Below are 107309 nucleotides of genomic sequence, written 5' to 3'. Positions count from 1 at the left end.
GTTCTCAGTGTGTATGTGTTCATTGGCAAGTAACTCTTGTCAAGCCATGGTATTGGTTTTTAGTGTGTGGTCAGTGAAATGCTTTAGTGTCAATTCTTGCTAAATGAGACGCAGGTCATATGACAACATTTCGCAGGTTTGACATTTCTTTTAGATTCAAGTTAATATGGCATCAAAGGTATTATAGAAGAAAATCATTGAAGCCTAATGTTTAAATAGTTTTATTACAAATAAACATTCAATAGTTGAAATAAACATATAATAAAGCTAAACGCCTATGAAATACAAAACATTTCAATAATTTGTAATTAAAGGACACTTTATTCCGATAAATATATCATTAGAAAGTAATGAGTGTTGATCAGATGTAAAAATCACTTCATATTGTAAATGTTAAAGCAGCCTTTGATATTGTATCAAATTGACACGAGCAACTCAAGCGGAAGCCTGTTTTCGCAAGTGGCATAACCAATCAATTATCCAAGCCAGAGTTATGGGCCATGAAACACATGCCTGTATTGCCTCTGCCAACATGTATACCAAGTTTCAATTTGAAAATCTTTCAGTATCTAAGTCATGTTTAAGGTAAAGTTTAAAGTTTAAAATGCCATCAAAGTCATTCATGACAGCGATATCAACAACAAGTTTAAGACCTTCTTTTCTTTGAAAATCTGAGACTTAGGCTAAAATTGGTGTTCATTCAAGATATATTTTTTAGGACAAAAATTGTAATTGTTAAGACAAAGTTGCACAAACAGAACATGAAACTGGCCAACATCAGCGGATTCATCCGAGTTGTAAAAAAATAAATTAAGTATAAGCTATTGTTTATTTGGAGGTCAATATGAAAATTTATTGTTCATGTCTGGTGCAGACAGATATGAAAATTAAAAGTCAAGTATTATGACTGTCATTTTATTGGTCCTAAATAATATCAACCATTATATCACACACTCAAACATGAATATCAACTCATTGGATATCTCTATGAGCATCTAATTAAAACTGAGGACAAATCCCTTCGTTCTGTTTTTAATAAGACTGTGTCTGCACCATTTTAAATAGTAAACATCTGCTTGTATTTGGAAATGTCATTTTGGCAGCTTACTTAAATGATCATTATGTTTAATCTCATCAAAATTCATGCAATTTTTATCAAAGATATGGTATTTAAAATATATATGAGCACAATCTTATGTATTGAGAGTATCACAGACTTAGTTCAATAAAACAAACTTAATGAAACTAAAAAATATGTTATCAAATCAGACTACCGTATATATAAAATATAATTGAGGAAAATGTATCAAAATGAACTATAAGTATACAGGCACTTATTTTAATACAGAAATCACTAAAAATGTTTTTAGATTCTTTAAGACAATGAACAATTTTGAGGATGCATCAATACATTTAAGTTGAATATTTATTCAGATCTGTTTCTAGAATGTAATATTCTCAATTGAAATGAACCGAAATGGATCCAAGGCACTATATAAACATGAGTGCTTTAAAGTCCTCTGACTTAAATAAGTGATGACAAGTTGTCATTTAGTTTGAACAGCACACTCCTTTTCTATCAAAATATACTGATAAGAAAATTTAACATTGCTTATTGACATAAAATAGTACACGAACATCATCACTTTCTTCCAAGTATGGCTGCAATTCTCCGTCTATTCTCTGCTAGCGATCCACCAGTCCGTTTTGTAGATCCGCCTACAGCTCGCGATCCACCATTTCCTTGGTCACCCATAAACACCATTGTATTATTATTCGTTAAAGTATATTCCTTTTTCATGCCACCATTATATATATGAGGCTTTGAGGTAAGGGGTCTATTAGATATGACTGGTTGTGGCTCGGACATGGTACGTCGAGCGGACGTGTTTTGACTAGGTGTCTGTTGCTCTTCAGAAGGGAGGGACAAATTAGTGCTCTGGCGAGGTGTTACACTTTGATATCCGCCTGAAACACGCAATAAGGTAAGATCAGACTCGAGATAAATCTTAAATAGGTGCAAAAAATTAAGCTCTCTTCAGCCTCTTTTACTAGATGAACTGTGATGCAAGCATTCTTAATGCTTTGTTTATATTTTTAAAATATGTTACAATCGCTGGATGGAATAGATTTTATACATAGTCATTTAAGTCAGAAAAATAATGGGTCTAAAAATAGTAATTTTTTTTACATAATTTTGTTTATTAAAATTCATATGAAAATCTTTATTTAATTGTTATAATAATGTGATTAAAATTTTAGGCTTCTATATATAATTACTTAACACCATTAAAATCATGTTTTTTTTTTGGGGGGGGGGAATTGTTACGAGGAAGCCAGAAAACAAGACAAAGTGCAGTAACCCTTTAAGTTAAAGTGTTTACATAAAGACAGAAGAGGCAGTATTCATGAGAAGTGTTAATTTTGATTTTTTTTGTAAATTAACATGAAGGCAACTTATTCATTGGTTATCAACATTCAATCAATTCCAAATTGAATTCTTAATATTTTAAATGTAGGACAAGTGTATATATATACTTTATCAGACCTGTTTATCACATCAAAGTGGAAAGTTTGCTTAACCAATAATGAATGAGATAAAGAAAGACGTCAATGCCAGTCTGATTATGGTATTTAGATATCTGGGATTAATGTATTCACATTAAATCAATGCAAAAATTAGAAAAAAACAACTTAAGAAATCATCAGCCAATACCTACATAAAAAACAGCAACAGTTAATTCAAAACTGTGACCAAAAATCTTGTAAACCTGTGATAAAGGTTTAACATCAACTATAATTTAATCTTTTTGAAAAAAAAAACACACAACAAGAGCACTGTTGGAGAAAACCCCTATGCTAATTTGTTCTGTTTTTTTTTTTACAAAAAACCTCGACAAATACAAATGCCAGATCTATGGAGCATGTTATACATGTGATTGTCTCCTGATGGGATCCTTTATAGAGATAAAGCCAAATATATGTTTTTGCATTTCAAAGTTCTTCAGTAAAAAAATGTGACGTTAACTTCTTTTTAATTATTTATCATAACACTGTGCACACAAATTTAGAATTTGGTGATAAGTTGGTTAAATTGTGAACTAACAATTTCTGGCTATCAGGGGAAACAATCTACCTAGCGGTTTAGACACCTGCCTCTCATACTTGCTTTGTTACCTCCCTTTGTCTGCAAAGGCGCTATTTAATAAACACATTTTCTGATAAATAATAAACAGCACCTAACACATTTCATTTGCATAACCCCTACAGTAACACCAGGACAATGAAAAGACATTTGTTTTTTTTTCAGTTCAATTATAGATACTAGTATTTTAATCTCAGCATGAAATGTGTGACTTAGCATAAACACAGGGTAAAACTATCCAAAAGTGATTTTCATGCACAATCTGCCTCAGCTCTACAAAGTAGAATTCATTTCCATGTGAACAAACGATGAAACATCTTAAACTCATGCTGTAAACGGTTATAAAATCAGAACTAACCCACAACCAGAAACTATGTAGGAATGCAGGATGTAATTCAAGGGTTTATGGGAAGCTGAATTAAAGGAAGCTTATAAATAAGTATCTTCCATGGCCGAGAGTGTAAGATAGGCTCATTCCGACCCGAGCATGGAGTGTTTTGCTGAAACGAGGTTTACCGAGTTTCCGCAAAACACCCTGAGCGAGGATCGGGATGAACATATCTTACACGAGCGGCTATGGTAGATGCTTTTTCTCCCACCTCACTTAAACAAAAATAAGTCAAAATTTATTTTTTTGCTGGAACTCTTTTGTGCTTAGTAAAAATAATTGTGTATGGATATGCGATAATTCGTGGTCGTCATGGATATACACGCAGTGATTCCAATTATGTTAATAGTCAAATCGGTCTCAGTTAAATAGTTCTTTTGAGAGTGACGCATTATTTTTTGAAAGGTGCGTGAAAACTGTTTTATGGTGACATTTGAAGCGAGAAATAGTTAACTAACGTTCTAAATATTGCCACAAGACAAGGTTTCCATGACGACAGTCTTCAACAAGGGAGGTAATTACAATGTGGTGACCACCAAAAAAGGAGTTCCATACGGGCATTTTATCTTCGCCCATGGGCAAGATAAGAATTTCTAGCCTGGTTAAATTATTGGATCTACTTATCTGAGGTGGGAGAAAAATAAGTCTACAGGAAGCAAACACCGAAGCTTGTCTCTTGTTTTTAAGAATGTTGCTTATACTTTCTTTGAAAAACAGACAAGCTTAAAACGTAGTGAAAATCACCCTCTCAATTACATTATGTTAATTGTTTGTATATATATATATATATATATATATATATATATATATATATATGAAAATTATATATTTTTCACATGCTTTACCTTGTTTACGGTTAAATATAACCATCAAGTGTATTTTTATGTACTACACATATGTAATATAACAATATCACTCTGCACGTTTGTAAACAATTTAATTGGAAACAATTATTGATTAACTGGTAATATTCAAGCAAGTTATTTGAAAGGTTCTTTCTGGATATCATCACAGAATTCATTGTACTTATTTATAAACATGATTAAAATGATCAGATATATACTGTTTACATATATATTTATATATATCTTTTTTCAAAATTTGGATTCTACATTTCTGCAATGCATATAGCGTGGGAAATTTTCAGTTTATGGTATTCTGCTCATCATCAGTGTAACAGGTTTGTCTTTTTTGCAGTTTATTACAAGTAAAAGGCATGTGATAAAAAATAATCTGACACTAGTCATTACGTAATACACAGTTTTATTACAGTAAGCTCGCCAAAGGCCTGTTTACTAATAAATTTACTGAACTCATTGAATAAAATTGTGTTTTATATGACAACAGGTGACAGATGCTACATGTATATATAATGTGTATAATACTGCAAAATTATGTAACCTTCTAAATTCAAAAATAAAGATATGGCATGATTATGGCAATTAGTGCTAACAGCTACAGTTTGAAGCAGATAAGCCATTTCGATGCAGATTACAACAGATATCCCTTTTTTCAACCAAACCGATGACTGCATTAATATAAGGATATGTTACCATGTTTAAGTCTCTAGTTATGTTTCTATCACTCTAAAATAGGCAAATGGTCAGCAATTTTATTTTTTCCCCTTACTTGAACCCTTTATCATTATCTAGTGTTAATATGCAACAACATATTTACCCACCAAAGACTTGCAATATTACCAAAGAAGCGTTAAAATTGCCTATTTTAAGAACTTCATTTTTGCAAGTAAAATATATATAGTATTTGTTTTTGGAAATAGATCAGGCTGAAAATCTTCAATCCCAGAAACAAAAATAGATTTTTTTATTTTCAGAATAATAGTGTCGCAAATTTTAAAACCTTGCAACGGCAAGAACCAAAACATTTCCAGTGGAAGGACCTCATGTTTAGACCAATCTACAGTAACTACAATATTTACCACGACCTATCTTCAGATATCTGCTTTGGTAATGTTTTACTACAAAAAGACAGCACTTCGTTATTTCTTTTGAAACAAAATAAATAACATGTAATATTGAAGGGTGATTTCCAGCTAAAAATAGAAAAGTATCAGAATGTGACCTTGAATTACCTTCACTCACTGGCCTTGACCCTAAATAAGTGTATGCAAAATATAAGATATAAATAAATACACAGACTGCATATGTAAAGCTTTAACACTGATCTCCATGAGAGACAATACTTCAAAAACTCAACCATGACAAAAAAACATCATAAAACATAGATTTAAATCACTCAAAACAGTAAAAAACAAAATCAAGTTTAATATATAGCATGAACAGTTCATACATTGTTGTTAGCAGCAAACAGTTGCATCACATATCATGATAACATAATGTGTTATATTTTGTACACTTCTATAGCATAACGTTATTAAAAAGATTTTTATTTTTATTTCTCAGCAGCACTCAACACTTTATTTCAAAATGAAACAAATATTACCTAGGGGTCGTTTCAAAAGTAGCAACTCCTCCTTGGCAGCACTCAATGCGTCTGTGAGTTCAAACCTTTCCTCACACTCTTTTTGAACAGTCTCTTGAAGATGTTTGATCTGGAAACATACATGATGTCAAAACAATTACCTTTAAATTTGGGGGTCATTTCAAAAGTAGCAGGAGCTTTCCGATGACAGCTCAAATGACTAATTGACCTTCCTTTGAAAAGCCAAACTATAAAATTGGAATATTAGAACTAAATTTCTGAAAACTAATCTTCATGGTTACATAACCACAGCGGATTAGGTTATAATTTTATTCTATGTCTCCTGCTCTTCATAACTTGTAGAGGACTTAGATGTACCATCATACCTGTTCCTGGAAGTCCTCCCCAGCCTTTGTCTGTTTATCAAGCGCCTGACTGGTGTCCTCAAGCTCTTGGTGGGTTTCCCTCAGCTGGGCCTTTAACTTCACCACTAAATCTTCATTTCCCACATCCAGTCGACCTGTCGATGGGTACAAACTGTGTCACATCATGGTATGTTAGGACAGTTAGGCCCATTGTCATTTTTTTATACAAAAAACCTGGTCTCTTATTCACTTATGTCTACAGTGACTTCAAGACTCAGAAAAGCAAGTTCATTAATGTCATTAATGATTTGTAGTCATAACAAAGTCATAGTCACAGCAAATTGTAGTTATTCTTAACAGCATATGTGTAAATAATTGTTAAACATTGTATCTGCAATATATGCTGGGTATTGCCAGATTTACCATGATTACTCTTCTAATAAAGATTGTACAATAAAATGGAGATTTGCAGTTTTCAGTATTGAGTCTCAAACCCAGACTTAAGTCATAAGTGAATAAGGATCCTAGTTTCTACCCAGGAAATAAACTCAGAAACATAAAGGCACTGAGCTTATTTCTACTAGTAGGTCTTACACATCAAAAGAAATAGAACAGATTATTTAATGTGTAGGAGCATTAAAGTGCCCAACACCTGTTCCAGCTATGATGACTTTTATAGGTTCACTATTTACTCACCCAGCCTGGACTCTAGGTCTCGTATTATGTTTTTAAGACTGGCAATCTCTCGTCTGAGTTCATCCTCCATTTCTTTTGACTTTCTCCTGTTTTCGGCCAATAAATCATTGAGGTCAGATATCTCTGCCTTGTACCTCTGTTCTATGGATAGTAGTTGTGCTCTCAGCTAAAAGATATCATAGAGTATTACAGCTTTGGAACAGGTTAATGCCTCTATCCACACTTCATTACACAATTATCAACAGCTCAATAAGTACAGATATTTTCGCTCTATGGATAGCTTTATAGATATATTGACATGATGTAAAGGGTTAACATTAAATTTCCTGCTTGGTAAAAATCTTATATGTAGTAAAGTATGGCTTCAGTTTATAATAACATATAGCTAGATAATAACAAAAGATGACAGCTTTAAGAATCAGGCTCAAGTAAGATGCCCAGGTAGAAATCAGTACTGTTGTCCATTATGTGAGGCCATGAGAAAGTACCTTTTGTGGGGTTTGAATCCACAAACTCCTTGGTGAGTGGCAGACAATTATACAATTAAACCACCTGAACTGTGAGAGTGTGGCTTTCAAAATTTGTTTCTTAGAGAGTAAAAAAAAACACTCAAATAATACTCTTTGGTTTCAGGCAAACTGATGGGATTTGTTAGATGTATATGTATTTCAAACATTGAAGTTTTCCAACAATGCCTGTGTCAAACAAAACTGCAAACAACAAGACTGCTTTGACAGACCTTAACCTTTTTTATAGAAAAAACCCATACCCAGATAACCTAAGTCTATACAGAGCAAAACCAGAGCCAACCTTTTCCTCAGTTTCTTGGCTGCCAGCCTGGTATTTCTTCATCAACTCACGATACTTGCCTTTCTCTATTTCCAACTCCTGTAAAATGGCAGAAAAATACTTAAAATATATAAATTTCAGTGAAGGGAGTTAACTCTTGTCAAATGTATGTTTAAGCTGTAATTTACATAACTGATGAATATACTAAGGCTAATGACCTTCTTCCTGTAACAATGTTAGAAACTGATGAAAGTTTAAGACTTTAGTGTGCAATTAGAATATCCGAAATGGACATAAGTTGTTGTATTCAATATTGTCCTGAATTGAAACATTGAAACCGTGAACTGTAGCTTAATGCATTGTGTAGTATAAATAATGCCACTTACACAGTGCATGACATCATTGGGGCATAACCGTATCACTGACTTAAAGTATAAGAGTGACTTAGGTAGCTGAATGAATTTTTCTCAATTTCACAATACCACTCACCATTACAAAGCTGTCTTTAAGTCTTGCTTCCAAGGCCTGCAACTCTTTTGCATGTCTCTGTTTTTCTTTGGCAATGGCTTCCTCCAGCTGAAATACACAACCACATAAGTCATGAAGGATTTAATGGATTTCTGCACTTCAAACTGAGACCTTCCATCCTAGTTGGGTACAAGGCATGGCATTCATGTATTGCTCAAAGGGTCAACCAGCAAATGAAAAAAGAGAGTCAAAGTTTAAGATTTGCATGAGGACACCACCACCTGCTCCAGGTGTTAACACCAAGGCTAGCAATATACCTTAACTGCTTTATCTATTGAGAAAACATAAAGCTTATTAATGATGTGGATCTGCAAGTTCAATCACCAAAACCAGTGTACTTCAATTAAAAAAAGTTCTTTGTTTCTACAAACTTCTCCCAAAAAAATAGGGTAAAAAGGTCGGCATGACTTTTGTTGCCAATTTTCTTTTTTTGAGAACTGGGACTCTGTACTGAACCAACCTAAATCAATGTACCCGTATATCATTTTTGTAGAAGGTTTAAGTTATAAAATGGGCAAATTTTGACAACAAATGCACATTTTTTATAAATAAAATCAGGAGGAAAATATTGGGTCGGTCGACCTAATGGGAAGAAACAAGTATATTTTTGCACCTAACATTGATCTAAGAGCCCATAGCAAAATACATTCCATAAAGAACAAAAACAATAACCAAACATAATGAATAATTTAAAAGAAAAACATTATAAATCACAAACATACAACATAAAGAGTATCTCATGTTACAGCAATCATACGTCTGGTTATTATTCAGTTGATAAAGCGGTTAATACAAGAAACATTACATCAAGAAGTATTGATATGTGATATAAGTTTTTTACATAAAAAGCCATTCAAGGCATCAAAGCCTTGAAAGAGACTTGTGTTTTGGCATGTCCATTACTTCAGTTGAATACTTTAAATGGTTTTCAAGTTACAGCCAACATTCATGTTTTTGTGGGACACCAACTCTATGACATGTCATAAACCTTTTTTTAAGGCAATGATTTACTGTTAGCCTAATTGCCTTTATCATTCTGTGAAAAAATCGAGGGCATCCGAGAGTTACCTTATCCTGCCAGTTATCTGCCTCAGCCAGCTTGTTTTTAAAACTCTCGCGCAGCTGTTCAATCCGGTTCTGATGGGATGTTATCATCGCCTCTCTAGAGGTACGACAACATTACACACATGCCAGTCAGGTGATCAGTATAATGTGAAAGCATAACAAACATTGACGGGTAAAAGTGAAAAAGTTGCCTTATGATAACTCACAGTTTTGAATCTTGTTGGATACGACTTAATAAATGAGTGTGCCTTGGAGCAAATACCAACAGTTGTCTGTTGATGTTTTTTTGTAGTCAAACAAATTGCTCAACTTAACAAATACCAATGCAAGTTTAAACCAAGTTTCATTTTAAATATCTCTAACATCTTTTAAACAACACCAAGGCTATCACTATAGCTTGACTTTTTCTCTTCAAAAACAGACAATCTAAATATGTGTGTTTTAGTTGATATTGTTCAATGTTTGTTTTCTAGACTGCATGAATACATTTTGTTGAATGTAAATTAACAACCAGCCATTAGAAAATGGCACCAAAAGTCACAATAATTTTACTTAGAACTTTTCACTTTCGCTCCATTAATTGGTAATTGGTTAAGTGTGTCTTATAAGTGCTAACATTCATTCCAAATAAATAAGGATGGGAATTATTGAAATAAGGTACAACAAACATGTAGTTTTAAACATTCTGAGATAAGATTGTACTACTTCATATAGCAGTTTCATCACTGAAAAAAATCAACCAATGAAATAGTAAAATTAACAGATATACAGAACTAAGACATGCACTCAAGAAAAACATAGCGAATCTCTATTACTTTAAGTAAAAAGAAATCCTTGAAAGAGAGAAATATGATTATTTAGAAATGCATGTCCTTACAAATAACCTAACACTTACATGCAGGAGGGTTGTTTCATCAATATTTATGGTCTCGATTCAATGACTACAACAAACGAATTGAATTCAAAACTTATAAAAAGTGCAGCTTTTCTGGTTAACATTTTATCAGCTTTTCTTGTATATCAGCAAATCAGCTAACATCATGTATCTTACATGCACTGTGCGCACTATAGGATATGTACGGTATATTTGTATTTATCAGATTTCTTACCTTTCCTGTTTTAAATTATCTATCTCTTCTTTGGCTTTGAAAAATGACTCCTTCAGTTCATTCGTTTCATCTAAAAATAAGAGTAAGTCAGTCAGTTGATGGATGGATGGACGGACATGGACGTACGGACGGATGGACAGACGGGCGGAAAGTAACCTGGTCAAAATGGTATTTGCACAGTCTTGTCACAATTTGCACAAAGTGCAGTAAAATTGACTACAAATTCATTCTTACTGTTGTTGTGCAATTAGGCATTTTACAGTTTCAAGTTTTATCATTCTCAAGGCCCATAATTAAGCGTACGAGTTAAACAATACAGAAGAGTATATAAAAGTGTTAAAAAAACTATTGCTATTGACACAAAAGAGTATATAAAAGTGGTAAAAAAACTATTGGCACAAAAAAAATCAGCAATATTACATTCGGAAGAAAATTATGGGAACCCTGCAACACAACAATAAGAAGTGTTATAAAATTGTATTGCCCATAACAACCAGGAAACACTCTGAACTTAAACAACAGCACACATTCATCGTTTCAAAGTAAATTTGTTTTTCTATACATACTGAGTGTTTTGGATGTTTTCCGACTGAGGTCGGCCTCAAGCTGTTGATGCTCTTCAAACTTGATCTGAAGTGCTTTCAAATCACGCTTAGCACTGGACAAGTCTGTTTCCTTCTGTCGAAGGTCAGATTTGAGTCTGAAGGAAAAAGAACAGTGAAATTTCATATGTAACTAGAAATATTTCAATTTATTTTTGGAAAAAGTATGTGTTGGAGAAAGCAGTCAGCATTATTTAATTGTAACATAAGTCACACAGCATTCTTTTCATAGCTTCATTCCTTCAGTAATAGCAATAATACAATAAAATTCAAATGTGCAGCTTTTGCAGATGTGCATTTTTATATTATCAGCACTCATGCTTACATGGAACATATGCCATTCACCTATGACCCTTTAAATCTTAAACTCAGACTATTTGCCTTACTTTTGAGTGTTCAACTCATTATCCATGTCTTTTCGCCTCTGTACTGAAGCCATCTGCTCCATCTCGCTTGTTTTTGTTCTGAAATGGTGTATCGTAACCTTTGTAATAAAATATTTAAATGAAACACTGTATTAAAAATTAAGACTTCTGGTCCAACATGCTCAAATTCTGGCAAATCATGACAAGGCCCGTTATAAATATTAAGATCTTGCACCAGCCAGAAAACATTTTACCAGGATGTATGGGCTTGCCCTAATTTGGACCACTGAAAAGACAACCAAACAAAAGATGAATTTCATATATTTACAAAATCAACATTCAAAAGTTGCGATAAGTGTGATTTTGACAGTTTTATGAACATACTTGTATTGGTCTTTAAACTGCTGTGTCTCCATCTGTAGGCTGCGACATTTCTCTATAGATTCTTCCAGCTCACGTCTCAAACCTGATATAGAGAAAAGTTCAAAGTTATTATTATACAAATGTCATCTTTTTGCCTGACTGTGAGTCTATGTCTTGGCAACCAATAATGCTTGCAAGGTGGACCATTTCATCACAGTTCTAGAAGTGCATGGTTCCATACAAGCCCAGTACAGTACTCTATCTGGTGACAATCTTTAGTTTTGTTTTTTTCTCTTTGTATCAATCTTGATGTAATGACACTCAGAACCCTTGAATAAGAGATCACCCAAAACACTTAGTAACTGTAGTGCTATCTCATCTTCTTCATAAACTAATTAAGCTATATGTTTCTGTCATATGAAAACAATGAAAATTATGTAGGACTTAAACACAACGAATAATAATAAACCCTTTTTGATATGATGGAGAATACAGCATAACATTAAGTTATTCCAAATATACGTCATAAATCTACAAGTTATGGATTTTACAATGGCCAACTTCTTTATCAAGATAAAGAAAGATATAAAAGAAATGCTGCCATGAGGATAAACAGAATCGTCTGATGACTTTTCCCCAAAATATCACACTGCTATGGAAACAAGAAACCAAAAGAAGTTAAAGAACTTTATAAAATTGTGGAAATGCTGTAAGCATGAACCAGAGCACCACAATTGGATAAAAAGCTGGCCTGCTTTTCAGTGTTTCAGTCAAAAAAGGGGCACTCCTCAACCAATATTTTGAAGCAAGCCAAAGCCAGAGCAAGGCTTGAAACATCTGTGTCTTCAAACAGATTTTGAGTTTGGGCCCAGGTTAAACATTTCACATAGTGATGATAATAACTATCATAAAACAGACAACCTTAAAAATTGTGGAGAATCTGTTCAAGTGAAACACGTGGAGAATCTGTTAAAGTAAAACACTGCAAACAAATATCATGTGGTAAGGGTGGGAAAAGGGACATTCGGAATCTTACTCTCTCTCATCCCCGTCAGTTCTGAACACTTTTCCGATAGGACTTTGTTTTCTGTAAAAACATTCTCAGAGTGATTATTTGAAGAATTATATTTAGATATTGTTAAAAACATTTTATGTAACATTAAAAAGGGCAAAGCAAGTAACCATTGTATAGATTATAGCATGTGTTCATATGATGAACTTAATTATGACCTTATGTCTGTTAAGTTGTAAAACGGCAATTCTTAACAATTCTCTGTGGCATTTATAGAAGACCAATCCTGCTGGCATTGGCTGGAAATCTAGGTTACAATCTTGATAATCATAACTTTGAAAGTATGTTTCATATAATATAACTTATCAAATAAAATCAGCAAATTGCACTCTTTCACCTGTTATCTTCTTATATTTTTGAGTCTATCAGATATTTCAAACCACATTAGAATGCAGCAGCCAATTGTATCAAACTAGTTAAGTCTTTGGTTTGGTTAAATTTGGTCAAAATGTTCACTGATTGGTCAATATTTATCCAATAATTACTGTTGACCAATGAAATTGCCATTTTGTGCAAACTAGCCAACCGATAACCTTAGGATAAAATATTCAGTTTTATCCATTGGACTGGAGGTGCTGTGAATGCTTTGTGCATGATCTACCTTCATTGACATTTAGTAGTTCACTATATTTTATCTGTAGATCATCAAACTTGGCATTTCTTTCAATCATCTCTGTAAATCAACAATTTTGTTTTACTAGTAAACTATTAAACTGCATTTTTAACTTGAAGAATGTATGGGCATTTTTATCAATGTTTGAACATTGTGTAAAATATATTTGAATATTTTCAAAAATTACCATTTACAATGTCGGAAACATAATTCTCTACAAAAACACTATCATAAAACTAAAAGTTAGCTTGATTGAAAAATGAACAGGTTTTTTTTTTTAGATTAAATATGAACAGTGTGTACAATACAAACATCGTATTTCACCTAATTCAAATTCTTTGAAATTCTCGCACTTTAACTTCAAAACTTCATAGTCAGCAACTAATTCTGCAAAGTTCAAAATTAATTGTAGTTGACATCCTCCTTTCATAAATAAGCTAGTCATAAATACAAGCATCCAGCAAAACTGTGCATGATTATTATACATGTATTTATATATGTGTGAATACATCATAATCCATAGTTTCATATTTAAAATATGCATGTAATACAATTAAAATATGCATGTAATACAATGATGGTTACATATAACAATTAATTATATATAACCAAATTCCAAAGTTTTCATAAAGTGCATAAGTTCTTAACAAATCTGACAGTCATAAAATGTGAATGCAGAGTTGTGCAGAGTTATGTGCACTTTGCCAACCTTTATTTGCCGTAGTTAAATATGAACATACTGACTGCAGCTCAGTTTTCTGACTATCTATTTCTGTAAAACAGTTATAATATGCAAAAGGTTTTGTATATTCTATATTACTTTGTTGTTGACATGTGGTCTTATATAAAATACAGTTCCTGAAAAGGCTTTAAATCTAAGCATTGCAGAATTTAAATAATAAATTCAGTTTCAATTTATTGGCAATATCAGCAAAATTTAATACATGCCTTTTTCCGAACACAAACATCATTATTAACAGTATATATTCAGTATGTTTTGTCACTTTGCTCCTTTATTTAATGCACATTTACCAGAGTAATTTGATTTTTGCTGTACAATTTAACAGATTGGATTAAATGAATTTTATTATAATAACTGCAGACAAACTGTCATACTGTGCATTGTTTTACCTTCAACCTTGGCAGTGAGATTTAAACACTTTGTCTGTAGATCTTTTAGTTTATTTTCTCCCTCTGCAATGTTCAATAAGAAACTGAATTGTTATAGATTTAATGCCCATAATAGCAAATTAGGTCTCTAGTTAGTGGACTTCATGTTAATAATGTCAAACTCGGAGAGAACATGTTGGATTTAATGCATAGCCTGTAATGATCACCGTAGTACTAGAATGCCAAACTCTATTACCAGGTTAATGTTGAAGCTAACAAGTACACTCCATTCTATGGCAAATTCTAAATATTCTTTACAGGTAAAGAACCGAATGTAATGTAAAAGCTGAAACTTGTTACACTTAATATTAAAAGTATGATGAAGCAGACAACAGCACTATAACACTACCATAACTTGTCTTCATTAAAGGAAATAACAAGCTCATGGTAGGACTAGACACAGTAGTTATTAAGTCCCATCAAATGGTTGTCTGGTAAGGGTAATGATAAAAGCACTTGCTTCTTAACAAAGGTGTCCTGGTTTCTATTCCCGGGCTGGGCCTATGAGAGTTAAGTTTGTGATCACATAGCCTAAAAAGTGTGTGTTTTTCTGAGCACACTGGATTTTCCAGCAACAGACCACACTCTTGTGCAACTCCATGCCAATCAACTTCATGCCATGACTAAGAATAATTTATATTTTTACCTTCACAATTGTCTTGAAGCATTAAAGTTTAAACTAATTCCCATCATGCACTCACCTGCTTGTGCCGTCTCCAGCTGCTGACACTTGATCTGCAGCTCCTTGTTCTCTGTATACAGCCTGTCTAGCTCTAGTATCTGTTTCTCCTGGCGAGCTAGCTGGATCTTCATGTCCTCCGTCTCCGATGTCGTTGAGCTGAACCGGGACTCAAGGCTTCTGACTAGATCTTGTAACTCAGACTTCTCTGTACAAACAACAACAGCAGTATTGTACATGGCTTTAGTGTTGGAAAGATTCATGACTTTAACGAATCAATCTGATCAAGAATATTATGCTCTACTGCGTCTATTTTCACTAGCGATTTCAATCTCAAAACAAAAGTCCTCATTTTATTGTACCATTTTTTTTAAAACAGCAATAATCGTTCAACGGGCCATATATATATTGCAAATACAAAGTTTATCAATTTAACAACTCAAAGACAAGTTCATTAAAGATAATTTAAATAAATAACTTTGTTAATTCATAATTTACCTTTAATATCGAACACACACAAACTGCATCATGTGTGACAAAAGAATGGAAGGTTTCTTTTATTTAATTAAGAGATTTTTTGGTAAACCGTTACTACTAGGGAAAATTCACTTGCTAAATAATTCACATGTGCAAGTATTCACTCAGTAAAAGCTAACATATCGTCACCTTAGTGCAATAACTCAATATCTGCTTCTATTTCTATATGCAGTTATTGAGTTATTGCACTAAGGTGACGATATAGAACTTCTGACTTGCATGCCTCATCATACCTTTAATCTGCATCTCATACATGTGACCATAGAAGGTCGAATCTATCTATCAAACTGCTGTTATGTACGCAAAATTCAGGGGTGTAGCTAGACAAATTTCGATGTGCAAGCATCAGACTTCAAAGTCAGGAGGCATCCCTATAGGCTATTCTGATTTTTTTTTATATGTAGTCTGGCTTGTGGGGCATTTTGACATTTATCCAAAGGAGAAATTAATATCTAATACAGTTGTTATTCTTTCGTTGCAGTGAAAAAAAAGCAGGCCTTGGCCTTTAAGCCTAGCAAAAACTACACCACTGAAAATACTTAATCTTACCTTTAATTTCCATCTGACAGGAGTTGCGTACATGTGACAAGATTATGGCAATTTCTTCCTTCATCTGTGCATCTCGTTTCTCCATAAACGAGTGAATTTCCTCTACCGCAGCCTTCTGCTGATGGACCGCTGACTTCAGGCGGGGGAGGGCTCGCTCTAGTTGGTTATTTCTGTCTCTGTCAAAAGTAAGACCAGAGTAATAGGCCGCACATAAATCTGACAAGACCTTAATACATGTGTATATTGTGACTGTTAACATGTGTACTAAAAAAACTTATAGCAATGAACTAACAATCCAGAACTTCAGAGCACTATCTCAAAGACTTTCAAATGTGTGATTCAAATAAAATTATGTTGCTTACTTTAAGGCCTTGTAAGACTTCTCATGTTTTGAAATCCTCTCTAGCGCATCGTCATTCTCGCTGCGTAGTCTCTGGCACAAAGACTCCTGGGATTTCAGGCTGTTGGTTAGAGTCGCGATCCTTGAATTAAAAAAAACCTTACATATAATTATATATAATAAATAATTTGATTTCAAATAATATGTGGTACAGTGGAAACTAACTAAACCGGATCTCCACAAAACCAGAATCCTCGGGATACCGGACTTTTTTCAGAGTCCCGGTTTTCCCCTTCTATTTTCAATGTAAAAAAATCCCTACAAAACCGGAACCTCGGAATTCTGGATACCGGACAAAAAATCGAGAAAATTTGTTAGTTGTCGACGTAATTTTACCTCACAAAACCGGACGTATATTTGTTCAAACATGTCAAAATGATTTTGTGTATTAGGAATTCGCGAATCGCGTGTCACTTTGTTTTGACAGCCGGTGCGTCGTTAAATATTGCACCTGTGATGCTATGTTAACACAATAATCGATAATGATGATTGCGCTGTGGATTGATTGCCGCGCGATAATCAAACTTGTGAAAAGAAAATTGATTGAAACATTAATTTGTATATTGCAACAGCTGGCAATCACAATGCTATGGCATTTAAAAGTAATGGAAGAATGTTAAGTCTTATAAATTTGAGTAATATTTGACTTAACAAAAGCGCCATGGAGCTAGCATCAATGCTTGTCTGCTTTTTCCCAGTCAAACAAGGGGCATAACTCAGCCAGAATTATGGGCCTTTCTATAATTGTGAGAACTGTCTCTGGCAAAATGTACAACACGTTTCATTCGAATATCTTGAACAGTTTTAGCCCAAATTTTGCAATCAGCCACCCATGACAACAAATCTATGACAATACCTTGACCTTTTTTTTTTCGATGAGCTGAAACAGTCGAAAGCTCCTTAATCTAAATTGAAATGAGAATAGCTTACGCTGACTCCTTGACTGTAATTGTCATCTCATATTCCCCTCTTTGCTCTTGTAGTGACTGAAATATAACAATTGAAAAGAAATATGTCCCGAATGTAGTTACATAAAATGCTGTCAAATATCACACAATTATTTTTATGTGTTTTTTTATATTTTTTATCATCTCTACAAAATCAATTATTTTTTGTCATTTCAAAATCAGACGCAAAGTAGGTTTGTCATAATTATGTCATTTTGGAATTATAATTTATCAAAAACAGTTGGAAAAGCTTCTACAGTATTTTTAACACAAGCAAAAAATATAAAACCAGTATGGTTTTATTTCTAAAGAGCAATTTTCAATTCAGTCTATTAGGGAAATGTAAATTTGTTTACATTGAGCTCCTGTTTCAGTTTGTTTTCCCTGTCATCACAGCCCTGGTGATGCTCCAACTCCTTCTCCATGGCTTTCATTTTCTTCTCAAGGGCTTTAATCTCATTGTGGATCAGGTAGCTAACTCCACAATATCTGCAAATCATCATTAAATGTATTAAGTTTTATTAATTTGACAAAAGGTGAATGTACTTTTTCATAAAAGGAGCATCAGAAGAGGATACCATTGATCTGTTTGTTTCTGTTTGGTTTGGAGTGGGTCAAGGGGCATAACTGGATAAATATTACACCACAGTTATGGACCTTGATTCAAAAAGTGTATTTCAGTGGTATGAGACCAGTAAGAACAAGAACAACAACGATGACATGACAGCTAGCTGACAACTCTTTCTTAACAAAAAGTAAACTTGAGGTCCAAAATGCATAAGTCAGTTTGTCGCCCCGTCCCTTTAAAACATCAATGAAATCATTCTAATAACCAGGTTTCACTTTGGAAAAACCTTGTTAACAACAGTCGGCAGTCTACAAATTATATTCAAGTCCAAAGCTTAAACACTTATATACCAAAAAAATGAACAAAGTATTGACGACACATCATTGATATCAATTCATACAAACATTTCACATCATGAAAACCATTAAATTAACAAGATTTTTCAAGAAATTTAACTCACAACCTAAATTTGGGGAACATTATTCATTTTTAACCAACAAACATATTGAATGCAATTGACAGTATGCATCTAACCATGAAACATCATAAAGTTAGTGGTTGCCTTCACACATTTTTTTCCACAGACATAGCATTACCTGCAGATTGTTTCATCTCTGTTCATTTTCTGTATTTCTTCTGGTAACGGATGTTCTGGAGTAATATGCTCCATTTTTTCTTCTGATTCTAGACCTGACATTTTTTGTTTTCTGAAATAAGAGAAACACACATGACTTCAATGAACTTGGTTAAAAAGTGATTATAAAACAAATGTTTAAAATGTTAACAGTAAATCTATAAGGAAAAGTCAAAATGTGTTCCCAGTGCAGAGCTTATATTATTAAAGTTATTATTATGATGGCTTCAGTAAATTGCTGTTACTTTTTTTACTGTTCCTCCGCCCTGAAATCTATTCTATATTTCAGATCCACTTCCGAGAAAATATTAATTAATTTTAATACATAACAATTTGCATTCATGAAGTAATGTAGTTGTATTTGCCTTGTTGACAATGTTTGATTATATCATGACTGAATATTGGCATTTTATTTTGATACAGTATAAACATTGATAAACATTACACCTGGAAAAAGCTGGGTTACTATTTTAAGATTTTCCTGCCTTTTTTCTGTAGAAAATTCCCAAAATGTCAGTAGTTATTTTAACTCACAATGATAATATCATATAATTATATGTTTCATGGTATTGATCATGCGCATGACGTCAGAACATATGGTTCAGAATCATGTCTAATGTTGACTGTTTTACGATGCAACAGAAACAGAGCTAGTATATCAATGATTCAATGATTATAATTAACAAGCCATGACAATTTTTAATTGGCGTTTACACACACACATTCAAATAAAACACTGAAAAGAAACTTATGTGACTTACAATGTACATAAAGATATCTTACTTATCTTAACAGACCCTGAGTTCCGCTGCCGGTCTTAAATAATACCTGTCGATTACCAACGCTAATATCGATGACTGAGTACAGTATTCTGATGAAGGGATTGAAGGTTGACACTACTAGCCAAAGTATTTTTTTTAAATGCACTCAAAAGTATGCAACCTGATATCGATAGAACCTGCCACTAATTGGCTAATCAAAAAAATAAAATTACTTTGTCATTAACGAAATAACTCCTCTGTCAATATCCCATAGAATACCTATATGAAAATATTGTTAAAAAATCCAGCCAAAACACGCATCTGTTCCACCATATTGAAACCAATGACAACATCCGGGCATTTTCCCAAAAAACATCTACCGTATTTGACTTTGGTTAACGGTAAGGAAACTTTACAACATAAATAAAAATGCTGAAACTCAATGCAGCGATTACTTCCCTTTGCATAATACACTGGACATGTTTGCTACCACATTTAAAAGCTACCACATACAGGTATAAACAACTACGTTTAATTATGCAGATGATAGACCCGATTGAAAATAAGCTCTTAGCATAATTATTTATCCATCCAGCATTTGACGTGAGGATGTTCATTTTCACCATACGTTATCATTGTATATGCTTGCATTCATACATGTTACAAGATCATCATTCATGTGTGAGTGGTCATTGGTCAGTAAGTATTCATATCATAGTATGAGAAAGCGATAAAGTGTGTTATTATATAAATAGTATATTATATACCGATGTTAATGAAATCACCCATCACCTTCTGTCTTTTCTCGTATGTGTTACCAGGTCACTAAAGACGTTCTCTTCGCTGAAACTATGTAATTATATATTATCTATTGTTACTATTCATTTATAAATATACTGTCCAATATTCGTTGACAATGTATTTTAATGGGAATGTTGTAATTTGTTCCTGGGTGCGCCTCTTTATCATCTAGTGCACATATATAGAAAGCACCATCACACTTGTATACTGTACTGTAGTTATTTAAATTATTAAAGTATGCGATGGTATTACGTGTGTTGATATGAATTATCATGATTATTTTCATTATGTTTTAAGGATGAAGGGTGAAGGAGGCAGTTGAGCATATTTACCCTCGCCTTCTGGTCAGCTCCTACTTGGCAAAGCGGTGGTCAATCGAGGCAAGCACTAGCTTGAAGGTTGTGAATTGACTTACCTGGGGCATGTCCCTGCCGTCATTGCGCGCCAACTCTGATGTTAAAATGGTGCAGTATTCACCGACTGGATAAGTATTGTACGTAAGGGCTCAATGGGGGCGAGTGGCAAGCGTATTAAGTTTTGAAAAAGTGGGCCCGGAGCTAGATCCTCGCTTACAGCTTCGTATTTATTACATGTAAATGCTAAATGCTAGCGGTTCATACTGTCTACTTCGCCACTGGCTGAACATAACATGTTGGCGGTTCGCACGGTCTACTTTCCCACAGGTGAAACATGACATATTGGCGGTTCACGCTGGCGTCTTCGCCTATGCTGGAAGATGACATGTTGGCGGTTCACACTGTCGACTTTGCCACTACTGGAACATGACATGTTGACGGTTCACGCTGGCGTCTTCGCCACTGCTGGAACATGACATGTTGGCGGTTCACACTGTCTACTTCGCCTCAGGTGACCATAACAGCCATGGAGAAGTGAAATAAATCAGATGTCAGTACCTGTGAGCTGACATGTTGGAACCTTCGTTCGACACTTATTCATCTAGGAAAACAAAGCGAAAGAAAAATATCTTTTTTACTCTCTAAGATACACACAGAGGCCACCAGCGTATATAGGTTATTTTGCCAAATCAAAGACACAGCCTATTGCCTCTATATTAATATATAGGTCAGAGTTAATGAAATAGCTAGACCACTATGTAAACGAGGAAAAATTTCACACACCCGGTAATTAATTGAATATCGGATACGTTTGGTACTGGGCCATTGGCAGAGAATAAAACAAGGTTACTTAATCAAATCATAGAAAAATATCATGGCGATGAGCGTACTTAAGGACCCAAAGCTTTATAGTCAAGTTCACACTTCGAGTTTATCTGGATCATGTATATACAATGACAGTGTAAATATGTTACTATTCCATACCATAAATTGCCTTTGTCTACCTTACCCCACTGATAATCAGATACAAGTCAGTAATTGACGCAATTGGTTGTATTTTATTTACTAAAAACAATACAATAATGTACCGGTGTCGATCAGGGTTCGTCTTTAACCAACAATCTGTACTCCTGAAACTGGGTGTATCAGTTCTGAAAGTATAACATTCAGTTAAAAATGCATGCAAATGTTGTGATGAAATGAACTAAAAGGTGAACTGCATGTATAAGAATGAAGATATGGACTGTATCAGCATTGTCAGCGTACCTATTAGATACCGAAATATTGAATTAGTATGATGTCACGTAGATGCGATCGGAGAAACCAATGAACAGGCAGATTTTCAAGGAATGTCAACATGACGCCATAAAGAAACATCAATTGTGTACCAATATTGTCAAGGGATAAATGTAGATGAAGTCATACAGAAAAATGTCACATGGCGTCAAAGAAATATGAAATAGAAACAACGGATTTTTGTTCGGAGATACAGACGCGCCATGTCGTCACCATGAAGTAACGGCTTTTTGTTTGGAAATGCTGATGCATTATGTCGTCACAATGGAGTACCAAAAACGTTTTCGGAAATGCCGATGCGCCTTGACGTCCAAAACAAGACAGAGTGACGGAAATGCAGATGCGCAATGATGTCACAAAGAATAAACAGAAACGTTTTCGGAAATGCAGAAGCGCTTTGTCGTCACAAAGAAGAAACAGAAATGTTTTCGGTAATGCAGACGCGCCATGACGTCACAAACAAGACTTAGTGTCGGCAATCTACAGATGTGCAGAAGCGCCATGTAGTCACAAAAAAGACTTAGTGACGTTTTTTAAATGCAGATGAGAAATGTTGTCACAAAGAAGTATCGGAAAAGTTTTTATCACTGTAATTACTAGTATTTCTCAGGGAATATATCTATACAAATCCTAAAGTTAATAAAGAGTTAACTTGAACTTTTATGCCAAGTGTCATGTCACAACGTTATACAGTAAATACCATTACGTAAATTTCATAGTAGCTTCAATATGACGTCATAGACTAAGAGAAGAAACTGTCACGTCAGAGTATAGCCTAGTGTAGTTTATGGATATACCAAAAGACGTTATGAATAAAATGGTACATTTTTTTGTAAATTGAAATGAACCATGAGGTCAAAAAGATCTTACGTTAACATGATTGCTGATTTACTACCTTTTTAACAAGACGATGTTTAAGAAGATACTGTGTTACGTTAGAAAAGCAACCGTGTCTTCGTTGTCAACGAGGTGAGGCGCTAGCCGTCATGCATAAACTATAGGTGGCAGTATCATGGGATGGTTATATATAATTATTTGCAAACTAATATTATGTAAAAATATTCCTCCAAACTCTGACTAATGCTGCCACCTATGGCAGAAAAAAACTTTCTGTCATTCACAAAGCACAATTCAATGATGAAATCATAAAGTGTCGGTCAACGTACCATATTCACAGAAGCCCGGGTGTGTCTCACCGCCGTCCCCAAAGACGCTCTGCGACCCACAGGAAATGTCGTCCCATGTGCCATTCTTGTAGGGTACGAAGGCTACACAGTCCTCGAGGTTGTGGCCCACAAAGTTGTCATTGTGACCGGGGATCCAGTTTGTAAAAGTAACCGGCTTGCCTGTTATTGATAAACAGAAAATTGTGCGACAGTTAGTTATATAGCATATTTCTTACACAAACGCTGTGTTAAAATGGGTGTTAGCTCTTGATTGACAATTCTGTATCCGTTAACCGGACGGTACATATTTTGAAATATCAAAATGGACGTCTACCTTATTCGTACAACGGTTTATTATTATTTAATACTATGTTAAAAGGACAGGCTCTGAACCGGAACAAGCCCAAAGTATTTATTTACCAGACGTCCATTGAAATGCTCCCTCGGTGTTGTGGTCATTAAGACCGATCCAAACGGCGTGGTCGGCACTATTTTGCATCATAAACGTCTGGATGTACTGCTGCTCCGCTGCGTCCCCAATGTCAGCTAAGTGGCCGCCAGCCTAATTGGACATCAAGTATTAAACTCATTAATAAATAATTATAACTTATAAACTATTATCTAAACATCCATTCAACATGTAGGTCCCAGTCTAGTATTTTCTAGATATGACAGAAGACTTAAAGAAAATGTAAAAAAACATGGTATCCTTTTTTACTTTTGAACCATCAAAGCAGGACTGGTTGACTTTCTGCCAGGTTATCAAATGCTGATTTGGGCATTAAACGTCACGTGGTGCATCATAACTTCCCCTTATATCTCATTTTCACAACAAGGGTTAACTTTATCAATTTCAGACATAGAATTAAAAAGTACAAGAGCAACACGGAGCGAACGTCCATTTTTGTCTGCTGTTTTATTCTAGTCAAACAAGGAAGAAAACCCAACAATAATTTAAGCCGGAGTTATGTGCTTTGGTAAACAAATGTACATGTGCGTGTTGCCTCTTGCAACATTTGTACCAAGTTTCATTCAAATATCTTGAACCGCCTTTGAGTTATGACCAAGGGTAAAGTTGTTGTACATGTACACCGACAACAAAGCTATGACAATTCCTCAACATTATTTCTTTAGAAAACACCAGTTAAAATAATAAGAATAATATAAAAATATATATAATACAAAAATATTCAGATATAATATGACCTGGTGACACAGATTTTCTGCATGCGCCCACGTGACCCTGTTGTGCAGTAACTCATAGCAACTATTGCCATGCTGAGCAACTGTCGTCTGGTACTGCACTGACAGCGTCTGCAGCTTCAGTGGACACAGATGGATGTCGCCTGCAAAAATAGTTTGATTTAAAAAGGCATTAGTCAGTCATTCTGACTGATCATTCAAACTATGGTCATTCATTTGCGATTTTCTTAATTTCGATTTATTAAACGAGTTTTACGATAACATTAAAAGGAGTTCTGGCTATGTTTTGGGATTAACCAAACGATAAAATATCGTATTGAATAATCACGAATGTGAGGCTCTGTGTATATCTTCTACATTTGTATCTATCATAAATACTAATTGGATGCTTGCAACTTCATTTATGATATATTGGACCAAATGTTCAGAACTTTGTTGTTGCCGTCATCGTTGCTAGCTTTTCAAGTCGTTTCTGCTCTGTGAGTTTAATTTTCACACTGTGTTTTTTACAAGATTTGACAATTATTGACAACTATTTCAGCTGTGCTCAGTTATATTAAAAGATATGAGCACATCGTCATATATTTCACATCTAAACTTAACAACGATGTCTTTAATCACATTGTTAACTATAACAATGTTTTGAACAATCGGTCCAATGCAAAATTAATTAATTAATTGACGTTGATCTTGAACTGATCGCTATTTTCAAGCCGAAATGCCGTTTGTTCCGGCACAGCTCATCATAACCATGAACAAAGACTATTGAAATGCTATGTAAAGTACTCCTTTTTGCGTTCTGAAGTATGAAAATAGAGATAAACGTTTGATGACTGACCTTCAATTAGGTTTTGAGGTGGTAACGTTGCTCCTGTAGTGCCGATAGCGCTTCCGGTCACGGCGTCTACAAAAACGCGTAAAAAATTACAACTATGGTCATATTCTCTTACAATTTGTTTTCAATATTTTAAGAAGTGTGTGTTCGAATTCGTTAAAGATAAGCCACACCCCTTGACATGCTCAACAAACTTCAATTTAGTTCCTTCTGTGTAATTCTAGGACGAGTTGGGAGTAGCTGAATACATCAGACACTATAATTATTAAGTCCAAATCATACCTTGGACACTCAACTAATGTGACTTTATATTGTGACAAAAGTAACTTTTTCAGTATTTGATTATAAACCAGTCTATCAGGCGAAATTATTCCCTACCAAACTCGCAGATGTATGCATAGTAGTGCGTGCAACGTTCATCTTCCCACTGTCCGGCATGGCCGCCCAACCAGAGCGATACACAGTCGTCGACGGTATGAGAAAATGGGTTCCTGTGCCCGGGATACCAGTTTGTGTAGGAGACTTGGTCACCTGGGGGACAAATAAAACTACAATTGAAATTGGATAATTAACTTGTTCAAGCCTTAGTTTCTTACGTTGAAATGATTTCAAAGATACCGAATGCTCGTACAGTCTGGTAGTTTAAAAAGTAATACCACAAAGGAACATATAGAGCACAGGTAATCGTCACCATAGCTTGGTCACTAAAATATGGTTCTTCAGTCTCATATTGATAAAAAAGTATGTGACATTACAATAAAATTTTAAGGGTTTTACTTGAAACAATATCGTTTTATAAGTATCAGGTAAGCATGTCCAGAAATTCCCCAAACAACGTCAAATATCTCCTATAATAATTGACCAAGTCTTATACTTTTTACACTGTCAGATATGTGAAAGACTACGCTACAAGAAAAACATAACACATATGATGGCTCCTGCTACAATTCCTACACTATCAGAGATCGTAGTATGCGCAGACTCAACACTGAAAATGCAAATAACGAAATAATGGAGCGGTCCGAGAACTACGAAAAATTCTTTTCTTTTGATTTAGTCATAACACTTTATAAAAAGTTGGTTTTGAACTGACCTGAAACCCACTGGAATACATCCTCGGTGAGTTTGTCATGGAGACCGATCCAGACGTTGGAACCCTGGTAGTTCTTTACAACCTGTAGACAATTACTGTGTAAGTTAGGCCTTTTTTATTCCGAAATATATTTGTTTATAAGCATAATATGAATGATGAAATCATTACAAACTTGTTGGTATCCAGCAACTTATACCTACAAGAAACTCTACCAGGGGTCACGACCACTAATGAATCCATATATTAGCCAAACAATCAGTATAAATGGAAAGTTTCTACCCAGCATCGATTACACTCTGGACAGACCTTTGACAGGTTCCAATCTGGGATGTATTTTAGGCGGAACTGCTAGATGTTGAACCTATTTTTTCAAACTTTATAGAGAAAGAGGGCACTCAGTAGTTTAACCCCGATCGCGATTAAGTGAGAAAATGATGAGACATTTATTCGTCATGAGACCTCACGAGTTTCAATTATTAAAGAGACATGCGTATGACATTTGTCGAATAGCTGAAAACTATAGGCGTTTTTTCCCCGCTAAACTCTGTTGTGTAAAACTCCTCAGTACTTTTTCAGTATTCTCATCCACCAGAGTTGATGCTATGTGTACCACAGATTTAGATTTATCAAGTTATCCTCTGTTGAATGAGAATGTTTTTCAGTGAAAATCGGAGAAATGTGTCTGTTTGTGGATTCGGAACTGCATGAAACTTTCATAAGTATTTTGAAAGCTTTCGTAGACAAAAGAAACAAAATCAATTAATAAAAGTGATTCAGTAACCCTAGTATTGAAAAAATCGTATCTAAGAAATATTGAAAACTCTAAGCGAATGGTTGGTCTGTTTAACGTAATTTTGTTGTCGATAACTTAGCTAACAAGATGTAATTAAATTGCCTTTCGATCATTATCATACCTCATATATGACATTCTGTTTAGCTGCGGTATCTATGGTAACCAAATGTCCTCCACGTTGGCGACAGTCGCCCTCCGCGAACGACCACGTGTGCTGGGTTGGCACGAGCTCGTAACACGTGTCATCGATAGTGAATAATACCCCGTTCTCGTTGGCAGCAAACTGGTAGTACTTCTGTGAACAGCCATAGGTACCTGGAATTAAAATAGATATATTTATTTACTAGACAGATTCAGTTGATTATACATTGTACCAATATTAATATTCACAGATCCGTTGAAACAGTATTGAAAATAAAGTCCTTGATTAAATTTATGAACCAGTTTTTGCTCTCTGTATAGGAAATAGTTTATTAAGTAATTTCTTCGCAAATAAGTAATCTAAGGGTACACAACAAGTCCCTACCAAAAGATGGTTTGACGATATGGTCCAGACCAAATAAATATAAGATTTGACCTAGTGACCTATTTTTTAATCACATGTGACTCAGTTTTAATTTTGTCTTAGCGTTCATTAAAGAAAACATCCTGATTCAGTTTCATGACTATTGTACCGAATAAAATGTTTCTATTCCCAAGAACAGCTGGGTATTAACTCGTCTCAAAGAACATGTTACCTCCTGTCAGAGGACCCGAAGTTACGACTGGTAACATTGTTGATGACATCATACCGGAAGTGGATGACATCATACCGGATGTTGAGCTCATCATACCAGTCGTCATATCGGTGCTGCCACTCGAAGTTACTTGGTAAATGAAATGACATGGCACAGAATAATTTTAATATAATTAACTTCATCAGACTTTATAATATGAATGTTATTTAAAAAAATTGGAATGAAATTAGAATACCGTAAATGCCATACTATGGCTCCTATGGGCCAACACATCGGCCTCCGAATTACCTGATGGGGTCATTCGATATAAACATGACGATAATTATAATTGTTAAGACTAAAACAAGTTGTAAACTTTTAAATATTTTTTGTTCACGGCACATGTTTATATATTTTTTAAATTTGCGATTTTGTGAGGTATCCTGATGGTAGGTGTAGTCGTAGTTAAGAATGTTATGTGGTATACTTCGTTGAGGTAGTTGTAATGTTGTATTGTTAAGTTGGCTCAGAATATTTAAAGATCTATATATGATGTGGCTTACGGAGGTCACTGGTGGACGGATCTCCCTCGCACGCCTGGGCCTCCACTTGTTCGCCGGTCTCGATGTAACCCAACTGTTAACATTCATACACATTATAAAGCAAGTCAACATAATTGGAACGTTTTTAAAATTTGGAAACCATTAAAAAGTCAGAACATAAGAGAAGTATATACATGTATGTATTTGAAGAAAGGAAGCGGAAGCCCATCTTTAATGCAATAGCTATATCAGTCTACTACCTGATGCTATCGTTATGGTCATGTGTTTATGCAGAGAGCTATATCAGTCTACTGCCTGATGCTATCGTTAAGGTGATGTGTTTGTTATGCAGAGAGCTATATCAGTCTACTGCCTGATGCTATCGTTAAGGTGATGTGTTTGTTATGCAGAGAGCTATATCAGTCTACTGCCTGATGCTATCGTTATGGTCATGTGTTTATGCAGAGAGCTATATCAGTCTACTGCCTGATGCTATCGTTAAGGTGATGTGTTTGTTATGCAGAGAGCTATATCAGTCTACTGCCTGATGCTATCGTTAAGGTGATGTGTTTGTTATGCAGAGAGCTATATCAGTCTACTGCCTGATGCTATCGTTGTGGTGATGTGTTATGCAGAGAGCTATATCAGTCTACTGCCTGATGCTATCGTTAAGGTGATGTGTTTATGCAGAGAGCTATATCAGTCTACTACCTGATGCTATCGTTATGGTCTTGTGTTATGCAGAGAGCTATATCAGTCTACTGCCTGATGCTATCGTTATGGTCATGTGTTTATGCAGAGAGCTATATCAGTCTACTGCCTGATGCTATCGTTGTGGTGATGTGTTATGTAGAGAGCTATATCAGTCTACTGCCTGATGCTATCGTTATGGTCATGTGTTATGTAGAGAGCTTTATCAGTCTACTGCCTGATGCTATCGTTGTGGTGATGTGTTATGTAGAGAGCTTTATCAGTCTACTGCCTGATGCTATCGTTAAGGTCATGTGTTTATGCAGAGAGCTATATCAGTCTACTGCCTGATGCTATCGTTGTGGTGATGTGTTATGTAGAGAGCTATATCAGTCTACTGCCTGATGCTATCGTTATGGTCATGTGTTTATGCAGAGAGCTATATCAGTCTACTGCCTGATGCTATCGTTAAGGTCATGTGTTATGCAGAGAGCTATATCAGTCTACTGCCTGATGCTATCGTTATGGTCATGTGTTTATGCAGAGAGCTATATCAGTCTACTGCCTGATGCTATCGTTATGGTCATGTGTTATGCAGAGAGCTATATCAGTCTACTGCCTGATGCTATCGTTATGGTCATGTGTTTATGCAGAGAGCTATATCAGTCTACTGCCTGATGCTATCGTTATGGTCATGTGTTATGCAGAGAGCTATATCAGTCTACTGCCTGATGCTATCGCTATGGTCATGTGTTATGCAGAGAGCTATATCAGTCTACTGCCTGATGCTATCGTTATGGTCATGTGTTTATGCAGAGAGCTATATCAGTCTACTGCCTGATGCTATCGTTATGGTCATGTGTTTATGCAGAGAGCTATATCAGTCTACTGCCTGATGCTATCGTTATGGTCATGTGTTATGCAGAGAGCTATATCAGTCTACTGCCTGATGCTATCGTTAAGGTGATGTGTTATGCAGAGAGCTATATCAGTCTACTGCCTGATGCTATCGTTATGGTCATGTGTTTATGCAGAGAGCTATATCAGTCTACTGCCTGATGCTATCGTTGTGGTGATGTGTTATGTAGAGAGCTATATCAGTCTACTGCCTGATGCTATCGTTATGGTCATGTGTTTATGCAGAGAGCTATATCAGTCTACTGCCTGATGCTATCGTTATGGTCTTGTGTTATGCAGAGAGCTATATCAGTCTACTGCCTGATGCTATCGTTATGGTCATGTGTTTATGCAGAGAGCTATATCAGTCTACTGCCTGATGCTATCGTTATGGTCATGTGTTTATGCAGAGAGCTATATCAGTCTACTGCCTGATGCTATCGTTATGGTCTTGTGTTATGCAGAGAGCTATATCAGTCTACTGCCTGATGCTATCGTTATGGTCATGTGTTTATGCAGAGAGCTATATCAGTCTACTGCCTGATGCTATCGTTATGGTCATGTGTTTATGCAGAGAGCTATATCAGTCTACTGCCTGATGCTATCGTTATGGTCATGTGTTATGCAGAGAGCTATATCAGTCTACTGCCTGATGCTATCGTTATGGTCATGTGTTTATGCAGAGAGCTATATCAGTCTACTGCCTGATGCTATCGTTATGGTCATGTGTTTATGCAGAGAGCTATATCAGTCTACTGCCTGATGCTATCGTTATGGTCTTGTGTTATGCAGAGAGCTATATCAGTCTACTGCCTGATGCTATCGTTATGGTCTTGTGTTATGCAGAGAGCTATATCAGTCTACTGCCTGATGCTATCGTTATGGTCATGTGTTTATGCAGAGAGCTATATCAGTCTACTGCCTGATGCTATCGTTAAGGTCATGTGTTATGCAATAGCTATATCAGTCTACTGCCTGATGCTATCGTTATGGTCATGTGTTTATGCAGAGAGCTATATCAGTCTACTGCCTGATGCTATCGTTGTGGTCATGTGTTATGCAGAGAGCTATATTAGTCTACTGCCTGATGCTATCGTTATGGTCATGTGTTTATGCAGAGAGCTATATCAGTCTACTGCCTGATGCTATCGTTATGGTCTTGTGTTATGCAGAGAGCTATATCAGTCTACTGCCTGATGCTATCGTTATGGTCATGTGTTATGCAGAGAGCTATATCAGTCTACTGCCTGATGCTATCGTTGTGGTCATGTGTTATGCAGAGAGCTATATCAGTCTACTGCCTGATGCTATCGTTGTGGTCATGTGTTATGCAGAGAGCTATATCAGTCTACTGCCTGATGCTATCGTTATGGTCATGTGTTATGCAGAGAGCTATATCAGTCTACTGCCTGATGCTATCGTTATGGTCATGTGTTATGCAGAGAGCTATATCAGTCTACTGCCTGATGCTATCGTTGTGGTCATGTGTTATGCAGAGAGCTATATCAGTCTACTGCCTGATGCTATCGTTGTGGTCATGTGTTATGCAGAGAGCTATATCAGTCTACTGCCTGATGCTATCGTTATGGTCATGTGTTTATGCAGAGAGCTATATTAGTCTACTGCCTGATGCTATCGTTGTGGTCATGTGTTTATGCAGAGAGCTATATCAGTCTACTGCCTGATGCTATCGTTATGGTCATGTGTTATGCAGAGAGCTATATCAGTCTACTGCCTGATGCTATCGTTATGGTCATGTGTTTATGCAGAGAGCTATATCAGTCTACTGCCTGATGCTATCGTTGTGGTCATGTGTTTATGCAGAGAGCTATATCAGTCTACTGCCTGATGCTATCGTTATGGTCATGTGTTATGCAGAGAGCTATATCAGTCTACTGCCTGATGCTATCGTTATGGCCATGTGTTATGCAGAGAGCTATATCAGTCTACTGCCTGATGCTATCGTTATGGTCATGTGTTATGCAGAGAGCTATATCAGTCTACTGCCTGATGCTATCGTTATGGTCATGTGTTTATGCAGAGAGCTATATCAGTCTACTGCCTGATGCTATCGTTATGGTCATGTGTTATGCAGAGAGCTATATCAGTCTACTGCCTGATGCTATCGTTATGGTCATGTGTTTATGCAGAGAGCTATATCAGTCTACTGCCTGATGCTATCGTTATGGTCATGTGTTTATGCAGAGAGCTATATCAGTCTACTGCCTGATGCTATCGTTATGGTCATGTGTTATGCAGAGAGCTATATCAGTCTACTGCCTGATGCTATCGTTATGGTCATGTGTTATGCAGAGAGCTATATCAGTCTACTGCCTGATGCTATCGTTATGGTCATGTGTTATGCAGAGAGATAAACGTGTTTTGAAGAAAAAAAATCCGATTTACTTTGGAAACAACAGCAGATATGTCCTTGCAGATACTGTTCTTAAAATAATGTTCCTTCATGTAATTACGACATTGTAGCGTTCAGCCATTCAACCAGTACGTGTAGATTGAGAGTTTCTTCCGTTCTTGTTTTATAGTTCTTTTATGAGTGAAAATAGATAGGTATAGTTTAGGTCATGTTTAGACAAGCGTGGATCATTTGTTAATTTGTAAGTCTCTGTTTTTGTATTCTAGTCTTTCATAAATGAATTATTATGTTGTTGTAGGTCCTGATTGATCCCCATTACTAGAATAAGTAAAAGAACACTTACATTGTTTCAGTATGCAAATTCACAATATAAACACAATGACACAATTACCTTGTGCTCAATTTGGAGGGCGATCCACGCGGGGTTTCCGGTAAGGTTCGCCAGAGGCTTGCAGTCAGACTCTTTCATGATACCGACCACTTGACCGGATGTCGACATCTTTAGACAGAATTTTATTCATGAAATTCATTACAAAAACCCTTTAATACGAGCACTGTGATAAAATTGATAAGAACTTAATAAAACTGGAGTGTATGTTGTTGTTTTTTGTTTTCTTTTCAACATATTTGAAATTGGCTTGTATGTTAATTGGTGAAGACCTTAAACTTCAAACAAAACAAAACCTTTTTAAGGACAATTACTATACACACACATATATATATATATATATATATATATATATATATATATATATATATATATATATATATATATTTTCGTCCAAACACCGATGATTCAGAAATAGTGATTTCAGTGTTGATATTTGACGCCAGTTTTACATTCATAATATACAAGTTTGAAGGCGGGATTATTTAAAAAGGGAGTAGAAGTCTAATATGATGATGATTGGTAATTGAAAGCATCATTCGGGGTGGCGGGGGGGGGACGTTAGCAACATTAACGCCAGTGTATTCTGTCAAAGAAGAGAAGTATACAAACCTGGTCATAGACATTTCGTGTCGGGTAGTAGCTGCAGACACACTGGTAAGTAGCTGTAGTAACAGACAAAACGGCAAGCAGGGCAAACGGTCCCAACATCATGCAGGATCTACATAGTAATACATCGTAGGCATTTATAACGTGATTATGTGATGTCAATGAATTCTCATGCTTTAGTTTACAAGATAAAGCAAGCAGCCAATTGTACAAAACTGGTTATTTTTCTGGTTTGTACAATTTAGCCGATCTTTTTTATTGAATGGTCAATATTTATGATGATTATTAACAATCATATCATATCAACAAGACTTATGTTAAGGCTTACACGCATTGTGAAGCAATAGTTTTTAGAATTGCAAATAAAAATAAAACAAAAACAATAACGTAATTCGCATTATAGAAGGATGGATCCCATATTTAAGAATGATCTGGTACAATTTTCAAGTTAGTCTGTGCTAGTGATAATAATTGTGCTCTACAGTGAAATTAACTTTCATTTAATTGTTCGACGATTTTCGTTTCATATCAAAAGATTAAAGTGTTAAGGACCGTTACCAGTATACATTTATACGAGAAATAAATGAAAACCATATGTAGGATGTTTACCTCGTGTAATCCAAGACTATACTAGAACACAAGCGTGTTTAAAGTGTTCCCAATATGGTGTTATCACAAACTGTATTGGTCGTTTAAGTTACTTATCTATGAAACACACTGGTATAGTCTAGTGTCAAGACATATTTGGAACTAAAATTAAGCGTCACTTTTAAACTTAGTCTGCCAGACACATGCCGTGTTAGTTTATCTGCGGTGTTACACGCAATGATCGACTGAATCTTAGTGCATGTGTAGCAGTGTGTTTAAAGGGTTCGTGTCACAAATTAGAGTTTTAAACAGTTTTTTAAAAGAAGTGTGTTACGAAAAATGTAAAGACTTTCTTATCTGTGCAAACCTTTGCTACAGTAGAACCCAGTGCCGTATTCAGACTTAAAAAAAAACAAAAAACACCGAGGCAGAACGGTCCAGTGGGTCCGGGGGCATGCCCCCCCCCCCCGGATTTTTTTCTTGCAAGAAACGATTTCCTGCATTCTGGAGTATCTTTGGTGGAATTAAATGCATATATATGTTACATAAAAATTAACATTTCAACATTTTTAATGCTATAACTTTTGATACAGTTGAAGTTAATTCTACATAGTTTACATAAATTTAGACAAAATAAATGTGCATTAAGAAGAAATTTACTGTCACAATCATATGAGGCTTTGTAACCAATACCATAAACCTACTTCTAAACGTCTCACATATCGTCACATAATCAATAGGTCAACATTAAATGGTATGGTACCGTAGTTTGTAGAGTTTATTTACTATATCTAATATTCAGTTCTTTTTTTCAAAAATAGACATTCCGCCTCGATGGTTTGTGTATATTGTGGCAAATGAAGAAAGTCGAAAAGAGTTATTTTTAGAGCTATAGAAATTGTTATATGCCATAAAAACACCTAGGCAACTGCCTCGGTGTGCCTCATTGTAGCTACGGCACTGATTCAACCTATCTGCAGACCCTGGGTATGTCCGACGACACATGCCTCTCTTCATGCTCGCGGTTACTTAACTACTGGATTCGTTACTTCCTACCTTTGATTTTTTCGCCTTTCCATCCGCTGTATATTGATTGAGAAAAAAGGAAGATCCAATGTGAATTCCATACCCAAAGTGAGTTCCAGATCCGCAGATTCTTTTAATTTTACGATGGCTGATTTCTGCCAGTTCGTGAGGCAAACAACCCGTCCCAGGTCAGTGACGATGAGGCCAACTCGAGCGATAAAACACAACAAAAGTATTCTCACCAACGCGTTTAACCGCCGCGTTAACTGTTCGGGTTTTCGCGCTCGATTTTTAAGGCTTTTTCGCCTACAGTTTGTCTGGTTTTCCCAAAGTAAGACGAAAAAAACCCCGCGAGACTGCTTCTTAATGTCATGGCGGCAACATCAAAAATAAATGAAAAACACCTTTTCGGGCCACCCAAGCTTTCAGCCTATTTAAGTCGTTGGCTCGTTCACTTCTCATATGTCCATGCAAGATGCGACTGTTCTACAGCCGGGTTCTGGGATATTGGCGCAATGGTGCAATTTGGCGCGCTTTTCTGGAAAAAAAATCATTTTAGACATATATCATAATAATAAAAAAAATGTTTCAGTGGAATATCGCAATATATTTCACACCGTGAGTACCAAAGTTAATATTTCACTCGTGGCTACGCTATGATTTATATCATCATTATTCCCAGACTTTTTAGTAAAAAAAAATTCAAAGCCTTTTTGATGATTTTTTCACAAATGTCAATCGGTCACAATTACAACCAATACAACCATCGCAGTTTGCATAAAAAGATAAAGAATATTCTTTCAGCTTCTATCAGCTTCCAACTTACGTTACAGGGCGCGGAATAAAAAAGCAGCTTTACTCTACAGGAAGCAGTTGACAGTACTAAACAACGTTTACAAAATTTCCAGTGGACTGTCGGTATGGCCTGGACAAAACTTTTTGTTACATCATTGCGGATGGATTTGTCACAGGCGTTTGACTGTTTGTCCCACGCTACAATTTTATATTTATATATATATTTTATATATAATTTATAATGATACGGACTACCTGAATCTGGTACCAGCCTCTTAAATTTCCTATTTAACAAATTAAATACGATTAAAGAGTTGCTTCATTGGCTGATGTTAGTAAGGGTGTTCCATAAGAATGCATAACAAGGCCACTTTTCAATGTTTTTGTATAAATGACATATTTTATTTAATTGAAAATTTCTGTCTTTACAACTATCCAAATGATAATACATTACCCTTCGATTCAACTTTGGTGAAATTACCACTGTCTTGCAAAATTATAGCACTATTGCAATTGACTTGTTCCTTTGCAAAATGCAAGCAAAACTTCAACAAATGTTAAGCTTTTCAGTAGGTAAAAATACTTTTTACCTAAAACCCAACATTTTAATTGGAAACAGAAATATCACACGTGATAGAACTGTCAAATTACCAGGTATTGATACACTGTACTAACTTAAAAATAATCATTGACACACATACATGTACACGGAACATATGCAAAACAGCAGTTATTGCAAAAACACGCGCAGTAAACTGAATAATCATAATATTTTTATATACATGTCTGTCACAGACTGCACGAAATGCTATGCGCACATGTCGGGGTTCGAACCCACGTCCTCTCGCTCTGTAGGCGGGCACTTTACCGCGTCGCTATAAATGCTAGCTTTATAGAGAGACAGTATAAGTGCCGCTATACACATATTGTATACCCGGTTACATATAACGATTACAATGTAACCTTATATCAAGATTTTCTGGGTAGAGTAGAATTGCCAACATTACATCTATGATGTTTCCTTCTTCGGAAACCCTTTCTTCGAGTTGACATTCTGATGGAGAGTAAATGCCTCCTTCAACACTTATGAAATATATCATTTTAAGAATTCTAATATCATCAAATGTATTATCATAATGTTGTGATTGAAGAAGTTAATTATTATATACTGAATTAATAGATTCAACTACCCGTTGCGCTGATTTTGTTGTTTTTAAAACATTTCATACACTTTGACCTAAAATGCCGTGTACAGTACGGTAGCGTTTATCATTATTTACTGGATTCCAAAACAACAAACAAGCTATATCACATCTTAGTCTTTTTGTCAGTAATCCTACTTGAATAATGTCCAAATAATTAATTTTTATGGTAATGGCACAATTTTACAATAGTTTACATCGACTTTTATGTGTGTATACATTGATATATATATAAAAACAAGCAATGTTATGTTTAATCAGAATGCATTTCGGATACACGTTTCGGATAGGACATCTTATTTACACTGGACGTCTTTTTTACCATTGCTTATTTGTTCAATAAAGATGAACCTGTTTGTTTCTCTTGTGAATCACACTAAAAAGTTCAAATTAATCACGTTATGTCCTTTGTAATGATGCAAAAAGGAGATAAGTGATTAACAAAAATGCCGTAAAAATTGTTGTGTCAACTGTATTGCTGAAATTGCAGTATTGGGCATACTTTGTAACATATGGCATTTTTTAATTTGATCAATCCATAAAGATACAAACAAAATTAAAATGCTAAATTTGACATCACTTATTTATTAAAGTTATTTCTTGTAAAATAGAATAACAGTTCCACTGTAGAAAAAAGTCAACAGACAAGCTTGCCGTTCGCTTAACATCAGTTTTGTTTAAGATATTTTGTATGTGTTGAATAATAACTGTTTTAGTGTTAGTGTAACATAAACAATATTGTTTCAAAAGATCTATTTCTGTTGGTTTTAAGTGACATTTTTTGTGTAAGCATGCTTGTTTACTACAAGTTGCAGCAACTACAAATTTAAGCCTTTCATATTGCAGAGGTTTATAAGAGTCTGTATGCGTAAAGGCATTTGTGAATTCTGACCAGTTCAATAATAACGTGAAATTCATATTGGTCTTGAAGTTGAAATCTAGTTCTTTGAGAAGGTGGCAGGTCCATTATTTACCACTAATGACTGTTATTGTAGCGCTTACATGATACCTAATTTCAGGTAAACAAACCAAAGTGTAAAATTATACACCATGTCTGGAAGTCTGTCTGTGGTTGCGTTTGAGGGTGAACTGAACTCCATCGTTCGAGAGGTACAGTGTTGTTGATTTCAATTTCAGTGACTGTCCTGATTTTGTCATTTAGAGTGCATTTACATATAGATGGTACAAATATAATGGTATTTTTTATTTAAGTTCATGCTATTTAACATAAAAATCAGAATATAGCTCTGCGCACTAGTGTTGTAATTCATGTCTATCCCTTGTAAAATAAATGATCCTGTACCTAGTGAGTGATATCTGACAGGAATATAAGCATTTCTCCATTAAATTTGATAGTGGTTTTAGCCACATATTTCACTTCCATTAAATATTGTCTAAATTCAATGTTATTGATAGCAAAATGCTTTATATGCAATAAATGACACAATCATTCATTCTGTGTGCAACTCTGTTACGTGACTTCAATGTAATTACTGTAATGACCCAGCAAAAAATGCTAAAAGAAAAAGCTCAAAGTAGCAGCCCCATCTTGGAGAGAAATTCCACATAAATCTATAACATTTATTCAACATCATTTGCTAACAAGAAAATTACACTTTTACTTTTTACAAATTTGAATGCACTAAAACCTCACTTTGGTTATTTTTGCCAGAAGCTGGTTCTTATTCATTATTATTGAGAACAAATAAGAACTGTATACATGCACCAATGCTGTGCACATACATTTCAGTACCTTGACTTTGGAGGCTTTGACAAGACCCTGCAGAACTTTGATAAAGAAATCTCGGGCAAGGGGAAGCCCCTGTCATCAGGGGACAGTAAAGGTCCTATCTCCCAGAAACAACTAGCTGCGCAGGTTGGATCATTAATATATTATGCTTGTTTTCAGTATATCAGAGTATGTTTCAAGTTTGGTTTGTACTGGGTAGCAGATTTCTAGCAACCCTTTCTCACTAATAAGAATGCTTTCATAGTGCTGTGTTAGAATGCGGAGAGAGGCTTGATCCCCATCAAATGCACAAAACGTATTCACTAAAGTTGCAAATTAAATTAATTCATTTTAACAATGGGATAGGGACAATAACTTCACAGATTTAGCAATAGAGTATCCAAGGTTTAAAGTAATTATTCTTTCAACAAATAATAACAAAACAAAAACTGAATGAAGTAATTATTGGTATGTTTATACTTATTTGTTACCATCTTTTCAAACAATAGATGAGAATCGAAAAACTCATTTTCTGTAGCTTCTTTTTCTTTTTACAACATCTCTTATCATTTCAGAATGAATTGTTGGAGCTGTTCCACAATGGAAAGCGGAAGAAATTCTTCGATGTCTGGGCCGATAGTTTGCCCAAAAGTGTACGGGAAAATGACTCGGTGGCAGAGAAAATAGAGTTTTACCTGAACATATACTTTGCTGTCTACCCCATCAAGTTTGCCAAAGGCCAGGTTTGCTATTATTTGATAAAATACATACATACTTATGGCAATTTGAACATTAGTTATCTCTATGTTTAAATTAATCTGATGTGAGTATTAGAGATCAATAAAGTCAGTCAGTCTTCAAATTATGATGGTTTGCATACATCATAAGGGCTTCATGTAAAAATGGCTTGTAGACGATGGTGCGATAGGGAGATTTACCCACACCTGCACCCACACCTGTTGGTTGGGTATGCTCTGAAATTTTGATACCAAAATACTGTGATGACCATGATGAACATCTGGATGGTTCCACAGTGCAGACATTTTGTAAAAAGGAGAGGTCTTTCTCTTAAGAGCCACCTTACCTGTTCAAGTCATGCCTCCATCAGCAGCGGAATATATAATTAAGTTAATCTTAATTTTGATGACTGCCACTGTACTATACATTCATCCAATTTCAGGCATTAGCTGAGAAGAACATGCAGGAATTTAAAAACTTCTTGGAGACGAAGGGGAAAACGCTGAGCCAGACAACAGAATTCTTGCCATTCTACGCCCTTCCCTTTGTTCCTAACCCGAGGAACCATCCATCATACAAGGAGCTCTTCACTGTGAGTCACCAAGGGCTTTCTACCCCTTTTTACATGATAACTTAACTATTCAAGTTGGATATAAGTGTGTATTATATTGAATGTTATTAAGCCATTCTAAGTAATTTAATTTACATGCCAACAATTCACCCTGATATAAATATACATACCTATTAAACCAATGGAGAGATTTACCAGTCTCTTGGGCAAACAAATGGATGTGGAGAGGATTCAATACATAAATTTGTTTTCTTAAACAATATATGGGTTATTATTAAAGTCAGTTAGTTTAAAATCATATGAGTAAAAAGAAAACAATGCTGAAATTGGCAATGCATAAACTGTAACAATATCTGCATCTAGTGTGTAATTTGACGTCATGTGGTGAAGAGATATAAGAGGAACTTTGTACATAATTAAATTTAATGGAGATAATTTACAGAAATTAACTATTAAAGTAGAGGGTAACTTTGTGCTTTAAATTGAAACTAAGGGAAGTAACATTGTGGGGCCAAATTTAAACTGAGATGACATTATGCATATTTCAGGACATATGGACAAAGGATCTAGAGGTGCGACTTGAGAAGTTTCTTACCCTGGCCCTCAAGTCTACACCACAGCCTCGACTCTTTGATCTCTATGTATCCTTTTATCAGGCATGGGAACACCGGCCATCTTATCAACAAGCGTAGATTGTTTTCAATATTTTATTCTTGGTTCCCCCCGTTGTCATGGGAGATATTTTGAAATTAATAAGTAAATTGGAAATATCAAAGAATGTCTATTTGAATTTGATTTTTGACACTCTTTAGTGATCAACTGAATTTCGTGAATTTACGATATTTTGTCGTATGATTGTTGATCTGAAAGCCCCACTGGTAGGTACATTTTTAGCATATTCATATATGGCCTGCATTTTGTCTTGAACCATTACATTAATCTTTTTCTTGTGAATTGGATTTTTTCTAGCCACGTTTTTACACCAAACCAGGTTCATGACAAGCTTTATATAATGCCGATTGTATTTTCCACCTGGCCAAGTCTTGACAAACAATCCAGGTTTACCATAGAAGAAGTTCCCTTACAGTAGCTCAAATAAGTACAAGTCTGCAAGTGTGATGTTAGTAAATTTCTTCAAAATTTAAGTTTTATGCAATAATTTACATAATTGAATGCCATTTTTTTATATGATAAAGAGGCTAACATTCCATATCCTTGCCCATGGAAAATAAACCACATATACTGCAAGTGCTTTGTGACAAGTGTATTTAGCAGCTTTATGTGGGAGACAATTGTTTCTTTAACTGATGTAATAGCGAGGTGCACCAACTGAGGGAAGAGGTAGGAATAATGATTTGTAGTTTGTTAGCTTTTTAAGAAGACAATTGGAACTGTTGCATAGTCTATTATTCTTAATATCATGTCATTGTTGATTGAAAAATTCAGCTGTGTTGTTGTGCATTAACTTATACAGTTTGTGTATACAACGTGATAAATTACGCCATATATGCTACGTCGGAAGGCAACATTTTGCTTAAAATAAAGATAACTTTTCTTGTACTACACCATTTTAAATAAAACAAAGGGCAGTCTATGCCGTTTAAGGAGCTCTGCATTTGTTTTCTTTCCGAAGTTTGATAAGGTGATTAGTTTCATCAAAAACTTCGACAACCTGTTTCCAAAATAATGTTTTGACAGTGCTCCGTCAGACAGCCATATTTTGAAAAGGTTTGTCGAAGTGTTTTAAGAAACTAAACTCTTAATCAAACTCTGGTAAAAGACCGAAGGCAGGGCTCCATAAGGGGCGTAGTCTGCACTATGTTTCATTTAAAATGGTAAAAAAATAGTGAAGTAATCTTTGTTTAAAGTATTCATTCGAAGCAAAATATTGCCTTTTGACGTTGCATTTATGACACAGTTTATCACATGATATGCAGACACTGTTATATGTTGGTCAAAAATGAAAAATTGTTAAGATAACGATGTGAAATTTGGACACATAAAACATTGTTTTGTCTAGTGTTTTGCAGATTTATCTCTTAACTGGTGAATGTTTTTACATATCCATTCTTTTGCTCCAGACCACTTTCATCAGGTTCAAACGTATCAGCAACAGCTGGTTGATGCGGAGAGGAAAACCATGTCCTACATTAAACGCCATAATAAAGTTCAGGTACATTGATAAATTGACATATATATAAGTATCTTTCCTATGAATATATGCTCTCAAATATGAATATTTAATTGGTCTAAATAGTATCAATTTTCAGCAATATAGGAGGTGACTTTTGACAGTTCTCATTAGGGATGAAATAATGAATTTTGAATTTCTATCACATAATCAAAATGGCATGTTGAATTATTATTGATTTTAACCCGGTTTTCAATCCTTTTCTCTACTTTTATACTAAAATTCCTAATGTTCATTTATGTTATTTAAACACATGTTCTGTAATAGATTTATTATACTTTAACAAACATTATACCATACTAATAACAAGCTGAACTAATGACTTACACACACAACAAATGCCTTACGCACTAAACAAATGCCTTACGCACTCAACAAATGCCTTACGCACTCAACAAATACCTTACAAGCTCAAGAAATACCTAACAATCTTAACAAATGCCTTGCAAGCTGAACAAATGCCTTATAAGCTCAACAAATGCCTAACTTACTCAACAAATGCCTTATAAGCTCAACAAATGCCTTACAATCTCAACAAATGTCTTACGTACTCAACTAATGCCTAACAATCACAACAAATGCCTTATAAGCTCAACAAATGCCTTGCAAACTCAACAGATGCCTTACAAGCTCATCAAATGCCTTACAATTTCAACAAATGCCTTACAATCTCAACAAATGCCTAACAAGCTCAACAAATGCCTTATAAGCTAAACAAATGCCTTGCAAGCTTAACAAATGCCTTACAATCTCAACAAATGCCTTGCAAGCTCAACAAATGCCTTTAAAGCTCTACAAATGCCATACAAGCTCAACAATGCCTAACACACTTGTCTACAATTTCAGGCAGACTACCATAGTCTGATTGGGATCACAGCTGATCTTGTTGATGCCTTGGAGCAGACGGTACAGGGCAAAACTGTAAGTTAAAGTGTTCATTTGGCAAATACCTTCAGAAATTCTCTTATGCTCCTTTCTCGAAAGACAAGGTATACAACATGTGTAATACTACCCTAAAAATGTTTATCATTTAAATCATATTTCTTCAGTAACATCTTCAGGCCAGAACATGTGAATATGTGCCTCTCAGTATAAAGTTTAGTTGGGAGACATAATTATGTCCATCCCTCTTTGTCATGTTTTGTCAGATCTGTTTATAATCTTGATGATGAAGTGATTGTGCTAGACATGTAATCCATATGATGCTTTTAAAGGGGCTAGACACCAGATGATACAATAACAAGATAAAAAGGAAATTGTCAGAAACTTGCATAAAATTGACATCGTTGTGTACAGCGCACTTAATCTTACTTACTGATGAATCACATCGCATATGACCCATGCATTTATTACAGTTTTGCTCATTTTTCCGATTCTAATTATACTACAGTTGTCTACCACATAAATTCCATTTTAAAGTTTAAAAATAGTGTCGGTATATATATATCTGTATTCATTAACAGATATGATTTAACTTGGAAACAGTTATGGGCTATTTTAAATGGGGAGACACAGATGAGACAGCAACATGTTTGTTGTGTTTATTATTTGAACCATATAAAGTGTCGTATCATAGCCTCATACTAGCTTGCATTGACAATTTTAGGCTTGTTTTGAAGAAATACTGTATTAAATGACATTTGGACCATCTTAAATAACAACTATCTATTTGCAGATAAGCCCAGAATACCTCCAACAATTGTGTGGGAGGCTGTTCAGTGCCCATATGGGGCAATCAGTAGACCTGCAGCGACCGGGGACAGCTGGGGCCATGTTGAGACAGTCCGTCCACCAGGGGTAAGCAATTGTATTTAGTGGTTTTAAATGGTACAGACAGTTATATAGAAGACTGTTTATTGCTCACACAATTTCAAAAAGAAAAACAGCAACAGAATGATTGAAAAAAATCTTAGTTGTGTAGTTCACTTAAAAAAAAATTCCAGTACAAAATGATAAACTTATTTATACCTTGGTGCTTTTGTAAACGGATATGTTGCTATGCCTGTTGTACTCATGTTTTATCATCCTGATTCTCATCATTTTTAAATGCCTTTTAATGTGATGATGTAAATTGGTTTGTAAACACAATATCTTCCTCAGCAATACCAATAGAGGGGATAAAATGGACAGTTTCTTAATGACATTACACAAGAATCAGATAAACCTTTTCGCTCTCATCCCATGAAATGCTATCTATCACGACTTCATATTTTAAATTCCCAGAAATGTGAGCAAGCTAGATAACCCAGAGGAGTTAAGCCTGGTGCTGGATTATGATCGCCTAAAACAGGACCTGCATCGGACCCCTGACAGGCAGAAATGTCTGCTGCTGCAGGCCCTTAGATGGGTATGTAGGATAGACGGGTATTAAGATGAACAGTTTGAAAGTAATATAGGGATTTATCCACAAAATGCGCTTTGATAATGATTTATTTAATCAGTGCTTAGCATGGACTCTGGCAGGAAATGTTCTGGTTGACTGTTACTCGTGTGTTAAGGAAGCTGATAGAAACTATGCTTTATAGGAAACTAAATGTGAACAGTGTTGTCTAAACCATTTTTTCACTACGATGTGCCACAGATTTGAATATATGTTCAATGCTATAAGATCAAGCTGATGTAACTTTGTATGTTAAGTGTGCAGAAATGTGTGGCAAGATCAAGCTTACCTTACCATTAGCAGATGAAGTGGTTTAATACTACAGCAGTAAAAACTGTCATATTAATTCTTCTCTGTAGTATATCTTAAATAGTATTCTGCTATACTGTTGAAACCAGACCAAATTAGTTATCAGATTTTCAATATATATTTTTTAGTTATATTTCCCAAAAGATTGTTTCCATTAAGACTTAATTGGATGGCAAAAATTCAAATTCTAATAAAATCCTATTATTTTGTAACTTTTCAGAGGTTGACCCAGGCAAGTCCACTGACTAGGGACAGCACTATTACAGCATTTATACAGCATGACTTGTTGGGGTGTGCCCAGCCGGGAAAACACAGGGTAGGTAGTCAATAATATGTCTATGTCTTTTTTCATTTGTTTTATAAGCATGTCTGTTTTAGGGATAAAACAGGTTGAGATATTGTCATATCGTTGGTGTTGTCATATCGCTGGTGTTGTCATATCGTTGGTGTTGTGTTGGTGTTGTCATATCATTGGTGTTGTCATATCGTTGGTGTTATCATATCGTTGGTGTTGTCATATCGTTGGTGTTGTCACACTGTTGGCATTGTGTCCTATCCTTGGTGTTACTGACTCTGTTCATAAACTTGTCTCTCCAGAACTCTCTCCTTCAATCAATTGTTTGTATACATAGTGTAACTTAAAAAACCTAAGTGATAAAGCTGTGGTAAACACTTTCAAAAAAACATTATTTCAACAATTTTGCAGCAAAGACTTATGCTTGTTTTTGTGTGCCACCCAGGTTTCTGTGCTTTCCCTGTTGACCTCTAGTGATCCGGAAGTGAAGCAGTGTGCTGCACGGTTGTTCAACGCTTTCGCATCTCTAAGCTCTGGTAATTATATGATATAATATTGTATATTTGCATACAATTTAACGTTGTTTGCTGTTCAACTTTTCAAAGCATTAACATGATTATATGTTCTTAAAATAATTGTTAAGTTGAGCGGGCTGTCCTAAAAACAGCTCTTGTTTTGAGATTAAAGCACACACATTTGTTTTTTTCTACTATGTCAAATTACTTTTATACAGAAAATGGCCAGTGTAAAAAATAGACGGTTATTTCTCACATGTACTTACAACAGAATGTTCATGAACATTGCAGGCCGTACATATCTAGCCCAGAACCAGGACCTGTTTAAGGGCTTGATGGACAATCTCCGTAGTGAAGATAAGGACTCCATTACCAGGGAGATGGTCCTTGGGGCCCTACAGAAACTCAGCTTGAGGTGAGATCTCATGTACAAGGGTGTATTTCAATGACAGAATTAGCTCTTTTTGAAGAAAAAATGTGTCAGTGTCTAAAATAGTACCTAGTTTCATAGGCTTCTGAGGTCCCTGGAAGGCCAGGAGAACGTGCCCATAATGGGCTTGAACTCCAGACTTGTACCCCTGTTGTCATGGAAAATAGTCACATTGGTGGAAAGCCCCATAATTCTGGCTTAAATTGTTGTTGAGTTGTGCCCTTTATCCACACAGATAAACGATGAGAGTTGGCCTGGGCTAAAATAATGAAGTATTGCCGATCATTATTTGTTTACATACATGGTCACGGATTATTGATTCCATGATCTCAGAATTGATAATTGCTATGTGGCTGTATTCCCTATTGAAAATAGAATTACATAGAAGAAATCAATTAAAAAGAATTAATAAATTATATTTTAACTTGTTTATACCTAAAATCTAAAACTTAAAACAGAATAATATTTCAAATGAAATGAGCACATTGTTATACATTATTTAACATTACATGATTGACCTTTAGTCCAACTGTTTTGTCTGTTTATAACTGATGATACATCTTCTTGCGACACTCTTGTTATCAATATGGAATAAGTTAAAACAAAATAATATTTTAATCAAAATTAAAGGTGCAATGACCACAAACTAAGCTCTCTTGCACCCCATGGCCTTAGTTGAGTGATACATTTTCAATAGAAAAATAACATATTAACTTTTCAGACGTCAGCTGCAGAGTGCGATGATAGATAATGGTCTGATAGAATGGCTGGTGAAGGTGCTGGAGGACAACGACTCTCTGTCTGACTACACACTGGAGTATAGTGTCGCTCTTCTCATGAACCTGTGCCTTAGGACCTCTGGTATGTTTTTATATGTAATCATAAAATCTAGTAATATAATGTTTGTTCTAAGAAATAAAATAAAAGTGAATTGCAGACTCTCTTATCTGTTTGACTATACACTGGAGAATAGTGTCTCTTCTCATGGACCCTTGACATTAGAACTTGGTTAATAATGTAAAATGCTTCAAGTTAGCTATCACGGTATTTAAGTGCTGTGATGTTGCATGCTATTGATGATTTAGATCTACTAGAGTAATTTCTTGTTGTCATTTGAGAGCAAAAAGCCTCACACATTTCTTAGGAAATAATTTACACGATGCGAATTTGGGTCTCGCTCCACCTGGTAACGCTGATGTTGAAAAATTTATAAAGGTCTGCCCTCGTCTAAAAATGGCTGCATTATGGCTTGACCCTGTCAAATCCCTAAGTGTGACTTGAACTAAATTTTAAAGCCAAAGGGGTGATTTTGCCCCCACCAGTTAATGGGATATTTGCCAAAGGAGTAATTTTGTACTCAAAATGTTGCGAGACCTGCGATGAATGACATTTAGAGTAGTGCCACAGCTCCACTTGGTCACTTGTCGGAGGTTGTTTGTTAGAGATGATCAACCATGTGCAACTATGTGCTGATGAAATAATTCCCTTTAAAGGGTAATTGTATGGTTGAATGAAATCAAACTTTGTGTTGATTGGATTATACTGCCATTATATGACTGATCATTTTCATGTGTAACACATCTTCCTCCACATTTCAGGTAAAAAGCGATGTGCGCCCAACGCAAATCAAACATTAAAGGTTCTGAGTGACCTTCTGGGACATGACAATCAAGAGGTTAGTGCAGTCAGTAAATCAAACAAGGTTTAATTACTGTAAGACATCTTGGTCATCTATGTCTTATCCATTGTCCAAGCAATGTTGGGGTATTCTTCAATGTAAAACAGTTGGATATATATTAATGTATAAATATATTGGTTTGTTTGTTTCCCTAAGGTGTGTGCAAGAATCATGAGTAATCCAAAAGCAGTCATCAAAATTTGACTTGCATGAACAAGACTGAAATCTTAAACCAGTACTTGGCAACACAAGTTTAACAAACCCTGCTGATGCATCTATATTAAATCCAGAATTTGTGAAAGCTCTGAAACCTTTATACCAGAGCCGAACTTGCGGTATTGTGATAATTTAGACCAATACAATTGTACAAAAAGAACAATAATGTTACTAAAATTCATATGAGAGCAATTGAGTTTATTTCAATTCAAGTTTTTGACGAAGATTTTCACTTGTGTTCCAGATTCGGCCGTATGTGAATGGCGCCCTCTACAGTATACTGGCCATCTCCACACTCAGGGAAGAGGCAAAAGCAATGGTAGGGTAACATTTCATAGGCTTAGTGCAAGACTGATTTTTCTCCATATGAAAACAGAAGGAAATCTTGCACTAAGCCCTTAATTTGGCCAAACAAGATTTAAGACCATAATAAATGTGTTTTTTTTTTAATATAAGCTAAGCGCAGAATTTGAGGATTAAAATTGCATTGTTAAATCCATATTTTTAGTCTTTAAATAAGTAAGATATTTTCATGAAAGTTTCATGCTTGATTAAATTTTAGACCGAGAAACTTCGAATCTGAAACATTGGGGCAGTGTAAATAGGATTGAAGAATTGTTTTGACATTCTCTGAGGTTGTCCATTTTAAATAGTTGCAACCATGCAATGTTGTAGACGAAGGATGTAGAGTTATAAATTATGAATATATTTCCTGTATAGGGTATGGAGGAGATCCTTCGCTGCTTCATCAAGGAGGACCAGCCAGACATGAACCGACAGGTTGAGTTCATCATCAAACAACTCAACTCAAGTATGGGACTTTCTTTATTTATTTTATGACATTTTCAACTTACTGTTTGAAAAATTAGGTGGCCTTTAACATAAGCCCTAATCCTTGCATACAAAGATGAGGGTGGTCATGCAGTCATGGAAATTAGTCTTTTGGATGAACAAGTCTGAATTCATACACTTAGGCTTGGCATTACTTTTTTGAACAAGCCCTGCTGTATAAAACCCAGAATTTGAGCAAGCCTGGAAATTTACCAGTGCAGGGCTTGCAGGCTTGTGCTATTTCAACCACTGGTCTTGGTGTCCGCATCTAACAGACGAAATGAGATTCATTCCCCACCTGGGGTACTTTCTCATCCCAAAATGGGTGGCAGAACTGTTTTATTCCCAGGAAACAGACTTAAGAGTCAGTCTATAAGCTGTCAGCTTTTGTCATCATTAAGCTTAAAGAAATATGTAGTTTAAATCCTGCCTATGAAGTAAGGAGGCTTGTATTAATTTTGGAGATCTCCCAGTAATGGCAAGTTATTTAGTCATGTTCAATGATTTAACTGAAAGCTTTTTTAACATAGCAAGTGTGTTTTTCTGTCACAGCTGAGGTGGTGGACGAGTATGAGTCTGATGATGAGGATGATGACGAGGATGAGGTCAGTATATAGACTATTACCCTTCATCTCGAAGTTATACAGTTTTACAATCAAGTCTCTATTCTTTGCTGCATGAAGGGATAACTTTTTTCAACAAATGCTGCTGTTTGATAATTGATAATTGAAAAAACAACAACAGAAGTTGAATAAATGTTTTACTTGGTAAATTTTCATGCTGCAAATATCAATCTTGTATACTTCTTATATAATGTATAAGGAATGAAATAGGCTAAAATAATTTTTAAGCACAGTGCTGACTTGAAAAATATTTTAACAAATTTTGTTCCTCCATATTAACAGGAAGATCAGGATGCGATGGAAGTTGACTTGGACAAGGATGAAATTATTCGTGCAGAGGGTGATGAACAAGTGGGAGAGAAACTACTGGCTGAATACATTACTGGGGTGAAAACAAAGAAAAGGGTGAGTAGTCTAGATACCCTTATCTGAATGTAATCTTTTTCAAAATCATATAATTATAAAGCATATCTGAATTTCCGAAGGAAAAAACAGTTCATGTTATCTAGGAATTGGTGTCTTTACCTGGTCTAGGTCAAAAACTATGATATTTAGTGAGTTTTGACCATCGGATAAGCTACATATAAATGGACAGACAATTAAGTCTGTGAATTAGCAAAATTGAATGTTATAAGCTAAGGATGATATAAATGTGTCATGTTTGCCACTACCAGCCATTAGACATGCTATCAGCCGAGTTTGGCCCGCTACAAAGACCGGTGACCCCGGGTCAACTGAAGGCTGCGGAATTGATGGCTTCCCTGAAAATCAGGGTGGTCGATGATTTACTGGTATGAAAAGAACTCAGGCAGTTCAAATGCGAACAACTTTTGTGTTTGATTGCAAATTGTAAGGAGGAATTGAGTTGCACGATTGTTAGGGCTAATCTAAAGCACACTTTCTTCTGTTGTCTTTATTACATGTATTAAGGAAGAAAATTGACGCACAATAGTTTGAGATTGATTTTGTTTGGATTGCGGCACTAAAATTTAGTATCCTCAAATCCCTTAAAAAATGGAGATACTTTTAGCTTGTCAATAAATGTGGTACTGTGACAGCTTTAGTGTGATTTTTGTTAAAGTATCGATGTCAGTGTCGTTGTGCCAAAACTTGAAACACCCTGGCTCTCTGTTCAAGATATTCAAATGAAACTTGGTATTCAGCATTCCGGAGGCAATGCTTACATGTACAGAAAAAGTTCTAATAATAATAGTGATGATTTAATGCTTTAATAATATTTAAGAGATGTCCCTTGTTTGACAGAAAAAACACAACAGATGAGTGTCTATGCTTACTCTGCGCCACTCCTGTTTGTTTTTGTTTTGGAGATGATGGTACAGCACCACGTTTTCTTTGCTTTCACATGCATCTTAATATGCCATTGCTAAGCCCCATTTTCAAAACAGACACAGTGTGTTCCGTCTCTATTTCTGTCTCTATTAAAACGGATTTCGGTTAGTTAATACTACTGTTTCCAAATGAACTTAGGGTTTTAGGATTTTGAGGCATTGGATAATCGTGGCTTTTGCTCAAATACACCATGTGGATTCCAAATCAAGTCTTTCCTGAACTGAAGCCACATACCAAAGAGAGCCGACTGTGACTGTCATCAATTGTGTGTATTCTTCAACATAGAACTAACTGTTAAGGGGCAGGCATTGGTTTCACTTTAACCTGCCAAATCAATTGTAGCCTCACTTTTTGTAATAAACGGAATCGCTTTAAGGAGTTACAAAGTGACTTTTCATTGCGAGGAAGTTGATAATCGTGCTTGTTTTAGCTGATTCACAAGTTCACTTTGCTGAACTTATTTGCAAACAGTAATAGGGTTGTTCACAATTATCTGATTTTAAGAAGCCAACATACACATTCACTTAAGTTTGGAAATGGTACAAGCTTTAACCCCACGTTTTTCAACAAGGAAAAAGGAAATCATTTGCACACTTGCTTTATCATGCTGCATTGAAGTTCAATTAAGTAATCAACAACTTTACATCAGCTTTTGTTGAGCTCATACCTGTTATATTCCTTTTATTGTTAGGTTTATAAAACTGCTTTACATCAATGCCATGTAAAGTTTGAACGTTGACAATCTCGAAACACATACTCTGATTGGATTGAAAATACTCTGAATTGGTTTAATTAGGTTTATAAAACATCTTTACATTGATGCCATGCTAAGTTTTATTTTTTACATTCTTGAAACACATACTCTAATCAGATAGAAAATTCACTGAATTGTGTGACATTACAGCATACAGACTCAGCTATGTCACAACATGGCCCGTTACAAAGGCCAGTAACTCCAAGTCAGCGTAAGGCAGCAGAGTTGTCACGACCTCCAAGTGTCGCTGGCAGCCGACCAGCCACGGGAATGAAGGTAATATTGTTGTTAGTTATACTCTCTTGTTGAGCGCAGACATAGTAAGGCCTAAAAAAGAAAATGTTTGTTTCCGGTTACCCAACTGACCCTTTCTATTTGCCACCGACTCAATTTTTTATTATTGCACAAAAAGAATATGAGTATCTGAAATAGTTTTTGCGAAAATATGGCTGCTTTGCTAATTTCACAACAGGATTTATTTCAGCAACTAATGGTGCATTAGTTTTTTGTTCCATGTGATGGAATATGTCCCTTTGACAGTAATTTAACATGTCTTATTAAAAAAAAAAACTACCTACTTACCCAAATCTGTTTGGGCATGTAACCAGAAACATACCTTTATTTAGGCCTATTATCCTGACCAAGATATGATGTAATTCCATATTTTATGAAGATTTATTTCATAACAGGACATTAATAAAGTTCTGAATGGATGATGACACATGTATATTTATGAATCACTCTTGGAAATGCTGTCATCCATCAATGCAAAATCTTAAATACAGAAATAAACGTGAGCAGATTATTAAAATTCTTGTGTCATTAATAATATTAATAAGTTTAATCTTTATATTGTTCATGATATACGTCTGGACTTGCCTCACTATTTTACGATCTATAACTGGATATGTGCATAGAAACAATTATGAAGTTTTTGCATTTAGTTGATTAAATGAAGTTATCTTTGCCATAATTTGATTTATTTGTTTATGTGGTTTCTCAAAAGACTAGACTGAGACCAACCAGCCAGTTAGAGCAAAAGATAGAATCAATGGGGACTGGCCTTACATATGTTTCCAATGTTTCAGGACATCACAATTCGACCTCCTACACGAAGTGGCAGCCGCCCAAGTACCCAGGAGAATGAGATGAGGGGATCTAGTAAGTTAAAACCATTAAATATATAATTGATTTACAGTATCTTACTTGTGTCCAATGCCCAGTTTCTATTATTATACCCCCACAAATGAAGTTTGAGGGGGTATATAGGAGTGAGCTTGTCGGTCGGTCGGTCGGTCGGTCGGTCGGTCTGTTGGTCGGTCGGTCTGTCAGTTTTCATGGTTTCCGGACGATAACTCATGAAAGGCTAGACAGATTTGAAAAATATTTGGTACACAGGTGTAACATCAGAAGATACAGGTCAGTTTCGATATTGGGGCTGGTGGGGCCAAGGTAAAGGTCACTGTTACTAAAAATAGAAAAACAGTTTACGGACGATAACTCATGAAAGCCTTGACAGATTTGAACAATTTTTGGTACACAGGTGTAACATCAGAAGATACAGGTCAAGTTTGATATTGGGGCTGGTGGGGCCAAAGTCAAGGTCACTGTTACTAAAAATAGAAAAACGGTTTCCGGACGATAAATCATGAAAGGCTTGACAGATTTGAACAATTTTTGGTACACAGGTGAACATCAGAAGATACAGGTCAAGTTCGATATTGGGGCTGGTGGGGCCAAGGTCAAGGTCACTGTTACTAAAAATAGAAAAACGGTTTCCGGACGATAACTCATAAAAGGCTAGACAAATTTGAACAATTTTTGGTACACAGATGTAATATCAGAAGATACAGGTCAAGTTCGATATTGGGGCTGGTGGGGCCAAGGTCAAGGTCACTGTTACTAAAAGTAGAAAAACGGTTTCCGGATGATTACTCATGAAAGGCTAGTTTTTCTTGTCAGCAGTGTAACTTCTAAATTACTCAACAGATTTAAATAAAACAATACATGCATGATAAAAGAAGATGCAGTGTGCAGTAACCTTGGAGTTATGGCCTCTTTTCAAAGGAATGGTTTGCCATTCCTGTGTCCAGGCGGCATTTGGGGGTATTCGTCACTCCTGTGACAGCTCTAGTTTTTAAATGCCTCATGACCCTATGATAGTTTGGTATCCATTAAAATGGCTTTGATGTGTAGAGAACAAATATTATTAATTGAGGCGTTAGCCGAGACCCCCTATAAATTTCACAGACCCCCCATTTTTCCGTAGTGGGTCAGTAACAGACCAAATCATTGATTTATTTCATCGACCACCTATCATAAGTAAAAATGTTAAAACTATAATCTAAGAATGGATGAATGGCGAATTACTGTAGAAAAGATTATTGATGTCAGATACTTTTAATATCCATTATGCAGTTTGAAAGTTTCCTAAATTCTGTTTAAGTGTTAAAATTGTAGTTTTAAAATGAGTCTTTGTTATGCAAAATATTTTTATGAAGAGAATGATACATTGACATGAATGTCGAGGGAGAAAAGTATTCTCTCCCACTCACAAACACCTAAATTGCTTTTATTTCATGCAATTTATTTTAGTTGTCTCGCATATATTTGTGTTTATGTAATTGATTAAACTATGATTGCATATTACAGGACCAACCAGCCAGAAATCTAACAGACAGATCACACCAAAGCCCAAAATCAAGAAACCCGAATATGAAGCTGCGTTTGGGTCACGGCCTAAGATTCCACGTACGCCAGATATCAGCGGCGGAAAACGCCCGTCTAGTCGGGGGTCTATAAGTCAGATGCCTCCTGCTCCTCAGTTTTCTGAATCAGGACCTAGGCCTAGCTCAGCAGGCAAATCAGGTAACTGAATTAAAAAGATGAGTATTGATTTGATCTTGATGTGTAAGGAGTATTGATTTAATCTAGATGTGTTACCCCAGAGAAATATAGCTCACCTGTATTTGAGTTTTTGTTATGATATGATATTATCATAGCCTTGGTGTCATCCTCCTTGTTAAGCAAAAAAAAATGATTTAAGATATAGTAACGATTACTTTTTAAGATATAAAAGAAAAAAAAAAGAACTTGAATTTTAGTTCAAGTGATAATAAGTGCAGCAAGGTGAATACATTTGTCTATAATAGTTTTGGAGTTGTGCCATTTGAGCTCCTGTGAAAAAGGGACAAGTGTTGGCAGTCCTGCTTGCTCATATCTTGTTTAGATTACTGCACTACTTTTAGATAGTGAATAATGATGTTTGCCTATCTGGCCTTTTTTCAATAAAACTCCTTTTGTGTAATAGCCCTAGATGTGAGTTATGTTGATTTTGACAGTAACAAACGGTCTGTAATCAAAACCAAAACATAACATATTTTGGCAGAATTATTTTTTGATACTAAAGGCACATACTCTATTTAGACCGACATTTTTGGTTAAAAAGAAATAAGTTACTAGTTGCAGTAGGACTCCTGAACGCTTTGTATTAATCCTCTGACTTATAGCCGAATTGGCTACAAAAAAGATAACTTAGTTGTTTAATAAACTCTGGAACATAAATATTAACATTGGTAGTTATAAATATGCTCCTTATATTTCAAAAATTGGCATAATTATTTAAATCGCACCATCCGTCCATTCATCCGGTTTTCTGTGTCCAGTCTGTATCTTTGTCATGCAGAAAGGGATTTTAAAGCTACTTGGTACAATTGATCAGTACCTATAGACCCAAGTTCTTAACTCAAAGTTCAAGGTCACAATTACAGGTTTGTCATTATGGAAAGCTGCATATATGCGTTACTTTGCCATGAACAGAGGGATTTTAAAATCACTTAGCATATGAGTTCAGTACATCAAGGTTATGTGTCGCATGCAAGACCAATGACTGTATTTCAAAGTTTAACGTCAAACAGATTTTAATCATTATGGAATGCTGCATATATGCACATAGGGTATCCACACATGGGCTGTTACTTTGTCATGAATGGAGGGATTTATAATTAATTGGGACATGTGTTTGGTACATTAAGGCAATGTGTCTTGTGCAAGACCAACATCCCTGCCTTAAAGTACAAGGTCATAATTTGAGTAATTTGAGTTTAATCATTATGGAATGCTTCATATATGCACACAGATAGAGTTGGTTTGGTCCAGGCTGTAAGAGATATTTTAAAATGACTTTGTACATATGTTCGGTACATTAAAACGACATTGTAGGTGTAAGACCCATGTCCTTACCACTTTCTACATCACTCATCCACACCTGACGTTAACCATCATTTGGGCTAGCATATGCTTAAAGTTTATGATAGCTCTTCCTCAATGTGGGCATATTAGTAAATGAATAATCGATTGAACTAGATGGCACTTTGTGGGCCTTCGTCACTTACTGTGACAGCTCTTGTTACTACTTTTACTGCAATGATTGCAAATTCTGTGAAGTTTACAATTTGTGTTTATACGTTACATAAACCTTATGATAATCAAATATCTCTGCGGTGTATGCGGCATATAGGTTATGCTGACTACCTGCAGATTTGGAGCACCTGAGTTCCATCCCTGCCACCGGTGGATTTTTTAAATTTTAATTTGTAATTTTTCTTTTTTGAAACCATTTTTATTAAATTAATTCCATTTTATAACTTATAAAATTGTTTATTTAAAAATTTGGGATATATTTAATCATTTCATTACCAAAATTACAGCTTATGTGCCTTTAATATTAAAGTAGGACTTTTAGAAGAGTTAGAATTGTTTTCTCAAGTCTTGTGTGCTACATTGTACCTTAGTTTAGTTAACTGCCGAAACCTACATCAAGCCGACCAACCTGGATTTTTTTAAAAATATTTTCAATGTTGTAATTTTAACAATTTGTTACATTTACTTTTTACAAAGCTTAATGGCCAGTGAATGAACAGGTAAATGCTTTGATGTTTACTATGGATGTGGTCAGACATTTTTCATACATTTCTCAAGCACAGATCTTCAATTTTATATCAAGGCATTTTGTTAGTTCAACATATTTTCTTCATTCTTTCTTTGCTGTTTTTTGTATCTCACCAGCTGGGGTCAGAAAATACACTGCAATTCTCATGCATGTTGTCGAGTATGTTTGTATTAAACAGTATTCTTTTTTTTTGCAATTTAAACACGAAAAGAAAAAAAGAGTAATTACAGAAATTACAAAAATTTACTTTAATATTTTAACAGAAGCTTAAAAAACTCCATCATAAAAGTAAGGCATTTGTAAACACCACCAACTTGTCTCTGCTGTAAAAGAATGTCACTTTCAATTCATTATTTTCTTGCATACCGGAAAGACATATTGAGTGATTATGACCGTGATGGAATATTCTGTCTTGCATCCCCAATGCCAGATGAGACAGGTGTAACAATGGGCCACTTCAGATATCTTTTATTATATAGTTTATAAATATTTATTTTTCATGATTATTAATTAAATAGAGTGTTTCTGAATACATGTTTTAACAATAATTATAAGTACAAAGTGCAAAAAAATCATCTTAAAAAAAGTGCTGTTTCAGAGAATCATTTGTCGTCAACATTTAACAAAAAATAACAATTCATCATGATGTCAATGAACAAATTCACAGAAACCATTTGGTTAAATGTACAAAAATGTGTTTTCTACATCAATTTTTACTCAAATCAAAAATTTAACCTATATTAGGAAAAAGATCAATCTTGTGTTTTAGGTCTGGATATAAAAATACGTTCTTGGGTGTTCCTCATTACCATTTTCCAAACCTGCCCTTGGTCGGATTTTTATATCCGGACAAAAGACGCATGAAAGATATGATTGATCTAAGGAGTGCTGAGAAAAAAAATGCATCTCCAATCTTTTCTAGCTAGTATAATAAGATCTCTAAATGAAGCAAGAAAAAATGCTTTAATGGTGGTATAAATCAAAACAGTTGATAATGTTTGTTTACTCATACCTTTCATAATGAACTGGTTCACCATACAAAACTACTTAATTTTCGGTTTCAGAATCAATCCATTTCATATTTTCTTTAGTAACACACCCATTAAGAATTCTGTTCCGACATCCTTCGTTCAATTTGCATAATGGTTATTTATGTTCAGGCAAAATTTTGTGAAAGTGCATCTGATACTCCAGACAAGATTTTTTATCAGGCGCATAAGGAAGATATTTCATTCAGTTATACAGCATTTTTGGTTGTTTTTTAGCTCTACTGGCCAAAGGCCAGAAGAGCTTATGCGATGGTAATGTGTACGTAGTATGTGCATCCGTGCAGTCGTGCGTCCGTGCGTTCGTGCGTCTGTAAACAATTGCTTGTGAACACGATACAGTTTTCAGTTTTGACTGTATCTCGATGAAACTTGTACAGTATCTAGACATCCATTAGAGCTGGGTTCCTTTCGAAACCAGCGAGATCCGCCCATGCATGCCTACATTATGGGCCTTGATAGTATGAAAAAATGCTATTGTGTATACAATTGGTTGTGAACACGATACAGTCTTCAGTTTTGATTGTATCTCGATGAAACTTGTACAGTATCTAGATATCCATTAGAGCTCGTTTCTATTCGAAAAGCAAGATCCACCCATGAATGCCTAGATTATGGGCCATGAAAGATTTAAAGTAATGCTTTCTATTTTTAGCCAGGTCTGCATGAGCGAATTCTATTTTTAGCCAAGTTTACATGTACATGTAAATTCAAGTCTAGAGTTAAGGGAGACAATTTGCAAGTGTAGGATTTTGAGAGACAATTTGCTTTTTATACGCCCATCTTACGATGGCCGTATTATGGGAACACCCATGGCGGGCGGGCGGCGGGCGGGTGGGCGGCTCCACAATGTTGTCCGCTCTCTAACTTGAACATTTCTCATCCAATTTCCACCAAACTTCATGAAAGTGTTTGTTGGTGAATTATCTAGGTCAAGTTCGATAACCAGCCAAATCGCCTTAGGCACTCCAGAGTTATGGCCCCCTGAATTTGTCAAAATTGGCCATTTTAGCTTTGTCCGCTCTCTAACTTGATCATTTCTCATCCAATTTCCACCAAACGTCATGAAAGTGTTTTTTGGTGAAATATCTCGGTCAAGTTCAATAACCAGCCAAATCACTTTAGGCACTCCAGAGTTATGGCCCCCTGAATTTGTCAAAATTGTCCATTTTACCTTTGTCCGCTCTCTAACTTGAACATTTCTCATCCAATTTCCACCAAACTTCATGAAAGTGTTTGTTGGTGAAATATCTAGGTCAAGTTCGATAACCAGCCTAATCGCTTTAGGCACTCCAGAGTTATGGCCCCCTGAATTTATCAAAAAAATAATTTTTTTCTACTGTTAATGCCATATTGTGCCAAATCATTTGCTTCTTGAAAAGCTTGCTTCTCAAAGGGCCAATGTGACAGTAAGTTGTCTTAGAATCCAAGAAATTATTGATGGGCGTATTTTGTGAGTGTCACTCTTGTTGCTTCTGCAGTTGATTTTGTGAATTACTCTGCCTTGTTCTTGTTGTAAGCCCAAAGGCCATATTTTAGCTAACAGCTATAATATCGACAGTAAATAATTCGTCAGGCGACACATCCGACTCGCGGAGTTCTAGTTTAGCTTTAAGTTCTGTAGTTTGCGCATTCATCTTAACAAAATTGGTTGTGAATGTTTAAGTTATGCACCTGGCCCCAATTTCTCGAAACTTCTTAAGCTTAACAGGCTTAAGTCGCTTATTTCAATTAGCCAAAATACATACTGAAAATGGATTTTGATAAATGAAAAATGTTTTTTTCTGATAATCATACAGATTTTTCCTACATAATTTCTGCAAATTCTTTAAGAAGTAAATAGAACACATTTTATAGAACAACAAAAATAGTGAGATTAGCTTAATCCTGTTATAAGGGACTTAAGAAGTTTCGAGAAATTGGGGCCAGGTGTCATTACTGGCCACACCCAGGGTTCACAGGTTTGGTAAACATAAATCTGGAAAGGTTAGAAAATCTTTTTGTGTGTTCGTGCATCCATCTCAGCACAATTGATTGTGAATGTTTGTTCAAATTGATCAATGTTGTCCTAGGATGCCCTTGACTTTGACCTTTTGACCAACTTTTTTTAACTTTTAAAACTACAGAAATTTTTACTATGAGTACAGTTTTGAAAGCTTTTTTTTTGTCAGATGACTTTTACTTGGCACATATTAAAAGAGTTCATGCAACTAATCTGCTTACAATACTTTCTGGGCTCAGATGTTGAACGTGCTACGTTTTCAGGTAACCCAAACACAAAACATAAACTATATGTCTGTTGCCTTTTACCCATACATACATGCTCTGGATTGATATGACCACAAAAGCCATGCCAGTAGAGCATAGGCCCTTTTGGGCCTCTTGTTTCATGTTGTTTTCATTGTCATAGTGAAACTATAGATTTTTTTAAATATTTTGCTTTAAATTATTTTTGAATGCCTAAGGTTCTCTTTGAAAATTCAAAATTAAGAGGTTTATTTTAGGGATGCAAACGAATATTCGAATATTCGAATATTCGATCAAAAGAATGGTATTCGAATATTAAAATCGGTATTCGAATATTCGTTTATTTTTTACTTTTTTTCTAAATTTTGTTCCATCTTGAACATTTATTTAACATTTATATTTAAAGATTAAAACGCTCTAATTTACCCTCGTTTCGTCAATACACCCACGCATGTCACCAATTATCGAGGCACGAGCATCTAGACAATACACAGTGGCGCGTCAAGTGTCAATTAAGGCCCATCATCATGGCGAAATAAACAAATAATTTTACGTGTGCCGTCCCCTGCCAATTAGCGGCAATGAAATAAATAAAGTTGAAAGGGGATTGGAACCTATTTTAAACGATGCCAATTAAGGGTTCGTCATGTCAGCAATAACACAAAATATTTCTTTTGTATGTCAATTAAACTGAGCAATGTAGCTAAAATCGCACTGAATATAATGCGCATAAAATTTGATGTCCATCATTCCTTGTGAATAAGCTCTCTCGAACTGTTCGGAAATAAATATAACAAATACACGTAAACAAAATAATCGACAAAATGCCTTCCGTGCCTTCTGAGAGGATATTTTCATGTGCCGGTGTGATTGTTAACAAACTGAGAAACCGACTTGCCAGTGAACTTGTAGACAAGATTATCTTTCTAAATAAGAATAAGGTGACCTGTGACATTGACGAATAAATAGCTTGGGTGATATCCAAGGGATTCTAAGACTAAGTTGGTAGTGAAACAAGCCAACATATGTGATGTATGTTATTTAAAGCAACTGTTTATTATTCTTGTTTATGAATTAAATTCAAAGTGTTTTGTGTAATATAGAATGTACATGTATATAATTTTGTTATCCTAATAATAGCATTATTATTTAAAATATTTCACAATATACTAGTTAACATCCAAATATGTTGTTTTCTTTATCTTTATTGGTATAAAAACAAGTAACAAACGAAAGACGGGTACAAAATAATAACAAGTCGACGGAAACCAGACCGTTTGCAACGGTGAAGATGCCATGACCTTGACTTTTGATATATCGACGTAGTTTTTGTAATGAAACAATATGACAAACTAGTATAATTCTAGATTACATATGCAAAGTTATTTTGAAATTGCACAATAAAGCCACTACACGTATTACAGACGACGTCATACAATCCGACATCAATAAAATTATTCGGCAAATGTCATACCGGAAGTCATTATTTGGAACGCAAATGATCGATGCAATATAGAAGTTTTTAGACAATCTTGCCTGTGATCGAATATTCGAATATTCGATCAAAAGAATTACCAATATCAATTTTGCCATTCGTTTGCATCCCTAGTTTATTTGGAAAATTTATTTCAAAATCTGTTTTTATAATGACTGGTTTAAAATTCCATGTACAAAATTATGCATGTTTTTTGACCATGCAATTCATGAGTAAATCTAATCATCTACATTTAATCATGCATCAGTTAGATTCTTTAAACATCAAAACAAAGCTAAAATGTTATAAATGTTTACATGCCAATGTTGGCGAAATCTTGATGACTAAAAACCTGTAGTTGCCTGTCTGGCAAAGATCAGGACACTATGCCATGTGTATTGGATATTATGGCTATTATTGGCAACCGAAAGGAAAACCTTTGAAAATCTTCATGTCAGAAAACACTGGCCCTATTTCAACATTCCTTCAAAGAAATGATCATTAAAGGTCACCCTGTTTCAAATTCCTCCACCCATGTAGATTTGTTAAAAAAACATAGCCGACAGGGGGCTGGGCAACTTTTCACTTTATGTCTATAAGGAAAACTTTGAAAATCTTCTCCCCAGAATCTGCTGGACTGATTTAATATAATTTAAAAAAAAAAGTTCCTTATGTGACAAAATATAAAATTTCTTCACCTCATGTTGATATGTAAAAAGACATGGCCCCATTGAGGCCGGGTTTCATTTCACTATATGTCTACATGGAAAACTATGAAAATCTTCTCCTCAGAATCCACTGTCCTGATTTTAAAATAGTTTCACAGAAATGTTTCTTAGGTGCCCATCTGTCTAATTCCTTCACCCAATGTTGATTCATATTAAACATGGCTGCCAGGGGCAAGGCTAAATTTCACTAATTTTCTTATTGAAATCTTTGAAAATATTCTCTTCAGAAACTATTGGCCCAATTTCAAATTAATTTCACAGAAATTTTCCTATGGTGATCCTCTACCAAATATCTATTGCCATGTTGATAATAAAAAAACATGGCCGCCAGGGGCAGGCTACATTTCATTATATGTCTATAATAAAGACTCTATATGGAAAACTTTGAAAAATCAAGTATTTATTTTATCCTTTTACAATCATTGAAGATATCGACTTCAAACTTCATGAACTTATTCACAGAAATAATGTGCTGTAACAGCCCTTCATAGCGTTTTAATCAAATACATATTTTTCATGATTTTATACACACGTTAAAAGAATTGGACGTATAAAAGTTTCCACCTATTCCACCTGAAGATTGTTACCATTCAAGGTATCACCTGCATGTAATGATTGAAAATAAGCAATAATACTGGTTGGCAAATATTTGTTTGGATTTTTTGAAAAATTCCATATGTTGGGCAAATTCATTAAGGTGATTGAGGAAGTGAGAAATATTGTGGTGGAAACAGAAGTGAGAAAAGATACAAGATAAGCCCTTAGTAATAATATCTTTAAATAGTAGTGCAATCATAACTGCTTGTTATCTCCTACTGAAAAGAAGGTGATGGGTGGGGGATATTTTTTTTGGTATTGTCTGTCAGGCACTTTTCTGTTTTGAACCATATCTTGGTAGGGATTGGTCAGATAATATTCAAACTTGATAAGGATGTTCCCCTTGATGAAATATTGACCTCTTTTAAAGTGGGTTACATTGGATCAAAAACTAGGTCATTAGGTCAAATATTGTGAATACACTACTGACTAGAGACATCAATTTTGTCCTACATTCATGAAATAAAATCAGAATGTTTCGACTTTTGGGAAATTTTTTGTCAATCTATTTTTTTGTCTGGAACAATATCCTGGTAATGTTTGGTCAGATTATGTTCAAACTTGGACAGAAAGTTGACCTTGATGAAATCACAGTATTTTACTTTTAAAGGTCAAATGAGGTCACATGAGGTCAAAAGATAGGTCATTAGGTCAATCTTTGAAAAATGGTAGGTAGATATTTATTTTCCTCCAATAAATGAAGAGCAAAGAACATCACACTTGAAATACAAAGTATGATACATTGATACTTATATACACATATATACACACACATGCAGTGATACACAGAACATAGTTCAGATGCAAATTATTAGGCGAAGGCTGGACCAAAAGCGAAATTCTAGAATCCACCTTTGCATCACACTTAAGTTATAAGTTATAAATCAATCATTTAACATGTTTTTCATCAATATAATTATGAAAAACATCACAAAATAAAATATTATCTACACATTAGTGCAAACCTAGCCCGAAAACGAAGTAACTAGGTACGAAACTGTAGTGTTGATAAACACTGCCTATTGGCTTTCTAATTTCGACTTAATCAATATTTTACTTGGTTTAAGTTTTAGGGCAGGTTGGGATATTTATAAATAACTTCTATACCCTTTGTTCAATTGACTTAATACTTCACACAGTTGTTTAGGACCATCACACAATGAGGTTACATAACTCCATATTATCCTTAATACAAGTTATGGCCCCTGATTGTCTTAGGTTAAAGTTTTAGGGCAGGTTAAAGTTTTAGGGAAAGTTGGGATTTTCACCCAAAACTCCAATACCTTTCATTCAATTGAGTTAATACTTCACACAGTTGTTCAGGGCCATCACATGATGAGGTTAGATAACTCCATATTATTCTTTACACAGATTATGGCCCCTCATTGACTATGAAACTCAGGTTAAAGTTTTAGGGCAGGTTGGGATATTTATAAATAACTTCTATACCCTTTGTTCAATTGACTTAATACTTCACACAATTGTTCAGGACCATCACACAATGAGGTTACATAACTCCATATTATCCTTAATACAAGTTATGGCCCCTGATTGACTTAGGTTAAAGTTTTAGGGCAAGTTGGGATTTTCACTTAAAACTCCAATACCATTCATTCAATTGACTTAATACTTCACACAGTTGTTCAGAGCCATCACATAATGAGGTTAGATATCTCCATATTATCTTTTATGCAAATTATGGCCCTTGATTGACTATTGGACTTAGGTTAAAGTTTTAGGGCAGGTTGGGATATTTATTAATAACTTCTATACCCTTTCATTCAATTGACTTAATACTTCACACAATTGTTCAGGACCATCACCCAATGAGGTTACATAACTCCATATCCTTAATACAAGTTATGGCCCCTGATTGACTTAGGTTAAAGTTTTAGGCAAGTAAAAGTTAAGGGCAAGTTGGGATTTTATTAAAAAAAACTTCTATACCTTTCATTCAATGCACTTAATAAATCTCAAAATTATTTACGACCATCTTACAACAAGAAAAATAACACAATTTTAACCCTAAATACAAATTATGTCCCTTGAATATTTTTTTTTATTTCTTTTGACAGGCACATTTTTACATTCTTAACCAGTTTTTTACCAAGGGAAAACAAGGAGGGCTATACTATAAAGTCATTGATTTTTTTTTATTGTTATTTTTTTATTGTTATTTTTTTATTTTAATTTCTTTTGAAAGGCATATTTGTTTATTCTTTAACACATTTTCATAATGGGAAATCAAGTTATTTGAATGACTTGCATCATTTTTCAGGTGGTGGGAGGGCAGCATCAAAGTCACCTTATGTATTGAATAATTTTAGTTAGGTTCAACATAAATAGACCAAACTTGGTAATATTACATTGTTATTGTATTCACTTGTAAGTCAAAGCGGCGATTGTTATGAAACTTAATCAGAATGTTTCCTTTGATGAAATCATTGACTAGTTTGAAAGTGGGTCACATGAGGTCAGAAACTAGGTCTCTAGGTCAAATAATTGAAAAATCATGTCTGGAATCAAATATTGGTATCTATTTGTCAGACTCATTTCTCATGTCTCAACTGAGAGTCCTTCACTCTGTATCCATATTGCATGTAATTAAACTGCAGAATGATACATTCTCATTTATAATTTTCATGAATTTTTAACATCACCTCAATTACAGACAAGAAATTCATTTTCACATGTTTTCCATTGGAGTGGTGTGTTTTTTCTCTCTAATTTTGGGGTTTTCTAATCGGCTGAATTTTAACTAAGGCTGCTTAGGCATTCTGCAAGGAAACTTTCAAAACAAATTGTATCAGTGTGCAAATTTAGTTGTGATGTAGTAATCAGTTCCAAATGTCATTAAAGAAAAGAGGCTGATGGAATGATTCGGCATTCACCCCTCAAGAATTATTTAAAAGAAAGTTCTGTGAGATTGGTATCTTTCTTTATATCTAATGAAACACAGTGTTTAAATAGTTTGTTTTGAAGTCATTGGCCATTATTATGCTGTGACCATTGATTGGTAAAAAGATATCTAGATAAATCACCTATGATGGCCTCCATCATTTGAATCATTGATTGGTGAAATACAGCCTATCCATGAAACTCACAGTCCTTATTTCTTGCAAGTTTGCAAATAAGGGCCTTTCACAGTGCAAAAGTGGATGGGGAAGGGCCAAAAATTAAAACATTTCAAAAGTTCATGTTTTATTTAGTTAGAATGTTGACATTATACTTTTTTTTGGTGTCAAAATGCCCCATACTACCTAATCAACAATATGTTGTGGGTTCTTGATGATATTTTTTTTCAAATAAAAGAGATATTAAATAATATAATGAAAAATAGTGGATTAAATTATTGCCTGGTTACAAAATATGCAAATATCTTTCTTAAAATATCTGCAATCACCACAAAGCCTCAAGACTTTTTGGATTGGGTATTACTCATTTTGTATAAGAACATTTCCAGAAAAATGTAATGCTTTTTTAAATGGAAATCTGATAAAATCTTGTTTCGTAAAAATTTCTCAACTCCTAGCGACTTTAAAGCGACACATGTGGCAACAAATATATGAATTAAGGGTGCTAAATAATGAACCTCATAACTAAATAAAAAAATATTTTTGTAAACATTTCCTTCAATCGAAGTTTGCTCTGTGGAAGGCCCTTAAGAGGTTAATAAGTTCTTCCAGAGGATTGATGAATATTGTGATACTTGCTGTTTCTTTTCTAAATCTTCTCTCTAAGTATAAATAGCAGCGCTATGTTTCACATACTTTAATATGGTTGTTTTTCTTTCAAATTGGTTTTACGCCTGATTTATTTTCAAGTCGTAGTTGTATTTCTTCTCTCTTGCTTTAAGTTTGTGGTTGCTTCTGTTGTAAGTATAATATTACTTGAATTCGTGATATGTTGCCTCAGTATTAAACTTGAATTCAATTAATTCTTTTTTTCAGTTGATTTATATGTGATTAAAAGTGATATAGTATAAATTAAACAGTATGAATTCAACTGTCAATTATATATCATGAAATTTAATTTAGTGTCAGATTTGACAAGTTGCAGACATTTCATACTAGCATTGTCTGAAAAGTAATTTTAAATGGACAAATCGCTTAAAAAGATGAATAATGTGGTGTGAATTGTCAGTTAAATGTCTGGAAATTGGCAATGATATATGTTTACCATTTTTGCAGTTGTTAAGTGGTTTTAAATTCAAAGTTTGTTATGCTGTTTAGTAATTATATTTGTTAAACGTTAAAATTTCTAAATCAATATAACAGTATTAAGTGCGATACTTAGCAATTTTGAAAATGCAACAACATAAAAAAAATATTCTATGAAATATTGTCATTGTTAAGGAAAACTTTGTCCAGACCTTTGTAAATTTGTAATTAAGTTGTCTTAAGTACCGAGGTTATATAGATTAAAATAATTCTTACTCCAAATAATGAATGGAAATATCAATTGTTGTAAGACTTTTTCATGAACTAAAATTTAAATGCTGTAATATGTTCTACTTTGCAGCAGGAGGCAGTATAAGTCCAAGAAAAGCCTCAGCCGGAAGTGCCAGGGGAGATTCACAGTTGAAGTAACAGCCAGAATGTCATGTGACCTTCCGAAATTAGAAACTCACAAATGTCATGTGACCTTCTTAATATAGAAATAGTCTCCTGCAACAAATTGTATTGAACTAGTGAATTCTTGATTTTGTCAAAATTAGCCAAAGTGTTTATTGATTGGTCAATATTTATCCAATTACTACTATTAACCTATCAATTCATTTAAAAGTGCAAACTAGCCTAAAGATAGCGTATTGACAACTTATCCAAGTGTAATGCATTTACAAGCATATAGAGAAAAGATGCTCTTTATTGTATCAATTAAATATCAAACTTAGAATACAACCTACATTTTCAGCCAATGAAATTGCTACGCTCACTCTTCCCATACTTAATCATTAAGATATTACTTCATGTCATCTATCTATTACACAGTATTTCTGCCATTTTTTTGTACTGTAAATGTTGCTCCCTCTATTCCTTAATGAATGAAGGTTTATTAAGAAAATAATTAATTAGATTTTCAAAAAAGAATGTTATTATATTTAAAACATTCATGTAATGTCAACTTTTATGTGTGTGCACATTTCTGATGCTGTGAAAAAGTCAAGGATATGCAATTTTTCCTCAACCTAAATTTCCATTTTCCCAATGAATTTCAACATTTATTAAAATTGCTATTCAACTGTGAGGGTTAGAATTTGGGTCGGGTTAGGGTTGGTTTAGGGTTGGTTTAAAAGCTAAGGGCTTGAACATGAAAATAGGCGCACACCAATCATAAGAGAAAGGAATTGTCATCACTCAGATGGCAAACATTGGAAAGTCAGTATCGTACTAAACAGTTTTCCTATTTAGTTTTGACCTTTGGATAACGTTATATGATTTAAACATTTCTTTATTCACAGTCTGTGCATTTATGAATGAGCACAGTTGTGTTGCCTTTGTTGATGGATTTGATTTGAAATATCTGTATGTTTCTCTCTATTCATAATATGTCATTCTATAACCAATAAACTTTGTTAATATTATGGAACACAAACTGATTTTCTCATATAAAACATATCATTTAAAATGCCGTCCAGACTTTTGTCATTTATTGTTATCAATGTAACAATGCTTTAGCCACGTTTTTTCTCCTAGTATTGTACGCAATAAGTATGTACATGTATGTGTATATATATATCTGATACACATGTTTATTGATAAGAAAACTTTTGCTATGGTCCATGGTTTTATGTTTTGTAGACAATGTCCTGTATATGTACAAATATACCTGTTTTTTACAAATGCTGGCTTAGTGCAGGACATTTTTATCTCAATGTAGAAATAGAAGGTGTTATATCAGTCTTGCTTTAAGCCCTGGAATAGCTTAAAGCATGATTATTTAATTTTAAAATAAGATTTCTTCATTCTCAGCTGGTGTTTGTTGCCAACATGTTTCAGGAGAGCGCTGTCCCCTTTCCTTTTTTGACAGGACTATTCTGGCCTCTATTAGATTAACATGGGCACCCTCCTGTGGTACAGTCGAATGCTTTACCATAGATAATCACCTTTTTCCTTTGTCTTGCTGATTGATGTTTATAACATTTAACCAAAAAGGCAGTTACGAAACCTGAAACAATTTCCCTTAAACAGGATTTTTTTTGTCATGTATATAATATTTAAGTTCTCCACAGTCAAGTACATGTGCAGTTCATTGCAACCTGTCTTTTTTGATGCACTCTGCTGTTTGTAAAACCTTTTTTTTTTATTTTTGAAACAAATTGTCAGACTAATGTCATGATCTTGAGTGGTACTTAGCTCAGTTTAAATTTTCTGTTTTTGAATTATTTGACTGGTATGAATATGACATTTTCTGAATGAATGATAGGTATCACATTGTTGCATAATTTGGCCTTTATTTTGAAGAAAAAAGATCTGTGGCCTTACTGCACAGAAAAGAGATTTCTTGTTTTACATTTAAAACTTAGAATTGGTTTTTAATATGTTTTATTATCTACTTTTATCCTAAGAGAATAATTTGTGTATTCATGCCTTGTAAGATTCATTTCAATTAGGAACGCATGAGATAAGATTCATTGGGCAATATCGAGGGAGTGCGTCGTCTTTATCTGTACATCTGAAACAATAGCAGACTTACTGGAAACATCCCTGTTTTTGCTTGTTTATGAAGTTTCTGTTTTGGAATGTGAAATTAAACTGGAGGATTTTTACCCAATAATTGTGGTATTTCATGCCACTAATGTTAGCGGCGGGACAGTTACTGTTTTTGAATGGCGTACTTTACATTTGTAGTCCAAACTGATTTTTTTATTGCAAAAGTTAAAAGGAAACATTCTTTACTCAAATTATATAATTATACCTCCATTATGATCTTTGCACGATCAACAGTATTTCCTGATGTTGATCATTCTACTATCAGCCCATCAGCCATCTAATATTTATAAACCATGTCATGTTGATGTTCACTTTAATGTAAGTGGCTTCAGATTAAACATGGTTGAATTGTTTTAAACTATTATAGAGGAACGTTACAGCTTTACAACACATTATTACAGTTAAATTGGTAAATAAAGGATGATTCTCATTCAAGGGGATTTGTGATTGGCATATTTATCATTTCCTGTGCATTTGGAGAGCAGACAATGTCATTTCTTATCTCTACCATAATTCAAATTCTATTACATCCATTCTTGTTGATAAATCACTACCCAGACACTGAACTATTTAACACTTTGTTCTGTATTCAGGTTTGCCAAACATTTTTAGAAGTGCTGTTTTTTGCATTTTAAAATTTTCTGTTATTGATATGATTGTTTTATGTGCCTGAAATTGAATTTTGATCTAACGAGTTATAAATATTTATACACAGACTGATAAATTGTTTTATTGACATTAGAAAGCCCTTCCAGCCGTTTGTCATGTATTGTACTGAAATTCTGTGGATTGTTTTAATTTTTCTAGGTTCTAAAATTTCAGATTGGTTGAAAATTAATCACCTAACAAATTTCAAACATAATGATATACTGATTATCAAACTTAATATATTGCCTTGTTTTGTCAAAAAACAAAAATATGTGTAAAAAAAGGATGTCCCTAGAATAAAACAATTTACAGTAATTTGTATAACATGTACTGATTCATGTGGATTGTTTAATAATGGCCTAGTGAATTGTTTAATGATAACATGTTTGTGATCTGTCATAGTTGTAGGAGCAGCAGAAATTTACCCAGTGATATTGTAGATTTCAATAATAAGTGTGTACATTTTGCTAAATAAGTTACAAATGTAGTCGAAAGCATAATAATTTGAGGTGTCTTTATTCCACACTTGTACCTTAAACCTAATGAAAAACCTAGCTAATTTGAATAATAATAATGCAAACAAAAATGAAAAATTCTTGACCCAGCTTGTGTGATTAATACCAGATGTCTCAAACTTTGATTTTTGCATATTTGTCTGAATTTCTGAAATATGAAATGTCATTTTACTTGACTCTACCTATTTTCTTGTAGAAAATTGTTGATCATAATGATTTACTTTTTCCTTGTGATATACTGTGATTTTGTTAGTTATATTAGTATTTATTTATTCTAATAAAGTAATAAAAAACAACCAGTTCTTTATTCCTATCAGCTATAATTCATATATACTGAAAGAGTTGTGAAAGGGTGCTTTACCCTGTTCGTTTGTGGTAGCATCCCTTTGCTCTCATGGAGGCCAGCATGGGCGTCATTCCACCTTCATAGAATTGATGTAGCAGCAAGTCCCTCTTCTGCAGCATTCTGTCCCCCTTCTGCAGCACCCTGCCCCTATTAGACAGCAACCTGTCCCTCATCTGCAGCACCCTGTCCCTCTTCTGCAGAACTCTGTCCCTTATCTGCAACACCCTATCCCTCTCTGTAGTCCCATGTCCCTCTTCTGCAGCACCCTGTCCCTCTCTGTAGTGCCACGTCCCTCTTCTGCAGGACCCTGTCCCTCTCTGTAGTGCCATGTCCCTCTTCTGCAGCACCCTGTCCCTCTCTGTAGTCCAATGTCCCTCTCTGTAGCACCCTGTCCCTCTCTGTAGCGCCATGTCCCTCTTCTCCAGCACCCTGTCCCTCTGTAGTGCCATGTCCCTCTTTTGCAGGACCCTGTCTCTCTGTAGTCCCATGTCCCTCTTCTGCAGGACCCTGTCCCTCTCTGTAGTCCAATGTCCCTCTCTGTAGCACCCTGTCCCTCTCTGTAGTGCCATGTCCCTCTTCTGCAGGACCCTGTCTCTCTCTGTAGTGTCATGTCCCTCTTCTGCAGCACCCTGTCCCTTTCTGTAGTGCCATGCCCCTCTTCTGCAGGACCCTGTCCCATGTCCCTCTTCTGCAGCACCCTGTCCCTCTCTGTAGTGCCATGTCCCTCTTCTGCAGCACCCTGTCCCTCTCTGTAGTGCCATGTCCCTCTTCTGCAGCACCCTGTCCCTCTCTTTAGTGCCATGTCCCTCTTCTGCAACACCCTGTCCCTCTCTGTAGTGCCATGTCCCTCTTCTAATGCACCCTGTCCCTCTCTGTAGGGCCATGTCCCTCTTCTGCAGCACCCTGTCCCTCTCTGTAGTGCCATGTCCCTCGTCTGCAGCACCCTGTCCCTCTCTGTAGTGCCATGTCCCTCGTCTGCAGCACCCTGTCCCTCTCTGTAGTGCCATGTCCCTCGTCTGCAGCACCCTGTCCCTCTCTGTAGTGCCATGTCCCTCGTCTGCAGCACCCTGTCCCTCTCTGTAGTGCCATGTTCCTCTTCTGCAGCACCCTGTCCCTCTCTGTAGTGCCATGTCCCTCGTCTGCAGCACCCTGTCCCTCTCTGTAGTGCCATGTCCCTCGTCTGCAGCACCCTGTCCCTCTCTGTAGTGCCATGTCCCTCGTCTGCAGCACCCTGTCCCTCTCTGTAGTGCCATGTCCCTCGTCTGCAGCACCCTGTCCCTCTCTGTAGTGCCATGTCCCTCGTCTGCAGCACCCTGTCCCTCTCTGTAGTGCCATGTCCCTCGTCTGCAGCACCCTGTCCCTCTCTGTAGTGCCATGCCCCTCGTCTGCAGCACCCTGTCCCTCTCTGTAGTGCCATGTCCCTCGTCCGCACGCTGACCCCTGTCCCTCTCTGTAGTGCCATGTCCCTCTTGTCCCTCTTCTGTAGCACCATTTCCCTCTCTGTAGTCCTATGTCCCTCTTCTGCAGCACCCTGTCTCTCTCTGTAGTCCCATGTCCCTCTTCTGCAGGACCCAGTTCATCTCTGTAGTCCCATGTCCCTCTCTGTAGCACCCTGTCCCTCTCTGTAGTCCCATGTCCCTCCTCTGCAGCACCCTGTCCCTCTCTGTAGCGCCATGTCCCTTTTCTGCAGCACCCTGTCCCTCTCTGTAGTCCCATGTCCCTCTTCTGCAGCACCCTGTCTCTCTCTGTAGCGCCATGTCCCTTTTCTGCAGCACCATGTCCCTCTCTGTAGTCCCATGTCCCTCTTCTGCAGCACCCTGTCCCTCTCTGTAGCGCCATGTCCCTTTTCTGCAGCACCCTGTCCCTCTCTGCAGTCCTATGTCCCTCTTCGGCAGCACCCTGTCCCTCTCTGTAGTGTCATGCCCCTCTTCTGCAGCACCCTGTCTCTCTATGTAGTGTCATGTTCCTCTTCTGCAGCACCCTCTCCCTCTATGCAGTGCCAAGTCCCTCTTATATAGCAACCTGTGCCTCACCTGCAGCACCCTCTCCCTCTATGCAGTGCCATGTCCCTCTTATTTAGCAACCTGTCCCCCATCTGCAGCACCCTGCCCCTATTATACAGCAACCTATCTATCTTCTGCAGCACCCTGCCCCTCTAATACAGCAACCTGTGCCTCATCTGCAGCACCCTGTCGCTCTCTGTAGTGCCATGTCCCTCTTATACAGCAACCTGTCACTCTTCTGCAGCACCCTGACCCTATTATACAGCAACCTGTCCCTCATCTGCAGAACCCTGTACCCCTTCTGCAGCACCCTGCCCCGCCCCTTTAATACAGCAACCTGCCCGTCATCTGCAGAACCCTGCACCTCTTCTGCAACACTCTGTCCCTCTTCTGCAACACCATGTCCCTCTTCTGCACGACCATGTACATCTTCTGCAGTACACTCCCTCTTTGTAGCGTCACATTCCTCTTCTATAGCACACTGCCCCTCTTCTGTAGTGTCGTGTTCCTCTTCTGCAGTACCCCGTCCCTCTTTTGTAGTGCCATGTCCCTCGTCTGCAACACTGTCCTTCTGCAGCACTCTTACCCTCCTGCACCACGCTGTCCCTCTTCTGCAACACGCTGCCCCTCTTCTGCAGTACGCTGTCTCTCTTCTGCAGCACATATCGCTCTACTGAAGCACTCAGTCCCTGTTCTGTTATGCCATGATTCTCTTTGCAGCAAGCTGACTCCTGGCTTAAACGCTAAATATCTTACTGTCATGGTTTTTGTATTACAAAACAGCCTTTTGAAGCCCATAAAGGAAGGATTATAATGATCCGTTATCACTGATTGGATTTCAACCAAACTTGTCAGAAATGTTGAACAGCATAGGATATGGTCGTCTCATAGGTCAATGGTACTCTTAGAGCAACCAGGATTTAATATGGACTCTGTATCTCTCAGCTATAGCTGTAATACAAGTAATTGATTTTCAATCAAATTAAACAGAATCTTAGAGCATAATGATTGTGTGTAACAAATATATGCTTTTATCTCAAACGCCAATATCACACATAGATGAAAATATTGCACAATGTGTATTTCGTAGTTATACATGACCCATGATGTACATGGCATCCGACATACATGTTTACTTGGCATTGTGTCTCAGTCATTACATAGCTTTTTTTTATTTAAGTCAAATGTCACAGACGCGTGTGTAATTCATGCTGGGTCTCTAATAACATGTACTTTTAACTCGAAAGGCAAGGTCAGATTTAGTCAATCTATTCCAATAGTAATAGAATTTCTTCACTTCCTTTAAGGTATCATGGCAAACTGTCATAATCTCCAGTGCGGCGAGATTGAGATTTTCTAGCAACTAGTGTCCCCACACTACGTTAATTGGGATCAAGTTAAGGAAGCTCTATTCAAGATATTTTTTCACAAATATATATTAGCCTGATAAGGCCAAATCGAGGGCATTAGTTACTCTCCTTTGATATCTCTTGTTTAATTAATAACCGTTTTTTTTTTTCTGTGTAAAAGTGTACATGCTCTCTAAGAACACATTAAGGTATTTTGTTCAAAGCTCGGAGTCTGTTCGGTTACCTGTTTGGTGCAATACTAATTTAAAATAAGCGTCGCAATGAGAACATGAGAACAAAGCACACTGTATACAAATAACAAAATTCAACACGCCATGGGATTTTGATGTTCTATTTTTCTAAGTCATATATCTATCTGACTATCCGTACGTCTGGCAACAAACCATCCGTGAACATTTTGTTAATGATACTTAGAATACAACCTACATTTTCAGCCAATGGTATCGCAGATAGGCAATCATTAAGCACCTTGTAAAAATGCCATTAAGTAGTAGACTTAAATTCTTTCGCGCGTGCATAAAGATCCGCCTACAGCAAATCATCCGGCCCCTATTTCTCGAAACTTCTTAAGTCCCTTATAACAGGATTAAGCTAATCTCACTATTTTGTTGTTCTATAAAATGTGTTATATTTACTTCTTCAATAATTTTTAGAAATTATGTAGGAATAATCTGTATGATTATCAGAATAAACCATTTTTTCGTTCATCAAAATCCATTTTCAGTATGTATTTTGGCTAATTGAAATAAGCGAGTTAAGCCTGTTAAGCTTCAGAAGTTTCGAGAAATACTTGAGCGCGTCCTACTGAAATAATAACTAAAAAAAAATAACAAACGTTTTAATCGCGAAACTTTATGTAAAAACCCAGCCCTTACCCGGGTAAGGCACAATGGTACCCATAATGGTAACATGTAAAGCAAATGTTCCAGCTCAGTACAAGACGTGATGGTTGAAAAAAAGGCCGGCATGTTTCAGCTTTGTTTGAATTTTACATGTGATTTGTGTAAAATATTAGCTTTTTTAAAGCACAAAAGAGCCATGAAATATACGCCAAATTGCACCGTCAAAAAAAAATGTTCACTGGGGAGGATGCCCCCGGACCCCCTACAAACTGGTTGCGAGTACATGCTAGATATCTCTAGGTACGCCCCTGATATTTCTAAAGATTATCTGAAACACGGAGTAACAGAAAAAATTAATACAGTCATGTGATTCAATCAGATTTTTATTCATTCGAAGTTCAATTTACAATGTATTCGAATTATTTACAATCCAACGTAAATGTAGCACTGATAAAATACCACTATTGTGCACTATATACATGTAACGCGTTAACAAGAAATAAACTGTGTATCAAAATAACAAACGAAAATGGGAATTATAGGAAAGAATCGATGTTAAGACATTTGTAATTTTCCAAAATAAGACAACAGGTCAAACTATAATTTGGAAGCCTTACAGTCTGATGTAAAGAACTGTTTTGTAGACATGCCAAGAAATTTGAGTTCTCTCTACAAAGAATAAACGATCTTTGAACGTCTTTTAGACACAAATTGACAAATTTCTGGAACCATACTTAGTTGTCCGTGATTATTTGAAGGTCTAATATTGCACCAATTCTCTTGCCTAAGGCTGTGTGTCTGTGAAAGAAGGAAAACACTTGTTTAATCCTTAAATGTTGAGTCTCATAGAATACTCAATAAGAAAGTATTCAAGTCATACAAAAGATTCCCTTTTGGTATATACTTGTATAAAAGCACAATGTGGGGTATGTCGGCTGGCCTTAGCGTTCAAATTTCGCGGGCTTCGGTGTGCCGACATTTTATGGAGTTGTGTAGAACCAGGCTTCATCTTTAAGGACCCGTTTGTTTTTATGCGCGAAACCTGGTTCGCCTTTTCGATCCTCCTCTTCAAGTCTCGAACAAGATCTCTTTCCAAGTCGTCAATTGGCAATATTGTAACTGGCTTGCTTTTGCAAAGAAGTCCGAGACGTGGACATGACGGTCTTGTAGTATTCTCAGAAGGTTGCGATGGAGTTTGGTGACCATTTAAAGGCTGCAATGGAGGGAACAATCTGTCATGGCCTTGTAAATGAAAGCTATCTATAGTTTCATCAGTCTGAAGATCATGGGTTTCAGCTTTTGGTTGCCCCTCAAATTTCAGTTGTCGTTGACATTTACTTTGTTTAAGGTTGGTAGTTCCGGTTGACCTTGACATAAGAGACTCCAGAGAGCTTGTCCAAGGTTTTGGCGTATAAGTAAGTTCTTCTTTAACGTTTGAATGAAGCTTGCTCATAACACGTTCTCTTCCGACTTGATCGTAAGTTTTCAATTCACTATCAGCCCTGACGTCTTCAACAACTGTCTCTAGGGCACCTGGGGTCTTGAAATCCGAGGCACTAACTAACGTTTTACAGCGCTCATTTTTTCGTAAGAACTCCGATAAACCTCCAATGTTAATGGAAGTTGTTCCTCTTCTCGAGCGTGCGCGACGCTCTTTCTTGAGTTCTGTCCGACTTGGACCGGTAGTCCCACTACAATCTCTCACTGGTTTAACTTCAAAACTGTCTTTAGCCTTGGTCAATGACTTTATTCCTTGCTTAACCAACTTTGCAATTTTTGCACGGTGATTTTCCGATCCTGCCACTCGACAACTTTCAGAAAATCTGACTTTATTTGAAGATCTCCTTGAATAAACAATGTTTTCTGTGTCTTTTCTGATACACTGACCTTCACCTTCGTTCACATCCTTCATTTTTTCTCTAAAACTCGGTATCCTTTTGATATTTCCGATTTTAACATTGTTAGCTCGTGGTAACAAAGGCTGTAGCAGACGGCATTCGTTGTTTGGACGAACGTCAGCGTAGTTAACACTTTTTGACCTTGAAACTGCATTGACCTTTGACCTCAGGCTCGCGTTGATTCTATATACGTCAGAGTCGCTGTAGCAGTTTCGGACAAGACGTTTAATATCATTGTGATCTTGTACCAAGTCGGTAAACTGGACTGAGCTAACCTCTTTAAGTATGTTGTTCAGCTTATCAGAGTTTGAAGTTTTACTTGTGAAGACTTCAGAGTCGTCTACAGTCGCTGATGCGCAAACTGGCACATGGCTATTATCCGAATCAAGGTGAAGGATTTGAATGCTGTTGTCTGCGGTTAGCACCGCCCAACTGGCATCCGCGTCTGGAAGGCGTAGTCCCATTGTGACGTCAGCACTGCGTCGTTGTGTTTTCTTCATGACGTCGTCACTGTATTTCCCTCTTTGTGGAATCATATAACTGACAGGGGGCGTGGCAGTCACTGGTGGTCTCATCTTTGCACGTAGGTGGACCTAAACAATGGATAAAGCATGAACAATTTTAAATGCATATCGATTTAAAATACGTTTAACTGGTCAGCAACATTTGTACAATCAAATCAGCTTCCTTACATCGAAGTGTTTTCACAACCGTTTTACATATACTCGTATTGTTATATTACAATCGTTTTGATGTCTGACCGTATAAATAATGCACCAGTCCTTTTAATGTGACCATACCAAAAGCACGATTCCTACAACCCCTTATAAAAGAATTCAAATTGTAACCATCGATAACCATCGAAAAATATATATCTAATTTACAACGAATGCAGACATCAATTTATAAGAAACGTCTCAATATTTCGAGCGTCCAACAGAATAATATTCAGAGGCATAAAGCATCTTTTGTTGGCTGCGTCTCGACTTATCATTAAAGCATTCATTTCCGTTTGGCTTCCAATAACGACAACGTTTTGTCGGGAAAAAAATCATGAAAAAGTTCATATTTGGAAATTTGTTAAGATTTCGTGCAGCCTTTCTTTCATTGACTGACAGATTTCATATTCATGCGTAATTTTGAAATCGTATGATGAGTTGTCATGTTATTTGTATTTGTACTTTTACTGGAAAAGTGACGATTTGATTACACAGAATTTGCAACTTTTATGATAAAGCGTCTTTCCTCCCATTTCATATAAAAAAAAACACGCTGTATCAACAACATTCTAAACATATTAAATTTATAAACCCCCTTTATTAAAGAAAACAATAACAATAAAATAACTGAAGGATCGTGAAACTGCTCAATTCTAAACAAATTAAAATGAGCAGAGCAAATGTTATGTTGTGTTTTTTTAAATTAAAAATTGCACTTCCGCAATTTTGCAAATATTTGTTTGCATAACTACAGCGGATGTTAGTGGAACCAATGATCGATAAATAATGAAAAAAACACCGATATTTATTATGGAATATTATTGTTCATATTTTGCAATAGAATTATAAAAAAGTCAATGTCATTTCGTGCATAAATCGTCAGAAAGACCGTCGAAGGTTGTGAAACATGGGAATATGTGTATTATACAATGGCATGTATAATTATAATTATGTACGTGGAACGAGATTTAATAGCTACGTGGCCACTAATTTCCAAGTTAAAAATCGCCAAAATATTGATTTGTTTGTTTTGGAACTTCAAATGTTTTTTGTTTGTTTTTCTCATTGTAGTCAAGTGATTAAAACATGAAACTGCATTAAAAAGTAAATTTTAGTAATTAGTAAGAAGTTGCACAGTGTTTACCAGCCATCCAAATTTAACAATATTGTCATCTATATCAATGAATTGACATGCTTATTTAATATTTTTACATCGGATGCCTTAAAATCAATTAACAAAATTGATTACTTACCCTCAACCTTTCAATCCAATTCTGTGACAGCTCGGGTGATCAGGTGTATTTATTTCAATTTATTTTTGATCTATTCAATTGTGTATGGACTGTTGGGTTTAGCGAGAATGACATTTCTTTCTCGAATTGAGCGTTTTATGTTTTACTTAAACTTTTGAGTACTGAGTAAATATATTTTCCAGTCGAACTTGTACTCTGTTTGTTTATAGTAAACGCCTTTGATGATTAGCAAATTGTAAGATAATTAAGTTCGGCGCGGGGGTGTTTTGTATTTGATGGGTCCAATTAGCGCTTTTCAATAGAACATTACTTAAAATAAAACAGAATTGAAAAGAGGTGCGATCGAGTTTGAATCAATTAACAATACACTGTTTGCGAATGTTTTCACAACCAAACAGCCGTAATTAGAAACCTGAAGAATTTTTGCAACTTCATAGTGGCAAAGTCAGACATCGTGTTATCTTTCATGAAAAATGCATTTTCACTGTGGGAACAAGATAAAATATGGATGTATCTCCGGTGCTTAAGTACAAAGTGTTTTAAGCATAGATTAATAAAATGGCATGCATTGTTAAAATACATTTAAAAGTCACACTTTTTTAACCCGATCACTTTACCAGAATGAATTGATAATGCAATATATATATCGGATAAATAGGGTTTATATTTTTGTTTGAGGTGGCTGCTTCAATCCCGACACTTAGCCCTTGAAATATAACAAAGATGAACAATAAAACATACACACATTTCATCTTTGCAGGAAAATAATTCATCTCTTAAATTCACGTTCTTTGGTAAATTACAAAATGTTTGCACTATTAAGTTGAATATTCCATCTGCTCCCACATTTATTTCCGTTTGATAATTCATACCCTCGTTAAAATTCAGAATCCAAAGTTTTATCGAATATTCTCGTAGCATTGAACAAATATCAACAGAATCCCTTAAAACAAGATTAAGTTATGCGTACTTTTTATTTGTGTATACTTTGTGTAACATACACATTCTTCAAAGCATTTGGCACTCAAAATAATACTATCTTTATTATAAAAACGATAAAAAAATATTTAGTAAAATAAAGATGAGGTTATATATTTGGCTAAATAAAATAAGCTACTAAATTAAGCTTGCTACGCTTAAGAATGTTCCTAAAATTTGGACCAGGACTTAGGACTGTATGAACCAGTTCATCCGTTTGGAAATGTTAGTTAATGGAATTCTCCAAAATAATATAGATTCTAGACTAATTATTCGCTACGACAAACAGAGAATTTTAAAACAAGGAAGACCTTATTTATGTGTCTTGCAAAAGACAAATTTCTTATGAACCACAACATATTACATGGTGTGATGATTCACACATTACTGAAACCCAGTTTATCTGTGTTTCAAACAACGTCATAGCCGAATATTTACACCAAATGGCAACGAAATGTCATCGAAAATGGTGTTTTAACTGTGAATAGAGAACTTAAAACCTCATTCGAATTTGAGTCTTATTTCGATAATATCGCGTCAAGAAGTCTTAGAAGTGCTATTACAAAATTACGTATTTGTGCTCATAATTCAAGAATACATACTGGTAGATGTGATTGACTAGAAAGAAACTTGCGTCGTTGCCAAATATGTTGGAAGACGAGTATCACATTATGTTCAAGTCTTCACCATATGTTCTGTTAAGACAAACTTATAGTAAACGCTATTATAGAGTTAGACTGTAGCATGTTTAAAATTGTTCAGCTGTACATTAAAAAATCTGAAGCATTTATGTAAGGTAAATATATCGGAAGCATTTAAGATTCAATATTTTTTATTAATGTAACCAGATTATTATTATATTAATTGGTGCATCGTAATAAGTTTTTTTACATTAACTTTTAGAATATTTCAATCATGTTTCATCCCTATGTTTAGATATTTATACTTTATTGGCCATGTCAGTAAGTCATATACTGAAATGATTGTTCCAAAATGTATATGTTTATGAAAGTCAAATGATATTGTTCTTACTTTGATGAATATCAATAGAAATATGTTCAGTTTATCTTTTATTCGTCAATAATATAAGTCGCTCACTGCATAGTATAGTTGTAATGTTAATATACCTATATGTAAATACAACGCCAAAAACTGTGTAATTTAAGTGTAATAAAAATGTTTTGTTCTGTTCTATTACTAGATTTGTCGGGATGGCTATAAGAATATCACTATCGCCCATGCACGCATATTTCAAGTGTGACCATCGTCCGGGGCGTCAACAGTCTGATCAATATCGCCCATGCACGCATATTTCAAGTGTGACCATCGTTCGGGGCGTCAACAGTCTGTTACATCCAGATTGATATATCACTAAAAATCAATAAGGACAGACAGTCAGACAGAGTTGTTTATTGTCGTAAACATGTAAGTAACAGTTTCTTGACAAAACATGATATGTCAAATAATAATTATTATGGTCACAATGATACATAGCCAAAATAAGAAAGAAAAGAGAAAACATAAATAAACACAGATAAAACATAATATAGATTATCATTTTTATACAAATGTTAAATATCTTAATTAAATCTAAATGCTTATTATATGCGATACCAGGATAATAGGGATTTGGGAGGCTAATGTCATATATTACTATATAGACTAGATCATGTTATTGATCACAAAATTTCTTAAAAGAAATGCTTGGTTTATGAAAATACTTAGATTTCCTATTTCGACTATATTTTGCGATTTTATCAATTCAACAAATTTCTACATACTTGGGTTTCTAATGTAGATTGTTCTTATCAACATCTTTCTGATATTGTTATACACAGGGCATATTATGACAAAGTGGTATTCGTCTTCTATATTGTTCGAGTTATACAAAATACAATTACGATCAGCCCTTTTAATTATATTACGGCCATATCGTCCTGTTTCAATATGTGATTAATGTGACGACAATCTCAGCTTAGACAAAGCCATTCTTTTTTTGGTAAAACATCTAGATTAAATTCAATTCCAAAGTGTTCCTTAATGTTTTTATAAGTACAAAGGGTATAACTGTTGTTAACATTTTCAAACCATGATTGTTTAAATACATCGAGCACTCTATTCTTAAACACAATAGGAAAACTTTTCAAATCAACAGAGTTTGGGTTTAACCACACATAAGAAAAACCACAGTTATCTAACAAAGTTTTTACATCATTAGCCCAATTATTACGGTTAGCAAGACTGCCTAACATATCATTGTAGAGCTTATTTATAATAATTATATTATCTGAAGAAATAGTTTTACACCAACATTTTATAATTGTACCATATCTATTTGCATACAATGGGCATCTACCTAATTCACCATAAACGGCAATACTGCATGAGCTTGTTTTAACCCCAAGTATGTTTTTTCCCTTTAAGTGAATACGCTCAATTTATTTTGATTTGGAAAATCCCCACACTTTACATACATACTTCAACGTGGCACTTACAAAAGCGTCAAACAATTGGCAAAGAACGCTAGGTTTGAAGTTATAATATTTCGTATTATTTATAAGTACATTTAGTGCCTTAAGACCCTTCACTGTAATGGTTTCTTGGTTCGAAACAAAAGATCCAGTAAAGTTAAAAACAGTACCAAGATAATTAAAACTATCAGCCGTTTCAATGTACTTATCGTCGTTTAGCCATTTTTCGTTGTTATGAACTCTGCCCCTTTTACGAAAAACCATGACCTTCGTTTTATCTTTATCAACTACTAGGCCCCATTTGATACAGTATTCATGTAACGTATTTAGAATTTTTTGTAATTCCTCAACAGTTTTACCAAAAACAACCATATCGTCAGCAAATAACATCAGTATAATAGTAATATCGTCAATCGTAAGTCCGCATAGCGGATCACCTTCTTAAATAGCTCAAGGTCATCAAAGGAAAGGGGAAATAATATCGGGGACATAATCTCCCCTTGCTTTTTATGGATTTTTTCATACGTGTTTAAATCCATACTAAAATTGTTCACATTCTAGATAACTACGGCTCAAGCTGCTTTTGTCGATATATTGTTCACATATGTGACGTCACATATGTGCATCTAATAGGGCGCCAAGAGGGTACTTACACTGTTCCCTGATGAGCTGGTGATGAGAAGCAGTTTCCAACAAATCGAATACGCGGCGGATATTATGTGCCTACTGTGTGTTTTTTTTATAAATTTATTTAATATACTGAATATAAGACTATACTACGAGAATTTAGTAATTTTTTCAGCATTTACCAAAAATTTTAACCCTAAAATTTACGACAATCAATTCATTCTCGAAATCAGGCAGACACTGAAATTAAATGATATGTTTTATTCATTTCTGATAGGAACTTGTGTTTATATACATTTAAGTGAATTAGTGTGTGACACTAGCACGACAGCAGTGTTCACAATTATATACACAATGGTTATCGCTTGTATAAGTCAATTTACGAAAACCTTGTAGCTATTCATATATATGCAAATTAGGTTCACACGCATGCGCAATTCGCTGCGCGTGACGATACCCCACGTGCAAGTTTGTGTACAAAATGAAACATGAACATTAAACTTTAAATAATAATATAAGTTACTAATACGTGTCTCCGTTAGAACTTCAACTTTTGATTGCCTAGTAAACATATAATTGAATTACAGTACCTGCTTTATGAAGATCTGAAGAAAATACACGAAAAAGCGATTTGTCGGAAACTGCTTTCCGTCGGAGACTGCTTCTCAACTAGTAGAGTTCACATTTTTATTTGACCATGTGACCAAGTTTTGGATCGAACAAGGAGCCATATTCCTTAAATATCTTAGTGGAAACTTTAAACTTAATAAAGATATGCTTTTTTTCTTAGTCGCATGTAAAGAAAACTTCCATTCAAAGATATGAAAATAAGGAAAAACAAGATCCAAATAATAAAGGCATATGAATAAATTTGATAAAAATAGAAGGTTTTAAAATATTTGCTGTAAAAAATTCGAAAGATTTCACTATGTTGAAAATGTTCACTGTTTGACTTTGACATATTTTTTTTGCAGGCAGACATCATGTTATACATTTATTAAACTTTGACAACATTGTTGCATCGATAGTATTAACAAGAGGTTGTGTTTTATTTTTGCATGAAACATAGTTTTGACCCCCAAAAATATGAAATGATTTTGGCCAATATTAACGCTTCTAGATAGTGAACATTGTTTTATTTGACCTGGTTTTCGACCCTAATATGACCCATACTCGAACTTGACCTATATTTTAAGACAAAAACATGCTGACAAAGCTATATTGGTTTGGTGACGGTGACATAACTGTGGCCACTTTCGTGTAAACAACGCTTTTTTTATTTGACTTTTCGATCTTGGTTTGACTCGACCTATAACCGAACCTGACATATATTTTTCATGTAGACGAACATTCTGTCCAAAAATTTCATTGCTTTAGGATCAATTGATATTGTGAACTCTATATTATTGTTTTATTTGACCGTTTGAACTAGAATTAAGCAGCTCTTGTTCCGATATTGAACATTGATTTTAGACCAAAAATGTGGCCTTTAGAGTGTTAACATGATTTGACTTGGCGACGTTTTGACCGCACATGACCCAGTATCAGATTCAAGGGATTTTGATCTGGATTTTATAGAGACAAACATTCTGACAATGTTTCATTTTATTTTGTTTCTGGAACAAATTATGGCATCCAAAGTGTTCATGGACCAACGAAGGGACAACGGTCGGACGGTCGGCGGACACCAAACGATAGTTGAGGATGTGCTGTTGGGCGGCGTCACATGGAAAATGCTCAACCTCGCAAACCGAAGCGAACGAGATAACGGAGTCCGGTTAAACAACCGATATTTATGTGAAAAGATCCACACAGCACACAACAACCCCAAAACGGCGATTTATCCATTCTAGACGTAGTTGTTTTAACATATTCGAAATAATAGCCAGTAATGGCCAAAATACAATGGTAACACAATAAACTAAATGTTTACTAAATATTACCTATTAAGTAAATAATATCACATTGCCATCAATAACAATGGTACTCGTGTGATACATGTGGGACAACAACCAAGGACCTTCTTAAATCTACCCTATGTTATGTATACCACACAAGTGCAATTGATCTGTCAACGAAATAGAAAGCAATAGCTCTCTCAATGTTCACATGCAAACTCAATATTACTGGGATAGAGATAATGAACGTTTAATTATCATTTAATGAATGCGTGCTTTAAAGTGCCTTTCTGTTGCAGACTTTCAATATAGCAAATGGCGTGGGTATAAGTGTTGTTAATTGCTTTTATAGGTGAGTATAAATCGTTTGAATATCGTGCCAGGCACAAGGGGACACGAACATTAAACAACCAATTTTAAAGTTATACCTAGGGATTGCACTTTGGTTTTGTTTGTCTATTTTGCAAACCAATTGTGGTCAAACCATTCACGTGTTCTGGTTTCTCTTCAAACATGAGACCATCATTGTATAAGGATACCGGGCATTTAACTTTCATATAAATATGGGGCATTCACACCATAACATACAAACCAGCGTTCGATGGACGTTTTAAAAATGTTTAATCGTTCTGCGTGCTCTCACTAGTCATTGCCAGGTCGCCAGTGAGCCGTTCAATGCAAAGCAAACGCTTACGGTAACGACTGACTCAAAATAGCCGAACGCGTACACCGTTCAGCGAACATGAGTACAACATTGCACGAACGTTATCCAGCGTTCTCAAGCTTTGGAAGTCAAACGTTGATGATCGCTGATATCCATGATAACTTTTGTGCATGTTCAAACTTAAAGGCAATATCGACCGATCACCAACGATCACCGACTATTACCAGCGTTCATCAGCGTCAACACAACACTGTTCTCGTGCGCTTTACCAGCAACCACGGACGATTACCAACGTTTCTCCAAATGCCATAGAACGCTTTCCAGAACGTTATGGTGTGACAGCCCCACTAGGGTTGAAAAACCTTAAACTTGAAAGTGTCCCTGTAGTTCTATTCAAATCAGACCTACGTTGTGTGTCTTACAATCTTTAAAACGTAATCACGTGTTACGGGGTGTTCTTTTGGTTAGCTTATTATTTTATCCTTCCAAAAGACACGCAGGATCAAATCCATCCAACCAAATGTACTCTAGAGGTGTTGTTTTTGCGCACACAGTAATTGCGAACATTGGACCTTTTATCTAGTTTCTGTCACGTATCAGGAAGTACAGTATTATGAGTGTGAACGTCTGTTGCGTTATTTCCATTTCGTGTTTTTACGTTCAATAGGATATTCTACACTTAAATTCAGCTTCATACATGTTATAATCATTTAATTGTTTTGTACATGGACTATACAATGTGTGCAAAACATGTACTGAAGAGACCACGGAAAAATATCATTAAAGTACTTCTCAATTCATATTCCCGCTGATTAGATTTTATGGCAACAATATCGAAACTACTTAGAAGAGAAAACTACCATTCAAACAGCTACCTTTACTTTCTCGTAAATGTTTATGTTCAAAATTGATATGAATTCCGAATATGTTTTACAATGGAACTAGACATATAAGGTATGATGCTGATGATGCTGATGATTATGTCAATATATTTAATAGCATATTCTATCCTTAGGTCAATTTCCATACATTATATGCCCTTTCAATAATATTTCAACGCGACAGTTTTAAGAGTTAATCAATGTATTTGCAATTTTATTAGGAAGCAGTTCGTTCAAAGAGACAATCAAACAAAGAATCGGATTTAATTAAACGTTTTATTAGATTTACAATGCAAATTTTATGAAGGCGTATTTGGAAATAAACCCGTCTTTAAATGCCAGGTTGAGGACACTAAAAGGATTTCAGTGAAGTTTGAATACTGGTATTTTCTTCTTTCCTTAAATATCTGGTTGATTAATGTCCATTGCTATTTTCTTCATACTTATATCAATATCAATAGTATAATTATTTAAGGTACTACACGAGTCTGGTATTACTTCCTTGTTGAAAAGATAAAACAAAAATTAACATTCTTTGGCTATTGTTTAATTCGTGTTAATGTTAATATTCAAAATTAATAAAAAAGAACAATAAACATGTTCACACACTTTCTCACACTTTTCAAGAATAGACGATATAACTATTTTCATACTGTCATAATTTATATTTGAACAAGAAGTATTTCTAATTTTGATGGTATTCACTAGTGTATTGCTAAAATCCAAATCCATAAACCTGGTTAATTACTTTTGAGGTCAATTTCCGAACAAATACCGGAAATTGTCCAGATGTTGATATGGCTATTTTTGGTCTGTCGGAGAAAAAGTCATTTATGCTAGAAAAATAGCCATCACAAAGCTTGAGCTGTCAGACAAAGTGTTCTTTTTTCTTTACTGAGTACTAACTGGGTTAAAGATCGCCAAACAAAAGTTTAAGCTGTAAGACAAAAAGGTCTTTCCTCTATGATAAATATTGAATAGATAAAGAATAGCTATCTAAAATCTTGAGTTGTAAGACAACGCATTGGTTCTTCATGATTGATATTGAATGGGTTAAAATAGCTCCATAAAGTTTGAACGCTCAGACACAGCGTTTTCAACTATAGTCTGTATAGACTGCATGAAAGCCACCGCAATTTGGAGCTCTCAGACAAAGCGTTGGTTCTTCTATGATCTAAATTGACTGGGTTCAAGAAAGCCAACACAAACTTGAGCAAGAAAAACGAAAGCGTTGGTTCTTTTATGATCTAGAATGACTTGATTCAAGAAAGCCTACACAAGATGAGCTGGAAACCAAAACGTTGGTCTCCCTATGCTCTAAATTGACTGGATTACAGAAAACCGTTCCAAAGTTGTTCCAAAGCCTGAGCTGCAAAACAAAGCATTGGTTCTTCAATGATCTTATGTGATCTTATGTGACCGTGTCAAAGATAGCCGGTACAGCTTGGACTGTATCCCTAAATTTGTTGGAGGATGTTTCTTCAAATCATTTAATGGCTTCACCAAAATGATGCAATTTCTACACAGATATTTTGCTTCGACAAACAGAACATTTTAAAACAATGAAAGCGTTATTTATTTGTCTTGCAGACGACACATTTCTTACCAAACCCTATATCAATTCTAGACGAACAAGTGTTGGCAAAATTGAAATATATCGTCTGCTAAGAATAGTTTAGCGGCTATAAGATCTGTGATGGCAAACGAACTAAATATCACCAAAATTTCACATTGCCATCAGTAGAAATATAACTCTGTGAGAAATGTTGGACAACTACTAAGGACCTTCATTAATCTAAAGGTGCTTCATGTATAGCACACACAAGTGCAAATGATCTATCAACGAACAAGAAAGCAATAGCTCTCTCAATGTTTACATGCAAACTCAATATTACTAGGATCGAGATAACGAACGCTTAATTAATTAATCGTTTAATGAACGCGTGCTCTTATAAAAGTGCCTTTTTATTTCAGTCTTTCAATAGAAGAAATGGCGTGGGTATAGGTGTTGTTAAATGGTTTTATAGGTGAGTATTTATCGTTTGAATATCGTTTCTGACACAATGGGACACGTATATTATTCCTTTATTATAACGCGTATCTGTAACCTAAGCATTTTAGAGCATAGGATAACCAACACTTTGTCTTCAAACTCAACCTTGTGTTGGCTTTCTTGAACCAAGTCATCCCAGATCATACAAGAACCAACGCTTTGTCTAACAGCTCAAGCTTGTGTTGGCTTTCTTGATCCAATCATTCTGGATCATAGAAGAACCAAAGCTTTGACTGACAGCTCAAGCTTGTGTTGGCTTTCTTGAACCAAGTAATTCTAGATCACAGGAGAACTAAATCTTTGTCTGATAACTCAAGCTTGTGTTGGCTTTCTTGAACTAAGTCATTCCAGATCATAGAAGAACCAACACTTTGTCTAACAGCTCAAGCTTGTGTTGGCTATCTTGAACCAATCATTCTAGATCATAGAAGAACCAACGCTTTGTCTGTCAGCTCAAGCTTGTATTGGCTTTCTTGAACCAATTAATCTATATCATAGATGAACCAACGCTTTGTCTGACAGCTCAAGATTCCGGTGGCTATCTTTAATGCAGTCTATATAGATTATAGTAGAAAACCCTTTGTCTCAGCGTTCAAAATTTATGGAGGCTATTTTAACCCATTCAATATCAATCATGACGAAACAATGCGTTATCTTACAACTCAAACTTTTGGATGACTATTCTTTTCAATATTTATCATAGAGGAAAGACCTTTTTGTCTTACAGCTCAAACATTTAGATGGCCATTTTTAACCCAGTCAATACCTAGCAAAGAAGAAAGAACACTTTGTCTGACAGCTCAAGCTTTGTGATGGCTATCTTTTAACCCATTCAATATTTAACGTTTAAGACACAACGCTTTGTCAAAAACCGAGCTTCGTTATGGTCATCTTTAAACCCGTCGATAGAGCACATAGCACAAATAACTTTTTCTCTGACAGACCAAGATTAGCCGTATCAACATATGGACAATGTTCGGAGATTGACCACAAAAGTAATTAACCAGGTTTATGAATATGGATTTTAGCAATACTTTTTTGAATACCTGCTAATTTAGAAATACTTCCTTATCAAATATAAATTATGAAAGTATAAAAATAGTTATATCGTATATTATTGAAAAGTGTGAGAAAGAAAAACTATTGATATTGATATGTAAGTATGTAGAAAATAGTAATGGACATTGATCAACTAGATAATAAGGGAAAAAAGAAAATAGCAGTATTCAAACTCTCCTGAAATACTTTTAGTGGCCTCAAACTGGCATTTAAAGATGGGTTTATTTCCAAAAACGCCTTCGTAAAATTTGCTTGGTAAATCTAATAAAACGTTTAATTAAGCCCGATTCTTTGTTTGATTGTCTCTTTGAAAGAACTGCTTCCTAATAAAATTGCAAATATATTGATTAACTCTTAATACTGTCGCGTTGAAATATTATTGAAAATGAATATAATGTATTGAAATCGACCTAAGAATAGAATATGGTATTAAATGTATTGACATAATAATCAGCAACATCAGCATCATACCTTATATATCTAGTTTTATTATAAAAACATGTTGAGGAATACATATCAATTTTGAACATAAACATTTACGAGAAAGTTAAGGTAGCTGTTTGAATAGTAATTTCTTTTTTAACTGCTAAGTATTTTCGCAATTATTGCCATAAAATCTGATCAGTGGGAATTTGAATGGAAGAAAGTATATTTATCATTTATTTTAGGGATCTTTGAGTACATGTTTATCAGGTACATTCTATACAAATGACACCTCTCTATGAGGATAGTATTGTAACTCTTGATAATTTATTTTGTAAATCTGTTATATTGCCTCTCATGAAAGCGATGACTGATTATCATGAACACTCAGACTTACAAATACCGTGATTAATTCCTAAAATAGCTACATTATAAATGTGATCAAATTGGATAGTCCATGTACAAAGACAATGAATAAATATAACATGCATGAAGCTGAATTTAAGTGAACAATATCCTATTAAACGTAAAATACGAACATGCAAATAAAGCAACAGAAGTCCGCACTCATAATACTGTACTTCCTGATACTTGACAGAAACTAGATAAAAGGTCCAATGTTGGCATTTACTGTGTGTGCAAAAACAACAACTCTAGTGAATGTGGTTTTTATTTGAATAAAACAACAGGGACACGTTCAAGTTAAAGGTTTTCCAACCCTAATGGGGCCGTCACACCATAACGTTCTGAAAAGCGTTGTATGACGTTCGGGGAAACGTTGGTTATCGTCTGTGGTGGCTGGTAAAGCGTCAAAAGAATGTTCAGTGTACTTAGTCAAAATGTCATGATGAAATCCTTTTTCTTTAAAACAATGAGCAATGATGATGAAAATGAGGAACAATCTGAAACAAATAGCCAACGTACAGGCTGATGCATCAATCCAGATTGTCAGAGGGCGGTGGTTGGAGTTTTGGGGGTGCAAGGGCTTGGAGTGATGGGCTAGGTGGTCCTCATTTTGGCCTGAAGATTCGGCAGCTTTCGAAAATCACATTTAATGAAATGGAAAGTTCTGCTGAACCTACAAGAAAGCCAAATTCCATTCAAAATAACATAAACACCGCCCATTCTAGTCAACAGATTTTTTTTTTTAATTTCTGGCAAGGTCGACATGATTTTTCCTTAGACATATTTGGTACTGCATACAGTTTATTTTCTAGATTTCATAAGCACTGTCTTCGTTATAAAATGTGCAGTACAAGAAGGTATCACTAATTTGAACTTTATTATGTTTATAGAAACGTTTGTGTTGGGCTTCATTTAACTTACTTTAAAGACTACAGAGGAATTTACAATATTTCCGATCTTACTTTAAGCCCCGTAGGTTTAAATTTACATGAAATGTTTTAAGTCCCCCCTGGCTCTTATTCTGAACTTTGTTCTCGTTGACCCACATACTAACTGTCAAATAACATCACCAAAAGGAAGTGCAGAATATTTTTTGGTAGAAATTGGTATTGAAATACATTCATAATTTGTCTAATGTTGTTATGTTTATTTCAACTGTTGTAAACCCATTTTGGTCAACCCATTCACGCGTTCTGGTTCTCCTCCCGCATGCGTCCAAAAGAGACCATCATTGTATAAGTCTATCGGGGATTTAACTTTCACATGATTATGGCCGTTGACAGGTCGCCAGTGAGTCGTTCACTGTAAAGCAAAGATTGTGTAAAAACATAACAACTTAGCAACGTTATGGTAACGACTGTCATAACAAAATCCGAAATCGTGCAACGTTCGGCGAACATTAGTACAACGTTGCACGACGTTATCCAGCGATCTCCAGCGTTCGAAATCAATCATTGAAGAACGCTGGTATCCATGATAACTTTAGAGCATATTCAAAACTTTATTTTCGGACCGGCGTTCTCCGCAAATCACCAAAGATCACTGACGGTCACCGACAATAACCAGCGTTCACCAGCTTTCACAGAACACAGAACTCTTTTGGAGCTTTACCAGCCACCACAGACGATAACCAACGTTTACACAAACGTCATTGAACGCTTATGGTGTGACGGCCCCATTAGGGTTGGAAAACCTTTAACTTGTTGTTTTATTCAAGTCAGACCCTTGTTGCGTGTCTTACAAATTTTCACTTAATCACGGTGCGTTCGATTGGTTAGTGTACTTTTTTCTCGCTCCATATGACACGCAGGATCAAATCCATCCAACCAAATTTACCCGGGAATTGTTGTTTTTTGCACACACAGTAATTGCCAACATTGGACCCTTTATCTAGTTTCTGTCACGTATCAGGAAGTACAGTATTATAAATGTGAACTTCTGTTGCTTTATTTGTACATCGTGTTTTACGTTCAATAGGATATTGTTCACTTAAGTTCAGTTTAGATCACTTTTTAATGTGTCTATTTTAAGAATGAATCACGGTATTTGCAAGCCTGAGTGTTCATGATAATAATGAATCGCTTCCTTCAAATGCAATACAGATATTCAAACTTAAATATCAAGTTAAATATTTATTAAGGGGTATCAATTTTAAAGAATGTACCTGATAAACATGTACTGGAGAGACTCCGGAAAAAATGATTATACTACTTTCTTCAATTCCTATTCATATTGATTAGTTTTAATGACAATAATTGTGAAACTACCAGGATAGGAAAAACGAAATTACCATTCAGGTACCTAAATCTATCGTAAATGTTAATGTTTAAAATTGATATGAATTGCTCAATATGATTCTTATAATGGAACTTGATATAATATTAAGTATAATACTGATGATGCTGATGATTATGTCAATATATTTAATAGCATATTCTATCCTTAGTTCAATTTCCATACTTTATATGCCCTTTCAATAATATTTCAACGCGACAGTATAAAGAGATAATCAATGTATTTGTAATTTTATTACGAAGCAATTCTTTCAAAGAGACTATCAAACAATAAATCGGACTTAATTTAATGTGTTATTAGATTTACAATGCAAATTCTATGAAGGCGTCTTTGGAAATGACCAACCTTTAATTACTTGTTTGACGCCAGTAACATGATTCTAGGGAAGTTTAAATTCTCGTATTGTGTTTTCCCTTTATCATCTGGTTGATTAATGTCCATTGCTGTCTTTAACATACTTATATCTATAGTATAATTATTTAAGGTACTACAGTCTGGTATTTCTTCCGCTTTGAAAAGATAAAAAATATATTTCCATTCTAAAGCTATTGTTAAATTCTCGTAAATGTTTATATTCAAAATTGATAAAAAAAACATTTATCATGTTTTTTTCTTTTGCACACTTTTCCTGAATAGACGATATATCTATTTTCATACTTTCATAATTCATATATGACCAGGAAGTATCTCTTAATTTGGTGGTATTCAGTAGTGTACTGGTAAGACCCAAATCCATAATTTTTGCGAATTACTTTTGAGCTCAATTTCCGACAATACCGGAAATTGTCCAATGCTTGGTCTGTCTGGTCTGCTGTGTGCTCTATCGACGGGTTTAAAGATAACCATAACAAAGCTCGATCTGAAACAAAGAGATTTGCCTCTTTGTTTATGCTGAATATCTAGTGGGTTAAAGAAAGCCATTACAAAGCACGAGCTCTCAGACAAAGAGTTGTTTCTCCTATGCTCTAAATCGTCTAGGTTAACAATTAACGTTTCAAAGCCTGAGCTGTCAGCCACAGCGTTGTGACTTCTATTATCGAAATCGACTGGGTCATAACCATTACAAAGCTTGAGCTGCAAGACTTTATCACTTTATTCGTTTGCGGATGTGTCTTCAAATATTTTAAATGAATTCGAAAAAAGACATATTTTCTAGACAGTTTTTTTGCTACGACAAATGAATAATTTAAAAACAATGAAAGTGTTATTTATTCGTCCTGCAAACGACACATTTCTTACCAAAATTACCACCAATAAACCGAAAATTGACCTAATCCTGGACGTCAAATGGACTCAAAATCGACATAGATTTAATAGAAACAAACATTCTGACCAAGTTTCTTTTTTTTTCTAAGAACAAAATTTTGGCACTTGAAGTGTTAATGAAACTTAAGAACGACGAATGGACGGATGTCGGACATCCAACAACTATCGAGGATGTGATATAGGCGGCGTGACATAGAAATCTTGGAAATCGAAATTGATACCGGCTTCGAACAGCATTTAAAATATAAATTACAACATAAGAAAAACTGTATTCAAACTTATTTCTACAAATATTTTCTACACTTCCTTTTGGTGATGTTAATTTATAACTTCAAAGAAATTCAAACAATCCTCGTTCAAACAGTGCCCTATTTTGTGGGATCAACGAGAATAAAGTTTAGCATTATAGCTTTAAAACTTAAAACACTTCATTTGAAAGTTTTATTAGTCACGCCTCATGTGGAGCATCTGACAAAACAATGCAATAAACATTATGAACATTAAAACATGTTTAAAATAAAATAATAATGATAATGATAATGGGTAAGATGGAATATACAGTTGTTTTTAATTCAAAGTTTGAATACAGTTTTTCTTATGTTGTAATTTATATTTTAAATGCTGTTAACCCATTTTAATTAAGCGTTCACGTGTTCCAGGTCTGGTATTCAATATTGGTTTTAATTGGAGCTAAGAACGATGTAGCTAATCGGATTACTTGTTATTAATAACTGACCAATAGAGTGATCGATATAAAGTCAATAATGAATGACCATAAGATGAACTTAAGTTGAATATTGAAAACCACTCCTAATTTTATTCACGCGTTACAAGGTTCCCCGGGCAATCATCTGTCATTTGATTAGGGTTGAAATACCTTAAACCCGAATCTATTTAAATCAGATATACTTTGCGTGCCTTACCAGCGTGAACACTTAATCACGTGTTACGGTGCGTTCTTTTCTGAGAGAGGGATTTTTTTCGTTCAAATTGACACGCACAACAAAATTTACTCGTGAGTTGTTGTTGTTTCTTTCACGCAAAGTAATTGCAAACATTGGGCTCTTTATCTAGGTTCTCTGTCACGTATAAGGCGTATGGAAATACAGTATTATGAACATATAAACCCAAGTTGTAACTTATGTGGCTTTATTTGCATGTTTGTTTACTACGTTTAAGGTGATATTCTATTCTTGGATTCAGCTTCATGCATATCATATTTATTCATTGTGTTTGTACATTGAGAACAGTTTTAAGCTGACTGTATAAAAGATTAACCTCGATAGTTGCAAGTCTATGTGCTCTAAGTGTCCATGTGAATAAGGCAGCGCTTGCAACAGATAATGCAACTTAAATATTAACCTTTTATTAAAGAGACAGACAGACAGACGGACGGACGGACGGACGGACGGACAGACAGACGGACTGACGAGCGGGCGGACAGGCAGGTATCCTTAGAGACGCGACATACAGATACATACGGGCGGACTGCCACAAGCGCACGCACACGCACACACACACTGAGGTGTTTCTGATAGTCAGAATTGCAGACAGGCATATCGACATCAATATAATAAATATTTCATTATAACTCTGGAATTATATCCCTGGAATAATTTTAACATCAATGTAATAAATATTTCATTATAACTCTGGAATTATATCCCTGGAATAATTTTAACACAATCGTTATATCCCTCTATTGGTTTTGAACCATATACCCTTCCAGTACATTAACAACGGCAGTATATTTGGAGTCAATCAATGTATTTGCAATTTTAAGTGTTCATAATAATTAGGAAGCGGTTCTTTTAAAGACCCAATTTAAACAAGAATTCAACTATATTGAACTTTACAATGGTAATTTTAGAAGGCGTATTTCGAACACACCTTAAATACTTTTATTGATGGCTAATTTCTTTTTATGACACCATTGAAAGGAATACAAGTTAACTTCTACCTTTTCATTCCATTTATCTTCTGGTTGATTAAATCGCAGTTCAATTTCTTTTTTTATAAATACTTATGTTTATAGTATAATTATTAGGTATTATAAGAAAAAGGCATTACATAAGTCCGATATTTCTTCTCGTCTGAAAAGAAAATGAGAAATTACCATTCAAAAGCTACTGCTATATTCTCGTTAAGGTTTATGTTCAAAATTTAAATTACTGAACCTTTTTTCCATTAGTTTTCAGAAAAGACGATATAACTATTTTGTGATGTTAGATAGGTCAGAATTTATATATATATATAACTGGAAAAAACACATATCAGACTTAAAAAGACTTTGTAATGAGACGCTGCAAGTGTCAGATATTTTGGTGATGATAAAAAATACAAGTTGTTTTCGTGTAAAAATAATCCAATGTTGAGAAATGTAGTGTACCAGTCAATTGTAACCAATGCCCCCCCCCCCCCCCCTCGACGCCCTAGGCCTGGTATACCGGCGATAGCAGGGGAAATGGGCCGTGTTTTTACCTTTCAGGTGGCCCCGCAGTGCCGGGTGCATGTGGTGGTTTTGTCTTTGCGCCGAAAATAGCGGGGGATGGGCCTTACCTAGGGTTCCTGGGGTGCGGGGGCATTTGGCGGGGATTTTACCAGAAGTTTGTCCCGCAGAGCGGGGATTTTACCAGAAGTTTGTGTCGCAGGGCGGGGATTTTACCAGAAGTTTGTGTCGCAGGGCGGGGATTTTACCAGAAGTTTGTGTCGCAGGGCGGGGATTTTACCAGAAGTTTGTGTCGCAGGGCGGGGATTTTACCAGAAGTTTGTCCCGCAGGGCGAGGATTTTACCAGAAGTTTGTGTCGCAGGGCGGGGATTTTACCAGAGGTTTGTGTCGCAGGGCGGGGATTTTACCAGACTTTTGTGTCGCAGGGCGGGGATTTTACCAGAAGTTTGTGTCGCAGGACGGGGATTTTACCAGAAGTTTGTGCCGCAGGGCGGGGATTTTACCAGACGTTTGTGTTGCAGGTCGGGGATTTTACCAGACGTTTGTGTCGCAGGGCGGGGATTTTACCAGAAGTTTGTCCCGCAGGGCGGGGATTTTACCAGAGGTTTGTGTCGCAGGGCGGGGATTTTACCAGAAGTTTGTGTCGCAGGGCGGGGATTTTACCAGAAGTTTGTGTCGCAGGGCTGGGATTTTACCAGACGTTTGTGTCGCAGGGCGGGGATTTTACCAGACGTTTGTGTCGCAGGGCGGGGATTTTACCAGACGTTTGTGTCGCAGGGCGGGGATTTTACCAGAAGTTTGTCCCGCAGGGCGAGGATTTTACCAGAAGTTTGTGTCGCAGGGCTGGGATTTTACCAGAAGTTTGTGTCGCAGGGCGGGGATTTTACCAGAAGTTTGTGTCGCAGGGCTGGGATTTTACCAGAAGTTTGTGTCGCAGGGCGGGGATTTTACCAGAAGTTTGTGTCGCAGGGCGGGGATTTTACCCGGCCTTGACTTGACTGAAAGTCAAAGTTCCCTTCCCGCGCTATTCCCCGGACCTGGGGGGGGGGAAGTTTCAATTGAGTGGTGCATAGGACAAACTACATGTCTGCTGTGCCCCCATCATCTGTTAATACAGCAGAACGGTACTGCTGGTCTGTCCGATAATAATGCTACATATCATTGTTTAAAGATACCCATTGAATAGCTTTAGCTATATTATATGCTTTACGGTGGGTTATACGGATTTATCAAGGAAATAAAAAATATATTCCACTGTTTCAATCAGTGAAACTATCGATTGGATATTTGTTACTGATTTGAAATTTGAGCGTGTTCTGTTATCCAAAACATTCAACAACGCGCACCAGCCATGATTGGGTCACAATATCAATGACGTCATTTCCGGAATGACGTTTATTATACTTCAGTATTTAATTTGGTGCGTTTTTCTAATGAAATGCATTTAAAAATCTTTGAATACCTAATAAGACACATTTACAACTCTTCCGCTGTGTTGCGAATCCGTTATGTTTTTAACAATGCAGTTACAGTAATCATTCATTTTATTACGGTGATGTTTGTATGAAATAAGCGCATTGGTTTTATTGACGTCACGTGGAAACATGACAACGCCATGGAGACGTGAAGTGTCACGTGATCAAAATGGACCAGCCAACGTTATTAATGTAAAATAACACTAAAAAATTTGTTTTGGACATAGGCTACGGTTTTTATAGCTTGGTTTACGAACCTTAAGACACGATTACCAAAGCTCAAAAAAAGGTTCGGAGGATGTTTTGTTTATTTAAAATGATCTATTTTTTGAAAATATGGTAAATTTGAAAAATCAATGAATATTCATAACATATTACAATATAGAGGTCAGTGGACTAAAGGTCAAGTTCGTTGTGACAGTAAGCTGAAAATACGCAGTATCCTATCAATAATTGAAATACGCTTAGGCTTATAGGCCTCGAACTTGGTAGAGGTCCCTCAAGGCCCCTAATTCTCGACACTTCTTAGGATTAAGCTAAGCTCACTATTTTTGTTTTTCCATTATATGTGTTATATTTACTTCTTTAAGAGTTTTTAGACTTTAGATAGTAAAAATCTTTATGAATTTTACAATTATCATTTTTTCCATTGATCAAAACCAAATTTGAGTTTGTATTATGGCTTATTCAAATTCAACTAAGCTACTTAAGACTGTTTAGCTTAAGAAGTTTCCAGAAATTGGCCCCAGCACCCGAACTATTTTAATGTCAGTTGGTTAATAGTCAAGGTCTTGGTGCCCTTAAGCTGAAAATCCGATTTTGTTCTAAAATGGTGAATGCTTGTATCCAGGCACCTCAAACTTGGTATGCTTGTGAAATGTATATGCTTCCTTTTAGTCTTGTTTCAAAAACATTAAAAATTAGTCTTCTAAAAATGATTGTTATAATGCACGACATTTGTACCACGAAAATTTACGCAGATATAATAAAAGTAAAACTGACGTTAATAAGATCATATGATTATGATTATATTGACTGGGTTAGACTCAACTCAACTCAATATTCTTTTATCATATCACAGTTTACATTTAAGTAAAAACATGTGAAAACGCAATATATATATATGTTAACACAGGTATAAATATGTGGGTTAATGGCGGCTTCACAACAGGTTTAGAGTTTATCATTATACAAAACAAATATAATTAGTAAGGGGAATGTGGTTAGTTTAAATAGTATTATTTTTTATGACAAAACAAATTCATTTATTTGAAAAAGGATACAATATAATCGATATAGTTATGAGATATCAAATGAAAAACTATAAAATACATGATCAGATTCGTTTAAAGTGATTAACTAAGATTTTAACAAAAATTGCTGTTTTCCTTAAGATATCCGGGTTCTTACAATTTAAAAATTCACTAAAGTGTAAGACATTACGTCTTGAGTAAAAACGACTACTTATGGATTTTTTTTTCTGGTAGGATTAAAAAATGGACATGTAAGTAAATAGTGCAGTTCGTCACCGATATCGTTTAGATTACAAAACGTACACTTTCTATTGACATGTGGTACAGCATTCTGTCACCATCTACCGACTTCGATAGGGAATTTATGATTACTAGTGCGGAAATGCAAGAATGTAAAACGTAGAGATTTTGGTAAAATATTAAGGTACTCCTCAAATTTAATATCAGACTTAAACAGAGAATACATTTTACCCTTATACGAAAGATTAAATTGTTCAAAACAGGTTTGCTGAAATTGGTCTACAAGGTTAGATTTCACAAGTTTACTGACATGTTTTACAGGTACTCTTGTTTGGTAATGCCAAACGTATGAATAACCCGTTGAATCAAGTATTGACCTGATGTAACTGGCCCAGACTGAATTATTACTATGTAGAATGCCTTTATATATCAAGAAACTTATTTTCTAGTCATGGGATGAAACGAGTTTACTCCAGTAACTAATCATTCTGGTTTTAACTATGGTTTTAAGGGGGTATCTACCAAGTTCCGAGAAGAGCATGTAACGTGGAGTACTTTTTCTAGTATATGTAATCCGTCGCAAAAAATTACAGTGAAGTTGTTCCAACAGATCAAGGTTTTCAAAACCCCAGACTTCACATCCTTACGTTAGAATAGGGACAATGGTAGAATCAAAAAGCTTCAGTTGTATGTCCAAAGGCAAGTCTAGGTCATTAATTCTAAGACATAAAGCATACATTGCTTTGTTAGCCTGGCTTATTAAATATTTACGGCAGTATAAAAAGCTACCGGTGGACGAGAAATATACACCTAGGTATTTGTACTCCTTGACTATCTCTAGCGCTTGGTTAGCAATGCTAAAGTTAAATTTCTTCAGATTTCTGGCACCAAAGACAATTATTTTAGTCTTTGAGAGGTTAATATTTAGTTTCCATTGCAAACAGTAATCTTGGAAACAGTTATGACTTTTTTCGAAAATCACGTTCATTGTCTGCAAAGAGTACAGTGTCATCAGCATACAAGAGAATAAGTAACTGAAGGTACATAATTGTCTCATTAGCATCTATTTCTATAGAAACACTAGAACATGTTCTTTTAAGGAATTCTTCTAAATCGTTAAGGTAAATAGAAAATAAAATCGGAGAAAGGTATTCTCCCTGGCGAACTCCACAAAAGCTTGGGAACATAGGAGACAGATGCCCATTGATGGAAACACATGATTTTATATCATTATACATGTTTTTTATGACTGTGATAATTTTACCTTGTAAGCCAGTTTGCATTAGCTTATGCCACAAGCCAGCTCGCCAGACAGAGTCAAATGCGGCAGAAAAATCAATAAATAAGCAAAACAGTTTCTTTTTCTGGGCCCTTTGTTTACTTATAAGGAAATGCAATGTAAGAATATGATCGCAGGTTGAATGATTTGCGCGAAATCCGGCTTGGTTCTCGTTTAATAAGTTATTTTTTATAGAGGAATGTGTTGATGCGTTCATTAAGGATAGACGTGAATAATTTGCCTAAACAACTAAGAATGGTAATCGGCCTATAATTTTGGGGGTCGGTAGGAGAACCCTTGTTTTTAAAAATTGGCTTTATTGTCCCGATTAGCTATACATCCGGGAGAATACCAGTGTCAAGAATTATATTGAAAAGTAGAGATAGCCAACACAAAGCTTGAGCTGTCAGACAAAGCGTTCTTTCATCTATTATTATATTGACTGGGTTAAAGATAGCCAGCACAAAACTTGAATTTACCGACAAAAGCTTGTTCTTTAATGTTCTATGTTGACTGGTTAACAATAGCCAACTCAAAGCTGTAACACAAATCGTTATTTTTCTACGATCTGATTGGGACAATATAGACTAGTCAATTAAAAAATAATAGGTTTATTTATATTCCTTTTTTAAAAAACAACAACAACATGTGCATGAACACTTTCACAATACTGTTTTCCCTAAAAGTCATAAGGAAGTAGAATTCAAAATAATTAAAACACAACTATTTTAAATGCCCAAATAATACACAATCCATTTCAAACTAATGAGTAGTTAGTCATCATCAACGCACCCACATGTATTTGCCTGATACCATCCCAACACCATATAACTCTTCGATATGTGAATCAGTTTCGTACGAAACCACAAGGCAATCTCAAAGAATAAAGTCCTAGACAAGTGCCAATATCTTATAATTGTATGTATCATGTATCACCAAGGGTCAATTTCCAGCCACCACGCATCATTTTTGCTTTTTCCTTCGGCACGCTAAGTGATGTCTGAGGAAAAACGGGTAAATATTGTACGACAATTTCCATATGATATTAATCATAAACTTGACGAATGCGTCGCATCGTGGCAGCAATAAATCTATAAGCTTCCGATGTTATCACGCTAAGTTGATCCATGGGGACCACTTTGTTCCCACTCTTAGATATGATTAGAACCAATAACGGCATTTGTATTGACAAAACAAGCCATCGTTTAATAATTATAATGTATATAAATAAGCGGTTATCGCGTCACGCGGGTAAATGGCAAAATGTCACGAGATTCACCTTAGTTCTTGCGAAATGCGTTATTGTCGCGAGATTTCAATGGAAACAGCTCGGAACTCCCTTAGGAACGCGACAAGATTGCAGCTTTCGATCTGAGTTCTTCTATATTCTTTATACAGTTTCCACAAGTCACATTCGCTTTGCAAACCCAAACATTTTTCAGTCTCCTAGGACCAGCAGACAGTTAAAATAAATGTGCGCTCATGCGAATGAGTTTCATTAGGTTACTTCTACTTATCGCCTCGTAAGTTTGTAAAAGATAGATGTGAAGTCTTTTTGTCCCAGCTGATGTTGCCCTGTTTGTGTTAATGTAAAACGTAAGCTTGAAATGAAATACTCATGGAATGTAAGGAACGGACGTGTTTCTCTTTTTTTAAACTGACCGTTCCCTTTTATCTTTCTTCAAATGAACAAAGACATGTAACTGACGATGGTCAAATTTGAATCAACAATATGCTTTTGTGATATGACATGTACATTTCGTTCCTATACTGTGGGGATTTGGCTTCATATGAAATACACATTTAATCAAACACGTTTATTACTATATATACCTTTCTCTCTAGTTCTACTCGTTTCTTATAGATATATGAAATGTTATTCTTTTCCTTTGAGAATAATTCTAGACGTTTTAATTCACTGAAGTACTTCTAATGTTGTTGATGAAGTATACATTAACTAATTGCAACAAAAGAAATCAACTTTTCAAAAGCAACAACAGTTACTGGCTGAATTTGCATTACCATTGCGATAACCTAGTTGTACTTACAAGAATTGTGTTCAGTGATCAAAAACTGTTTTTACACAGATTAATATTTAAAAAAAAAACTTCTTTTATTTCTTCGATTTCTCACAGTAGTAGGAAGCATAACAGCTGTTATGACATTGATTGCCAAACCCGACAGAAAATACAGGAAACGAATAAAAATGTCGTAAATGTATTCAACAGTCATACTGTTAATTGCTCAAGTTTAAGTGTTTTACTAAGAAATTTATACTATTGAAATGTCGAATTCTAAATAATTAGATTAAGCTTTTAATTGGTCTTTTTTTATATAGAGCTGCAGTATTACGTATGTATCCCTACTTGAACATAATCGTATTGGCCTGGTTGTGTTTGTAATTCGTCGAACTTACTCATACGAATGTACTGTCACTCCTAGTAAAGAAGCAGACAAAGACACAGCTAGCCACAAATATTGCATTATGGATTTGATTTTAAAATTGTTGTTAAGTGTTTGGTCAAGCGTGAGGTGGTACACACATACTAGTTTTAACCAACAGGCAGCCGTTCCAGGGCGGTAACCCACAGTAACCAATCATAACATGATGTCGGCCGTTGATTCCACGGTGTTCAATGGTTACATAGTGTTCGTTGATTATCAAGAGGGCTTACAGCCATTAATTATTGTTTCATATGCCTGAACCTTTTTATGAGTTTATTAGTATTAAAATCAACACATAGTATATATGGTTCTCATACGAAACCTATGGTATATGATTTAGCTCGCTATCGAAATTCCTATCTTTATCTCATGAACACTCGCACGCTGCACAATTCTGCAGGTGGGCAGAGTCATGAAAACCGCAGTACAAACGTCTGATGACATTACAGAAGCGCATGTAATATAAGCGTGTTGCGCCTCATATGTTAATAGAAAACCGATCAAGCCGATCAAGCCCACTTATTAATAAAAATGATTTTGCCGTCCAAGAACAACCATTTCATCACTCTAAACTAACAATGATTTCAGTATTGATATAACGAGTGTGTCTTTGATAGATTAATGCCCTTCTGGCTATTCCAATGGATACATTATTTGTTTTATGTTGACCAGACATTTGCATAACGTGAAACCGTAACTACATGAGCCACGGCCGCTGACAATCAAAAGTTCTTTGTCACGGTAAGCTTTAATGTGGTAGTAATAAAGTTTTGCAATTAGGAATTGTAAAACATGAATAATTCACCAACAAGCCTCGATGTGCCTCATTAACACCACACGCACTTGAACGGGAAAGATACTTATAATCCGTTGCTAATTTGCCATTCTAATTGTTCATTGCAAAGCCACCTTGACCGTGGATAATTTGTATCATTTCCTTCCTTAACTTTTAAGTATGACGTGTGGCTAATGTACACACTGACCAGTTCCACAATGCAACACTCTCCGAGGCCAGAACAGTGTGCCAAACAAAACATTAACTAAAATGAGATTATGTTATTACTACAATTTTCATGATTTCCGTCCGGCAGTGATATTTCAGTCCCCAGTGGATATAGTTGGCCATAAACTAATGGCGAATAACTTCGCTTTGTTGATCAAATATGCGATTAACCAATCGTCGGGAATGTGCATTTTATAGAAGTTGTGTAATCTAAGGAAATATCTAAAGTTAGGCATTCCCATCGGAACAATGGTATCTGATTGCGACATGGGAAACAAAGTGTTTTTCTACCCAACTTGGGTATGTTTTTTATGTGAAATATCTCGGCTGGATTGAACATCCCTTTACTGATTTAACCACTTTTATCACCGCATACCGAAAAAATGTAAACATTACAACCCTCGAGAACGTAGATTTCTGAAAGTTTTTTTTGTTTGATTGTATTGACGAGGCCAAGGTGTAATGCTAACATATGGCTTTCTTTATCTTCGAAGTTGACACACATTTAACAGAGTTTGATACTCTCTTGTCTGCGAGTCGTTTAAAGCAAAGTTTGAGTCTACAAACATGCTTAACGACGCCTTAGCTTGTTCAAGGCAATACTTTTAAGTGTGTATTTTAATGTTCATAATCCAGAGTTTTTAACCGCTTTTTGATATTTATTAAAAATAAGATCAAACCACTCTTCCCTCATTTCAGTATGTACTTTAATCTCGCCTTCGTGGCGCCTTCAATGAATTACTGATTGGCAAATTTCATATGCAATGAGAATAAAATTATATAAAAAAAGACAATCTGAGCAAAGCTTAAGTTTTACAGCTCAAGTTCATCATCGACACCCAGGGTATACATTCCGTTCACTGTTACACTTCCGTTAACGATACCCACAATCCGGTAAAAATACTCTTTCCGGTAATAATACAAATTAACAGCATACTTTTCGTTAACAACAAACGCTCCGTTAATATTACATTTTCCTTTAACAGTTCACATTCCGTTAACAGTACATATTCCGTTAACAGTTCACATTCCGTTAACAGTTCACATTACGTTAACAGTATATATTCCGTTAACAGTTCACATTCCGTTAACAGTACACATTCCGTTAACAGTACATATTCCGTTAACAGTACATATTCCGTTAACAGTACATATTCCGTTAACAGTTCACATTCCGTAAACAGTACATATTCCGTTAACAGTTCACATTCCGTTAACAGTACACATTCCGTTAACAGTACATATTCCGTTAACAGTACATATTCCGTTAACAGTACGCATTCCGTTAACAGTATACATTCCGTTAACAGTACATATTCCGTTAACAGTACACATTCCGTTAACAGTACACATTCCGTAAACAGTACATATTCCGTTAACAGTTCACATTCTGTTAACAGTATATATTCCGTTAACAGTTCACATTCCATGAACAGTACATATTCCGTTAACAGTAATATTCCGTTAACAGTACACATTCCGTTAACAGTACACATTCCGTAAACAGTACATATTCCGTAAACAGTACATATTCCGTTAACAGTACACATTCCGTTAACAGTACATATTCCGTTAACAGCACACAATTCGTTAACAGTACACATTCCGTTAACAGTACATATTCCCTTAACAGTACACATTCCGTTAACAGTACACATTTTGTTAACAGTTCATATTCCTTTAACAGTACACATTCCGTTACCAGTACACATTCCGAGAACAGTACACATTCCGTGAATAGTACACATTCGTGAACAGTACACATTCCGTGGACAGTACACATTATGTTTTCAACACAAAGAGACACACAGAAGTATTAGTTCCGACTTTTATATAGTGCATTGTCATCACAATATACGTTTTATGTTAACAATACACATAAACATGATGAAGCACAGAGCGTGTATAGGGGTATAAGGAGATGGCGACCGGCTGGCAGCTACAATCATATAACAATACCATAAAATGTGCAGCACTATGTACAGATATAATGCATGTTATTTCATGATCATAATACCATTATTATACATGTATACAGTTAAAGAGAACGATAATAAGTAGATTTAATCAGAATTTAACTAGCAATATTATACCTCACATAAATTTGCCCCTTCTTTATATATATAATCTCGATCAGTCCGTATATCACTGTATTTTGATGAAAATCCAGTTTTATGACGTCAGCGGTCTATATTATATTTTTGGCCGGTCCGGACCTCGCCAAAATGTAATATGGACCGATGACGTCATACGATTGGTTAGTGCGGCTTGCTATTTTCTCAACGGCGAAAATTTGTCGCAAGTAGCATTATCAAGTTTGTTAAATAAAACACATTTAAATCGCTTAAAAAAATATTGTCTAGTAATGAAAAGTGTTCGGTATAATATAAGAAATATAACACACCACTTCGGGCAATATGGCATAAAAAGGACCGGTCAGTCAGCCCCCGAAGGTGAATGGACACCTATGGGGGCTGACTTGCCGGTCCCTATAACGTCATATGACCCTCAGTGGTGTGTAATATTTCTTAAATGGTAAAAAGCACTGTTTTAGGTTTGATTTATTGATAAAAAGGATTTGTACTTCATTGCTCCAAGGTTATTGAAAACAGTAATGCATACAATGTGTGTTTGTTACAGAGATCGGGTCTATCCCTGCCCTACCCTCCCCAGTACAACATCTGGCCAAGAAGCCCGTTAATTAAACTCACTGACATGTGTTCGTACAATCAACTATAGCCATAATAACAATACAACAACAATTGCTGTTTTTTCCGCCACCTCTTGTCTTTTAAATGGAAAGGGAAGCCGGGAATAAAATCTCTTATCTATTTTGACATCATACGGGCCATATGAAGTTTGTACAGCACTTAAATAAAGTAATAATTACACTGGCCTTAAACAAACTTTCATATTGAAAAAGTAAATCAGGCTAGAGTGCATTATTCCATCACAGAAACAAAATACAGACACGGAAAATTTCACGCGCAAACCTCCAATACATGTGTTAAAATTTGATTTATGAAC

The 107309-nt window shown here is 35.4% G+C and overlaps 3 protein-coding genes across 10 annotated transcripts; 1 reads left to right on the top strand and 2 right to left on the bottom strand.

The window, feature by feature from the left end:
- Positions 1–215: 215 nt before the first annotated feature.
- On the bottom strand, positions 216–20124 carry LOC128245659 (uncharacterized). Of its 6 annotated transcripts, none has more exons than XM_052963867.1 (19): positions 20021–20124; positions 18989–19099; positions 18181–18313; positions 17808–17863; positions 16840–16959; positions 16478–16653; positions 15414–15599; positions 11879–11960; positions 11516–11593; positions 11094–11227; positions 10528–10597; positions 9422–9515; positions 8315–8401; positions 7847–7924; positions 7037–7202; positions 6362–6495; positions 5997–6105; positions 5473–5646; positions 216–1968 (listed from the first exon to the last, which is right to left on the bottom strand). In XM_052963867.1, exons 1-19 carry the CDS (start codon positions 20026–20028, stop codon positions 1643–1645), a joined length of 2322 nt encoding a protein of 773 aa, XP_052819827.1. In that variant the 5' UTR covers positions 20029–20124; the 3' UTR covers positions 216–1642. The 6 variants fall into 6 exon arrangements, with proteins under 6 accessions (XP_052819827.1, XP_052819831.1, XP_052819830.1 ...); XM_052963871.1 differs by having other exon boundaries at positions 5626–5646; XM_052963870.1 differs by having other exon boundaries at positions 5473–5511.
- A 1907-nt stretch (positions 20125–22031) lies between these two features.
- Positions 22032–34240, bottom strand: LOC128246340 (macrophage mannose receptor 1-like). Its single transcript, XM_052964530.1, has 13 exons — positions 34156–34240; positions 33550–33658; positions 32941–33048; positions 28610–28682; positions 28068–28196; positions 27452–27645; positions 26538–26619; positions 25823–25975; positions 25448–25513; positions 24613–24752; positions 23827–23968; positions 23407–23586; positions 22032–22095 (listed from the first exon to the last, which is right to left on the bottom strand). The coding sequence occupies exons 2-13, from the start codon at positions 33649–33651 to the stop codon at positions 22055–22057; spliced, it is 1410 nt and encodes a 469-aa protein (XP_052820490.1). The 5' UTR covers positions 33652–33658; positions 34156–34240; the 3' UTR covers positions 22032–22054.
- A 2994-nt stretch (positions 34241–37234) lies between these two features.
- Positions 37235–70974, top strand: LOC128202794 (lisH domain-containing protein ARMC9-like). Of its 3 annotated transcripts, XM_052903931.1 has the most exons (26): positions 37235–37326; positions 38177–38267; positions 38908–39033; positions 39462–39629; positions 40067–40216; positions 40744–40836; positions 41512–41536; positions 42277–42368; positions 43233–43307; positions 44062–44183; positions 44610–44733; positions 45296–45391; positions 45816–45906; positions 46177–46300; positions 47037–47176; positions 47914–47990; positions 48454–48528; positions 48930–49020; positions 49593–49645; positions 49946–50068; positions 50338–50454; positions 51918–52043; positions 52856–52928; positions 54420–54635; positions 56667–56689; positions 67332–70974. In XM_052903931.1, the coding sequence occupies exons 2-25, from the start codon at positions 38208–38210 to the stop codon at positions 56669–56671; spliced, it is 2442 nt and encodes an 813-aa protein (XP_052759891.1). In that variant the 5' UTR covers positions 37235–37326; positions 38177–38207; the 3' UTR covers positions 56672–56689; positions 67332–70974. The 3 variants fall into 3 exon arrangements, with proteins under 3 accessions (XP_052759891.1, XP_052759890.1, XP_052759892.1); XM_052903930.1 differs by lacking the exon at positions 56667–56689; XM_052903932.1 differs by lacking the exons at positions 50338–50454; positions 56667–56689.
- The last annotated feature ends 36335 nt before the right edge of the window (positions 70975–107309 follow it).

This window comes from Mya arenaria, chromosome 9 (genome assembly GCF_026914265.1).
Source record: "Mya arenaria isolate MELC-2E11 chromosome 9, ASM2691426v1".
In the NCBI taxonomy this organism is placed as follows: domain Eukaryota; kingdom Metazoa; phylum Mollusca; class Bivalvia; order Myida; family Myidae; genus Mya; species Mya arenaria.
Note: the sequence above shows the minus strand (reverse complement) of the source record. Positions and strands in the feature narration are given on the sequence as shown.

Coding starts and splice junctions, on each gene's coding strand:
- LOC128245659 (XM_052963867.1), bottom strand. Junction 8,402..9,421: donor CAGATAACTGGCAGGATAAG/GTAACTCTCGGA, acceptor TGTGTATTTCAG/CTGGAGGAAGCCATTGCCAA. Junction 1,969..5,472: donor ATATCTGAAGATAGGTCGTG/GTAAATATTGTA, acceptor TGCGTGTTTCAG/GCGGATATCAAAGTGTAACA.
- LOC128246340 (XM_052964530.1), bottom strand. CDS start 33,651: ATGATGTTGGGACCGTTTGCCCTGCTTGCCGTTTTGTCTGTTACTACA. Junction 28,683..32,940: donor CCCTCCAAATTGAGCACAAG/GTAATTGTGTCA, acceptor GAATGTTAACAG/TTGGGTTACATCGAGACCGG. Junction 27,646..28,067: donor TTCGGGTCCTCTGACAGGAG/GTAACATGTTCT, acceptor TTTTAATTCCAG/GTACCTATGGCTGTTCACAG.
- LOC128202794 (XM_052903930.1), top strand. CDS start 38,208: ATGTCTGGAAGTCTGTCTGTGGTTGCGTTTGAGGGTGAACTGAACTCC. Junction 44,184..44,609: donor AGACAGTCCGTCCACCAGGG/GTAAGCAATTGT, acceptor TTAAATTCCCAG/AAATGTGAGCAAGCTAGATA. Junction 48,529..48,929: donor GGGAAGAGGCAAAAGCAATG/GTAGGGTAACAT, acceptor TTTCCTGTATAG/GGTATGGAGGAGATCCTTCG.